Source organism: Narcine bancroftii, chromosome 11 (genome assembly GCF_036971445.1).
Source record: "Narcine bancroftii isolate sNarBan1 chromosome 11, sNarBan1.hap1, whole genome shotgun sequence".
Classification (NCBI taxonomy): Eukaryota; Metazoa; Chordata; class Chondrichthyes; order Torpediniformes; family Narcinidae; genus Narcine; species Narcine bancroftii.
In genome coordinates this window covers 39,558,592-39,702,770 of record NC_091479.1, presented here as the reverse complement: position 1 = coordinate 39,702,770, position 144,179 = coordinate 39,558,592, and the positions used below count along the sequence as shown (strand labels likewise).

General features: G+C 44.8%; 1 protein-coding gene across 1 annotated transcript; it reads left to right on the top strand.

Moving 5' to 3' along the window:
• Nucleotides 1-56,289: 56,289 nt before the first annotated feature.
• On the top strand, nucleotides 56,290-133,012 carry LOC138745206 (uncharacterized). The gene is made up of 5 exons (XM_069902267.1): nucleotides 56,290-56,487; nucleotides 56,994-57,133; nucleotides 114,856-115,013; nucleotides 131,601-131,742; nucleotides 132,155-133,012. Exons 1-5 carry the CDS (start codon nucleotides 56,290-56,292, stop codon nucleotides 132,435-132,437), a joined length of 921 nt encoding a protein of 306 aa, XP_069758368.1. The 3' UTR covers nucleotides 132,438-133,012.
• The last annotated feature ends 11,167 nt before the right edge of the window (nucleotides 133,013-144,179 follow it).

Below are 144,179 nucleotides of genomic sequence, written 5' to 3'. Positions count from 1 at the left end.
TACTTCCACCAGAAGAGAATCTAGAATTGAATTTTGAGTCATTTACGGTGGGTAACTTCAAAGTCTGTTGATAGTAAGACTAAATTAAGAGCCCTTTTGTCCCTGGCTGTGCTGAAAGATTGTTTTGTTTATTAACTAAATCTTTCTGAAAGGGAGAATAGTGTGAAGCGGCTTTCCAACTCGTTAGTGATGAATCTTGCAGTAAGATCTTTCAAATAATTATAGATTCCTAATTCCTCCCAGTCCTCGGGCATTTTCTCCTGCAATCTACATCAGTTACCACCATCCAGGGATTCTCATGAAGGGTAAGTTTCAAATTCACCTCCTCCAACCATGTCCGCGCCCTCTGTGGCAAGAAACCCAATCCAGAGTAAATGACAGATTGGCTGAGCGCCTCCACTTGGATCACAATGGCCATCTTGGCTCATGGTCACAAGATGTTTTAAGTTCCATTCCATTCCCACACTGACCTTTGTCTTCTGCCTCCTCCATTGTCTGGGTGAGGTCAAATACAAAGGAACCATCTCTTATTGAATTTGTGAATCGATGGTATGAATATGGAATTGTCCAAGTTCATGTAACCAGCCCACACCCCCCCAGGTTTTCTCTCTGTCCTGTTGATCCACCCAGTTCCCCTCATATTTTCCCTTCCAAACCAGATGACTTATAAATGTGGGCAGAGAAATGGTAGATGGAGTTTAATCTGGACAAGTGTCTTGCACTTTGAGAAGAGTTGTAGTCGTGTTGCAATGAGGGATCTTGGGGTGCAAGCGCGAGCTCCTTGAAAGTGGCAACAAAAGTGTAGGGTGTTTAAAAAAAGTATTCTTCATTGAGCAGGGCATGAAGTATAAACGTGGTTAGACCACATTTCAAGTGTTTTCTGCATTTCTAGTTGCTGCATGACAAAAAGAGTTTATCAGGGGTTGCTTGGGATAGAGCATTGGTTCTGGGGAGAGGTTGGACAAATTTGGATAGTTTTCTCTGGAACATTGGAAGCTGAGTGATGACCTGGTTGAAATTTATCCAATTATTGTAGTCCTGGAGAAGGTAGATTTCTTCTTCCCCCTCCCCTGTGGGAGATGTAAAAATACTACGATGCCTATATTGAACTGAGAGGGGAAAAGGAGAGAAGTGAGGCAGGTTTTTGCACAGTGCGGTGGGGGTCTGGCCCACGCTGCCAGGATAGTGGTGAAATCACCACGATTTAAGAGGCATTTGGTTGGGCACATGAACAAGAGGGAATAATGGGTGATGTGTATGGACCATGTGCTGACAGATTGGATTATGCTCTGTTGGGTGATGATTCATCTCTTTTCAAGGATTGTTGCCGATGGGCAATAAACTTTTCACAAAGGTCTATCTCCAATGAATGTATTTAGAACATTTCCATGAGTTAATTCCCTGTAGAAACACCAGTTTATCATTCAAGCTGTGTAGCTACAGCAATAATGCAACATTTGAAGGCCATCATTACTGAATCCATTTTAATCAGCCTTCACCTTGTACAATGTTCAGTTGAGACAAGAAAATCAAAATGCAACTTTTAACCTCAAGGAAAGATGAGTAATCCTCTGTACCACAGAATTATTGCTGAAAAAATATTTGGAAAATTTTGTGAATTCAGCTTCCAAACAGTTGATGAAGAGGAGCCACAACAACATTTTTAAAAATTAAACCCAGAACATTTATTAGAAGATGTTTATCACAATAAACATGTTCAGGTTCAGTCATGATCGATTCTAGAATGGCATGTGGCAATAATAAAAGGAATGCAGGATAGATATATTCCAAGGAAAAAGAAATTAATGATTTGAATTGTGGTTTAAATGGTTTTGTGGCCAAATTTGCGGAGGTCATCAAGATAGGGGACAGAGTCGGAAATGTAGAAACCGTAAAGTTGCAGAAGGATATTGACAGATTAGGAAACTGGGCAAAATGATGGCAGATGAGATTTAACACCGAGAAATGTACAGTTGTACATTTTGGCAGTGGAAATAAACAGGAAGCATACTATTTGGATGGGATGAAAATTCAGACCTTGGATGTGCAAAGGGACCTGGGTGTCCTTGTGCAAGGAAAACTAAAAGTTAATGACCAGGTGAAATTGGTAATGAAGAAAGCGAATGCTATGTTGGCATTCATTTCAAGATGAATAGTGTACAAGGGAAAAGAGATGTTAATGAGGCTCTATGGGGCACTGGTGAGACCTCCTTTTGAGTACTGGGTGCAGTTTTGGGCCCCCTATCTGAGAAAGGATGTGATGTTGTTGGAGAGGGTTCAGAGGAGAATGATCAGGATGATTCCCAGAATACAAAATATAATGTACGAGGAGTGTTTGACAGCTCTTGGATTGTATTCATTGGGGTATCGGAAATTAAAAAAGAAAGCTCATGGAGACATTTTGTATTTTGAAAGGTTTAGTTAGGGTGGATGCGGGTAAGATGTTTCCCTTGGTGGGTGAGTCGAGGACAAGAAAATTAGAGGTTATCCATCCAAAACAGAGATTGGGAAGAACTTCTTTCGCCAGAGTGTCATGGAGCTGTGGAACTTATTGCCTCATACAGCAGTGGATACCAGATCACTGGGAGTATTTAAACAAGAAATAGACAAGTATCTCGTTAGTGAGGGCATGAAGGGATATGCGGAAAAGGCTGGAAATTGGAAGGAGTGTAGAGTAGCTCAGTGTGTATTTACGGAGCAGATTCGATGGGCCTGGTGGCCTGGTTCTGTTCTTTTGTCTTGGGATCTTGTTCTCATTTGAGAGAGATTATCGAAGGCAACTGAGAAAAATGGAAACAATTTGAGGCAATTGTTGGAGTAGGTTATTTGTTTGCCATCTCTATTTAAAATTCCAAAATTATCTGTCACTTTGGATCAGTGCTGGTCCCTCCAATCCCTGAGGAACATAGTCTTTCTAATATGTCATGTGTTCTTTCAGCTACAAATGATTCTCTTTTTCAAACATGGCCACAGGTTACTCGTGCTTCATTTCTGTCTTACAATCTTTTTGGGTGGTTTTTCAGTTGTAAATGTGGAAAATTCCATTTTGGGAGTGGATTTCTTGTCACGTTTTTCCGTGATGTATTTGAAAAAACGTTGTTGTGTGGACTGCAGCTCTTGAATGCAACTGAGCTGCATTTGTTGTCCTTCCAATGCCATCTTCTGCCTGACAAGCCTTCAACCTGATTCCTGCCCTTTCTAAGCCTTGTGCAAGTGTTTTCCTCGCCTCGTGACCCCATCGTAACGGTGTACAGACATGCAATAAGCCACCATATAAAGGCAGGGTCTGAGACGCAGGTCGTAATGCCCCCAGATTATCTTAAAATCGCAAGATTGGATTGGCAAGAGTTGGTGTCGTCCACAGATCTGACAGCTGCTGGGCTTCACGGTTGCATATGGTTCTGAAAAATACTAGGGATTGGCGGCCTTGCAGAGATGATCGTCCCCTGAACAATTCCACCGTGCCTGACTGATACAATATTCCAAATTGACAAGACTTCTCAGCCAACCTCCACGGCAAATATGCATTTGCTAAAATAGATCTAGTACATGGTTACTATTAGATTCCATTTGAGTCTTCGGATGTCACGAAGACAGCAGTGATGGTCCCGTTCGGCATGTTCGTGTTTCTGAGAATACCATTCGGTCTATGGAATGCAGCTCAGACATTCCAGTGGTTCATGGACCACGAACTCACTGGCCTTGGGTTTTTTTTGGTGCTTGTGTTGATCGAGGAGATTCTGGTTGTAAGTGTGGATGAAGAGAAGCACAAGAGCCACCTTATCTCATTGTTTCCGAGGCTTGAGGAATGTGGCATCGTGATAAATCCCAGGAAAGTGTTTCTAGAGCTGCTGATCTTGTATTTTTGGGACGTAGAGTTATGCAACATGGTATTTTGCCGGATGAATGGGAAGTGCGTGAATTTTGAGAATTTCCTCCCCCCATTAAGGTTGGCCAATTGTGATGGTTTTTAGGTATGAGGAATTTTTATCGCTGTTCCCTGGTGAATGCCACAGCATCTCTATTACCTCTTGCTGAACGACTCAAAGGATCTGATGTCTGCTTCAAAAAGACCTTAACTTTGTGTATGCTTTCCATGATGTGAACACTTTTCTTGCAAATGTCACTAAGCTTGTACATCAAATGCCTAAGGCCTTAGTCTCTTACAACAGATGCATCTGTCAGTGATGTGGGAGCAGTGTTCGAACAGCTAGTATGTGGGCAATTGGAACCTTTGATGTTTTTTTTCAGCCAAGCGGTCACCGGTTCAGGCAAAGTATAGTACATTTGGGCAAGAACTCTTAGCTATCTATCTCGCAGTGAAACATTTCTGTTTTAAAAAATATATATTTATAGTTTTGTATACAGTTCAATATAATAATAGAATCGTATCCAAATGATACGTTCAATGATCAAAATAGAATAAAAAAATAAATGTTGTTCTGTACATAAAAGTGAGAAGAGGAAAAAAAGTATAAAAGAAAAAAATACAGATCTAGGTGCAAAGCTCCTGTGATTACTATTCCCTCCCAAAAGGAAAGGCAGGATATTAATAAAATAGTAGAATTAAACCAACATGATAAGGTTCAACCATTAAGATGAAAGAAAAGTGGTGGTGGGGTGGAGAAGTGAATACATTAGATATCCAAACCCATATCTAAATATGGTTTCCATATTTTGAAGTAGGTATCATACCCAGTTCTAATATTATAAATCACCTTTGCTAAGGAAATACAATTTTGCATTTCCCCACAATCAATTTTAAGATGGGATTCAGATCTAAAACATGAATTTGAAAAATTAGGAATAAATTAATTGATGTGCCATTAAATATAATTGATGAATAAGTTATTATTAACTAATCTATCAAAAACATTAAGTACTGTCCCAACAAATGTCAGACCAGCAAAAAGGGTCAATTTCAGTTCCCAAATCCAATTCCCATCTTTCTTATGATTTATTCAAGTCTGGATTTGGAGATTCCTCTTGAAGTAGAAGATACAATTTGTAAATGTTTCTTTGTAATTCCCTCATGGATCCCAATTTCCAATCCAATATTTCAGCTTTTTTATTGGAAGGTCATCCTTTGACCATTTGTATAGACCACCAGCCTCTAATGCATACTGTATCTCTACTTGCCAAGGGAGATTCAGCACTTGCACTTCATCCTTCAATTTTCATCGGACACACGTGACATCTGAGAGAAAGCGAATTGGTACCCAATCCAGGTGCGACATTACATACAACTACTGACATCAATTTCAATGCCATGGCTCATGTACGGTGCACTGATCCCGATTTCATCCGGTGTAACCAGATCAACTCTGGTCTCCATCTTCAAGATGTGACCCTGGATGAATTGGCTGAAATGTTGGTCTGACTTTTTTCCCCCAACAGGAAGGACTAGGCTATTTGTGTGGGCAGCTATGAGGCAGGAGATTTTCCCTTCACAATCTATCTATTCCTGGTGGAACAGCATCAATCAAACTGGTTAAGGAACATCTTACCTGGGTTCATTTAAAACAGAATGTTGGATTATGGGCAAGGACTTGCTTGCTGGGTCAATGCCCTAAAATCTCCAGGCACATGAAATTCAAGCTAGGGGATTTTGTTGTTTTGGATTCCCATTTCCAGCACGTGCACCTTGTGGCTTGAAAGGTCCACTTCTGCCATCTCGGCAATGTACTTTTCTGCTCACGTGTGAGGACAGGACTACCAGGTGGAAGGATGAAATTCCTATCATCGGCATCTCTGCAGAGACAATTGATGGGACTTTTGTGGATCATTGGATTCCATCATTTGGTGTTCTGGGCACTATTACAACAGATCGAGGGTCTCAGTTCGAGTCAGCATTGGTCCGAGCTCTCACTGATCCTCTGGGCACTACCTGAATTATGGCTAAGCATTTCAGGGCCAACAGCTTCTTTGAGCATTTTCCTTGACGATCAAAAGCACCATTGACATCAGGTGGCAAATCATCGACATGGAGCGAACGTTTGCCCATGGTTCTCTTTTGTGTGACTACAGCTCTTAGGGCAGATCATGGATGTTTAGTGGTAGAGCTAGTCTATGACTGTATGCTGACCTTGCCAGGTGAGTTTGTGAATCTGAGTCCAGAAACAGTGCTCATGAACAGGTCAGTTATCTTGATTTTCTTGGAAAAATGAGATTACTTTGATGTTCTCCTATGTGGCAGCATCATCTGCAGTGGATGTGCCAAATGATTTACAACACTGTACTCGTGTGTTTCTTTGGCATTATGTTGTTCGTAAACCACTTTAGCCCATTTACGATGATCCTTTCCAGGTCTTATGGCACCATCCATAGTGTTTTGAGATTGACAGGAATGGAAAAGGTAACACTGTTTCCATCAACAGGTTGAAGCCTGTGTATTTTGAATGTCCATGTTCTGCATTAGGGCCAGAGGACCGGTGCGCCGGAGGACCGGTGCGCCGGAGGACCGGTGCGCCGGAGGACCGGTGCGCCGGAGGACCGGTGCGCCGGAGGACCGGTGCGCCGGAGGACCGGTGCGCCGGAGGACCGGTGCGCCGGAGGACCGGTGCGCCGGAGGACCGGTGCGCCGGAGGACCGGTGCGCCGGAGGACCGGTGCGCCGGAGGACCGGTGCGCCGGAGGACCGGTGCGCCGGAGGACCGGTGCGCCGGAGGACCGGTGCGCCGGAGGACCGGTGCGCCGGAGGACCGGTGCGCCGGAGGACCGGTGCGCCGGAGGACCGGTGCGCCGGAGGACCGGTGCGCCGGAGGACCGGTGCGCCGGAGGACCGGTGCGCCGGAGGACCGGTGCGCCGGAGGACCGGTGCGCCGGAGGACCGGTGCGCCGGAGGACCGGTGCGCCGGAGGACCGGTGCGCCGGAGGACCGGTGCGCCGGAGGACCGGTGCGCCGGAGGACCGGTGCGCCGGAGGACCGGTGCGCCGGAGGACCGGTGCGCCGGAGGACCGGTGCGCCGGAGGACCGGTGCGCCGGAGGACCGGTGCGCCGGAGGACCGGTGCGCCGGAGGACCGGTGCGCCGGAGGACCGGTGCGCCGGAGGACCGGTGCGCCGGAGGACCGGTGCGGCGGAGGACCGGTGCGGCGGAGGACCGGGGCGGCGGAGGACCGGGGCGGCGGAGGACCGGGGCGGCGGAGGACCGGGGCGGCGGAGGACCGGGGCGGCGGAGGACCGGGGCGGCGGAGGACCGGGGCGGCGGAGGACCGGGGCGGCGGAGGACCGGGGCGGCGGAGGACCGGGGCGGCGGAGGACCGGGGCGGCGGAGGCCCGGGGCGCCCGAGGCCCGGGGCGCCCGAGGCCCCGGGCGCCTGCATCTCCTGTCTTGCAGTATCATACGAGATCAGGCTGAACTGTCAACCATCCAGACTGTTACCCTGGGGACAGTTCCATTCAGTCGCCTCCTTGCATGGACCGGAGGCTGGAGGTGGGAGGGAGTGGCTGTCACGGTGATGTATCTGCCTGCTTTGGGAACGGTGCCAGTTGCCGCTGATGATGTCATTGGATCGTTGCACTGGAGGAATAGCCCACGTTCATAGGTGTGTTAAGCGTCAGTATATGGGTGATGGATCTCGGATGCAGGAGGAGTTGAGAGAGAGGGTTAGGATCACCGTGTGGCACTGAGCTAAGGAGAAGGTCAAAGGGGTTTGGCTGGGTGATGTTTGGGGAGTTGAAGAATGCAATGTTGTGTCTGAGGAGGATAAAGAAGGTCGACTGCATTGTCTTCTGGAGGAAACGAATGAGGGTATTCTTTAATTGTTTGTAAACGATGGTATATCAGTGCCATTACAAATCTAACCCTTCCCTACCTCACACTCATTACCCTCTATTATATTTCCATCCATGTATCTTAGTCTTTTGAATGTCCTCATTGTACCAGCCCCCACCTCCACCCGAGCAATGCATCCGAGATCCTCACAGGTCTGTATTTTTTTTTTAAACTTGTTTAGACAATCAAATCAAAAGATGAATGAAGTTCTACTGCTTCATTTCGTGATCTCATCATCATTTCTTTGCAGATTATGGGCAAATTGAGAGAAAAATGTTTGTCTTAAATAGACACTATGAAGGAGAGGGGGAAGGGTGAATCCCTTATTATATCTGCTGGCCAAATACTGCGAGCTGCATTGTTACACCTCTTAACAACACATGTTGAAGAATACTGCGGAATGGTAATGATCTAAAATACCCAAACTGGAGAAATAAATTGAGATGAATGCCTTTGGAATGAACTTTGGAAGGCATCATTGGGTTTTCGTGACTTGCTCATGAACCAGAATTTCTCTCACTTGGGTTCTGGCTCCTGAGCCTATTCTCTTGCTTCCATTTCAATGAAGTGGCTACTTTCCCTTCCTGGCTCCCATGCAAGCTCGCTGTGGCTTCTTTTGTACTGACTTTTATTATGTTGTTGCAAAGTACTGTCCATCCAACTTTTCTCAAAATCTGGACTAATCCGTACCAACTCATGAAATATTGATGCTCTCCATTAATTGACTTCCTTGATTTGAGTTTCTTCCCGTCCAACATGGTTCAACAGTGGATGGCAGAATCGCAACTCTGTTGCGCTGCCAGTGATAGGGATGGTGTTCAAATCCTACTCTCTCTGTGAGGAGTTTTTATGTTCTCCATGTGTGTGTGTAGGTTTTCCATGGGGTGGGGGAGGGGGGTCCAGATTTTTCCCACTGTTCAAAAAGTATGAGCGTGTTGAAGGTGAATTGGGAGGCACAGGTTTGTGGGCCTAAAGGGTCTGTTACTGTGCTGTAACTAATCTTAAAGTATCGCATTGACTCTGATATGTCACTAATGTAAATCTTGGTAGTAATGGTGTGTATGATTCAGCTTTGTCTTGATCTCTGCGCTATTGGCCTCGCCTCTCATGTGGAACCCTATAACTTGGGTGTTTTGGAATTACCTCGTTGTAAGGAGTATATCTGAATGAACAGCTTCACTAATTACTCACCATGTTCATGTTTAAAGTCCATCTATCCTTGTCTGCTCAGTCTGGACTGGAAATTTGTAAATGTTACTCCACTCTTTAAGAAGGAAGAGAGGCAAAAGACTGTAAATTTTAGACCAATCTTCACATTTAAAAAATCACGTAATTTGTTATCTTTTCCAAACAAATACAAGCTTTCATTTTGCCAACGATTCATATTTAAATCCACATAATTTTTCCAAGTAATCCCAATACATTCCCTCGCCACTGCTCATGCTAACTGAATAAACTCAATTTGAGATTTATCCATTCTTAAACCCATTGTTAAAGTTGTAATATACCCCATTTAAAAAAAAGCAGTGGATCTAACATTAAAGTAGTCTCCAATAATTCCACCTTAAACTCTTTAATTTTTATCCAAAAAGACTTACTTTATCACACAACCAGACAGAATTGAAAAAAAAGTACCAATTTGAGTCCCACAATTAAAACATAAATCCGAATGACTAAATCCATATCTTTTTAACTTTTCCGACATTTAATACAACTGATGTTGAAAATTATAGTTCACCAAATTTAGTCTCACTATCTTCACACATAGTAGTCCATCCTTCTTGGGATAATTCTAAGGATAAATCTTTCTCCCATTTAGGCTTTGATTTATCTAAATCCAGTTTAGCCATTTTCTCTTGCAACAAAGAATACATTTCTGAAATAAATCCCTTTCTGCCCCATTTACAATTAATTTTTTAAACTTAGTTAACTTAGGCATGTTCGATTCCCACCCAAAACTCTTCACTACTGGAGCATGTACTTGAAAATATGCAAGCAAAGAATTTAACAGTACCTCAATTTTTTACTGAAGCCTAACATAGGAAAAAAATATCCCATGTTCAAAACAATCTGCTAACACTTGAATACCTTTCATCTGGCAAATCTTTAAATACTGAGATTATTCATCGAGAAGGATATGTATTTATCCTGATATGATGGAATTTGTAATGAAACCTTATCTCCAGTTCCTATTTCCTGATTTCTTTTATACCAAGTATCACATAAATGTCATAATACTGGCACATTATAATAATGCAAAAGACGAGGAGTCCATCTAAATATACACTGATGTATAATAAAATGAGAAATCTGTGATAATAACATTTTAGCCCAGTGTGGAGGTTGATTAACATTGAACATCCTATTAATAAATTTTAACTGATAACTAACTAATAATTTAATGAATAATTCTGAAAATGAGGCCATTTTCGTCCTTAATGCATATAGCCATGTTAAATTTTGCAATAATACTCTAGCCAATGTACCTTTCTATAAAAATATTCTGATTGCTGCATAACTCTTTAAAAACTATGTTTGGAAGTGAACATGGAATTGATTGAAAAAGATATTGAATATAAGGAAAATTATTCTTTTTAATACAATTCACATGTGCCATTCATGTCAAAGGAAGATTTTTCCATTTGATTAAATCAGCTTTAATTTTATCAATAGAGAAACATAGTTCAACTTACACAAATGTTGATAATCCACATCAACCATTACCTCTAAATATTTAATTTTCATTTTTCATCTAAGCTGTGTAATCTGTTTACAAGCAGGATAATCTTCCTCTGTAATTGGTAATATCTTCCTCTTATCCCGATTAATCTTATAACCAGACATTTCTCCATATTGTACCAAACAGGTTTGCAGATGTCATAACGATTACTGAGGATTTGTTAAATATATTGGTACAAAGGAACCTTATATTCTCTTCCTTTATTTTAATCCCACTAATTTTATCATTTTGTCTTATAGCTTGGGCTAGCGGTTCTATCACCAATGGTGACAAAGGACAACCTTGCCTAGTGGAGCGTGTTAAATTAAACGTATCTGAAATTTGTCCATTTGTCACCATCCTCACCAAGGGATTTTTATACAAGTCTTTAACCCAACCAGGTAAAAAAGGTCCAAACTTAAATCTTTCAAGTATTTAAATAAAAAGTACCTTTCAACTCGATCAAAGGCTTTTTCTGCATCTAATGCCACTATCATTGATTGATTCAAACAATGTCTTGACACATGAATCAACGTCAACAGTCTAACAATATTTTCAGAAGAAAATCTATTCTTAATAAAACCTGCTTGATCAACATGGATTAAATGTGATAAATACTTCACAAGTCTATTAGCAAATACCTTAGCTACTATCTTATAAACTACATTTAATAACGATATTGGTCGATATGAGGCAACTTTCAATGGGGCTCTTCCTTTTTTGCAATAACTAAGTCTAGGTCTACAAAAGTATTCTGGAAATGCTTTTGCTCTTCTGTAGCTTGTTTAAGAACATCCATCAAAACAGGAGACAAGACTTCATAAAATTCTTTATAAAACCCTCCTGTAAACCCATCTTCTCCAGGTGATATGCAATATCGCTTCTTCAATTTCTAAATCACTGAAAGGAACTTCCAATTCTGTCCTATCTTTATCGTCCAAAACCGATAGCTCCAAACTACCTAAAAAACACTCAACACGTTCCTCATCCTGACTTACATCAAAAGGATATAAATTCTGGTAAAATGAGTGAAATTCATCATTCATTTCCTGAGGTTTAAAAGTAACTCTTATATTATTTCTTATCGCATTTATTGTCCTTGATGCCTGTTCAGTCTTTAATTGCCAAGCAAAACTTTATGCGCTCTTTCTCCTTACTCATAGTAATTCTATTTAGATCATTGTATTAATTTTTCATATTTATATGTTTGCATTATATTATAACAGTTTCAACTGAATCAAAAAAGTCTTTTTATCCACAGTCGAATTTCGTTGGAATTCCTTCTCTCAAATTGTTATTTCCTTCTCCAAATTTTGCCTCTCTGCCAAATGCTGCATCTAAATTCTTGCAGAATAATTGATTATCAGACCTCTTAAATAAGCTTTTGAAGCATCCCACAAAACAAATTTACTTTGTACTAAATATGTATTAATTGGCAAATAAGATTGAATATGGTCTTTGATTTAACTTAGAAACTTTGGTTGCTTCAAAAACATCCCATTAAACCTTCACCGATAAGGGGTCTCTACATTATGCAAACCAGAACATGTGCAGGTGCACAATACTTTATCGAGATCCCTTTGGGGAGGGGGGGTCACTGTGTTCTGAATTTCAGATTTTTTTGGATTTAGGAAAGCCAGATTTAAGCCCACCCAAATTATGCTGCTGTATCCACCCCCACTCCCTTCCAGTCACACTGATATTTTTGCTCCACTCCTCACCTGCCTGACTCACGCTGCCATCTCTCTCCCACTTGCTGATGTTTGGAGCTTTCCGGATTTTAGATGTCTGGAAAAAGGATTGTGTACTTCTACTTAACAATGAGGAATGATCCAATAAAATCCTACTCATATACTCTGCATGTATAAATCTACCCTGTAATTGTGCTGATGTTAAGCAAAAGTCGATTCTCAAAAAAGGATAATGTCTGGGTGAATAAAAAGAAAAGTCTTTTTTCTGTCAGAATGAACTTCCTCCACATTTCCACCAAATTCAAATCTTTCATTGAGTCTAACATCCATTTAGCCATTTTGGTTCTTTGTACAGTTTTTGGAAATTTATCCAACACACAATTAAATTCCCCACCAACCAAAATATTTACATTATCTTGACCCAGATTCAAAAAATTTCACAAATAACATCTTCATTATTTTAATTGGGTGGATAAACATTCATCAAAGTCCATGCTTCTGCAAAAATTTTACAATTCACCAACAGCTCTCGACCCAATGTGGCAGAGAATGATTCCAACTGAAACGGTAACTTCTTATGAACCAAAGAAGTAACTCACCTCTAGCTTTCGAATTAAATGAAGATGCAAAATCATGTCCGACCCAATCTCTCATCAATTTCATATGTTCTTTCTCAGACAAATGAGTTTCTTCCAAAAAAGCAACATCAACCTTCATTTTCTTTATATATGCCAATATTCCCTTCCCTTTCATCGGATTATTAAGTCCTTTAACATTGAAGGTCACAAAATTGAAATGAGCCATAACTTAATTTCCTCTTGAGATTGGCACTTCACAGAGCAATTACATATTTTAAAAAACCTAACCCCCCCCCCCCCCTTTCAAACAATAAGAAACCCCTGTAAAAAATGTAAAAATCTACAACAACAAAAGTCGGACCCCCCTCTGTGGACCAGCTGCAGTTAATACCACAAGTGACAGATGGCTTTAGAAGTAGCAGAGTCAATCACCACCCCCCAACCGAACATTAAAACATCCCAATGGTAACACCCACATTGAGCTTGAGCTTCATCTTCAACATCACTCACCGATTCTGATTCCAATTCTTTTCCCTGTTCCCTTCCCAATTTTAACCTCGGGCATTTTCCCCATCAATTCCTTCAAATCTGGGAAGGAATTTGCAAAAGATAATGCAGCATAAAGACTCTCAAAACATTGAGACTGATCTGGCCTATAATTCACCTTAAATATCGTCGGACACCGAAAAGTAAACTTGTACCCTTTCTTCCACAGCACTGCTTTGACCACATTAAACTCTTTCTGTCACTTAATAATCTCCTGACTTAAATCAGCATAAAATAAAACCCTATTGCCTTGAACCATCATTGGGCTTTGATCAAGGCGAGCTTTCTGAACTGCAAGCCGCAATATAATTTCTCTATCCTGATATCACAAATATTTTAAAAGAACTGCTCTTGACATTTGACCCAGAAAAGGTTTTCTCCTTCACACCCTATGAGCCCTATCGAAAAAGTCTCGACTCCCAACATCTCTGGAATCCATTTCCAGAAATAATTTTACAGGATCTGAACCATCAATATCTTCTGGCAGATCAACTATCTTAATATTAATTCGACAACTTTGATTTTCTAACGAATCAATGTTTTTTAACAAATCTCTCTTCTGGACATCCTAGCCTGTAAACAACTCCTCAATATGATCCATTCTCTCCGCATAATGGGCCCCACGGTCCTTACGGTCAATAAAAATGTCTTCGATCTTCTTAAATTGATCTTGTCCAGTGTCCACTGCTGTTAAACTCTTATTAATATCAACTAGAATAAATGTAATTTATTCACACATACCAGCCATTATTTCCTTTATACCAGCAAATTGATCATTTAAAGTTTCAAAATAGTAGGTCATAGAAGACATCATCTTTTCATTTGGTTGGATCAGTTCTGTAGACATGAAGTTGACTTCCATCCCTGTTACAGGGGCCTTAAAGACTGGGGAAGGTGTCTGTGGTTAAACAACAGCTTTCATTGGAGATGGAGATGTTCTTAAAGCCTAAGGCCTTCCTTCAGTAAGTCCAACTGCAGCAAATAGTCATTCTTGCTCTTCTTCTTCTCGAATTTCTGAGTTGTCCTCCTCCACCTCATACCTGGCTGCCCTACTGCGGATTTCCTGCATGTGAGAACATCCATCCATGCTGAGAAGCTCAGTAGCACCAGAGGAGCATCTTCAGATGGGCCACTGCATACAGTCATTCGCCTTCCCGCGAACTCGCGCTCACATTCGGGCACCCACCCCCCTGGTCTCCTTAGTCAAGCCAGGCTTGGGTCGGATTCCACGCTCACTCTCCTGGCCCACCCCCAGGCCAAAGATCTTGGCGATATCTTGCGTCTCTGGAGGCGCAAAGGATGCAGACGTTTCTTCCAGCTTCTCTTGGGTTCCACATTGAGGATTTGGATCTATCTCTAACTGCTCCTGAGGTTCCTTCTGGAAGGTCGGCCTTGCTTCTTCTGCACTTTTCACAGGTTGAAAACCTAGGTTTTTTTCTAAGTTGCTGGTAATGAAATGGTATTGTATGAACTGACCAGTATAGGCATGGGCTGGCCCACCCTCCTGATGATATCCTCTCCTCTCTTCCTGTGACACCACTTTCATGGAATTATGTAACTGTGTTTTATCTCTTGCTACCAATTTCTATAACTTGGCTGTTCAATTTCATATCGTTGGCTTTTGGATTATTTTATTGTGTCCCTTGATCTAGAGAGTTCTGGCAGAGCAAAGCAATTTTGTTTTCTTTCGTCAGGTCAAATTTTGTCACATTGATCCAAAAACAAGTATTTTCACCATTCCTTCATTTCAGATTCTCTGCAGCTGTCATATTGTACCTCACAGTGACGGCATCATGTTTGTCTTGTTTATCCTTTCCCCCTCCATCCAGACAGATGTGCTGATCAGCGAGTCGACTCCACTCATCCAGCACCACTGCCATTTCTGCTGCTCGGGCATTTCATCCCACATATTGAATTTGTTATTTCCCCTCTTCTTTTTTCTCAGCAAAGAGTATCAGGTTAATTTGATTTTCTTTCTGAATCCCAGTGAAAGGTTATCGACCTGAAGGTTTCAACTCCAATTATTTTTCCAGTAGATGACCCGCTGAGTATTTCCAGCATTGAGTTTTTATTTTACTGCCTTGGTATATTGCTGAGTGCTTTGAATGGGAGAAGAAATGTGGGTTGGGTTAAGTAAAGATTTCTAGATTATGGAGTAGATTTAGAAAAATAGACATAAAAGTGGAGGGTTCATGGAAATAGTTAATTCATCTTTTCGAATTTTTGTGTCTCCTGCCGGAAAGCTTGGGATACTCACTGGGTTTAATTCAAACCTGCCGGCAGCAAACTCTTAATGAGGTCCCACCTTGTCCTGTGGAGCCCAGCGCATATAACCATATGACTGTTTACAGCACGGAAACAGGTCATATTGGCCCTTCTAGTCTGTGCCAGTTCACATGAACAACTCCACTAGTTTTCCCCTCCAACACTCTGGCCATATCCCTCCAACCCCCTCATATCCATCGACACATCCAACCTTCTCTTAAATGACAGAAAGGACTCTGCCGCAATGATCTCTTCTGGAAGATCATTCCTTTCTGCCACCACTCTCTGAGTGAAGAAACATCCTCTAACATTCCTCCTACAGTTTTGCACCCTTACCTTGAACTCATGCCCTCTTGTTCCAACCTCCCCTGCCCTCAGGGGAAAGAGTCTACTCACGTCTAGTCTATCTATTCCTTTCATAATTTTGAATACCTCTATCGTAACCCCCTTCATCCATCTACGTTCCAATGAATAAAGTCACTGTCTCCTTAATCTTTCTCTGTACTCGAGATGTTGTAAGCCACGTAACATTTTTGTAAATCTTTTCTGCACCCTCTCCACCTTATCTATTTCCTTCCTCTATTTGGAGACCAGAACTGAAAACAATTCTCCAAACCTGGCCTCACCAATGCCTTAAACAGTTGCAGCATCACTTTCCAGCTATACTCTAGTCTATGCTATGATTTATGAAGCCCAGCGGACCATATCTCAGGATAAGACCCACTGTCTTAACGTCCCTCATATGCAAGATTTTGCCTCCCATCTGCACAATTTCTGTGCTTTCTCCAAGGTTGATCTTGCCATGTGATACCATCAGATCCCATCCATAAGGAAGACATTCCTAAAACGGTGATTATTACCCCTTCTGGGCTTTTTGAATGTCTTAGGATGCCACTTGAGTTGAAGAATGGTGCTCAAACCTGCCAGCTGGTTATAGACACTTTGGGCAGAGATTTAGAGTTCCCTTACATCTACTTGGATAACATCTGGTAAAAACAATGGCATCACGAATATGCTGTCCAGACCGACTATATATCATATTCAGGGTGACATTGATATTCCTGAATTAGCCAGTATCCAGGCAATGGACCCCGATGTTCAGGCATACAGTACGGCCATTACTAACCTGGACATACTGCAGAGGGCAGCACAACTGGGTGGCCAACCTTACTTTGTGACATGTCTTTGGGCTACATTAGAGCAATGTTTCCTGCATCTTGGAGGAAACACCTTATTGACCAGATACACAGCTTATCTCATCTGTCCATCAGAACATTTGTCAAGTGCATGTCAAATAAATATGTATAGTATGGACTGAGAAAAGGCGTCGTGCAATGTGTTTGCACATGTACCTCCTGCCAGACTGCCAAAATTCAGTGCCACACTAAGGCACCTCTTCAACATTTCCTGCCAGTATGCAGACAGTTGGAACACGTGCATGTAGACCTGCTTGGACCATTGCCAGAATCTCAAAACATGAGATACATTCTAACAGTTGTAGAACATTTCACGTGCTGGCCAGAGGCTGTCCAGTTGCCATCCAGTGACACTGAGACAAGGGCCAGAGCATTCATCGTCAACTGGATGGCTAGATTTGGTTTACCCACATTAATTCAATCCGCGGAACACAATTCACCCACGTACCCACCAGCAACTGAAGTCCACTTTTAAGGCCCAACTCACTGGTCCCAATTAGGTTGATGAGTTGCCATGCATTCTTTTGGGAGTGCGCACAGCTCCAAAGTAAGATATGTCTGCATTGTCCACAGAGATGGTTTATGGTACGGTCCTTACAGTTTCATGGGACATTCATTTCAAAGCGAACTCTCATCTGAACTTCCTTCCACAGCTTCGACATGGTATCGCGATCAGCAAAGCTTTTCCTACCCACTGGCTTGGATCCCCTTAACAGAATGTACCCCACCACTCCTGGACACTGATTTTGTTTTTGTGCGCAGACAGGACCTAGGAGTGCTGTTACAACGACCGTATGAGGGCGTTTTCCACGTGGTGAAGAAGGATGGTTTTGAGTAGACTTTGGACATTGGGGGACATTCGCAGCTGTTTAGTTGGGACAGACAAAACCTCTGCCCATTTGGATCCTGCTTCACCCTTTCATTGCCCCCAGCCGAGACGATGAGGGTGTCCACCTAAGGTGCATGCAACTGGTGTTTTACTTTCTGGCGACGGTTCTGGTGGGGGGTGGGGTGTGTATCAGCTATGTAGCGGGCCGAGAGAGCCAGGTTCTTTGGCGGGCACATGAAATCATAAGGCAGACAGCTGGGAACTCATCCATTTAATTGACCGCATGCACGTGGTCCTGCGTGTCAAGGAGTGGCACGTTGATCTGTGATTTCCCCTGCCGGAAGGTGCAGGACACTCACAGGGCTTAATTTAAACCTGTGGTCCCGTGGATCTGCAGCAAACTCACAAATGATGTCCCACCTTGACCCATGGAGCCCGGGACACGGTGTAAATAGAAGAAGCCTGTAAAGACTGAATAAAGCAGTTTTGTGTTGACTAACCTGGTATGTGTGTGTGTGTGTGTGTTGCTTTAGTAGCTCTATCGAAGTAGACGCAACATATATAAATATTTGGGAGGATGATCACACTTACAGGACACTTTTCATCCATCTCACAGCCTGTGGGAAGATGCTATTCCCCAGCATGTAAGTCCTGATTTTGATGATGGACGTGGTTAAAGATGCTGTTCACTAGATCAAAATGGTCTTTGTACTATTCCTTGAGCCCAATTTGAACAACACTCCCAGTAAATGTCATCTACAGAAAAAGGGAGACCCCAGTGATCGTCACTACTCTGCATCATTGCTGTCTGATGCTTTACAGCAACTAGACCATCCAATGGTCGAGACTCAACTGCGCTCCTGTAAAATCTCAGTTTGAGAGCCATTAGCCTTGACTTTCTTAGGCTCCTTGGGAAGTGTAGGCCCTTCCTGTCTGATAAGGAGGTGTGATCGTTCTGTGTATTAATACATGTGCTGTATGGATGGGAATTTTATGTGATTGTATTGTCTATTCTTGCTCTTTAACAATCTTTAGTGGATAGAAGTAGTCATTGTACTTTAGGATGTACAATCATGTACAGATTGTCTTTAAACAGCCATTTGGCCCAGATGTCTATTCAGTCCAAGAATACTTTCCATCACAGGCAGATTTTAAGCAATAACACCATTCATACTTAAACAAACATTGTTTTTAATTTTCTTTTTAAAAAAAACAGGATCAAACTTTAACTTATCACTGTTAACAGCCTTCCATTACCCCCTTCTAATTCGAAGTGCAGGTGTATTTAATGTGCATAAAGTTCTTTGACACAACTCTAAGTTCACCGGTGTCTATCAATTCTTATACTGTGCATAGAATTCAACATTTATGAATTTGAATATGAATGATAAGCTCTGGTGCTTAAAAGTAAATGTTTACCCTCCAGGAAAGCTCTTGTTGGTTTCAGAGAGGGATTTCCTGCTCATTGGACACACATAAACTGATTCCCTCTGATCAACCACTTTGGTGTCTTGCCAAAGAACCTTGACCCATAAGGGTTTTCCAAATGATAACCTCTTCTGCAGGTCACCATTGATTTCCTTTTGTTTCCCTTATTTCAGGTGAAACATCATTTCTAGCCAGCCATTTCCTGTTTTTCAACAGGCTGAACTGAGAACTCACGACCCGTCTTAAAAACAAGATGCTGGCTTGCCATCTCTCTCTCTCTCTCTCACTCTCTCTTTTAGAAAAAGCCTATTTGGTCTCTCTTCTCTGTTTGCAAAACCACATGACCTTCTTAGAATAGCAAACTGGTATCAGCCAGATGACTGCACTGGACTCAAACTTCTGAGTCCATTAATCTGTTGCTTTAAAACAATAATCCATTTACACCTGCTTTTGAAATTCTTTAGTAAAACAGTCTCCTTGTTTTGTCTTTGTAAAGACTCTCGGCGCCTGAATGACTCACTCTCAACAAAGCTCTTGTATTTTAAATAAGAGCTGTTTTGTGCAGTGTATGTGTTTGTTTGTGACCTAAACGACTCCTCCAATCCATCTCTTTCAAAAACATCTCTAGATACAATGTAAAATACATAATCTGTCACAGGACAGATGCAGCAGAGGAGTTGTGATCAAATCAATGGTGTCCTTGCAAAAACAAAAAGTGGGAAGAGGTATAATCTGGTGAGTGGAGTTTGTAATAGTTTGAAACTTGAACCTCTCTCTATTTCAGGAGACAATTTACTGTCATGTAATTACAAAGTGTCATATCACACAAAATTGCTTTTTTGCTGCTGTAAGACAGACAGACTCACCTCTGGCAGAAATTGCCTGAAATGCCTCTTGCAGTCAGAGAAAGACTGAGTGCTCCCCCCCCCCCCACCACCCCAAATCTTGGGCCAAGTCACTGAGGGTCTGTGGATTCTCTTTTAATGCTCACAGATGTATGCTCCAGTTTTGAACCTCTGACATAATTAGGAACCATTTAGCACTCACTCGTATCCCAGGTCTGATACCTGACACCCTTTTAGCCAGTTTTGACCCAGTCTCTAGCAATCCACAGCCTGGTGTGAGTTCCTTGACTGCTTTGTCCAGAAGCCCACAGCCTGCGTGGGTTTCTCTCCTCAAGTCACCAACAGCCTGCCACCTTTGTGGGTCTTTCAGCTGCAGAACCCCCCACTGGTCTGCTTCCTTGGTCACTGACCCGTGGATTGAATCCTCTGCTTCTGAGATGTTGGTGGGGTGTGGTCTTTCTGTTTTCTGGTGCCCTGCACTAGTCGTCCGCTTCCCCAGATTTCACGGTGGCGAAGAAATCTAACAAATCTAAATTAAAAAAAAATAACTAAGAGGAGAATCTCACATGTCTAGAGGGATGGAAAGGGCATTATTACAAATTGAAGCCTGATATTTGAATATTCAGGTGCCAATTTTGCAAAAGCATAGAGTATATATTTCTCAAGCGAAATGTAATTTTTTCCAAAGGAATACAACATGTCATCTTGGCATCCCTAAAAATATATGGGATTTCCAAGTAAGTTCAATACATGTCCTCATCACCGCTAACGTTAATTTAACAAATTTCAATTGATATATTAATAGATTTAATTTGGTCCTTGTTCCTTCCATATTTCTTAATAAAAATAAGGTCAGATTCTGTGGAAAAACATCTCCTATAACTTGTTCCATAAATTTTGTAATTCTCCCCAAAAAGATCTTGCATTAGGATAAAGATAAGTTGAATGCAAGAAAGTTGCGATATCTTCACCACACCTAAAACATTGATGTGATAATTCTGATTTTATTCTATTCAATTTCACTGGTGTAAGAAGTAACTGTAGAAGAAAAACTAGTTGTGAATTCCTTCCTCACTGCTGCAGTGTGGAACTTTGGTCAATAGATCCAAAATGCTGCATTGAAGTGAATTAATACAACTCCCCTGGATCACGTGATCAAGAGAGCAAAAATAAATTATGAAAGTAAGCTTGCGGAAAAATATAAAAATCGACTGCAAAAGCTTTTATAAATATGTCAAGAGGAAAAGATTGGTGAAATCCAGAGTAGGTCCCTTGCAGTCAGAATCAGGGGAATATATAATGGGGTGTAAGGAAATGGCAGACCAATTAAATTCTTACTTTCATTCTGTTTTCACAAGAGAGGATACAAATAACCTCCCAAGGATGTTGGGAAACATAGAGACTAATGCAAGGGAGGAACTGAAAGAAATCAGTATCTCTAAGGACATGGTCTTGTGGGGAAATTGATGGGATTGAAGGCAGATAAATCCCAAGGACCAGATAATCTACATCGTAGGGTACTCAAGGAAGTGGCCATTCAGATAGCAGATGCTTTAAGAATTATTTTCCAGAACTCGATAGACTCAGGATCAGTACCCATGGATTGGAGGGTAGCTAATGTTACCCCACTATTTAAAAAGGGGGGTAGAGAAAAAGCAGGGAATTATAGGCCGGTGAGCCTTACATCAGTAGTGGGCAAAATGATGGAATCCATTATTAAGGATGTAAAAGCGGAGCATATGACTAGCAGAGAAGGGATCGGACAGAGTCAACATGGATTTACAAAAGGTAAATCGTGCTTGACAAATCTATTGGAATTCTTTGAGATGGTGACAGGTAAAATAGATGGGGGAGAGCCAGTGGATGTGGTGTACCTGGACTTCCAAAAGGCCTTCGATAAAGTCCCGCATAAACGACTGGCTTACGAAATCAAGGCTCATGGGATTGGGGGCAAAGTATTGATGTGGATTGAGAACTGGCTGGCAGGTAGAAGACAGAGAGTTGGGATAAATGGCTCATTTTCTGAGTGGCAGGCGGTGACCAGTGGGGTGCCACAGGGATCTGTACTGGGACCCCAGCTATTCACAATTTACATTAATGATCTGGATGAGGGGATTGGATGTAATATCTCCAAATTTGCAGATGACACTAAGCTGGGAGGGGTTGTGTGCACGGAAGTGGGAGTCAGGAAGCTCCAGTGTGATTTGGATAAATTGGGGGACTGGGCAGATACATGGCAAATGCACTACAATGTGGATAAATGTGAGGTTATCCATTTTGGTAATACAAACCGGAGGGCAGATTACTATTTGAATGGCAATAGATTAATAGATGGGGAAGTGCAGAGAGACCTAGGGGTACTTGTACACCAGTCTCTGAAGGTGAGCATGCAGGTACAGCAGGAGGATAAAAAGGCAAATGTTATGTGGCCTTCATCTCAAGAGGGTTTGTGTATAGGAACAAGAATACCTTACTGCAGCTGTACAGGGCCTTGGTGAGACCACACCTGGAGTATTGTGTGCAGTTTTGGTCACCTTATCTAAGGAAGGATATTCTTGCAATGGAGGGAGTGCAGAGTTGATTCACCAGGCTGATACCTGGAATGGCAGGAATGACTTATGAGGAAAGATTGCGCAAATTGGGATTGTACTCGCTGGAGTTTAGAAGATTGAGAGGGGATCTCATAGAGACATATAAAATTCTGGCAGGACTGGACAGAATGGATGCAGATGGGATGTTTCCAAGGATCGGAAAATCCAGAACCCGGGGCCATGGTTTGAGGATAATAGGCAAACCATTTAGGACCGAGATGAGGAGGAATTTCTTTACCCAGAGGGTGGTGAATCTGTGGAATTCATTGCCACAGAGGGCAGTAGAGGCAGGTTCATTAAATATATTTAAGAGGGACTTAGATCTATTTCTTCAGTATAAGTGTATTAAAGGTTACGGAGAGAAGGCGGGGACGGGGTATTGAACTTTAAGATCAGCCATGATCTTGTTGAATGGCGGAGCAGGCTCAAAGGGTCGAATGACCTACTCCTGCTCCTATCTTCTATGTTTCTATGTTTCTATTGCCAAATCAGCTTCCTGAGGAGGTTTTCAAATCCAATAGCCTGAGTCACCTGACTCCAAGTGCAGCTTTCAGATAAAATCCTTGCTGACATCTGCTACATGACTGATGTAAAAACAATTATACTGAACTAATTTATGTCTTGCATTGAGATCCTGATATGGATCTCCCCATATTTGCCAATCAATTACAATATTCAGATCCATTTCCCACTTTTGTCTCAACTTATGAACTTCTCATTTAAAAGTTCCTACTTGTAATAAAGAGGACATCATCAAATATTTTTTTTTAACAATTCCACTTTATAAGGAATTTCTATTTCAGTACAACATGGTTGGTCCCAACTTATCCTTCAAATATGCTCTTAGTATAAAACGCAAAGCTTACCAGATTCATGTAAAACAGCAATAATTACAGTAATACTAAAGCAAGGGAAAGATACACTCACACCAGCGTCATTTTGACCAATATCTTTACTTAACACAGATTATAAGATAATAGCTAAATTATTAGCAAATAGATTAGCAGAGTATGTACCGAAAATGGTAAATCTAGACCAAACTGGATTTATCAAAAAAAGACGCACAACAGACAATATTTGTAAATTTATTAACTTAATTCATGCAGTAGAAGGGAATAAAGCACCAACAGTAGCAGTTGCTTTAGACACAGAGAAGGCCTTTGACAGAGTAGAATGGAATTATTTGTTCAAAGTATTGCAAAAATTCAGTTTACCGGAGAAGTATATTAATTGGATTAAAGCATTATATAAGGGACCATTAGCGAAAGTGACAGTAAATGGACATGTATCAAAGCAATTTAACTTAAGCAGGTCAACACGACAGGGATGCCCACTATCACCTTTATTGTTTGCGTTAGCTATAGAACCACTAGCAGAATTGATAGGAACAGAAAATAATATAAAAGGGATAAAAATAAAAGACAAGGAATATAAAATCAGTCTATTTGCGGATGATGTTATAGTGTACTTAACAGAACCAGAACTATCAATAAAAGAATTATATAAGAAATTGAAGGAATATGGAGAAGTGTCGGGTTACAAGATCAACGTAAATAAAAGTGAAGCAATGCCTATGAATGATGCGGATTTCTCAAAATTTAAGAAAGAATCACCATTTAGGTGGCAAATGCAAGCAATAAGATACCTAGGTGTACAAATAAACAAAAATCTCGGCCAACTATATAAACTCAATTATTATCCAATAATGAAAAAATTACAGGATGATTTAGAGCATTGGAAAGATTTACCATTAACACTAATAGGAAGGATAAACTGTATTAAAATGAACATTTTTCCAAGGATATTATACCTATTTCAGGCATTGCCAATACAACTGACAGAGAAATTCTTCAAGGAGTTAAAGAAAATAATAAGGAAATTTTTATGGAAAGGGGGGAAACCGAGGATAGCACTAGATAAATTAATAGAATGGTATAAACAAGGAGGCTTACAACTGCCAAACTTTAAAAATTATTATAGAGCCGCACAATTAAGATACCTATCAGATTTTTATCAAACAAGGGAAAAGCCAGATTGGACTAGATTAGAATTAGATAAAATAGGGGAAAAGACACCTGAACACATATTATATAAATGGGATGAAAAATTGGTACAACATAGAAGTTCTCCAGTATTACATCATCTACTCAATATTTGGAAGAAGATTCATGTAGAAAGAAATAAAACAAATTATCAATTACCAAAACTAATATTGACACAAAACAAGTTACTCCCTTTTACAATAGATAACCTTTCCTTTAGAGAATGGGAGAAAAAAGGGATTAAAAGAATAGAAAATTGTTTTTCAGGAAATAGATTATTATCCTTTGAACAAATGAAAGATAAATACAATATAACTCAAGATACAGCACTGGCATATTACCAATTGAGATCCTACTTGAAGGATAAATTAGGAAGCAGTTTGAGTTTGCCAGAGGGAAGTAACTTTGAATATGTGATTACAGATACAATGATAATCAAAAGATTTATAACAAATATGTATATTAAACTGCAAGAAAACAAATGGTAAAACTAAACAAAAATGGGAACAGGATTTAAATATAAAGATAAAGAAGGAAACATGGTAGAAGTTATGCTCTGGAACGATGAGAAATACAATAAATACGAGGTTACATATGATACAATATAACTGGAAACACAGGCTATACATTACACCTCAAAACTTAAATAAATGGGACCCAACAGTATCTCATAGATGTTTTCTATGTAAAAAAGAAATGGGAACAACAATTCATGCAATCTGGACATGTGAAAAAGTAGAAAAATTTTGGGAAGATCTAAATCAGATATTAAATAAAATAAAGAAAACAATATACCAAAGAATCCAGAGATCTTTGTCCTAAGTAACATAAAAAACAAAGAATTTGGAATTGATTTGGAGGATGCACAAAAAAGATTTGTTAAGATAGCTCTAGCCGTAGCAAAAAAATGTATTATGTCAACCTGGAAATTGGAAGATAATTTGAAAATACAATAATGGTATATAGAAATGAATAAATGTATTCCATTAGAAAAAAATAACATATAGTTTAAGAAATAATATTGAAATATTCGAACAAATATGGGAGCCTTATATTAAACACAATAGCGAAAACCTACCGGGGACAATCACTACCTAAGTTAACGGAAGGAAAAGGAAATGAAAAGAATGGACTCAGTGGAATTTCTGGTGTATTTTTATTGAATGACAACATTGTCTGACTTGTTTAATGTATCCTAGATTTTATACCTTAAATGGACGGGAGGGGGTAGGTGGGGAGGGTGGGAGGGGAGGAGGGAGGGGGGGGGAGAAAATGACATTGTATATGTGTGAAAAGCAAAATATGTGTATCATGGTTAATGTGATTTATGGTGTGAAAAATAAAAAATTATAAAAAATAAAAAAAAATGCTCTTAGTTGGAAATAGCAAAAAAGATTGCGATGAGTTATACGATATTTATTTCTCAGTTGCTCAAATGACATTAATTGACCCCTTTCATAACAATCTTCAACATTTATAATCCCCTTACGAAACCAGCTATCCAGCAATTGATGATCCTGAAGATACGAGGATTTTGAATCAAAGCCATTCTGGGTGATGTACATCCACTTACACCAATTTCATCATTTATTTTATTCCATATATGAATCAAATGTTTCAACAATTGTGTATCTTTATCACCAACCATTAATTTTGATTCCCACTTGTACATAAATTCTTCTGCTTTTCCCTCTCCTATTTTATTTGATTCTATTTTAACCCTTTCAAAAAAAAAAGCAAGAAATCTCATTTGAGCTGCTCCATAACAATTTTTCAAAAGAGGAAGCTGCAGTCCTCTCAATGCAGAATTTGCATTGGGTTATTTGTAACATGGGATTCAATCGGAAATGGGTTCACGTGACATAAAACCATGATGCAGAATATTTTCTAAGAATGGAATACAAGAGGAGGATTCACTAGGTCTCCAGCAGGATATAGATCACAAGATATAGGAGCAGAAGTTAGGCCTTCGAGTCTGTTCCACCATTCTTCCACTCTGCCCCACTGCCCAGCTCTCTCCCCATTACCCTTAATTCCTTGACGTATAAAATACCTGTCAATCTCTGCCTTAAATACACCCAATGACCTCACGTGGGTTTCACGACCCATTGACAAAATCAATTTTTCCACATTTGTTTTAAATTGACACCCTTTTATCCTGAAATTATGCTCTCCTGTCCTAGAATCCCCTACCATGGGAAACATCTTTGCCATATGTACTCTGTCCAAGCCTTCCAGCATTTGAAATGCCTCTGAGGTCCCCCTTATCCTTCTGTACTCCAACTAGTTCAGTCGAAGAGTCGACAATTGTTCCTCATACACTAACCCTTTCATTCCTGATATCATTCCAGTAAATCATCTCTGACCTTCTCCAAGACCAGCACATCTTTTCTCAAATACGGCACCCAGAACTCTAATTCTGATTGAATGGAAAGGGAATTCTCCAACGACACAAACACAACAGTTAAATGATATTATGTCTTGTTGATATTTACCACTCGGGAAGGTTCTTGTTGTGTTGTTCAGGGAAGCATTAGTGTTTTTGTGACTCAATGTACCAGCATCTGAAGTCTGTTATCTCTTCAGAAAAGCTTGATAGCTTTAGCATGGAGCAGAGCTGAACCAAGTCTTTGCAGGTATTTAAGGGAGTGTGTGGGCAGGGACCAACAATCTCACCAAATGACTCTGCTTGAAATCAAGATTCAAACCATTTTGAGCAATACAACAGGAATTGTTCAACAAGAGCCTGATGTTCCCTGAGGAGTTTTCTTTCAATAGTGGAAGTGATTTTTTTTTTTTAAAAGCCCGTTAATATTCCTGATACAGATGTTTGTATTTAACTTTCAGGTTGCTATCTGTTGTTAACTTGGAGGCCTTTAATGGGGTGACTGGGTGGAGTCTTTGCTTTAACCAAGCAGTTCTCTTGCAATTTTCCAGCTGTTGGATGCGATTCAGTTGCTTGAAAGTTTAGCAAGTGGGATTTTGATGTGAAATTGCAACTCACAGCGTCATTTTTGTGTTTGAAAATGCCAATGTGAAAATTTTAACTTTAGTCTTCTTGGTTTTCTCAAGTTTACAGAGGAAATGTTGGGTGAAGCTGAGAAGACAGAGTTGGATGCCCATTTGGCGTATCGGCTGGGCAAAGCAGAAAGCACAAAATGAGGGGCTGAAAAAATAATGAAGCAGACTGAAGTGCCGTGGAACCAAACCCAGGTAAAGAATTTAATTTTGTGCAGCGTACTTAAGAGACCAAACGATTTAGGCTTTTAGTGGTGACCTATTTAAATGAACAAAATCTGATTGGAATAGAAGTTTATGGAATGTTTGGAAGTTGCCACAAAAAAATGGAGCATATAAATTAGATGTTGTAATTAAGATAAATCAACAATTCAATGAGCCTGGTGTCACAGCATCTGACTCCCTCTACTGTACATCACCGTTAAACCTTCTCCCCAATATGAACCTGATGTCAAAGTATCTGACACTGTTAATCGTACATCAATGTTAAACCTTCTCACGAATGTGAATCCTGTCTCAAAGTTTCTGCCTCAGTCTATCGTACATCAACATTAAACTTTCTCCCCCCTGTGAACCTTGTGTAATAGAATCTGCCTCAGTGTACCGTCCATCACCGTTAAACCCTCTCCCCACTGTGAACCTGGTGTCACGGTATATATCTCAATTTACAGTATATCACCGTTAAACCTTCTCCCCCGCTGTGAACCTGGTGTAATAGAATCTGCCTCAGTCTACCGTCCATCACCGTTAAACCTTCTCCCCACTGTGAACCTGGTGCCACGGTATATATCTCAATTTACAGTATATCACCGTTAAACCTCCTCCCCAACATGAACCTGGTGTCACAGTATCTGCCTCAGTCTACTATACATCACCATTAAACCTTCTCACTACTGTGAACTTGGAGTCGCAGTATTGATCTCAGTCTATCGTATATACTGATAAACCTCCTCCCCACTGTGCACCCGATGTCACGGTATCCATCTCAATTTACCGTACATCACTGTTAAACGTTCTCCCCAATGTGAACATGATGTCACAGTATCTGACACAGTTTATAGTAAATCACTGTTAAACCTTCTTACTACTGTGGAATCCATCTCACATTTTCTGCCTCAGTCTACCGTTCATAAACATTAAGCCTTTTCCTCCTGTGAACCTGGTGTTAAAGTATCCGCCTCAGTTTAAAGTACATCACCATTAAGCCTTCTTACTGCCCTGAACTCAGCGTCACATTATATCCCAACGTCTACTGTACTTTACCGTTAAAACGTCTCCCCACTCTGAACCTGGTGTCGCAGTATCTCATACAGTTCATTGTACATGACTGTTAAACCGTTTTAATGTTCTGAAACCATTGTCAGTCTACCATACATCATCGATTAACATTTACACATCTGTGAATGGGTGTCACTGTATCTGACACAGTTTATCGTACATTACTGTTAAACCTTTTCACTGCTGTGAACCCAACATCACAGTAACTGTCTCAGTCTACCGGACATCATCGTTGAACCTTATCCCCACTGTGCACCTGGTGTCACATTATCTACCTCAACATACCGTATATCACCATTAAACCTCATCCCCATGTGAACCTGGTGTCACTGTATCTGCCTCAGTCTACCATACATCACCATTAAACATTATCCCCATTGTGCACCTGGTATCACATGATCTACATCAACATACCGTACATCACCATTAAACCTTATTCCCATGTGAACCTGGTGTCACAGTATCTGCCTCAGTCTACAGTACATCACCGTTAAACCTGATCCCCACTTTACTCCTGGTGTCAAGTTATCTACCTCAACATACCCTACAACATACCTTCTCCCCCTGTGAACCTGGTGTCACAGTATCTGACACAGTTCATAGTATATCACTGTTAAACCTTCTCACAAATGTGAATCCTACTATAAAATAATTCTCCCCTTCTAAGTCTCGCTGTATTCGAATCCCACCTATTTTAAAAATTCCAAAAAAAAGAGAAAAATCAATCCCTAAACAAGCTACTCAAGAGTAGTAACCCCCTAAAAATCTGGGTGTGGTAAAGTCCACAAGTGGCAGGTGACTAAAGGACTCAGTGTCACCCACCCCCAGTCAGACTTTCACAAAGTCCTGAAACAAAAACATTCAACCCATTGATTCCAGTCCCAATGATTGTTCCGGATCTTCAATATCGAGAAGACTTTGCGTCAATTCAAATTTTTTCCATTCTTTCCATATTTTCCAATCTTCCCATTTCCATTCCCATTGACCCTTCCCTTCGGTGACAATGGTGACGATCACCCATTTCCTCGAACATCTGGCAATGAATTAGCAAATATTAAAGCATCTTGGTCATTTTCAAAAAACTGAGATTGAAAATTCCCATAAAAATCTTTCAATACTGCCGCATAACGAAAAGCAAATTTATATCCCTTTCGCCACAATACTTCTTAGGCTGAATTATATTCTCGGTCTCTTCTGATAATTTCTTGACTCAGATCTGCATTTAAAAAAAACCCTATTATTTTGAACCATCAGTGGAGCCTGATTTTGCCGTGTTTTCTGCACCACCAATCGGAGGATCATCTCTCTGTCTTGATATTTAAAACAGCGAATCAAAACTGCTTGTGGTAATTGGCCTGGAAACGGTTTCTTCCTTAACACTCTGTTTGGTCGATCTAATTCCAGTCCATCCGGAATGAATTACCTGCCCTACACTTCTGGGATCCATTTCTTCAAAACCTTCACCGGATCCGAACCTTCCATATCTTCCGGAAGACCTACTATCTTAACATTATTTCTACGCCTTTAGTTTTCTAATGGGTCAAACTTCTTCAATAATTCCTTCTTCTGAAATCCCCCAATCTACAAAAGGATCTTCCACTTTTCCATTTTTTCTCTATTACGCTCCACTTGACTCTTGCATTCAAGAAAGCCTCCTCAATCTTTTAAAAATGTTCTTGCACAGTGTCCACTGATCATGTCCATCTCGTAACATCACTCTTAACTACATTAATATCTTGCTTCATAAAAGTTATTTCTTCACACACAGTGTTCATTTTAGTTTTCATTTCCAAAAAATCCTTGAGTCATCTGATGAGTCATCTGCATTGATATATTTGCCATATCTTCCATGAGTTGAGCAATCCCTTCCAGAATTGGAAACACAGAATCCAGTCCAGGATCCATCACCTCCCTTTGAGGCCGACCGTCTTTTGCCTCAGTCTCCAGTTCTTCAAACTCTAATGAAGTTGAGCATCTTCTTCCTCCATAGCAATAGGTCCTCTTCCGGTGCTGTTGCTGGTCTGGATACCCGATAACAGTGTGCCGGCCTCGTCAGTTAACCGTCGCTCAGACTCCCCCACAGCTCACACCTTTTCCAAAGCATTAGTGGACCCTCGACGCATTGCACATGCCCGGTAGCGCCACCGACTGCGCAGGTGCGTCTTCTGATGTTACACTGTACCTCTCCTGACCACTAGGCAATGCTGCAGGCTCACGGGCCTGTCCTCACTCAGCTGGCCCGCCCTCACGCCTGTGATCATGAGTGCACGAGTCAAAACCGCTGAACTCATCGCTGAGCTGTCGTCATCTTGAGATAGCGCAAGTGGTGCCGACTAAATACTTAGCCGGGCAGGAGTCCTCTGAGGCTTGGAGATACTAGTCGACTACTCCGTTGCTCAATTTGAACTCGGCCACAATTCTTCAACACTTTTGTAAGGTAATTCTTTCTGGAACTGAGTTTTCGATTTTTTCACATTTGTAGCCATTTCGATCCACCACTATTCCAAAGTCTATGAACAGTATTTTTAATCACTTTTACAACTTTTAAAATCGAGCATTTGATAGTCTAACTGGGGAAGGGTGGAACCACACGTCTACCCTCTGCGCCATCTTGTCACAGTATCTGACACAGTTTATAGTAAATTACTGTTAAACCTTCACATTACTGTGAATGCTGTCTCTCAGCTTCTGCCTCAATCTACCGTTCATCAACGTTAAACCTTCTCCCCCTGTAAACTTGGTGTTAAAGTATCAGCCTAAGTTTACCACACATCACCATTAAACCTTCTCCCCATTGTGAGTCCAGTTTTACTGTATCTGCCACAGTTTATCGTACATCACTATTATACCTTCTCACTACTGTGAACTCGGTGTTACAGAGCCTGCCACTCTACCGTACATCACCAGTAAACCTTCTCCTCAATGTGAGCATGGTGTTACTGTATCTGCCACAGTTTAGTGTACATCATCATTAAAAATTCTCCCCAGTATGAAGCTGGTGTCACTTTATTCGCCAAAGGTTATCGTACAGCTCTGTTAAACATTTTCCCCACTATGAACCCGGTGTCACAGTAACTGCCTCGATTTCCCATACAACACCAATAAAGCTTTTTTTTCCCACTCTGAGCCCAGTATCAACGTATCTACGTAGTCTCCTGTACATCACAATTAACCTCCTCCCCACTGTGAACCAGGTTTCACAGTATCTGCCACAGTTTATTGTATATCATTTTTAAATCTTCTCACTACTGTAAACCTGGAGTCACAGAATCTTCCTTATTCTACCATACATCTCTGTTAAACCTTCTCAGTACTGTGAACACAGTGTCACAGTATCTGCCAAAGTCGACTGTACATCACCGTTAAACATTCTCCCCACGTTGACCCATTTTTCACTGTTTTTGCCACCATTTATCGTACATGACAGTTCAGCCTTCTCCCCGCTGTAAACTTGGAGTCACAGTATATTCCACAGTTTATTGTACATCACTGATATACCTTCTCCTCGTTGTGAATGCGGTGTCACCATATCTGCATCAGTCTTCCGTACATCACCATAAACTTCTCCCCAATGTGAACCTGGTGTAACTTTATCTGCCACAGTTAATATTACATCACCGTAAAAACTTCTTCCAACTGTGTACCTGGTATCACAGTATCAACCACAGCTTATCATGCATTACTGTTAAAGCTTCTCACCACTGAAAACTTGGTGTCACAGTATCTGCCAAAGTCTACTGTATATCACCGTTAAATATTCTCCCAACTGTGACACCGAGTTCACAGTGTCTGATACAGTTTATCGTACATTACTGTTAAACCCGCCAGATAAGATCCAGATAGCGAAAGAGGAGTTCTCACATCTGCAGGAACTGGGGATCATTCGTTGCTTCAACAGTCCTTGGGCCTCGCCGTTCCACCTGGTCCCAAAAGCCTCCGATGGATGGTGCCCCTGCGGAGATTATCAACGGCTTAATGACACGACATTACCTGACCGTTACCGCATCCCTCACATTCAGGACTTTATGGCCAGTCTGCATGGTGTGAGAGTATTCTCCAAGGTCGATCTAGTGTGCGTGTATCATCAAATCCCATTGCACCCCGAGGACATCCCCAAAACGGCCATCATCACCCCCTTCAGCTTGTTCGAATTTTTATGCATGCCTTTCAGGCTCAAGAACACCACCCAGACCTTCCAGCACCTCATGGATACAGTGCGCAGGGATTTGAATTTCGTGTTCATTTATCTGGATGACATTCTTGTCGCCAGCAGAGACTGGGCACAACACAAGTCTCAGCTGCACACCCTCTTCTCCCGATTGGCCGAATTCAGCCTAATGATCAGCTCGGGAAAATACCAGTTTTGTGCAGAAGAAAATTTTGATGGGATGAAACTAATCCAGAATCCATTGCACAAGATTGGAAAAATTAGATTGAGCGTCTTCAAATACTTGGAAGTTTTGATGTCAACAGACATTGGAGTGGCCACATTTGCTCAGTTACACCAGTTTTCTGATGTAAGCGAAGGTGGTTTTGATCCTGTCAGTTACTGAGTCCTGTGAAATAACCAAGTGCGAGTAGATGGTGGATCTGTAATGGGAAAAGCCAGAGTGGCTCCATTAAAGTCAGTCACAAGACCTTGAATGGAATTGACTGCTGCTATTATGGCGAGCAAAATGGACGCTATGTTAAGAAGAGAATTACAGATGGAGTTAGCAGATCCTGTGTTTTGGACTGATAGAACATCAGTGCTTAAATATATTAATAATGAAATCATGAGGTTTCATCTCTTTGTGACAAACAGAGAGAATGAAAACCTGGACAACAACAAATGGCAGATTTACCACAGGACAGAGTTTCACCTGATGAATTCCCATTTACATCCGTGGAAGTTGATTATTTTGGTCCTTTGCAAGTAAAGTGAGGACGAAGTGTTGAAAAACGATATGGAGTTATTTTCACTTGTTTGACTATGAGAGCAATTCATATTGAAGTAGCGTCATTGCTTGACAGAGACTCTTTTATTAATGTTCTTTGGCGTTTTATTCCTCGACGTGGTCAAGTAAAAAAATTATGTTCTGATAATGGATCTAACTTTAAAGGAGCTGAACTAGAATTATGAAAAGTTATTCAAAATTGGAATCAACATCAAATTCATGATACATTACTTCAGAAAGAAGTTAATTGGATATTTAATCCACCCATAGTTATGGGTGTGGTACGGGTAAGGGTTAGTTGGTTGTGGAGAACGTTTACAAAGGTCTGTACTGGGCAGTACTGGGCAGCAATGCTTAATGTTGTAATGGATGCGGAAGCTCTGGGAAGGGATAAGGGAGGGACTGGCCAGGAAGTCTGCAGATGCTGGGTCCGAGGGCAATGCCCAAACATGCTGGGCACACTCATGGATAGTTTTGTGAGGAGCAGGTCCTGAATCACGAGTCAAATTGAATATTTCGAGAAGGTGTCAAAGGAAATAGATGAAGGTCAAGGTTTGTATGTGATGCACGTGGATTTTAGTAAGGTGCTTGACGAGGTCGTCACGGTGGCCTCATTCAGAACGTCGGGAGGCATGGGATCCATGGAGCCTTGGCTGTGTGGATTCAGAATTGGCTTGTCTGCAGTAAACAGAGGGTAGAGGTAGATGGAACAATGACTAGTGGCGCTCCAAATGGATCTGCTCTGGGACCCCTGCTCTTTGTGATTTTTATGAATGATGATGGGAGTGGAAGGGTGGGTACGTCAGGGGATGACACAGAGGTAGAGATGTTGTAGACAGTGTAGAAGGTTGTCATAGGTCATCCAGTTTACAGAGAAGTGGCAGATGGAGTTCAATCCTGTAAATAGAGATGTACTTAAACAAGCAACTGGTACAGGTTTATTTCCAGAGTCATTTTCAAGGGCACGAATAACAGTTATTCCAAAGAAGGTTGGAGACCCATTAAAATTAGCTTCATATAGACCAATATCTTTATTGAATGCAGATTACAAGAATGTGAGGGCAGAGCACTTGGTTAATGGCAGGATGATGAACAGTGTGCAGGACAGAGATATATTTAGATCCTGCTCCATAAATCGCTCAAGGTTGCTGTGCAAATTGAGAGGGATTTTAAGATGGTGTATTGTGTGCTGGCCTTCAGGAGTCAGGGATTGAGTTCAAGAACTGAGAGGTAACGTTGCAGATGTATAAAATTCTAGTCAAACCACACTTGGAATATTGTGTGCATTCCTGGGGCGAGAATACCAGTGGACGTCTAAATAAGATGAGATGAGGGAACTTTAGACAAGATGTGAGGGGGATATTTTGTTGACACAGAATGTAGTGGGTGGCTGGAATGCATTGCCAGGGGTAGTAATGGAGGCTGGTCCAAAAAAGGCATGAAAAAGATTTTAATTTCAGGACAGAAATAAAAGAAAAGCAGAAGGTACTGGTGAGAGGGAGGGAAGAGTAATATTGTTGTGGGGTACGTTCAGATGGGTCAGCTGAAGGGACTTGACTGATCCATCCATGATTTGTCCAGCATCTTGCTGCCATGTCGTGGTGAACCAGGGTGTTGCCTGATGGAGACACGGTACTCTGAGCTCTGCAGATATAGATTGTGGTTTTCTCCATAACACACTTGCTCAGGTAAAGCAGAGGAAGAGAAAGGCCCTAGTGTGCAGGGGTAGGGAGGGGGATGATGGGGGATGAGTTGGGGCCCTCCAAAGTCATCGTGATCAGGCCTCGGAGACGGCATCTCTATCACTCGTATTTCTCTTCCCAGGAGAAGGAGCGATCTCAGAGACAAGACAAGAGTCCAGAAGAACATTGCAGCCCAGCTGAACAGAGGACGGACAACATCCTGATGGCCTGAACCCCTCCCCTTCTCCCTCTGGCCCTGCCAACTCCATTCCCCACTTCTTCCATATCCCTTCACCCACTTCCCCCACCCATTTCTCCCCTACCTCTCCTCCATTCCAACCCCCTCCCACTCACCTTCCCCTTCACCTACCCTCACACCTATGCCCTAAACTCAGCCCTCCTCCCTTCACCTCCCCTTCCCCTCTCCTTTGCCCCTCCCCTTCGCCTCCTAACCTTCCCCTCCTCCCCTTCCCCTCCTTCCCTTCCCCTCCCCTTCCTACCCCTAACTTAGGGGAAGGAGGGATAGGGGAAGGGGGTAGGAGAAAGGAGGTAGTGAGAGGGTAGGGGTAGGTAATGGGGTAGTGGTAGGGGGTGCAGGTATGGGGTAGGATTAGGGGAAGGGGGTAGGTGTAGAGGATAGGGGTAGGGTTTAGGTTAGGGTTGGGGAAGGTGGGTAGAATTAAGATAAGGGTCAGGGACGGGTAGAGGTACAGTTAGGTTTAGGGTTAGGAGATGTGGGCTCGGGTTAGGTCGAGGTTTAGGGTTAGGTTTAGAGTTCAGGGCAATGGGCTTGTGATATGTTTAGGGGAAGGGGGTAGGAGTAGGAGGTAGAGGTGGGGTGTGAGTTGGGGTTTGGGGAAGGTGGGTAGGATTAGGGTTGGGTTTAGGGGACACCGTAGGAATAGGGTTAGGGGACAGAGTAGAAATAAGAGTTAGGGTTGGGGACATGGTGTAGTATTTAAGGGTATCGGTAGTGTTAACGTTAAGGATAGAGTTTGTTAGGGGTTAGGGTAAGGTTGGGGAGGGGAGCGGGGGAGGCGAGCAGGGCACGGGAAATGGGGCGGTGATGGGGGAGGGGAATGGGCATGGGAATGAGGAGGGGTACGGTGTAGAGGAAATGGGAGGTGAATGGAGGAAGGCATCGCTACCCCCTCCCCTCCCCCTCCCTACCCCCACATTATCCCTGCCTCCTCTCCTCCTTCCAGAGGAAGCCGGGCCTCATACCAGCCAGAACCTCCCTGTAATTTCAGAGCCTCCGTTTCAGGAAGTGCCTTTGACACTTGCCGTTGGACAGACATCTTGTATCTTGATTCATTCTATACCGTTGATATTAAATTTAAAAATGGTTTGGTCTTTTAAAGCTTGAACTCAAAAGGCTCGTCCAGATAGACAACACAGAAACAGGCCCTTCGGCCCCACTCTCCTGCTGGCTGTGCTGTTGTAATCAGTCCATATTCCTCTCCACCTTTTCATTCTTAGCTCCCATCCAGCTCATGTTGCCTTGTCAATCTCACGGTCTGTGGGAAGAAGCTATTTCCCTCCCTGGCTTCTCTGCTTTTATTCCTCCATATCTCCTTCCTGATGGCAGGGGGACAAAGATGCTCTTTGCTAAATATCTGGGAGTCTATTTACAGAGCCCATCCCTGCAAAAAATTCAGGGGTCCCTTGCCTTGAGGTTCCACCCATGTTGCCTCTCCCTCAGCACTCTCTCGTCAGAACTCAATTGCACCCTCCTTCCCCTCCTCTCCCAGGTTTCAGTATCCCCCTGACAATTCCAGTCAGCTGCCATGTCTACACCCTGCCCCACCTGCTATCGAATGCCCTGCATCCTCCTTCCCCATTGGTTTCCTCCTGTTATCAGGCATCAGGATGGACCCCACCCTGTTGAAACTACCCGTATTCTCACTGATCTCTCTGCGCCTCTGCCCTCCATCCAGGGGTCTTGGTTGTCTTGTGGAGATGGTGGAGAACAAAGTACCAACTCAAGGAGATAGGGAGCTGTAAGGAGACCCCCAGTTCCAGGAGACAGGGAGAACCACAGAGATGCCCAACTCGGTCAATCAGGTAGAACCCGGTCATCAGGTGCAAGGAGCTCTTGGTACTGCTGCACGTGAGGCAGGTGTGGCCCATCCCCACACCTCCACCCTGTCAATTCCCAAAACACATTTCCTATTCATGTGGGGGTCCAAAATGGATAGAGTCTGGAGGACCATGTACATCGTCAACCCTAACCAGCATGGCTATTGTGTATGGCTGTGCTTCGAAACAAAGTGCAAGGGCACCAAAAGCCACTATGTGCTGAGGTTCTACCTGGCTCAGGTGTTGCGAAAGATTGGTCTGGCCCAGATGCCACACAATGTCCTAGTCAGCAGGACTTTGCCCCATCAACTTCATGGGAATGGTTGCATAGACAAACACTATTGACCACAGGGCCATCAGGCAGTGGTCAGCATGGAATTCCTGCTGACACAGAGACTAGGACTTGATGAGCTACTGTGGGGTGGTCCCCTGAGCAGAGCATCCAGAGATAGACATCCAGAACTGCTGGAAGACCAGAATCTCAGTGAAAGATCCCCTTTGGTCTGCGTGAAACCCAGATAAGAGAAGCAAACACTAGAAGCCCAAAGCAAAGGGAGGAAGGTTTAGTGGCAATATAAGGGGTACTTGTTTTTACACAGAATTGTGGGTGCCAGGAATGCCTTGCCAGGAGTGGTGATGAAGGCTGAAATATTAGCGGCATTTAAGGGCTTCTTGGACACATGAATGAAGGAAACATAGAAGATAGGAGCAGGAGTAGGTCATTCGACCCTATGAGCCTGCTCTGCCATTCAACGAGATCATGGCTGATCTTAAAGTTCAGTACCCCATCCCTACCTTCTCTCCGTAACCTTTAATACCCTTATACTGAAGAAATATATCTAATTCCCTCTTAAACATATTTAATGAACCTGCCTCTACTGCCCTCTGTGGCAATGAATTCTACAGATTCACCACTCTCTGGGTAAAGAAATTCCTCCTCATCTCCGTCCTAAATGGTTTGCCTATTATCCTCAAACCATGCCCCCGGGTTCTGGATTTTCCCATCCTTGGAAACATCCCATCTGCATCCATTCTGTCCAGTACTGCCAGAATTTTATATGTCTCTATGAGATTCCCTCTCAATCTTCTAAACTCCAGCGAGTACAATCCCGATTTGCGCAATCTTTCCTCATAAGTCATTCCTGCCATTCCAGGTATCAGCCTGATGAATGCCTCTGCACTCCCTCCATTGCAAGAATGGAGGGTTATGAAGGAGGAAGGGTCTAGTTTTTATTTTGCTTGGAATTGATAGGTCAGCGCAACATCGAGGTCCGAAGGGCATAACTGTTCGACGTTAACCTGCTGGTCTTTTAGCACATGGAGATGTGGGTGAGGGAACACTGCCCACCGGCCTATTCCAGGTTGCTGAGAGATGTACTGAGGCTTGGTGCAGCCAACACGAGGGCGCTGTGGGGAAGGACTCTCATCCCCCGGGTCTTGAGGGGCGGAGACTAAGGGGAACCCCTTCAACCACAGAGTGCAGGGAGTAACCACAAGGTGTCAAAGTGCTTGAATGATGTTAAACAGAGAACATGAGCAGTGAAGGGAATATAGGCATGCAACACGAGGATGAGAAAAGACGTGGAACAGTTGTCCTCTTGGTCAATAATTTTAGAATAAAGTTAATTTTGGGCTGAAACAGAGAAAAGCCCGAACTCAGTCAACTTTGTTTCATGAGATACATTCTCCAATCCAGGAAAGCTCCTCTGTACCCGTTCAAATTTAACCTGAGGAAACTGTATTCATGATGGAAACCTCTGCAAACACACAACGGGAACTACGCACAGAGAGACAAATGATACACATGCAGTCCCTCCCAAAAAAGAAATAAATTCTGTTGAATCAATAGCAGAGTCATGGAGTCTTTGTCTGAGCCGGTCATCCATCATTCTCTATTCTCACTGCTCGCAGGAAGAATCTGTTTCTGGGCCTGGTGCTACTGGCTCCGATATTCCTCGACCTCTTTCCTGATGAGAAGAGCTGCCAAATGCTGTGGGCAGGTGGAAGGGATCCTCGACGACATTGACAATGAACCCGGTTTATCCCATTGATATTTGGGGTGGGTGGGTTGGGGGGACAGAGTCCCCATGATCCTATCTGCCACTCGTGGTCCTGCCGATCATTTTTAAAAAATATTTATAAACTTAAAACCACAACAAATTCACACAATTAATAATAATGCTCATCTAATGTGTGGCATCTATAAAAGAAAGAATAAAGAAACCACCCCCCACCCCCATCCCCAATATCCTACCCCGTTTCACTTCTCTCTTCAACAGAAGTGTCTGCTACAGTGGTGACCTCAGCAGGACCCAGCCCTTCAGTTGGATGTGAAGATCACGGTCCAGGCGGCTCCTCAGATGGTTTGGTTGAAGCTGTCAATGTTCTGGATGTCGCAGCCACACGTGGGGTTCAAACAGGCCAAGGACCAATTCCACCTCCAAGAGATCACCGCTGATGACATCCATTACTCCTCCATGATGTTCTTGCTCATCAGGACATGGCAGCAAGGCTCATCGACTTCTGACATCAGCCTCCCGAGCAAGGCAAATAGGATGCCCTCAAGGAGCTCTTAACCTGCACCTTCAGGCCACGCCTTCATCCTCCACCTCATTCTCTTCCTGCTCTCACTGTCGCATGGCCCAGACAGTCATCTCAACATAACTCCCTTCGTGCTATTTATTTTCAGCTCTCACCAAACGCCCTGGACCCACTTTTCAGGAACTCTTCCCTTTTCCTCCCTATGTCATTGGTATCTCCATGTACCACAACCTCTGGCCCACTTTAGGATGTCTTGGACACCAACAGCAACACCCCAGACACTGGCACCAGGGAGGCACCACCTGGAAAAGGTCCAGGGTCCTAGTCCAACAGTCCTTTTCCTGAGCATCCAGGCAGCAGAGAAATATCAATGGTTGCTCAAAGCAAAATCCTCATTGCGGTGCCCACCAACAAGTTGAGGCACAAAGTTTTGTGGGTCTTTTGGGTTACTGGTGCCAACATATTCCCCATCTCTCCCTGCCCCTCCATCTACTGTACAATGTTGCCCAGAAAAAAAAACTCTCCGCTTCATTGATGACCTGAACAACAAATGGCTTCTTAAATGGCAAAACACGCTGTTGAACACCACTGCCACTGACCACAAGCACCCACCAATCCCTCAAAACTGGAAGACCCTTCGAATGACTTGTCTCTGCCATGAAGACAATTGCCTAGTGGAGCCTTGAGCAAAAGAGGCAAGGCCACCGAGTCCCACACAGCTTCTGGTTCAATTCCCTCCTGGAAGCTGCCTCCCGCGACTCCCCATCTGAGTGTCAGATGCTCGCCTGCTCACCACAGAGAACCAGATGGAAGCAGAGACAGTTACACTCCAGCCACACCTCCCCAACATGTGATGGGTTAAATCTGCGGATGCCACTCACAGCGGACCAAAGAAGTGGTACATGGCAGACCGCACAGAGGCCAGGTCCGAAGGGCTGAGCCACTTGCAAGAACAGATCATGTCCTGCCCGAAAGTGACAGCCTCGCACCTGAATGACCCTGAGAAGAGCTTGGCACCATGGCCTGGGGCAAACCGTTCAACACCCTCGATGCTGGACAGCAGGAAAAAGCTTGGTTTACTGACGGCTCTGGCTGGTGGAGGTGCGAAAAACAGCGGTGTAAGGTGGGAGCGCTCCAGCCCACCACAGATAAAGTACTGACACAAGAGGGTGTGGTGGAGGGGAGAGCCAACTGTCCAAGCTGGCAGCTGTGGCACTGATACGAAAAGGGACAACCAGGCGGGCCCAGGAGCCTCTTTTCCAATTAGTGCAACAGGATTTCTGGGCTGTGCCAAACAACACGTCAGTGTGGATGGGTTGGCGGCAGGAGACAGGGAGGCAGATCCATGGCTGCCTGCTCTGAGGACAACAGCACTGGCAGATCTTCTGAGAGATGGAACAACAAAAGAATAGTCAGGGTCCACCACGTCGATGGACACACCTCCAGGAAAACTACTGAAGCTGACGCGATGCCACTGTGGACTGAGCTGCTCAAATATGCTCTGCCACCATTTTCCCCAAGCAGAGTGACCCCGGAGCCTTGGCAGCATTGGTGCATCATAAATGTGTGCATATGGGGGCACTATGATGGACAGAGGATCTGGGGGTCTCATAATGTTGCAAGAACTGTGATGGCCAAATGCCCTATTTGTCAGCAATTAAAACCAAGGGCCACATTCGCTGGGGTTCGGGAGCTGGCCAAGTCTGATAAATTGACCATATCAGGCCTCTCCCCTGTCAAAATAAAAAGTGATATGTTCTCACGATGGTCAGCACATACGCGGATGTCCTGCCAGCGGGCCAACCAAGCACCATTTAAGCGTGCTCCATATGTGGAATGCCCTATCGGGTAACGTCCAACCAGCAATGGGTGGTGATGCCAAGCATTTGGGGCCACCTGCATATCCCCTACCACCCAGAGGCATCCAAGATCAATGAGTGAATGAATGACCTGTTCAAGGTATCGTATGTGACAAGTTGATTGTCAAGTCTTCTATCCACGAGTGGTTGCAAGTGTATCGATTAATCCGGCGAGTTTGTGTCTGTGTGTGTCTTTTACTCCTCATGCGACTTCACTACATGTGTCAATAAAAGACAACTGTGTTCAAATTCGCCACCCTTGGGAACCCTCGAATCAGTTTCACACACATAATAATTGGTGCAGTGAGCAGGGTCCTTCGAGTTCCGACTGAACACAGCTGCAGTGGAGATGCTTTGGAATCGGGGCAGGAAATCGAGTGCAGCAGGGAGAACAAGATCTGCGGGTGGACTGACGAGAGTGCAGGGTTGGGGAGCTTGGCAAGCATGCTGGCGGACCACGGCAAACTGGTAGACTGGTCCAAGCTCCTGGATCCACATCTTGAGAAAATAGGTCACCACGTGTTGTCCCACTTCAAGAAGTCGGGGTTCCCAAAATCTAAGGGGAATCAGAGGGTGCCTTTTGGCTGCCAGTGTTTCTCCTGAGAAACCAATGTGAGATCATAGAAAGGAAAGATTTGGAGAGGGCCCAGGAAAATAAGGAGATAAAGGTGGTCCAGCAGCGCTGCTGTGCACTGCAGGAGGCAGCGCAGACTCCCCCAACCTGAGCCACTGATGTCGAGATGAGAGGGACAGAGGTAGCCAATAGGCATGCCAATCAAGGTCTGACTCCTCCCCACTCCCCCAGTGAGTGAGTTTGTACTGGCCATGGAGCGATTAGCTGAGGCCATTTGCCAGGATTCAGGCATTAAAGGTTTCAGAACAGGCCAGGAAGAGCATGAAATCAATTTATTTGCAGAAGTTGTTCTGATATATCTGACAGACCTGACACACTCATTGCCCAAGTTGTGCTCCACCCTGGAGGACTATCGGGAGATCTCTGGGTATAAGTTCTTTTGGGATATGTGCAAAATCATGTCACTTAGGAAGGGGGATTAGAGCCAATGTCAAGAAAATAGTCAACAAATGTGGCGGCAAAATGGGATCAAATATCTAGGAGTTAGAATAGATAACAACGAGTAATTTAGACCAGCTGAATTATTCTCCCCTTGCTTGGGGAAATTGAGGAGGGTTTAAATGGTTGGATGTCCCTGCCCATTACACTAGTGGTGTTACAGAGAGGGGAGGTGTCACAGAGTGGGGAGATGATGACACAGAGGGGGTGATGATGTCACTGCATGGGGCAGCCATAGCTGAGTCGTGCCATGGCACAGCAACAAGAGAAAGATGCCTCTCCTGGAAGGGGATTCTGGCCCACGTGTCGGAATAGGACGCAGTCTCATCCCAGGGACCCTCTGATCAACAGGGTTGTGTTTAAATGCACACTGCACCCATGGGTGAGATAAAGAGCCTGTTACAGGCTCCCCGACTGGGACAGAGCCTCCTCTGGCACCATCCTTCACCCAGTGTGCGCGGAGAGAATGGAGGCTGCATTTAATCCCCTCTCCCCATCCTGTGTGCAGGGCACTTTATGAGGCAGCTGGAGGGGACTGGGGAGGGGAGAACAATGGCATGTGAGGGAATACAGGGATGGGGTCTGTAGGAGTGGAGGGGAGAACCAAGGAATGGGGTTGCACCACAGGCTAATGTCAAGGGAGATTGGATCAGAGGTAGGGGACATAGGGTTGAGCTGGGGAGATGGGGTGCGAGGGGACGGAAGGCACTGGGGAAAACCATGGGGGTGGTGTTGGGTGGTGGATGAGAGTGTGGTAGAGGAATCGGGGCAGGGGAGAGTGTGAGGTGTCTGAGGGAGAAGAGAAGTTGCGAGGGGGATGGAAAGTAGACCTTTCAACAGAAATAGGACAGAGCTCCCCCTCCACCTGGAATGGGATCTGTCCACTGAGAGACAGGACCGCTCTTCCACCCACCCCCCCCCCCCCGGGTTACAAGATCGCTTCCACCCTTGCATACACCCCCACACCCCCCCAACCGGGATAGGATTCTTTCCCCCAGTGGACCTGGATCAAGGTGCTAGAAAGTGTTTCTGCTGCGGCGGACCCAGCAGAGTTGAGCGGTGAAGCGTGGGGCTCTCTCCGCACCACCTGCTCCCTCATGCGACGAGGTCTCGCTTGCATCATAGAAGATCACGGTGTTGCTGAGCTTCTGGGAATGTGTAGGGCTTCTGCTAAACCCGTGGTGGGGTTCAGAGTGCTTCATCTCCCCGGGACGTGCTCCCATGGAGGGAGGGTTGTAAACAAAGTGAACGGCTGCAGAACTGGCCTCAGTCTGAGGAGAGTGATCAAAGAGGGACCTGGGGTGGCAATATTTCTACTGAGAGGCTGGAACGAACCACCAGAGGATTAATTCTGACATTTAGGTGAACCTTGGAAGGGAGTTAGAGGGAGGGGTAGAGACTAACTTGGACAGCAAGGCTGGGTTGGGATAAATGACCTGTTGTGTACCCTCTGGGTGTGTAAATGCTGCTGCTTCTGCCCCAGAGGACATGGCAATAAGGTCACAACAGAGGTGGCCACACCGTGTCATGGACCCAACGTCCCCAAGGTGGTGTCCTGCACAGATGATAAAATCATCGACAATGGATCTTTCGGTGTGGTGTACCAGGCAAGGCTGGTGGACTCCGGAGAGCTGATTGCCATCAAGAAGATCTTGCAGGACGAGAGATTCAAGGTGAGGGGGAGGAGCAGTTGTGTGGAAATGAAAAACCCTGATATTTAACTTTAGGGCCTACAGCACGTTCACAGGCCTTTGCGACACATGAGCCCGTTTCACACCATTACACCCAATTGACAAACACCCCAAACACATTTTTGAAGGGTGGGTGGAAAGAGGAGCATCTGACAGAGGCCATGGGGTTTGGAAACAGAGAAAGTCACACAAACCCACAACAGCACCCACCCTCCCCACACACACAAACACACACACACACACGCACACACACACACACACACACACACACACACACCTGGCAAATATCAGAGATTTTCTGCAAATTAATTGTTTAGTAGAAGCTGGGAAAACAATCATAAAAACTGAAATGATACTTCATTGAACCCCCTGACGAGTCCCCACTCCAGCGACACGAAAAGTCCCCGCAACTGACTCTCGAAAAGTCCCCCACTTCGGCCTCCCTTGGAGTTCCCCACCTCTGACCTCTTGACGAATCTCCTCTCCGCCTCCCCCCTCAACTTGGACAAGTCGCCCCTCAGGTCCCCGACCCATCGCCCAGCCTTGCTGACGTTCCTCTCTCGCCATAGAACCGCAAACTGCAGATCGTGCGAAAGTTGGATCACACCATCATCGTCCCTCTTCTCAACTTCTACTCCTCTGTAGTCAAGGTAAGATCCACCTGCACCCACCCCACCCTCACTCTGATGCATATCATTTGCTGCTACCTTCCCCATTCCTTCAATCGATCTGTCTCGCTGCAGTCTCTCTGTTGCCTCCATCCTGCCCCTCTGACCAGTGCCGACTCCTTGACGCTGGCTGCCCTGCTCCTCACCCATTAACTCATGACCTCTTGCCATTTCAACTCCAGACAGCAGCAGCCAAGACCACAAGACAAGGTCGCCAAATTCGGCCACTCAGCCCCTCCAGTCTGTTTCCCCAATTCATTTCACGAATGTATTTTCCCACATAACTCACTTCCCCAGAACCTTTTGGTGCCCTTCCAAATCAACGCCTGCTCTGAATCGTCCCAACAACTCAACCTACACATGTTCGACCCCAGCCAACACCCGGCTGCAAACATTTCTCATCTCGAAACGTCAATGGTTTTTCTCTCCCGGTGAATACTTGCCTCACGAGGGAGGGCGGTCAGAGCTGCACATTTTGTGCAGTCTCACCAGAAGCCGAATGATGGGGCAGCGGACGGGTCCACTACGGCCTGTTGACGCTCTGCTCGCTGATTCATGCCATGTTGTGTTGAGCAGTGGGGGCATCAGGCCTACAGAGAGCAGGAGGGGCTGGCACTCCAGTTGGGAGAGGCACTGGGTGTTGTAGGGTAAATCCAGCTGACATGTTTGTATTGTGTCTAAGAGAAAGAGGAGGTTTATTTGAATCTGGGTCTGGACTATGTTCCCGAGACGGTTCACTGCATGGCCCAGCACTTCAACAAGGCCAAGCAGCCCATTCCCATGATCTACATCAAGGTGGTTGTGGGTCTGGGTGGTCAAGTTGTCCACTGGGGCAAGCTTGGATGGTGGGGTTGGAGGATATGAAGGAGTTTACTGGCTGAGTCTCGCTGGGGACTGGATATCGATGAAGGGTGCATGAGGGTCTCAATGGGTATTGGTGAGGAGAGAAAGGGTAGTGAGGGGAGAGGGGTGGAGAGGATGATGAGGATGGATGTTGATTGGCAGGGAGGGGCCCTTCACCCACCTCCCCTTACCCTCAGGATATAGACCTGGCAAGTGTGGAGGCAGAGTGGTTCATGTTATATCGTTGTGTTGCCAGATGTTCATGTACCAGCTGTAGCAGAGCATGGCCTACTTCCATCCTCAGGGGGTTTTCCATTGAGACATCAAGCCCCAGAAGATGCTGGTAGATCCCGAGATTTCCTTCTTATTGCTCCTTTATTTCGGCAGGTAGATCCACCCATGTCTGTCCGTTCACCACCTCAACGCGGTCCTGATCCCTCTCCCCAACACGGCCTTGTCCCCTCCCCACCAGCTCTCACCCCTCCCCCACCAGCTCTCTCCCCTCCTCCCTCACCCAACTTGCCCCTTCCACAGCTTAATAACTTATTCTAAATAAGATTGTGGGGGGCTTAGATGGAATGAACAGCCAGAAACCTTTCCTAAAGTGTCAGGTGCAAATCTCAGAGAGCATCCGCTTCAGGTGAGGGGAGATTTTTTTTATGCAGAGAGTTGTGAGAGCTTTGAATGCGTCACCGGAGAAAGTGGTAGCGGTTGGTAGAATAGGTACATATAAAAGTCTCTGAGACGAGCATGTCGATGTGAGGGAACAGAATTTCCACATGATAGAGGAATTTGGGGATATGGCGAGAAGGCAGGGTAGGTCGAGTTAGGTCATAAATTAGATCAGCCATGATCGTATTGAATGGCGGAGCAGGCTCGATAGGCCATTTTTGTCCTAACCTGTTCCCACTTCCTATGTTCCTATGGGTGTGGTACAGGTAAAGGTTGAGGAGAACATTTACAAAGGTCAGTACAGCCTTTATGGGCCAAAGGGCCTGTACTGGGCAGCAATGCTTGATGTTCTAATGGATGCGGAAGCTCTGGGAAGGGGTAAGGGAGGAACTGGCCAGGAAGTCTGCAGATTCTGGGGCCGAGGGCAATGCCCAAACATGCTGGGCAAACTCATGGATAGTTTTGTGAGGAGCAGGTCCTGCTTCACGAGTCAAATTGAGTTTTTCGAGGAGGTGTCAAAGGAAATAGATGAAGGTCAAGGTCTGTATGTGCTGCACGAGGATTTTAGTAAGGTGCTTGACAAGGTCCCCACGGTGGCCTCATTCAGAATGTCCGGAGGCATGGGATCCATGGAGCCTTGGCTGTGTGGATTCAGAATTGGCTTGTCTGCAGAAAACAGAGGGTAGTAGTAGATGGAACAATGACTAGTGGCGCTCCAAAGGGATCTGCTCTGGGACCCCTGCTCTTTGTGATTTTTATGAATGATGATGGGAGTGGAAGGGTGGGTACGTCAGGGGATGACACAGAGGTAGAGATGTTGTAGACAGTGTAGAAGGTTGTCATAGGTCATCCAGTTTGCAGAGAAGTGACAGATGGAGTTCAATCCTGTAAATCAGATGTACTTAAATAAGCAACTGGTCCAGGTTTATTTCCAGAGTAATTTTCAAGGGCACGAATAACAGTTATTCCAAAGAAGGTTGGAGCCCCATTAAAAGTAGCTTCATATAGACCAATATCTTCATTGAATGCGGATTACAAGAATGTGTGGGCAGAGCACTTGGTTAATGGCAGGATTATGAACAGTGTGCAGGACTGAGATATATTTAGATCCTGCGCCATAAATCGCTCAAAGTTGCTGTGCAAATTGAGAGGGAGTTTAAGATGGTGTATTGTGCGCTGGCTTCCAGGAGTCAGGGGATTGAGTTCAAAAACCGAGAGGTATCGTTGCAGATGTATAAAATTCTCGTCAGACCACACTTGGAATATTGTGTGCATTCCTGGGGCGAGAATACCAGAGGACGTCTAAATAAGGTGAGCTGAGGGAAATTTAGGCAAGACGTGAGGGGTACATTTTATTCACACAGAATGTAGTGGGTGGCTGGAATGCATTGTCGGGGTAGTAGCGGAGGCTGGTCCAAAAAAGGCATGAAAAGGATTTTAATATGGACAGGAATTCAAGAAAAATGGAGAGTACTGGTGTGAGGGAGGGGTGGGTAACATTGTTGTGGGGTAGGTTCAGATGGATCAGCTGAATGGTCTCGACTGATCCATCCATGATTATCTAACATCTTGCTGCCATATCGTGGAGAACCAGGGTGTTGCATGATGGACACACGTTGCTCTGAGCTCTGCAGAGAGAGATCGTGGTTTTTGCCAAAACAGACTTCCTCAGGTAAAGCAGAGGAAGGGGAAAGGCTCCAGTGTTCAGGGGTAGGGGGGATGATGGGGAAAGAGTTGGGACCCTCCAAAGTCATTGTGATCAGGCCTCAGAGACAGTATCTCTATCACTCGTATTTCTCTTCCCAGGAGAAGGAGTGATCTCAGAGACAAGACACGAGTCCAGAGAACCTCGCATCCCAGCTGAACAGAGGACGGACAACATCATGATGGCCTGAACCCCTCCCCGTCGTATCCCTCTGGCCCTACCAACCCCATTCCCTGCCTCTTGCATGTCCCTTCACCCACTTCCCCTCTTCTCCTCTACCCCTCCTCCATCCCAACCCCCTCCCGCTCACCTTCCCCTTCTCCTGCCCTCACAACTATGCCCTAACCCCAGCCCTCCACTCTTCACCTCCCCCTTCCCCTCCGCCCTTCCCTTCCCCTTTCCCCCTCCCCTTCCCCTCCCCCATCCCCTCCCCTAACCCTCCCACTTCCCCTCCCTTTCTCCTCCTCCCCTTCCCCTCCCCCTTCCCTTTCCCCTTCCTACCCCTAACCTAGGGGAAGGAGGGGGAGGGGAAGGGGGTAGGAGAAAGGGGGTAGTGGAAGGGGGTAAGGGTAGGGGTTGTGGTAAGGGGTAGGGTAGGGGGTAGTGGTAGGGGGTGCGGGGATGGGGAAGGGGTAGAAGGTAGGGTTAGGGGAAGTGGGTAGGTTGTTAGGGATAGGGTAGGGATAGTGGTAGGGGGTGCGGGTATGGGGAAGGGGTAGGAGGTAGGGTTAGGGGAAGGGGGTAGGTTGTAAGGGATAGGGTAGGGGGTAGTTGTAGGGGGTGTGGGTATGGGGAAGGTGTAGGAGGTATGGTAGGGGAAGGGGGTAGTTGTAGGGGGTGCGGGTATGGGGAAGGGGTAGGAGGTAGGGTTAGGGGAAGGGGGTAGGTTGTAAGGGATAGGGATAGGGTTTAGTTTAGGGTTGGGGAAGTTGGGTAGAGTTAGGGTTAGTGTTAGGAGACATGGGGTCGGGCTATATCTTGGTTTATGGTTAGGTCTATAGTTCGGGGAAGTGGGCTTGTGTTAGGTATAGGGGAAGGGGGTAGGAGCAGGGGGGTAGAGGAGGAGTGAGGTTTGGGGTTAGGGGATGGTGGGTAGCATTAGGGTTGGGGTTAGGGGGCGGCATAGGCGTAGGAATAAAGTTAGGTTTAGTGGACGGGGTGGCGGTAGAGTTAGGGGACGTGGAGTGGTGGTAGTGGGTATCGGTAGTGTTAAGGTTAGGTTTAGGATTTTGTTAGGGGTTAGGGTTAGGAGTAGGAGGAAGGGAAGGGGGAGGGGAATGGGGGAGGCGAGCGGGGGACGGGAACTGGAGACGGGAAGGGGGAGGGGATGTGGGAGGGGAACGGGCAGTGGAAAGGGGAGGGGAACGGGGTAGAGGAAAGGGGAGGTGAACGGTGGACGGCATCCCTAGCCCCTCCCCTCCCCTTCCCTTCCCCCGCATTTCCCCTGCCTCTCCTCTCCTCCTTCCAGAAGAAGCTGGGCCTCTTTCCGTCCAGAACCTCCCTGTGGTTTCAGAGCCTCCGTTTCAGGAAGTGCCTTCGACGCTTGCTGCTGGACAGACATCTTGTCTCTTGATTCATTCTGTACCGTTGATATTAAATTTAAAAATGATTGGGTTTTTTAAAGCTTGAACTCAAAAGCTGGTCCAGATAGACAAAACAGAAACAGGCCCTTCAGCCCCTCTCTCCTGCTAGCTGAGCTGTTGTAATCAGTCCATATTCCTCTCACCCTTTTCATTCTTAGCTCCCATCCTGCTCATGTTGCCTTGTCAATCGCACGGCCTGTGGGAAGAAGCTACTTCCCTCCCTGGCTGCTCTGCTTTTATTCCTCCATATCTCCTTCCTGATGGCAGGGCGACAAAGATGCTCTGTGCTGGATATCTATGAGTCTATGTACAGAGCCCATCCCTGCAATCAATCAGAGGACCATTGCCTTGAGGTGGCACCCATGTTGCCTCTCCCTCAGCACTCTCAGAACACTACTGCACCCTCCTTCCTTTCCTTTCCCAGGTCTCAGTAACCCGCTGACAATTCCAGTCAGCTGCCATGTCTATACCGTGCCCCACCTAAACCGCTGGATCGACCAGCGCCTTCTCCCCTCAAGAGTTCGAGGAATCCACTCTCTCGCAATGTCCTGCTATCGAATGCCCTGCATCCTCCTTCCCACTTGGTTCCTCCTGTTATCAGGCGCCTGGATGGACCCCACCCTGTTGAAACTACCCATGTTCTCACTGATCTCTCTGCGCCTCTGCCCTCCATCCAGGGGTCTTGGATTTCTTGTGGGGGTGGTGGAGAACAAAGCACCAACTTAAGGAGATGGGGAGCAGTACAAAGACCCCCAGGTCCAGGAGACAGGGAGAACCACAGAGATACCCATCTCTGTCATTCGGGTAAAACCTGATTATCAGGTGCAATGTGCAAGGAACTTTCGGTCCTGCTGCACGTGGGCCAGGTTTAGCCCATCCCCACACCACCACCCTGTCAATTCCCAAAACAAATTTCCTATTCATGTGGGGGTCCAAAATGGATAGAGTCTGGAGAAGGACAGTGTACATCGTCAATCAATGGGGACAAGGGTGTAACCAGCATGGCCATAATTGTGTGTGGCTGTGCTTGCAACCAAAGTGCAAGGGCACCAAATGCTGCTATGTGCTGAGGTTCTACCTGGCTTAGGTGTTGCGAAAGATTGGCCTGGCCCTGGTGCTGCACAATGTTCCAGTCAGCAAGACTTTGCCCCTTTACCTTCCTGGGAACGGTTTCATAGACAAACACATTTGACCACAAAGCCATCAGGCAGTGGTCAGCAGAGAATGTCTGACACAGAGACTCTAGGACTAGATGGGATACTGCGGGGTGGTCCACGGAGCAGAGCATCCAGAGACAGACATCCAGAACTGCTGGAAAACCAGAAACTCAGTGAAAGATGCCCTTCAGTTTGCCTGAAACCCAGATGGGAGTAGCAAACACTAGAAGACATCTGTCTAAAGCAAAGGGAGGAAGATTTAGGGGAGATATCAGGGGTATTTTCTTTTACCCAGAGTTGTGGGTGTCAAGAATGCCTTGCCAGGAGTAGTGATGAAAGCCAAAACATTAGGGGCATTTTAGGGGTTCTTAGTTACATTGAGGGGCTGAGACCAAGGAGGATATTCTCCAACAGCAGAGGGTGGCAGTAACCACAATATGTCAAAGTGGTGGCAATGAAGCTAAACAGAGACCATCTAATGTGACTGTGCGCCTGGCTGCGGGAATTTGGACTTACTATATAGACCTTGCTAAGTGCTAGTTCAGGTTGGAAACGTTCGACTTCCTTGGGGGTCAAATCAACAGGCACGGAACTAAACCCTGCTTGAAAAGGTAGAGTTTGTTAAGTGCTTCCTCAAACCCCACATAATGAAGGGGCTGCAAGAATTCACTGGTACGATTAATTTTTATCACCGATTCATACCGGTAGTGGCCGACATCATTTTTTTGTTTTTAAACTTTATTTAAGATTTTATAACATGAATAACATATAGAATTACATTTAAAAAATTAAGAACAAAATAATAAAATTACAATACAGTATCAGTAATCTAAATAAAGTATACCCTCCCCAATAATTATTACACATTAATAACCCAACTCAAATTAGTCCAACCCCCCCTTCCCCCCAATATAAAGAGTGAAGAATTAATAAAGTTAATAATATATGTGAGAAAAAAACCCACTTACAAAAAAAACCAAAAACATAACCGATTAAAATACTAACAAAAAGAAAAGTAATTAATACTAAGATATCAGACTTAAAAAACATATTTAAATCAAACTTAAATGCATATATTTAACAGAGTTAAGATGAAACATATAATTAACAAACTTAATATAAAAAATTAGTAAAATTAGTAACATTGTCTATCAAAAATTCTTAAACAATAATCAATTCTTTAAAAAAAATTGTAGCATGAGAAAAAAAAAGATGAAAAATAAAACTTTCTGTATAGAGATAAACCTTCACCAAATATCAACTAACTTCACATCTAACATCATATTAGTCACATAAACTGCCATCTTAAAACAAAATTCCAACCTCATTAAACATTGTACAATTCAAATTTGGTACTCTTCCACCATTTTTCCCTTTTAACCTTGAATAATTACCCAATAAAAGCTCCAATACCACATTTAAATATCCCCAAACATTACGTTAAAATTCAGATATCCAAATAATAAAAATACATCTACAACGAAATCTATATCTTCAACAAATAGAGCATAAGCCACAAACAAAATTCAAGCCTCATTAAGAATTGTACAATTCAATTTATAACTTTCACCATTATTCCCTTCGTTCTATAACTAAAATAGCAAAATAATATGCACCAGAATTACCACTCCTTTCACCTTAAAGTTAAAGAAAAAATATTTAAAAAAAACTTATCCATCCCATTCACATTTAAATTTCAAATATTCCTGATCTACTGAATAAACTTTACAAAAAAAACCACATGAATTTTTAGTTTTTTAAACAATCAAATACTTTCTTATGCTTTTTTTTATAAACACAAAAGAAAACCCTTAACTCTTTAATCTAATAATACAAAAAAAGGAAAAATAACAGGTAGGAGGTTAAAAATACCCCCTCCCGTCTAAACCACGCAATTCGGTAACTCCCAAAAAAAATGGGTGTGAGATAACTCACACGTAGCAGATGACTTTCAGGAAATAGTGCCCATCCAGTTCTCTCCCCCAACTCTCACTTCATCTTAAACTAACATCATCATTATTTAATATTCCTTTTTTAAAAAAAAATTAAAAAAAAAGAACAACTCTTCTTTTAATCAGCTCCAACTGCCGAGTCACCATTACAACCATTCCTTCTTGGAGCACGGCTCTTTTCTTCCATCTCTCGTCTCCTTAGAGATCGCGGCGACTACGTCTCTGTTGAAACCGAGTAATTGGCAGCTCTTGAGCAAATGCTGTAGCTTCCTTTGGAGAATCAAAGAACTTTGGTTGGCAACCATCTTGAAAAACCTTCAAAACAGCTGGATATCTAAAGGTTGCCTTATAACCTTTCTTCCACAACAACTCTTTAGCAGAATTGAATTCCCGTCATTGGAACATAACTTCTTGACTCAAATCTGCATAGAAGAAAACTCGATTATTTTGAATCATCAAGGGTGATTTTCTCTTGTGCATTTCTAATAGCCACTCGTAAAATTATTTCTCTGTCGTAATAATTCAACCAACGAACCAAAACAGGTCTTGGACTTTGACATGAAATAGGTCTTCTACGCAAGGCTCTGTGAGCACGTTCCAGTATTATATCTTCCGGGAAATGTCTTGACCCAGCACCTGCGGAATCCATTCAGTAAAACATTTTCTTGGGTCTGGTCCCTCCATTCCTTCCGGCAAACCAATAATCTTTATATTGTTCCGTCTGGATTGGTTTTCCAAATAATCAATCTTTTTCACCAAATCTTTATTTTGAGTTTGTAAGTCTTTGACCATTTTGGTCACATCTGAAACATGATCTCGTATTTCGTATATATCTTCTTCACACGAATTAAATTTATCTCTCACTTCAAGCTTAAAAGCTCCAAACTCAGCCATCTGTTGAGAATGTATTTTCACCACAGAGTATTAAACCTAGTACCAAGTTCAGTCATAATCTTGGATAATCCCTGCATTGTATAAGATAATTTAGATTCAAGATTCACAAGAATCTTTTCAATTGGAAGAGATTCTGGCTCAACAGATTCCTGCTTCTTCTGCATAACCAAAGGGTCTTCTTTTGCTTCCTTCATTCTGGTTCTCTTCCTTGTAGTATAGCTGCGTGTGGAAACCCCTGCCACAGCCTCTCCAGCAATGACTGGAGGACGCTGGCCGGGGTTTTCTCCAGTCCATCAAGTTGTATAGGTTCTTTTATCTCAAAAGGTGCAGTTTGCAGTGCCACCGCTACAGTTGACAAATGCCTTTCCCCAGCCGGTACTTCAACTGATGTTACTACAAGTGGTTCATTCATAACATTGCCGTCAGATGCTACTGCACATGTGCGAACCTGAGTAACTCTTTGTTCTAAAGGCTGTTTGGCATCCTCTTTAGAGGGCTCTACCGATGTAATATTGAACTCAACATCCGAAAGCTGTACCTTTCTCCTGGGATCCATTTCAGGCTGAGTCTCGATGTCTTTCCTGTAGGTAGGCTCCAAAACTTGAACTTTTGGAAAATGTAGTTTTTTGATAATCTGTTGTCGTTTTTTTTTTGCTCTTTTCCACCAATTTTACCATCATAAGTTAAATTAACAGCACTGAAGTTATCTAAACTTTTAAAGAATTTTAACGGGCATTTCTAGACAAAACATTAAGATAGAGTCAGGAGAGGACTGGAAGGCACGTCTGATCCTTACGCCATCTTGCCACGCCTCCCCGTGGCCCTCATCATGCGGAGAAAGGTAAAGACATTACCTGGGACAATAGGATTTGGAGGCGTCCAGAAGGCCAAGGACGCACTGGCCAACACAACCCTTGTGGTACACGCCAGGCCAGAGACACCCACCACTCTCACAGTAGATGCTTCCTGCACAGCAGTAGGGGATGCACTGGAGTAATTCATCAAAGGGGAATGGCAGCCCCTGTCCTTCTTTAGCAGACACCTCTGGCCACCTGAACTCAAATACAGCGTCTTTGACTGAGAACAATTGGTGCTGTACCTGGCAGTCAGGCACTTAAGGTATTTTTGGAAGGTAGACAATTCAGTGTCTTCATGGACCAGAAGCCATTATTTTTTGCCTTCCATAAAGTGTTAGACCTGTGGTCGGCCAAGCAGCAGCGACTCCTCTCATATGAGTCTGAGTTCACTACAGACATTCAACACATCGTGGGTGACGCATTGCCCCATCCCCGCAATCAAGTCTGTCCAGGCCCTGTCCCAGTGAATAGACTACTTAGCCCTCGGCAGGGGACAGCAGGATGACCCTGAGATCCTTGCAAGCAAGACAGCAATGTCCAGGCTCAGGCTAGACGATGTTAACATCGATCCTGGTAAGTAGACGGTCCTCTGCGACATTTCAATGGCAAACCCCACCTCATCGTGCCGACAGCATTGAGGTGGCAGTTTTATGATGAGGTGCACAATCTGACGCACCCGGCCATCAGTACTGTCAAAATGGTGGTCAATCGGTTGGTCTTGCTGAGCCTCCAGAAACAGGTTGTCAGTGGGCCAAGGCCTGCACACTCTGCCAGATGATCAAAATACAGACATACGTGAAGGCACCATGCCAGACATTCGAGCCAGCACCACATAGGTTCAGCCACATCTACAATGACATTGTAGGGTCACTACTGGCCTCCCGCGGGATGAGTTACCTTCTCACCATGATTGCCTGCTCCATGAGGTTCCCCGAGGCGGTCCAGCTGGCTGACACAACCACTTGTGTCCTCCATTAAATTGGAAGCGGTAATAAATATAAAGGAAAGTTTGATAATAAATAGTCTCCCTTGCAGTTGGGGTACAATGTATTTCTTGAGATCAGAGGAATCCTGGAGCCAAGACAAAGTGATCCTGTGTTTCCCAAGGATTTGATTGAGTTGTTGGGGTAGTTGTAAGTGGAAGGGCCGAAAGGTCTCCTGCTCCTTCCACTGCCTTTGTTTTCTGTCTTGCGATGCTGATTGGGTTCTCCTGTGTGTTCGCTCGCCCGCTCGCTGATTGGTTGCTTCAGTTGCGCGAGCCAATGGGTTGATTCAGTGAGGCCGCTATTGGATTGGATGCTGAAGTCTGGTTGGATTGATGGGCTGTTTCGCGAGCTGATTGGCTCTTGCTGTGAGGAGGCGGGACATTGGCGGCGGCGTCGTCTGCTCGGGGTCCGTCGCGTCGCCGCGGGCCTAAAGGGAAGAAGTTGGCGGCAGCGCCGGGACCTTCCTCAGCCGCGCGGTCAAGGGAAAGCGCCCACCCGGGAGTGGCCGGTACCGGCGGGGTGTTTGGGTGGAGCCGAGGTGTCGGTGCAGGGGGCGGGGAGGGGAGGGGGATGAGGGAGAGGGAGGGGGATGGGAGGGGCGGGAGCCCGGAGGGGGCGGGGCAGGTCAAGGAGGGGAGGGGGCGGGGCCAGGCAGGGGTAAGGGGGAGGGTGAGGGGGAGGCTGGGCAAGGAGGGGAGGGGGAGGGAAGGGGAGGGGGAGGGGAGGTGGGCAGGGGGGGGGAGGTGGGCAGGGGGGGGGAGGTGGGCAGGGGGGGGGAGGTGGGCGGGGGGGGAGGAGGGCGGGGGGGGGAGGAGTGCAGGGGGAGGAGGGCAAATCCACACTAATTGGGGACTGGAGGTGAAGAAATTCTGGATCCAATTGCACAGTATGTTGTGGCGACCCAGGACTTTGGAGTTTCCTCATCAGCTTTGATGGGAGGATGGTATGGAATGCCAGACTCTAGTCAATAAAGAGCATTCTGATGGATTCACCTTTGTCATCTGGGTGTTTCAGGGTTTTGGCAGAGCCAGTGAAGATGGCATCTGCCATAGGTCTGGTACTGCATTAACCAAATTGGAATTGATCCATGTCGCCCTTTGGACAGGAGATGATGTACTTCAACACCAGCCCCTCAATCCACCCTATCACTGGATGTGAGTGTCACTCGTCAATCATCATTTAGGCAGATTACCCCACTCTTTGGAACTGGTATGTTTGATGCCTATTTGAAACAGGTGGGTGCCACTCCCTGTCGGAGTGAGATGTTGAAGATATCCATGGCCAGTTGGTCAACACAGGTTATCAGTCCTCTGCTGGGTTCTCCATCCAGGCTTGATCCTTTCCTTTGATTCACTCTCCTGAAGGCAGCCCATGTTGTCATTTCGGTTACTGATAGCAGCAGATCATCAAGGGATGTAGGGGGGGAGGGGGCATTTGCGATGGTTCTTCCCTGTACTAGTGGTCATATCAGGTGTAGAAGGCATTGAGTTCATGTGGAGTGAGGCTTTGCCATCTCCCACTGCACCAGATTTGTTTTTGCAGCACTTTATGACATTTACGCCCCTGTCACAGCTGATGGGTATCCTTTGTTGTTTCCATTCTCATGCTGAATCTCCACTACCTGCGAGATGGCTTTCCATGGTTCGTATTGGCTCCTTGTGTATCTGTATCTCCAAACTGTGATTTGGCTCTCAGCAATTTCTGGATATTGTTGTTCATCCAGGATTTCTGGTTGAGAAAACTCCCTGAACAATTTGGTGGGGACACCCTTGTCCACAGCTGATTTGATAAAGTTCGCTATGTTCCTGGTACAGTGATTCAGTTTCTCAGGTGAGTTCTTGAACACGATCCAATCCAGGGACTCGAGGCAGTCCTGCAGCTGGCTTCCCCTCCCGTGACCACCTTCTGGTTGTCCTGATCTAATAAGTGTTGTGAGCAATTTTAGGCCCCATTTCTAAGAGAGGATGTGATGGCCCACAGGTGGTTTACAAGAATGATCCTGGTGATGAGAGGAATAATGTTTGAGGAGCATTTGATGGTTCTGGGCCTGGACTCGCCCGAGTTTAGAACAATGAGACAGGACCTCATTGAAATCTGATGAATAGTGAAAGGGCTGGATAGAGAGGATGTTGCCAGTCGTGGGAGAGTTTAGGATCAGTGGGAACAACCTCAGAATAAAAGGATGTCTGTTTAAAACTGAGATGCAGAAACCTTTTCATCTAGAGCAGTGATTTTCAAACTCCTCCTCCACCCCACCCCCACCCCCCGGATCATATTCTACTTAATCCTTATGCCAGAAGTGCTCTGTTAGTAAGGGATTACTTAAAGTGGGAGGTGAGTGGAAAGAAAGTTTGAAAACCACTGTTTTAAGTGTACCTCATTGACTTGTTCTGTGCGTGGTTTCATAACTCCAGAGGAAATGGGCCAGTGACAATTTTTCTCAGGCAAAATATTTCCTTCACAATTGGGTCCACTGCAGTCTTTCTCAGCCTTTATTCCCATTCATATTCCACTTTAAGCAATCTCTTACTCATTTTTCAACACTCCAAGGAATAAAGTCCCAACCTGTTCAACCTTTCCCTGTAGCTCAACTCCTGAAGACCTGGCAGCATCCTAGTAAATGTTCTCTGCACTCTTTCAATCTTACTAATACTCTCCCTGTAGCTAGGTGACCAGAACTCCACACAATACTCCAAATTTGGCCTGACCATCTACTTATCCAACCTCACCATAACTTCCCAATTCCTATTTTCAATATGTTAATTAATGAAGGCCAAGATGACAAAAGCTGTCTTTAGAACCCTGTCGTCCTGTGACACCACTTTCATGGAATCATGTAACTGTGTTTTATCTCTTGCTGCCGATTGGTATAACTTCTCTGTTCAATTTCATAATGTTGGCTTCTGGACTATTTTATTGTGCCCTTGATCTAGAGCACACATGTCAAACTCTGGCAAGCGGGCCAAATGTGGCCCGCGATATAATTATATTTGGTCCGCAAGATCATTTCAAAAATGTATTAGAGGTGGCCCACCGATGCTGTTTTTTGGTAATGTCACCCCCACCATCCTCCCCCTTCATTGCACATCCTTCCCCATTGTAACACGAGAAATTGTAACACGAGAAGTCTGTCGATGTCATCAGCCGGCAAGCCGGTTGGAACGCTCCCCGCACAACCAGTCACTTCTCCCACCTGTCGAGCGGTGCGGCGGATTGGCGAGCGCCTGTGATTTCCTGTCGGCGCGACGGGCATGGCAGGCTGCGTATGGCCCCTGGGAAGCGCGAGCCCCGCGCGACTGGCACCGGACAACACTTCCACAGCACAAGCGCACTTCTCCCAGTCGCCACGGCCTTCAGCGCTTGCACCCGCGCGGACCCCAGGGACAGCTGGTTTGGCCCTGCACATGAAGAGAGAGATGGTGGCTGTCCGCAAAAGCTGATCGGCAGCGCACTGGGCCTGAATGGGTGGGTAAGCAGGGGTAGGCAGAGGGTGTAGGTGAGGAGTAATGGGCAGGGGAAGTTATGGTGGTGCGAGGGGCAGTTAGAGGGAGGGATGAGTAGAAGGAGGGGTGGATAGGGAAGAGGTAAAAGGGAAGGGGCAGGGCGAGTAGGGGAGGGGTGATTAGAGGGTGAGAGACGGGTAGAGGGAGGAACAGGTTGAGGGGAGAGGCAGTAGAGGGGCGTGTATAGGATGGGGTAGGTAGAGGCAGAGCGAGTGGAGTGAGGGGTGAGTAGAGGTCGGGTAAAGGACTGGTCAGATAGAGAGATGATGGGTCGAGGGTGAATAGAGGCCTCGAGCCTGAGGAGTGAGCAGGAAATGCTGAGTCCTGATGCAGGCCAAAATGGACACAGCATTACATATGTTGAAAGAAGAGAAAACATACAGATGTTGTTGAAAATTTTCAATAAATATTTAGTTCGGCCCTCGACTTAGTCCAAGTTTTTAATTTTGGCCTTCTGTGAATTTGAGTTTGACACCCCTGATCTAGAGAGTAATGGCAGGGCAAAACAATTTTGTTTTCTTTTGTCAGGTCAAATTTTGTCACATTGATCCAAAAACAAGTATTTTCACCATTCCTTCATTTCAGATTCTCTGCAGCTGTGGTATTGTTCCTCACAGTGACGGCATCATGTTTGTCTTGTTTATCCTTTACCCCTCCATCCAGACAGATGTGGTGATCAATGAGTCGACTCCACTCATCCAGCACCACTGCCATTTCTGCAGCTTGGGCTTTTCATCCCACGTATTCAGTTTGTTATTTCCCCTCTTCTTTTTCTCAGCAAAGAGAATCAGGTTTGTTTGATCATCTTTCTGAATCCCAGTGAAAGGTTATCGACCTGAAGGTTTTAACTCCGATTATTTTTCCAGTAGATGACCTGCTGAGTATTTCCAGCATTGAGATTTTATTTTACTTTCTTGGTGTATTACTGAGTACTTTGAATGGGAGAAGAAATGTGGGTTGGGTTTAAGTGGAGAAGTCTAGATCATGGAGTGGATTTAGAAAAATAGACATAAAAGGGGAGGGTGCATGGAAATAGTTAATTCATCTTTTGAAATGTTTTTTGAGCTATGATTGTTTTCTGATGTACGCGCAGTGTTCAGAATTAAAAATTTATTGTGATGAACATGTCAGAAAATTTGTCATATTGTGGCAATAATACAGGTGCAAATATTGATCTAAATTACATTTTAAAAAAAGAAATCCATTTGTGCAAAATGAAGAGTAAGTGAGGGAGTGACTGTGGTTCCTTGTCCATTCAAAAATCTGATGGCAGAGGGGGAGAAGCTGTGTTTGTACCATTGGGTGTTCGTCTTCATGCTCCTGGACCTGTTTCCCTGGTGATCACAGTGTGAAGTACGCCTGGTCTGGGTGGTGAGGGTCCTTGAGGATAGAGGTTGTTTTCTTGAGACTGCCTCTTGGAAAAGTCCTTAATACATGGGCGAAGGATGAAAGGGGAAAAGTTTAGTGGAAACATGAGGGGGAGCTTCTCCACACAAGGTGGTGGGAAAGTGGAACAAGCTGCCAGCTGCATGAGGAAATGTGAGCTCAATGTTAGCAATGAAGAGTTTGGACAAGTTCAGGGATACGAGGGAGATGGAGGGTGATGGACTGGTTGCTGGTCAGTGGGACAAGGCAGAATAAGAGTTTGGCACAGACTAGAAAAGCTGAAGGGCCTGTATCGGTGCTGTTATATTCTGTGAATCCATGGAGTGATGCACTGGGTCATACATCTACAACCCGACAAAACTACCATGGTGCCTGCACAAAAGCACACAATATGCAGCACGTAATGACCAAATGAATCAACTAAATAAATATATGTAGAGGGCCAAGCGGGCACACAGCCCACGTTGTGAACCGTTGGTGACGCAGTTCTCCGACGTCGCGCAATACCATAAAACAGACCACTGGGCACTCACCCATTTAATGGACCACACGTGCACGGTGCTGCATGCCGAGGAACAGCACGTTGATCTGTGGTGTCTTCTACGGGTAGGTACAGGACATTCACAGGGCTTAATTTAAACCTGCTGGTTCCATGGATCGATAGCAAACTCTTAATAATGTCTCACCATGTCTCATTTGGCAGCCTATAATATACCCTCATCCTTCTTATTTTTTCATTTTACCCACACTGCCTCCCTCGATGAGCCCTCCTTTATCTTTCTCTGGATTCTAGCTGTTGTAAGCCAAGAAACATTTTTGTAAATCTTCTCTGCACTCTCTCCATCTATCTATATCCTTCCTTTGACAAATGAGTCCAGAACTGAACACAATACTCCAAACCTGGCCTCACCAATGCCTTCAACAGTCGCAGCATCATTTTCCAGCTGTACTTTATGCTATGATATATGCCATAACCACCCTGTCTACCTGGCAATCCACCTTCAAGGAACTCTGTACCGTAACTCCAAGATCCCTCTGTTCCTCTGCATTCCTCGATGCCCTCCCCTTAACTGCATATGTCTTAGTTTGGTTATTTTTTCTGGAATGCAGCACCTCACACTTGTCGACATTAAATTCCTTCTGCCATCTTTCAGTCCACTTTTCCAAACAAACCAAATCCTGTAATCTAAGAAAACCTTCCTCACCACCACCACTCCCCCTATTTTCATATCATCTGCATATTTGCTTACCCAGTTAACCATCCCATTTCATTCCCTAACCACAGATCGAACATTGCACCCCCTGTAGTGGACATCTCCACATACTGCTGCAAAAAGCAGTCCTGAACACATTGTATAAACTCTAAGCCATCCTGCCCTCTCACTGACTGTGTTTCCCAATCGATGTTAGGAAAATTGAAATCCCCAAACAACACCACCCTATTCCTACTGCAGATCTCAGCTAATTCCTTGCACATTTGCTCTTCTAATTCTCCCTTCCCATTTCCCAGACTATAATGTACCCCTATAATAGTAACCTCACCCTTCTTATTTTTTAGTTTTACCCACACTGCCTCCCTCGATGAGACCTCCAGTCTCTTGCCTGAGCACCGCTGTAATATCTTCCCTGACAAGTAATGTGGTATATAAAAGAAGTCTGTAAAGTTTGAATAAAGCAGTCTTGTGTTGACTAACATGGGTATGTATATGACTTTAGTAGCTGTACCGAAGTTGCCGCCAGAAATGGTGAGCCCCGAATGCAAAATTCAGCCGAAGCTTGAATCTCCAGTGATCATGGACACAACGACTGCAGCAGCTGCCACCACGGCTGCAGTTAAACCAGGTTCTGCCTATTTCTCCTGGAATTGACTAGACATGAGCTTTTAAATATGGAGGGCCTGGGTGACAGGGATGCATCTGATCTAATGAATGAGATGCTCGTATTAGCAGATGGCCATTCTCATTGTTTACTTTTTGAGACTCTATTCCTGTCCAAACTCCCAGGTCGTGTCGCAATACCAATCGTTAACATGGATTTCTGCCATCCCCATGATGTAGCGTGGGAGGCTGACAGGCTCGATCATACTGCAATGCAATCATCTGCTCACAAACAGCCGCTTTGATCAGTAGATCCATCTCCTGTGTCCTACAAGCCTCCTATATCTGCAGTTCAGTTAAAAAAGGATGAATGCACTGACAGGCGGTGAGAATGGTGTTTTTACCATCGCCAATGGGGAAAAAAGCACATAGATGTGTCCCGCCATTTATCTATTAGAAAAAAGGCAGGAAATGAAAAGAACGGCTGCCAGTTGGGGCCTCGGCATCTGGCACAAGTACCGACTGGCCTATTGTATCTTCAAGACGACGCTAGTAAGTGCAAATATCCAACCAACCTATTTTGAAAAAAAAACATAAATAACAACACTTGGCTCTTCAAGCAGCAAATGGGGCTACAATTCCCTGCTTTAGCAAAGGACGGGTCACGATTGGGAAAGGAGGTGTGACATTCCGTCGGAATTGTGTATTGTCTTCCGTTGCACAGGTCATTTTGGGTGCAAATTTTTTAAGGTCCCATGATTTGCCAGTAGACGTGAAGTGGAGGAAATTGGTCATTCCACCACTTTGAAAACATACCCACTGGTATGCAGCAAAGGGAGAATTTCCTACCTCGGGATGCATACCCCGCACAAAGATGCGTATGCTGTCCTGCTCAATGAATTTCCCACCATTATCTCCTAATTTCAACACCTCCAAAACAGACCAAGGTGTGTCCCATTACATAGACACTTCAGACCTGCCAATTTACGCCAGGGCTCATCATCTTCCAACTGATTCACTGCGGCAGGCAAGGGCAGAGTTTACTGCAAGGGAGATATTAGGCATCATTCAGTGCTTCAACAGTCCTTGGGCATCACCGTTCCACACGGTACCCAAAAAAACAGATGGATTGAGACCCTGCGGCAATTACTGTAGGCTCATTAACTACACCCAACAGATACCCTCTCCCTCATATGCAACATTTTTCTGCCCATCTGCACATTTTCCATGTTTTCTCCAAAGTTGATCTTGTCAAGGGATACAGTCAGATCCTGGTCTATAAGGATGACATTGTTACCCCTTTTGGGCTTTTTGAATTTCTTAAAGATACCATTTGGGCTGAAGAATGCCACTCAAACTTTCTAGCATCTTATAGATGCTTTGGGCAGAGTTCACTTCCATCTACTTGGATGACGTCCTCAAAGCCAGTCAAACTGAACAGGATATAACCAACTGCATTTAGGCTGTCTGTTCCAATGGCTGCAGGAATTCCATCAACCATAGCAAATAACAATTTGGCAAGTCCACCATCGACTTCCTGGGACACAAGATCATGGTCAATGGTGTATTTCCCTTAACCATCAAGGTAGAGGCAGTCTGTGCTTTTCCAACACCTACCACGGTTCAGGGCCTGCAGAAATTCTTGGGCATGAAAAACTTCTTCACCGATTCATTCCAGCAGCTACTGACATTCTTCGACCATGGTTTCCGATCCTCACCACAAAGCACAGGGATGATCCCTGGAGAACAGAGGCAGAGGTTGAGTTTGCAATGCCAAAGATGCTTTAATCAACGCAGCAATGCTCCCCCATCCTAACCCCGACACTTCCTTGACATTTAGTCCTGATGCCTCGAGTACGGCCCTGGGTGTGGTTCTTGAGTAGTACGTCGATGGCCATTGCCAACTCCTCATGTTCTTTTCCTGACATCTTTGGCCATTGGAGATGAAATATCGTGCATTGTATCAAGCCACATGGCACTTCTGATTTGTTTTGGAGGGTCGGCATTTCACTGTGTTCATAGACCACCAGACGCTCGTTTTTGCCTTCAGCAAAATAACGGATCCATGGCCGGCAAGACAGCAGGGTCACTATCATATATTTCAGAATTTACCATGGACGTGCGCTATATTTCTGGTAAAAACAATGCCGTCACGAATATTCTGTCCAGACTGACTGTATATCATATTCAGCGTGACATTGATATTCTGGAATTAGCCAGTGTCTAGACAATGGACCCCGATGTTCAGGCATACAGTACGGCCATTACTAACCTGGACATACAGCAGGGGGCAGCACAACTGGGTGGCCAACCTTACTTCGTGACATGTTTTTGGGCTACACTCGACCAGTGATTCCACCATCTTGGAGGCAACGTCTTTTTGACCAGATACACAGCTTGTCTCATCCATGCATCAGAACATCTGTCAAGCTCATGTCAAATAAATATGTATGACATGGACTGAAAAAATGTGTCGCTCAATGGGTTTGAACATGTACCTCCTGCCAGACTGCCAAAATTCAGTGCCACATTAAGGCACCTCTTCAACCTTTCCCATCGGTACGCAGGCAGTTGGAACACATGCATGTGGACCTGCTTGGACCATTGCCAGTATCTCAAAACATGAGATACATTCTAACAGACGTAGAATGTTTCACACGCTGGCCAGTGGCCGTCCCTTTGCCATCCAGTGACACTGAGACAAAGGCCAGAGCATTCATCTTCAATTGGATGGCTAGATTTGGTTTCCCGACCCACATTTCTTCAGACCGCGGAACAGAATTCACCCACGGTCCAACGGCTTTGTGGATGTTTCCACCGGCAACTGAAGTCCGCACTTAAGGCCCAACTCACCGGTCTCAATTAGGTTGATGAGTTGCCCTGGGTTCTATTGGGAGTGTGCACGGCTCCAAAGGAAGATAGGTCTGCATTGTCCGAAGAGATGGTTTATGGTACGGTCCTTACAGTTTCATGGGACTTTCATTTCACAACCAACTCTGATCTGAACATCCTTCAGCAGCTTCGACATGGTGTCGCGATCAGCAAACCTTTTCCTAACCACTGGCTTGGATCCTCTAAGCAGAATGTTCCCCCACCACTCCTGGATATTGATTTTGTTTTTATCCCAGGAGTTCCGTTACAATGACTGTATGAGGGTCCTTTCCACGTGGTGAAGATAGATGGGGTTCTTTATACTTTGGACATTGGTGGGCATTCACAGCTGTTTAATGTGGACAGACTCAAGCCTGCCCATGTGGATCCCGCTTCACCTCTTCAGTGCCCCAAGCCCAGACGGCGAGGGGGTCCACCTCAGGTGCATGCAGCTGGTGTTTCAGTTTCTGGCGACGGGTTCTGGGTGGGGGTGGGGGGGGTTGGTGTAGCAGCTGTCTAGTGGGCTGAGTGGGCAAGGTTCTTTGGCGGGTGCGTGAAATCATAAGGCAAAGAGCTGGGTACTCATCCATTTAATTGACAACCCTCGCGTGGTGCTGCGTGCCAAAGAATGGAACGCTGATCTGTGGATTCTCTTGCCGGAAGGTGCGGAACATTCACAGGGCTTAATTTAAACCTGTGGTCCCGTGGATCGGCAGCAAACTCATAATAATGTTCCACCTTGACCCATGGAGCCCGGGACAAGCTGTAAATAAAATAAGCCTGTATAGTTCGTATAAAGCAGTCTTTTGTTGACTAACCTGGTGTATGTGTGTTCCTTTAGTAGCTCTATCAAAGTAGCCGCTACATATATAAATATTTTGGATGATTATCCCACTTACAAGATACTTTTCATCCATCTCACACCCTGTGGGAAGAAACTATTCCCCAGCCTGGCAGTCCTGATTTTGATGATGGACGTGGTTAAAGATGCTGAGCACTGCATGGAAATGGTCTTTGTACAATTCCTTGAGCCCTATTTGAACAACACTCCCAGTAATGTCATCGTCAGAAGAAAAGGAGACCCCAGTGATCCTCACAACTCTTTGCATCATTCCTGTCTGATGTTTTACAGCTACTAGACCATCCAATGATGCAGCCAGACAGGAGAATCAACTGCGCTCCTGTGAAATTTCAGGATGAGAGCCGTTGGCCTTGACCTCCTCAGTCTCCTTTGGAAGTGTAGGCACTTCCTGACCAATAAGGAAGTGTGATTGTTTTGTGTATTAATACGTGTGCTGTATGGATGGGAATTTTACGTGATTGTATTGTCTATTCTTGCTCTTTAACAATCTTTAGTGGATAGAAGTAGTCATTGTACTTTAGGATGTACAATCATGTACAGATTATCATTAAATAGCCATTTGGCCCAGATGTCTATTCAGTCCAAGAATACTTTCGATCACAGGCAGATTTTGAACAATAACACCATTCATTCTGCAACAACTGCCGCTTAATTTTGCCAGTTGTTCAATGGCAAGCTATATAGGAAAAACACCATGTCGACTCTTCTACCTTAAAGGAGTAATTATATTCAAATGGGCAGTAGATCAAGAGATGGAGACAGTGAAATCAGACAGAGGTGAGTGGCTGCTTAAATTAGAAACATTCGTGTTCATGCTATAGAGTTTAAGGCTGCCCAGGAGGAATATAATGTGTTTTCTTTAAGATTGTTTACCCTCACCTTGGTGAAGGATGGGGCCAACAGAAATGTTGTTGGAAGGGTTCGAGAATTGATATGGTAGGCCACAGGAGGCTCAAGTTTAGATCCACAGAGCGCATGTGTTCAGCAAAATGGCCACCCAGTCTCTATTTGGACTTGCTGATATCGAGGTCAACTGAGTCAACCATATGTAGGAGATTAAGTTGGATGGGGTGCATGTGAAACACTGCCTCAACTGGAAGGTCTGATTGTGGCCTTGGATGGAGGTGAGAGGATAGGAAGGGACAAGTTTGGCAATTTCTGCGGTTTCAATGGGAAGTGCATCAGGTGGTGGTGGGTGGAGAGGAAAGTGCCGTCGAGGGAGTCACAGAAAGATGTGCCCCTGTGAAAAGAGGATCTGAGTGGAGCAGGTTAGAGGATGGTGCTGAAGTTGGAAGTGTTCAAGGTTAACGAGTCAGATGTGGCAGCTGATGGGTGGTAAGTGAGAAACCTGAGGGATTCTGTCCTTGTTCGGCTGGAGAGGAGGTGGGGTAAGGGCAGAAAGAGAATTGGAGATACGGGTGCAGACTTTATCAAAGACAGTATGGAGAAAACTGCATTTATTGAAGAAATAAGACATTTTGGGTGTCCTGGAGTAGAAGACCTCATCTTGGGACTGTTACAGGCCCAGAGGACCCCAAATCCTAGCAGCAATAGGAAATCACCAAGACAAAGGGATACTTTAACAAATGTTGTTTTTAATTGTCCAGGCCTTCCAGCATTTGAAATGCCTCTGAGGTCCCCCTTATCCTTCTGTACTCCAACTAGTACAGTCGAAGAGTCGACAATTGTTCCTCATACACTAACCCTTTCATTCCTGATATCATTCCAGTAAATCATCTCTGGCCTTCTCCAACACCAGCACATCTTTTCTCAAATGCGGCACCCAAAACTCTAATTCTGATTGAATGGAAAGGCACTTCTCCAACGACACAAACACAACAGTTAAATTATATTATGTTTTGTTGATATTTACAAAAAATTATTGAAGAGTCAATTAATAATTTTCAAAAGATGCCGGGTCCCTTTTTTGGACTATTATCATAACCTGAAGTTGCTGTGTTACGAGACCAGAGGATCCCAAAACACAGCAGCAATAGATATTCACCAAGACAAATGGTGACTAAAACAAAAGCTGATATTAATTATCTTTAAACATGAACACGATTTACACTTTAACTTATCACTATTTTAATACTTTAACTTAATTTACTTAACTTACCCCCCTTCTAATTCTAAGTGCACATGTGTGTAATGTGTGTGTAAGTTCAGAAAAGTTCTTTGGTTCACAGTCCAATCTCACTTCTCATTCCTCCAAGTCCACTTGTTGCAGTCCATTCATATACTGTGCACATAATTGAACATATATAAAGTTCACCAGGCTTTGGTGCTCGAAAGGTAAATGATTACCACTCAGGAAGGTTCTTGTTGGTTTTCGGAGAGAGGTGTGTTGTTCAGGGAAGTATTACGGTGTTTTTAACTCAACGTACTGTCAGAAATAAAACTTCTCACACATGAGTCTCTTTAAAACTGATGACACGACAAGCTTTATTTACAAGTCTGCAGAGTTGGACTCAACTGGCTTCTCACCAGTTAAGCCCCGATACATACAGTGCATTGATTTTTATACCCTTATTGTTTGCCCTTCCCCTTCTTATTAATACTGTTTTAATTGGTTAGTATTGCAAAAGCATTCTAAGTATAACTGCATTTTTAATTATCACGTTCGTTACGTACGCTGCGAACTCTACATACACTAAATTCTGTTTCTCACCCTTCTTATCAATCTTTTGTCTCCTGCATGTCTCTCACTATGACCATGAAAAGATATGTGTAAAAAAAACATATCCAGCTGAACCTTTTGTCCTTGGCTGCTAGTAAGCTCCCTGTCCGTTCTGGCTTCCCTTTTTATGATTAATCATCACATTTTAACTTAAGCCATTTTAACCTAAATTCTCTATATATAACAATCCACCCCTTTCTCTCTTTAAAATGTGTGTATTATATATATATGAATGGGGATTTTAACTCGGGGAAGAGAAACGTTTCATGATAAATTAATCTCGTGTTGAAGTAAAATTCTAACGGGGTCTCCCAGTCCCCCTGGTTGCATAGCCTGTTGGACCATGGAAATCACCAGGCTGCGTAGACAGGGAATAATACAGGGCAAAACAAGTAGGAGGAATAAAATACCTCCGATGACCCACAATAAGGTACGCCACCAGGTTCCTCCAAACCATTTGTCTATCTAATTTAATTTTGCAAAAGGATGTGAGGTTTGAACCGGTACATGGGACAAAGTACGAATATTATCAGCGATTTTTCGAATGGCTTGGCCATTATCATCAATCTGTAAGCAGCAGTTAGTCAAATTAAGCTTTCCACATACACCTCCTTCTGTGGCTAGGAGATAGTCTAGGGCCAGACGGTTCTGATACATAGCAGAGCGCATTTGACCTTGCTGGGATGCAAGTAATTGCAGGGCTAGAGCTGTTTGATTTGTAACAATTTCAAGGACTGCTTGCAAGCGAATAATGCGATTTAACATATAAATAGGAGTACGATAACCCCAGGATCCATCTTGAGCCCATGTAGCGGGACCATAATATTGAATTATGCGTTCTGGAGGCCAATCATCTCCCCATTGTCCCAAATGTACCGTGCTAGAGCGGGGCTGACGGTGTAATGTATCAAAAACCTTCACTCCTAATTTATGACCGTGATCGTGGGGTAGGAGGAAAAATTCTGGGAGGATTATTCCTAGGAAACAAGTTCCACTCCACTGTGAGGGAAGACGAGTATAAGCTTTATTACCACATACCCAGAATAATCCATTTGGGGATACTCCATACCCCCTTTCCCGAACTCTTTTAAGAACAGGGTTTGACTGGTATGGTCCTGTGATGGTGGAACTGGTACAATTCCAAAACTGAATACTGCTATTAGACAGGGGTAGGCAATTAGTTTTAAAAACAGTGGATAAGAACCAAGTCAGGGGTTTAGGAAACCAAGTGAAAATACCAGGCGAAATGCGAATCCATACAGCCTTGCAGGGACTTTTTCCTACTGGGTATTTGCCGGTTCGTGAGAGACAATAAAAACCAGAGGGGACGTTAGAGAGAGACCAAGTTTCTCTTGATCTCGTTCGGTTAGTTGTCCATATTCGGGAAATCATGGTCAATGAATTGAGGGACTCCACCCACCAAGGCCATTGCTCTGACATCCGTGGACCCCCGCAGACCCAACAATTGGTTACATTAAAAGTTCCTGCAATTTTAGTTGCAAGATCTACAAAAAGGTTATCTCCCCCAACTGCATGACCGAAACTTTCATGGTTATTTGGATGGACTCGAACTAAGTCCGGCTGTCTTAAAGGGGCAGGCACTTTCGAGTGTGGAGTGGAACTTTTCATTGGAATAGTACGCTGGTGTATGCAAAACCAGAGTCCATCAGGGCATGGTGGGCCTGAGTCACCCTTCCAACTGTTAAGAGGGAAAGGAGTGGTATTAGGAATCTGTATATAATGACCCATATTATTTCCTTCTTTTTCCACACAAGGGGTATATGGATGTTGGGTGGTATATTCTGCCCAGCATTTCTCAGGAACTGAGGTATGGGAAATAAAATTACCCTCCTTTCTTCCCCAAATGTGGTCCTGAAACAGGACCACTGTGTCTCTGCATTTCTTACATTTCACACCTGATAAAGACATAGGCAAACTAAGAAAAATCAAAGAACATAACAATAACATTGTGAATCAAGTCTTTCTGCGAAATCGCAAGGTAAGAGGTTTTTCTCCAGGAACACAAGTCCAATCTGAGTTCGTATCAGGGTCCTGAGGCGCCTCTACAGGTCCCTTAAATCTGGATGCGTGCGTCCACCCCTTCTCTCTTGTTCGTGCTGCAGCCTCTGTAGTTAAGAGAACTTGGTATGGACCTTCCCACTGGGGCTGGAATTTTTCAGTTTTCCAGGTCTTGATGAGGATCCAATCTCCTGGTTCCACTTTGTGTAAAGAAAAGTCTAGAGGCGGTGTTTGTGCCAATAGTCCTCTCTTTCGTAAATCTGTAAGAGAGCGTGACAGTGCCTGTAAATAGTTCCTAACAAATATATCCCCTTCCCCCAAGGTGGGACACCCCTCAACTGTACTCCAGAAGGGAAGCCCAAACATCATTTCATAAGGGGACAATCCTACATCTTTTCGTGGGGCAGTACGAATTCTCAATAAAGCCAGGGGCAGACACTTTATCCAAGGCATTTTAGTTTCCACCATTAATTTTGTCAATTGCATTTTTAGGGTTCCATTCATACGTTCAACCCTCCCTGAGCTTTGTGGATGCCAAGGGGTATGCAATTTCCAAGAGACCTGTAATGCATTACAAATCAATTGCTGGATTTTTGAAGAAAAATGTGGACCCCTGTCTGAGTCTATAGAATCCATTATACCATATCTGGGGATTATCTGTTCTAGGAGGAGGCGAGCTATTGTAGAGGCTGTAGCATTTATTGTTGGGAAGGCTTCCACCCATCGGGTAAAGTGATCTATTATCACCAACAGATACTTCCATCTTTGGACTTGAGGTAACTCTGTGAAGTCGATCTGGATACGTTGAAAAGGGCGTATGGCTAATGGTTGACCTCCCATGGTCCCTGTCCTCATTACCTTCTTATTAATTTTTGTGCATAGGTGACAATTCTGCACCTCCTGTTGGGCCAAGGTGTAGATTCCCTTACACACATATTCTCGAAGCACTGTGTCACATAAGGCTTGGGTGCCCCAGTGGCTCTGATGATGCAGGTGTTTTAAAATATTGCGAGTTATTTCTTTATTTAGAACCATTCTTCCATCTGGTGTCTTCCATGTTCCATCAGGCAGCTGGCTTGCGCCCAGCTGAGCCATGTCCTTTTCTTCCTTAGCAGTGAAAATGGGAGCCTTCTTTATGCCTTGTCTTATTGGGATTAAGGTCAGCAAACGGACTTCTTGTTGCATGGCTGCCCTTTTGGCTTCTTCATTAGCCAGTCTGTTTCCAATTGCTGTCGGGGTATCTCCCCTTTGATGGCTTGGTATGTAGACCACTGCTATTTCCTGGGGTAATGTCAAGGCTTCTAAAGTCAGAGTAATCATCTGTTCGTGTGCCAATTCCTTTCCTCTTGATGTAATTAGACCACGCTCCTTCCAGATCTTACCAAAGGTATGCACTACCCCGTATGCGTATTTGGAATCAGTGTAAATCGTTCCAATTTTCTTTTCCAGTATTCTGAGGGCTCTCTGCAAGGCATATAGTTCACAGGATTGTGCTGACCAGCTTCCAGGTAGTCTCGTGGATCCTACTACTTTCCAAGTATTTCCTTCTATTATAGCATACCCACTTCTTCTCATTCCGTCAACACATCTAGCGGAGCCGTCAATGTAGAATTCATATCCTTCTCCCAGCGGAGTATCGCAAAGGTCTTCTCGGGTCTTGGTCTGAAGATCTGTCAACTCGACACAGTCGTGCTCCACCTCTCTCTCTGTTTCACTGCCGTATAAAAACTGAGCTGGGTTGCAGCTATTAATCTTTGCAAACTGTAGATCTTCTCCGACCATTAAAATGGTTTCATACTTTAATATGCGAGAATCAGTCAGCCATCGATGGGCAGTTTGTGTTAATAAAACACTCACAGAATGGGAGGTGTACACAGTCATCTTTCCTCCAAAAGTATGTTTACGTACTTCCTCTACCAACAGAGCAGCAGCCGCTACTCCCTGGATACACGTCGGCCATCCGCGAGACACTGGGTCCATCATTTTGGAAAGGAAAGCCACTGGGTGTCGCTGACCGCCTTTTTCCTGTGTTAAAACTCCCACAGCTGTTCCTTGGTTATGAGTGACAAATAGCTGGAAGGGCTGTTTTAAAGAGGGCAGAGTGAGTACTGGGGCTCGTGTCAGGCGATGCTTCAAGTCCTCGAACCATCCCTCCTCCTCCTGGGTCCATTTCAATGGATATTCATTTTCATTTGTCAATTTTTCATACATAAACTTCACCAAAGCTGAGTAGTCCTCTATCCATAACCTACAGTAACCTAAGAGTCCCAGGAATTGTCTTATTTCCTTCTTATTACGGGGTAACGGCATTCTAGTGATTCCCGCAATCTGTTCAGGGGTAATCCGTTTCTGTCCTTTACTTATCTGGTGTCCCAGATATACCACAGTTCTCTCAACGAACTGTAACTTGTTCCTGGACACCCGTAGACCCTTTTTCCCCAGATAATTCAAGAGTCTAATTGTATCTCCCCTCATTTCTTGTTCCTTGGGTCCTGATAATAGTAAATCGTCCACATACTGCATTAGTTGGGAATCATCAGATTGTGGATAGTCCACCAGGATTTGTTCTAGCATTTGTCCAAACAGGTTTGGAGATTCAGTGAACCCTTGGGGCAATACAGTCCACCGAAGCTGTCTCCGTCTGCCTGTCCATGGATTTTCCCATTCAAACGCAAACATATCTCTACTTTCCTCTTCTAATGGACACGTCCAGAAGGCATCCTTCAAGTCGATAACACTAAACCACTCATGGTCTGGGGGAATCCGACTCATAATAGTATAGGGATTAGGCACCACTGGGTGGCGGGTCTGAACAATAGCATTCAAACTTCTTAGATCCTGAACTAGGCGATAGGATCCATCTGACTTTTCACTGGGAGTATAGGGGTGTTATAAGGTGACATGCATTCTTCTAATAGTCCGTCTCGTATTAGAGTCTCAATTACCGGCTGTAGCCCTTTTCTCCCTTCCAAAGAAATAGGATACTGACGTTTCCTTACCAGCTGATGACCTGGTATTAATGTGACATGTAAAGGTGGGATGTCCAGACCTCCTCGATTTCCCTCCTTATACCAGACTCTCTCGTCAATCTGCCGTTCATCCTCTTCCTTTAGAGCACAGAGGTGGACTCGCACTTCTCCATCCACAGGGAGAGCACCCAAACCTAGGAGAGCCTGTAAGTCCCTTCCTAGGAGGTTAAATCCAGCCGACGGTAACAACAAGAGGTCTTGTACCCCTTCTCTTTCTTCCAGTTTCACTGTTACTTGGGGAATTATTGATACCATTCTGGGAGCCCCTTCTATCCCAGAAATTGTCAAATTACTTTTTACAGGCTCAGTTCCGATTGGCACAGTTATTACACTACTTCGTTCCGCTCCTGTGTCCACCATAAAGACCACCTCTTCTCCCTTGGGACCAATTTTTAGTTTTACCAGGGGTTCCCTCTTATACTTGGTCCCTAACATTTGGAACCCCTGACCCCCCCTAATCTTCTTCCATAAGTTCGAGGGCACGCAATTCCCTCTTGTATCGGGGGCATTCCCTCTTAAAGTGTCCTTCCTCATTGCAGTAATAGCACTTAACGAACCTCCGGGGTCTTCCCTCTCTTGGATATCTTGGATTGTTTAGAGGAAGGTTTTGTTTTCTTTCCCCTCTGGATTCGGCATTCATCTGTCGGATAGTCTGTACCATAACCTTTGTCGCCCTCTTTTGATCTTCTTCTCTCTGCACATATACTTTTTGCGCCTTTTTTAACAGGTCACTTAGGGGTTTTTCGCTCCAGTCCTCCTCCTTTTCTAGTTTCTTTCTAATGTCCTGCCATGATTTGGAAACAAATTCAATTCGAATAAGCTGTTCACCCATTGGTGTACTAGGGTCCAAGCCCGCATACTGTTGGACATTCTTTCTCACCCTCTCCAAAAAATCAGTAGGGGACTCATCTTTCCCCTGGTGGTTCCCAAATGCCTTGGTGAAATTGTGACCCTTTGGCACAGCCTCCCGTATCCCTTTAATTGTCCACTCTCTATATTGTCTCATACTTGCCAATCACTCGGGTGTTCGTTTGTCCCACCTGGGTTCATTTAAGGGATATTTTTGTTCATGGGGTCTGGGGTCCCCAGGTTGTTCATATTCCCACATGAGGAGGGCAGCCCGTCGAATCATCTGCCTCTCCTGGGGTGAGAATAATGTTCCCATTATTGCCTGCATCTCTTCCCACGTGTATGTGTTTGGTCCCAGGAATTGGTCGAGCTGTTCAGCCAGTCCTATAGGATCTTCCAATAACTTTTTCATTTCTTTCTTAAATCCCCGCACCTCTGTACTAGTTAGGGGAACATTCACATATCCCGTTCCCCCTCCCGGTCCTCCCATAGGAACTTCCCTCAGGGGATTTAGGCTTATTGAAAACTTTGATGGTCCTGGACCAGTCTGGGATCTTGTCCAGGGTCGGTTTACCAGTGGAAGTTTAGGGTCCGACTCCCTTAATTCATCCTTTTTTTCCCGGCCCCTTTCTGGGCAATCAGATTCATCACCTTTCCCCTCCGGTAATGAGCTTTCCTCGGGCGCAGTAGGCACCGGGGGAATGTAAGGAGGGGGAAGGTTGTCCAGAGGTTCCCACTTTTTTTCTCCCGCTACCCTCAATTTAAAACATTTTGTTAAGGATCCTGGCCAGGGAACCCAACAAAATGCATACGCTGACTCTTCTTGATTCACCTTTGGTCTCGAATTTACATATATGTTTAATGCTCGTCTAACCCAATCCTCATCAGATCCAAATTTCGGCCACCAGATCGAGGAACCTTTAATAGGTTGTTTCGACCAAAGGAGACAATATTGGACCATCTTTTTCTTGTTTTTGTCTCGATATCTTTTACTATCCCAATTTTCAAACATTCTCCCCAAAGGGCTGTCAAGGGGAACTCCCAGGAATTGTCCTGAATTTTCAGACGAGCCCTTAGATTTTGATCCTCCCATTTTCCCACCTAGATCTGTTTATCGTTGCTGAGGACCCTCTCGTTCTGGACCCTACTCCCTTCTTCTCAGACGCCTCGTCGGAGGTACTGTCCCTCCTTCGGTTACCGCTGAGGTTTCCCTGGGGTTGACCCCTCTCTTCTCGGCACTTCGTCGGAGGTGCTGACCCTCCTTCGGTTACCGCCGAGGTTTCCCTGGGGTCTATCCTAGAGTCCCACAACAGGGTCCTCACGCCACGACAAAAGCTCTATACCTGATCTATTACGTTAGGTTTTTTTTCCAAACAGGTGTATCCCGTTACACCTGTTACCCAATCCCCACACCACAATCGTAAGTCGTCACTTACCGGTGTCTTCCCGGGGATTGAACCGTCACCCTTCTCCTCTCCATCTTGTCGTGTCACCTTGTCCGGATACCACTCGCTCAAGCCGCCCGAAGCGACGAGCAAGGGACTAGGAGCCGCTGAACTCAGCGGGGTGCACCGCCTCCGATGTCCCTCTTCTCGCCTCCCCTCACGGCCGGAGTGTAGATCCCGGACGAAGCCCATTTGTCAGAAATAAAACTTCTCACACATGAGTCTCTTTAAAACTGATGACACGACAAGCATTATTTACAAGTCTGCAGAGTTGGACTCAACTGGCTTCTCACCAGTTAAGCCCCGATACATACAGTGCATTGATTTTTATGCCCTTATTGTTTGCCCTTCCCCTTCTTATTAATACTGTTTTAATTGGTTAGTATTGCAAAAGCATTCTAAGTATAACTGCATTTTTAATTATCACGTTCGTTACGTACGCTGCGAACTCTACATACACTAAATTCTGTTTCTCACCCTTCTTATCAATCTTTTGTCTCCAGCATGTCTCTCACTATGACCATGAAAAGATATGTTTAAAAAAACATATCCAGCTGAACCTTGTGTCCTTGGCTGCTAGTAAGCTCCCTGTCCGTTCTGGCTTCCCTTTTTATGATTAATCATCACATTTTAACTTAAGTCATTTTAACCTAAATTCTCTATATAACAATCCTCTCTCGATCCGTGCTGCTGTGTCCTCTCATAATGTTGTAAGGTCATTTTCCTTTTTTCCAACGACCAAGAGATCCATATTCAAACTTTCCTCCTATCACCTGCTTAAAACACCCCAGAAACAAGTCTGACGATCTTTGTGCACTTCTCACGCTTCAGATAAGGAAACTGTACACATGACTCCTGATGTAAGATGAACAAGACCATTCGATGTGAAATTGGAGCTTGCGCGCTACTGTGAAGGGTGGAAAGAAGGACACAAACTCAAGAAATCAAAGTTAAAGATTGCTTTATTACACTGGCAGCTCTACTTCAATTCTCTCCCCACTGCTGTTGCTGGAGTGATGTCACAGTCGTGCCGGCCTCCAATTGGTCAGTGCTCCCACCTTTGTTGATTCCTGCAGTGCGGTTTTTCCTCTGCGACAAAAGTTGTTGGTCCCCGTGGACTCTGTGCGGTCACCAAGTTCGTCAACCATCTTGTGTACAGGGTGGCATCCCAGTTAGCATGAACCCCCACCTCCCCAGAAGTAGTGATTGGAGCGCTGTTCGCTGCTTTCGGTTGTCTATATCTGCGTCGTGGGGGCTGACTTGAGACCAGTTTGATAATGTCCAGATGTGCTGGCTTGAGGTGGTCGATGTTGAAAGTCTCTTGCTTCGCACCAATATCCAGCATATTTAACCGTGAAGTGTGGAATGAACGATACACACCCAAGAAGTCGAAGATGGGTTTGTTGAACTGGCAGCTCTGCTTATATACTCTCCCGCTGCTGACGACAGGTCTTTCGAGACTGCAGCACCGGCCTCGAAGTAGTGGGTGTTCCTGCCATTGCTCATTGCTTCCCGCCGTGCAGGATGTCACCTGGGATGAAGTTTGTTGGTTCTCACAGGGTCTGTTCAGTCACCGCGTTCATAAGCCATCTTGTGTAATGGGTTTCGTCCCGGTCGCAGGCCACTATAACCATATATTCTAGAAGCAGATGGACCCCATATTTACAAAGGGTGTGTTTAAATATTTAAATGAGGCTCTGACATTCCCTTTCTCCTTAAGGCCTCAGTTTATGAAAAGACATGTTGAAGTAATCGGTGCTCCTGTTTGGGGGTCCCTTGTCCTCATTTTTCTTTTTCTTTTAGCAAAGTGATGGAGGGGAATGGGGTGGTTTATGGGGGGATTTCTTTATTCTTTCTTTTAACTATGACACGTATTTGCGTTTGATTTGTGTTATTATTAATTGTGAAATGTTTGTGGATTTAATTTATAAATTATATTTTAAAAAAATATCAGAGGTCAATCCACAGGACCTAAAGTGGCCAAGAGCAACACTGGGGATACACTCCTGCCCCCCACCACCCCAAATATCAATGTGATCCACTACGATCATTGACTAAATCATCGAGGACCCCTTCACCCGGCCAACAGCATCATCCAGCTATTCCCGTCGGGAAAGAGATCTGGGAATTTCAGAGCCAGTACCTCCAGGCCCAAGAACAACTTCTCCCTCTGGGCAGGGAAAATGTGGAACAATAGTTGATGAGCTGCTCATACAAATACTCCTCGACTCTGCTACTTATTCAACAATATCAAGTAATTTTTCTGGACGTGCTGCACATGTATCATTTGTCTGTTGGTGTGAGGGCTTGGTTGTGTGTTGGCATGTGTTTACCCCAGAAACCCTATTTCTCAGGTCGTACTTGTGCTATCCAATGGTAATAAATTTGACCTTGTACTTTGGAGTGGGTGCAGAAGAGATGTCCTGGATCGGAGAATGTATCTCATGAAGCAAAGTTGACTGAGTAAGGCTTTTCTCTTGCCCGCCCCACCCCCCCACAAAATTGACTTTATTTACAAATTATTTACAAAGAGGAAGACCATTGCAAGTCTTTTCTCCTCCTCCTGTTGTATCCAGATATTCCCTTCACTGCACATTGCTGTATACGTCTCTGTTTACCTTCATTGCCACCACTTTGATACCGTGTGGTTACTGTCCCCCTCTGCTGTTAGAGGAGTTCCCCTTGGTCTCAGCCTCTCAGTGCCTGGTAATGGGAGGATTATGATCCATCCCCATAGTGCCTTCGTGTTGGCTGCGCCAACCCACTGTCCATCCCTCCGCATGACTCCTGCAGCCTGGAATGTGCCAGTCGACAGCGTTGCCGCCCTGACATCTCCACTTGCTGAAAGACCAACAGGTTTAACATAGAACACGAGAGCACAGTACAAGCACTTCAGCCCTCGATGTTGTGCCGACCGATGTATTCCTACCAAAATAAAAATAACTAACCCCTCCCTCCCTTATAACCCTCCGTTCTTCTTTCATCCACGTGACTCAGAGCCTCTTAAATGCTCCTAAGGTTTCAGCCTTCACCACCACCCCAGTTCTAGGGCTCGTCCCATGTCCCTGACCTGGTACACATACACTGCATCCCCTCCCATTGTCACCCTCCTGCTCCCCTCACCTCGAGCCAGTAGTAAAGGTGGTTTCTGTTCCAACAGGTGTTGGGGACCTCAACCAGGGTGCAGATCCGGGAGATGAACCCCAAGTGCACCGAATTCAAGTTCCCACAGATCAAAGCACGTCCGTGGGCCAATGTAAGTGACCCGATGGTGAAGCAGAGCTCCAAGGGTGGTCTCCGTCCTCTGGGTCCATCCCCAATACTATCCCCTGTCACCCACCAGGACCATCCCCAAAGCCCCCATTTCCCACCAGGCCTGTCCCCAACCCCCTCCCCTGTTGAGATCATCTCCAAAACCCTGTTCACCAGCGGGCCTGTCAACAAAGACCCTCTCCCCCACCGATCCCATCCCCAAAGCCTCTGTCCCCCTCTGGGCCCTTCCCCAATGCTCTGCCCATTTCTTGGACCATCCCCAGAGCTCCTGCCTCCCACCAGGGCCTTTAACAAGCCCCTGTCCCCCAACATGCGCAGCCCAAAGTCCCCATCCCCAAACCCCACCCCAATTAGCCCATCCTCCATCAGGTCTGTCCTCCCACCAAACCCTTTCTCTCACTGGGATCCTCTCCAATCGATCACCCATCCCCCTTCCCCACCTATAGGCCTTGGAATCTGAGCTGCTCCTGGGACCCCCAGACAGTGGAGATGTGGGGAGGGCAGTGTTCCATCTCCTTCCCGGTGGCAGCGTCCCATACCTTCACCAAGCTGGGGAATCCCCTGACCCTTGGCACAGGGATATCTGTCCCATCTGAGCCAGTCCTCTCTCTCCCCCGACCCTGGAGAATGTAGCCCAGTTCAGCTGGTTGCTACAGTAAACTCTGCCCTTCACCTCTTGCTCCAGGACTCCTGCTTCCATTGTCCTTCAACGAGCTTTGTGACCACAGCCAGGAGCTTCCCCCTCCTCGTTACCCTTGGCCCTGTGGGTGAGTGGAATTGGGGTATTAAAATTTGGGTGAGACCTGGGAAAGAGAGTGGTGATCATCCGGCCAGGGAGAGGCATTGGGGACAGAGTCACTGGGCAGGGGTCAGAGCATTAGGGAAACAAGGGCACTGGTATTGGAAGCAATCACAACTCATGGAAAGTAGGAGGAAGAATCCTGGGAATCATTGAGAGTGGTGAGGTTAGTGCCACGGTTAGAACAATGCTGTCAAGAGGCCAGCAAGCCGAGTTTGAATTTGACACTGTCACTGGGGAGTTGTACATTATTCCTGTGTCTGCGTGGGTTTCCACCAGGTGCTCCTGGTCCTTCCACCATTTAAAATGTACTGGGGGTTGTAGGTCATTGGTGTAATTGAGTGGTTGTGGCTCATAGGCTGAAAGGGCCTGTTCCCGTGCTGCATGTGTCAATCTAAAATCTCCATCTAAAATGATAGTCCAGCCTGTCATGAATTTTATTAAGGATTCAACTCAAAAGTGTGATCCAGATAGACAACTCCGAAACAGTCCTTTCGGCCCTTCTTTTCTGCTGGCCAAGCTGCTTGGAAACAGTCCACATCCCTCTCAACCTTTTCATTCCACAGACCCATTCAACTCACATTACATTGTCAATCTCACGTCCTGTGGGAAGAAGTTATTTCCCTGCCTGTCAGCCTGATTTTGTTCCTCCATATCTCCTTCCTGATGGTACTGGGTCAAAGATGCTATGTGCTGGATGTCTGCGGGTCTATTTACAGGCCCCATCCCTGGACAATCAGAGGCTCCTTGTCTCGAAGTCCCATCCATGTGGCCTCTCCCTCATCAATCCCTCATCGGAACACAACTACCCCCTCCTTACCTACCTCTACCAGCCCTTAGTATCCTCATCACAGTTCCAGGCACCTGTTATGTTCACCTTTGATGACCTGCGCCTGCTCTAATTTGGACCCTGGCCTCACCTCTCTCTTTGGCTTGGCTTCGTGGACGAAGATTTATGGAGGGATATGTCCACGTCTGCTGCAGGCTCATTGGTGACTGACAAGTCTGATGCGGGACAGGCAGGCACGGTTGCAGCGGTTGCAAGGGAAAATTGGTTGGTTGGGGTTGGGGTTGGGTGTTGGGTTTTTCCTCCTTTGTCTTTTGTCAGTGAGGTGGGCTCTGCGGTCTTCTTCAAAGGAGGTTGCTGCCCGCCGAACTGTGACGTGCGAAGATGCACGGTTGGAGGCGCTATCAGCTCACTGGTGGTGGTCAATGTGGCAGGCACCAAGAGATTTCTTTAGGCAGTCCTTGTACCTCTTCTTTGGTGCACCTCTGTCTCGGTGACCAGTGGAGAGCTCACCATAGAACACGATCTTGGGAAGACGATGGTCCTCCATTCTGGAGATGTGTCCATTCCAGCACAGTTGGGTCTTCGGCAGCATGGATTCAATGCTTGCGGACTCTGCCAGCTCGAGTACTTCGATGTTGGTAATGAAGTCATTCCAATGAATGTTGAGGATGATGCGGAGACAGCGCTGATGGAAGCATTCTAGGAGCCGTAGGTGATGCCGGTAGAGGACCCATGATTCGGAGCCGAACAGGAGCGTGGTAATGACAACGGCTCTGTACTCACCGATCTTTGTGTGTTTCTTCAAGTGGTTGTTTTTCCAGACTCTTTTGTGTTGTCTTCCAAAGGCGCTATTTGCCTTGGCGAGTCTGTTGTCTGTCTCTTTGTCGATCCTTGCATCAGATGAAATGGTGCAGCCGAGATAGGTAAACTGGTTGACCGTTTTGAGTTTTGTGTGCCCGATGGAGATGTGGTGGGGCTGGTAGTCATGGTGGGGAGCTGGCTGATGGAGGACCTCAGTTTTCTTCAGGCTGGACTTCCAGGCCAAACATTTTGGCAGTTTCCGCAAAACAGGACATCATGCACTGGAGAGCTGGCTCTGAATGGGAAACAAAATGGGCATCATCTGCAAAGAGTAGTTCACGGACAAATTCCTCTTGTGTCTTGGAGTGAGCTTGCAGGTGCCTCAGATTGAAGAGCCTGCAATCCGTGTGGTACAGGATGTAAACGGTCGACCTCACCTAAACCATTGGAATAACCTGCGCCTTCTACCCTCGAGAGCCCGAGGGAATCCGCACCCTCAGCAGTGTCCTGCTGGTGCACCATCGAATGCCCTCCATCCCCTTCCACGGGTTCCCTGCTGTTATCAGGCTCCTGGATGGACCCCACCCTGGCAAAACTACCCATATTTTCACTGATCCTTCTGTACCTCTACATTCCGTAAAGGGGTCAGGGTTGTGTTGTGGGACTGGTAGAGAACAAAGCACCAATATCAGGAGACAGGGAGCAGTGTAGAGTCCCCCAGCTCCAGGAGACAGGGACCAGCACAGAGACCCCCAGTTCTGGAAGACCGGCTGAGTTGTACACAAGTCTGGAAGTGGCTGGGCCCAGAAGTATACAATGCTATGTTCCAGGGTAAACTGGAACAAAAGCGAGGAATGCACTTTGGTAAATCAGTCCGCTGTCCTCTTCACAGTCAGATCTGACTACCTGAAGGTGTCGGGGAACTGGCTTGGAGAGGCCGAGGCATGCAACAAGAATTGGTCAGAGCCGATTGTAAAGGTTCACCAGAAATTGGGTCTGTGGGAATGACATTCCTTAGCAGTAATGGGGAAGAACCTGGTCATCAGGTGCAAGGTGCTCTCGGTACTGCTGCGTGTGATGCAGGCGTGGCCCATCCCACACACCTCTGCCCTGGCTATTACCAGAGCAGTTTCCCTCTTCATGTGGGGGTCCAAAATGGATGGAGTGGGAAGGAGGTCCATGTACGTCACCAGACTATGGTGTTATGAGCCCAAAGGACCCCAAAACCCAGCAGCAATAGACATTCACCAAGACAAGTCGTTATTTAAAAATAAGTTGTTTTATTTATCTTTTAATATTAAAACAGAATCAAACTTTAACTTATCTCTATTAACTTAACTAACCTTAATCGCCTTCTAATCTAAGCGCATGTGTATGATGTGTGTGTACATTTAAGAAAAGTTATTTGGTTCACAGTTCAATCTCACTTCTCATTCTTCCAAGTTCACTAGTTGTAGGCAATTCTGATACTGTGTAAGGAATTGAACATGTATAAAGTTCATCAGGCTTTGCCACTCAGGAAAGTTCTGTAGGCTTTGCAGAGAGAGATTTGTTGTTCCAGGATTTCCACAACTGAGCTACCACCATTAGTCAGCTCAATGTGTCGCTGATAAAACTTGGCCCATCAGGGTTCTCCAGATAATAACCTCTTTCTTTCATGCTAGCACTGTGTTCCTTCCTGTTCCACTTATTCTGAGAGAAACATCAGACAGATAGCGCTTCCAGCCATCTGCCACTCTGGTTCATACAATCTTCTCCTGGCTTGCACTGTTTAGCTGCTTTCAGTGCCACACACACTCTGGATGAGAAAGCTTGTTTCAGCCCTTTCTCTCTCTCTCTCTCACTCCAATTGAGACTACTAGAAAGCCCTTGTGACTCTCTCACTTGCAAACCCCCCCCCCCCACCCACCTCTTCAGCAAACAACAGAAGTTATCCTTCTTGGTCAAGCTGTTGTCTTAGCTAAACAAAACCCTGGGGTGACCTTTCTGTCGGCATTTTGTAGATATTCAACCAGCCAGCCTGTCTCCAAACCAAAACAATGGTCTAGTTATTTCATGACCTCATTTCAATTAGCAGCTACTTGTGAAATGTGCATAGCATTCTCCATCGTTTCTGTGATGTAACTGAATATGAATTCTTCAGTATTTCAAATAAGATCTGTTTTAAAATGTGTGTATGTATTTAACCTACTCTAATTTTACCAGATTCTCCCAAATATATATTCCATTACAATGGGGTTAAGGGTGTAACCAATGTGGCCCTCATCGTGTGAGGCTGCATCAGGCTGAGTATGGAAACTAAGTACAAGGGCACAAAGTGCCTCTATGAACCAAGGATCTCCCTGTCTCAGGTGTTCTGAAGGATTGGCGCAATGTCCCAGTCAGCTGGACTTTGGCACATTACCTTTGTGGAAAAGTTTTCATAGACAAAATTTTTGACAACAAAGCCATCAGATAGTGGTCAGCACAGAATTCCTGCTGACACAGAGAGGCCAGGACTTGATGAATACTGCAGGGTGGTCCCCTGAGCAGAGAATCCAGAGACAGATATCTAGTCCTCCCTCTGGTTAGCGAGAGTGAGGCCATCACGGACAAGGAGTGTGGCCTGAAGGACCAGCTCAAGGAACTTGAGCTGCAGCTCGATGACCTTACTCTGGTTAGGTAGAAAGAGGCTATCATAGACGAGAGCTACAGGCAGATAGTCGCACATGGGCCCATGGGACGAGGTGCAGTGGGTTACCGTTAGGAGGAGGAAAGGGAGGCATCAGGTTCATGTCCAAGCACCCGAGTCTGTAATCTTCAGAAATCAGTACTCCACCTTGAATACTGCGGAGGGGGATAGTCAGACTATGATGGGCAGAGGTGTGGTGTCAAACTCTGTAGGGATAAAAGGAAAAGGGCGATAGTGATACGGTGAGGGTTAGTAGGATAAGGAAAGAGACAAGTTTAAATAATTTGAGGGCGGAAAAACAGGAAGTCGTAAACAGATGTTGCAGTGAAAATTGTGAGAATGGTAGAGAGGAGGATTTGCAGAAGGTAGGATGTAGGAGATCCCTGAGTTGTATTTATTTTAATGTGAGGAGTGTAGTAAAGAAGCTGGATGAGCTAAAGGAGTGGATTGACATGTGGCATTATGATGTTGTGGCCATTAGCGAGACGTGGTTGAAAGATGGTTGTGACTGGCAGTTGAATGTTCCACGATTTCGCTGCTTGAGATGTGACAAGAGTTGGTGGTTCAAGAGGGGGAGGTGTGGCATTACATGTCAGGGAGGATATTACAGCAGTGCTGAGGCAAGATAGACTGGAGGGCTCGTCAAGAGAAGCAGTGTGGGTAGAGCTGAAAAACAAGAAGGTTGAGGTTACTATTTTGGTATATTATAGGTCTCCAAATGGGGAAAGTGAACAAGGAGAGTAAATGTGCAAGGAAATAGGTGAGATATGCAAGTGAAATAGGGTGGTGTTGGTTGGGGATTTCAATTTTCCAAACATCAATTGGGAAACGCAGTCAGTAAAAGGGCAGGATAGCTTAGTATTTATGCATTGTGTTCAGGATTGCTTTTTGCAGCAATATGTTGAGACGCCAACTAGAGGGGGAGCAGTGTTCGATCTGTTGTTTGGGAATGCAATGGGGCAGGTGACAGAGGTGAGCATTAGCGAGAACTTCGGATCCAGTGATCATGGGTCCATTAGTTTTATCTTAATGATGGAAAGGAATAGGTCGGGTCCGAGGTTGAAGTTCTTCGAGTGGAGGAAGGCCAGATTTGGAGAAATGTGGAGGGATTTGCAGAGAGTTGTGTGGGCTGAACTTTTTCCTGGAGAGGATGTAGAGAAAATTTGGGGGGCATTTAGTGGTGAGATTTTGAGAGTACAGGATCTTTATGTTCCAGTCAGGCCAAAGGGGAAGACTAAAGGTTCGAGGGAGCCATTGTTTTTTGATGAAATTAAGAAGTTGGTTTGGGAAAAGAGGGAAGCCTATTACCAAATATAAAAAAACAAGGGATTAAGGAGATGTCTGGTCATTACTTAGATTGCAGGAAGAACCTTCAGATGGAAATTAGAAAGGCAAAAAGAAGGGATGAGGTGTCCATAGCTAATAAGGTGAAGGTGAATCCTCAGGGTTTTTCAGATATGGGAACAGTAAAAGGAGGGTTAAACATAGAATAGGTCCACTGGATGATGGGACTAGTGAACTATTTCAGGAACCGTATGAGATGGGAGAAATATTGAACAAATTTTTCTCGTCTGTATTCACGAGGGAAACGGACATTGGGCTATACAAGATCAGAGAGGCAAAGGGCTTAATTATGGAAAGGATAAGGATTAGTAAAGCGAGAGTTTTGGAGCTTCTAGGGTCAATTAAGGTGGATGTCTCATGGTCCTGATGGGACTTTTCGCAGGACTTTAAGGGAGGTCAGGGAACAAATAGTTGGGCCACTGACATGATTTATCAAAGATCACTGGAGGAGGGTGTGGTGCCGCGGGATTGGAGGGTTGCAAATGTAGTTCTGTTGTTCAAAAAAGGCAGTAGGTGTAGGCCAAGTAATTATCGGCCAGTAAGTTTGACTTCCGAGTGGGGAAGATTATAGATGGTATACTTCGAGATAGTATGTACAAATATCTGGATAGGCAGGGATTGATTGGGGACACCCAGCATGGGTTAGTGAAGGGAAAATCATGTTTGATGAATCTTGTTGATGTTTTAAAGAGGTGATAAGAAAAGTGGATGAAGGTAGGGCGGTTGACGAGATCTATTTAAATTTTAGTAAAGCTTTTGATAAGGTACTGCATGTAAGGTTAGTTAGGAAGGTTCAGTCGCTAGGGATTAATAGATAGTGAGATAGGTTCAGAGGTGGCTGGGAGATGGAAAGCAGCGAGTCATGGTGGACAACTATCTGTTAGGATGGAAGCCTGTGACTAGCGGGGTGGCTCAGGGATCAGTGTTGGGTTCCCTGTTTATCATTTATATTCATGATTTTGTTGAGGAGGTGCTTAATTGGGAAAGCAAATATGCAGATGATACGAAAATAGGGGGAGTGGTGGATGGTGAGGAAGGTTCTCTTGGATTATAGGATTTGGTTTGTTTGGAAAAGTTGACAGATGGAATTTAACGTTGACAAGTGTGAGGTGCTGCATTCCAGAAAAAAATATTCAAAATAGGACAAATACAGTTAAGGGGAGGGTGTCGAGGAATGGAGAGGAACAGAGGGATCTTGGAGTTATGGTACCGAGTTCACTGAAGGTGGATTCCCATGTAGACAGGGTGGTTAAGAAGGCATATGGTCAGCTGTCCTTCATAAACCATAGTGAAGAGTGTAGGAGCTGGGAGGACATTCTGCAGCTGTTTAAGGCATTGGTGAGGCCAGGTTTGGAGTACTGTGCTCAATTCTAGTCTCCAAACTATAGGAAGGATATAGATAAGCTGGAGAGGGTGCAGAGAAGATTTACAAGGATGTTGCCTAGCTTACAGCATCTGGATTACAGGGAGAGATTAAGGAGACTGGGACTTTATTCATTGGAATGTCGACGACTGAGAGGCGACTTGATGGAGCTATTTAAAATTATGAAAGGAATAGATAGAATAGACATAAACAAAATCATTCCCCTGAGAAAAAGGGAAGGTTGGAACAAGAGGCCATGAGTTAAGGGTAAGAAGGCAAAACTTTAGGAGAAGTATTAGAGGATGCTTCTTCACTCAGATTCTGGTTGCTGAATGGAATGTTCTTCCGAATGAGATAGTTGCAGCAGGGTCCCTTCTGTCATTTAAGAGAAGGTTGGATGTGTACATGGAGGTGAGGGGGTTGGAGGGATATTGGCGGAGAGTGGGAGGATTGAGCTAGTGGATTTGTTCTGGTGAACCGGTGTGGACTCGAAAAGCTGACATGGCCTGTTTCCGCTCTGTCAATGGTTATATGGTGACACAGTTTTGCATTTCAATGTCCCATCCCTCGTTACAAAACTCTCTGCTCTCCACGTTAGTGTTGCACATTTCTTCACTGCTGCTATGGCTGGACTCAGAAAGTTTATTTGATATTTTTCCAACTTCAGTTTTGTATCTGCTTCATAAATATGACCAAGCACATATATTCTCGCGTCCTTTTGTATTTTTATCTTCATAATTTGTCCTAATAATATATTGTAATCCTTCCAAACATCTTCCACTTTTACACAGGTCCAAACCAAAATGGAAAAAAAAGTCCCGATCACCTGATTACATTGAAAACATTTCTCGGAATAATTGGAGATAAGTCCATTTAATTTATATGAAGTATAGCAGAATTGATGTGGAGAATTGTATTTTATATCTGGCATTAATCATATTTGTAACACTCTTGACACAATCTTGACCCTATTTCTTCTTGAATTTTTATATTTCAATCTTCCTTCCACCTTTGTTTCGATTTATATTAATCCTTTCCCCCATATTATATTTGATGTTTATAAAATCTCCTTCTCACATCTGAAACACATTTCTGATACTTAGGTGATTTTTCTGGGGTAAGATAGAATTGGTGTAAAATATTAGACTGAACCAGTCCATATCCTGCTTTTCTAATTGATGTTGTGCTGTCCTTACACCAATCTGACCAGCTTCTTTCTGAAATTGTCACATCCAAGTCCGACTCCCATCTTTCTCCTGACCTCTGCTATCCTGGTTTTGAATTTTCATTGATAAATTTAGGTGTTTTCCCCATCCAGACTCTTTGTTCCATTTCACTAATTTTAGGTGGGGTCAACGTTGGTCCCTATCTTTCTCTTAAGAATGATCTAAGTGGGAGAAAATAGAAGAAGGTCCCACTAGCCACTCCGTATTTGTGCTTAATTGTTTGAAGAATTTCTTCCATGTAGCAGTCTTCAAAATATCTTATACTCTGTCATAACACAAATTTAATATTCTATTGCCTCTGTTCATATTTTGACACACTGGTACTTTTCTTGAGATCCCTACAATTTTCCCTAAACATACATTAATTTCTTGCCACGTTCTGATCAGATCTATCTGTCTTTTTTTCTTGTGATTTGACTCTCCATTTATTGACAAAATACTTTGCTTCCCCTCCTCCATTGTTGTCGGGTCCATGTGGGTCCCACAGTTTAAGAACCAGACCAAAGCGGAGGTACAAAGCACACTTTTATTTTGGGGATGGAAACAGGACAACAGGGTCGATATGTTAGGCAAACTTCTACACACAGAGTACGCAGGGAGCCTGGGGGAAATTACATGAATGTACACATTCAACATTCAGGATCAAGGTGATATTGTGAGTTCCCTCCCCTACTTAACCTCGAGACTCACCCCAACCCAGTGTGGAAGGTGCTACCTACTAGCCACGAGGAGTTAAAAGAGGCAGAACAAAGGGGGACATGGTCCTTTATAGTTCTGCGGGCCATGCTGGGAGGGCAAATCACTCAGGGAAGGCTGGGCCCCATTGAATGCTGTGGCCAATGCTCGAAGCCAAGTGCAGGGGCTTGGCAGGGGTCAGTCGAGGTGATTCACATGGGCCAATTGGGTGAAGGTCAGGTGTGAGTCTGGCATGGATGTCTGGACTGCAGCTCCTGGTGATTGAGTTTGGCCAGTTGGGTGAAGGTCATGGTTGAGTCTAGCCGGGCTGCCTGGACTGCCGCTCCTGGTGATTTAGGTGGACCAATCGCAAGGGTCACCTTGATGGCTTGGAGTGAGTCTTTGACCTTGATTGGCAGGTAATGTATCCACCAAACTGGAGCAAAGCAGCGCCACCAGGTGGTGGACACTGCCACTCCATGACAATCCACCCCTTCGGAAGACACACTGCTTGCCAATAAAGTGCGACAGGTAATAAGAAGGTCTTATTATATGCCGATGTGCATGTAAATTGTCCATCTCATCATGGAATAACTATAGCAATGATAACAAAAATAATTGCAGTCCCCAAGTGAATGATAGTCACCCAAATGCCACCCGTGGAGCCATATGGCCCCCAGGGTCCCCATGAGGTGGTGATGCTTGTGGATCTGGTCCCTGGATTTTTGAATTTTGGCCACTGAGTCCCGAATGTGGTCAGCCCGATGGGTGATGTTAGAGGATTCCTTGGGAATGTAGGTGCAGCCCTCCTGGCCAATGACAGTACAGCCACCAGCAGGTAGTCCAGGGCCATCCGATTTGGCATTGTCACCATAGGTCTCTTCTCCAGCTCCACAACTGTCCAGGTCAGGGTGTCCTTTGTATGGTGCAGGAACACTGCTGTCTCATTGGCCAACATCTCCAGGAGGGTGGTCATCTGGGTCACTTCATTGGAGAGCCATGCAGTGCCATATCTGGGGAAGGCGATCATCCAGAACCATTCGCCTGCAGTAAAAGCTCTCTTGTTGCAGTGGTCACCAAAGGCTGGGTGCTCCCCTATGTCATCAAAAGAGTAGATGTAGGCCACCACGAATGTGGAGAAATGGCAGCCCTACCAGGTGACAGGAAGCCAGGAGTAGGCACGGTGGCCACCTTCCCAGTGGGTGCCATTCAAGGTCCAGGGGCCCCCCAGCTTGGTGACACCAATGGAGTGCGGAGCCCGGGTACCCTCTGTGCCGGTCGTCACTGTTGCCGACTGGGAGGGTGGAGGTGTGTCTGTGGGGGAGTCTGCACCAACACTTCTTTGGTCTATGGATGAGTTGTGGGATGATGCAGAGTGTCGGGACTCGAGTGGTGGTCCACTTTTAGGCAGAAAAATACCAGTTCCTGAAGCATCCACCCCATTGGGAGTCGGTGGAAGGGATAGTGTTAAGCAGAGATACCAGGGGTGGTGAGCTGCCATTAGGTCCACCCCATACAGTTAACCCAAACCCACTGGAGCAAAGAGTCTCGGTAGGCAGTTCATCTGAGAGTCGTCCAGTTGGTTGGGGGTGAGTGGTAATGCTTGTTTGGTGTGTGCTGGAGTTTGGACACAGATCCAGCAGTCCGATCTGTTCGTGGTGGTGGTGAAATCATAGGTTATGGAGAGGAACGTGATCAGCAATCTGACATTGCAAATGGTTGCCGCTAGCAGCAAGGGTAGAAGCAGGCATTGCATGTTCCTGTGGGGTGGAAAAAAAAACTCATTGTCCCTTTGTGAGATGGTGGGTGTGGAGACAGGAGAGGTTGGTTAGGCCCAGAATTGCGAACCACTGGGAATCTCCAGCACTGAAAGCAACAATCTCCCCCCTTTTGGGGTGGACTTCATGGCTGTTGTACCCATACTCTCCCCAAGTCTTCAGTCTCGGGGGATTTGGGGGGATCTGTTTCCGGGGATGTGAGTGTTAAAGGTGGTGAGATATGCGGATGTCTCCTTGGCCGGTGGGGCGTGTGTTAAAGTGATTCACAGCCTGTTGCAGCTCCGTCAGCCACCCCCCCTCACTTTGATGTGTGCAAGGGGGTCAGAGTGCAGATGCTCTCCGTGAACTGGCCTTTCATCCTTTCAACTGACCCGGATGCCTGGGGGAGATAGGGGATGTGGAGCAGCCAGGATATCTCCACCTCAGCAGCCCATTCTTGGGCTTTAGACCCCGAAAAGTGTGAGCCCGGATTGGATCGGCACCTCCGACAGGATTCCGTAAATGGAGGACAGGGGCTGTAATCCTTTAATGGTGTTATTGTGGTTGGCTTTCTCACAGGACACTGCCACCAGTGCAGCAGAATACGTATTCACCATGGTCAGGATATACTAGGTATTTTTTTAATCTTGGTGAGGGAGGAGTCCAATATCATTGATCTGCCATACACGACCAGCTCCCATGCCACAGCAAATTTGTCCCGGAGGCCCTGTTGGCCTTCCTCTTGACTTTACCTGCTGACAGATGGGGAAGTCAAGCACGTTGGTTTTGAACTGATTCCGGGTGAGGGCGACCCTGAACTGTTCTGCCCATTGTCATGTGCTGTCAGCCCATCGGTGGCTGATTTTGCAGTGAGCCCACACAGCCAGATACAAGCCTGGATCACAGGCAGCTCGAGCCGCTGGAAAGGGGGTAATCAATACCGGAAGGCAGCGGCTCTCTACTCTACCATGGGGAACGTCATCATCAAAGAGGGAGAGGGGGGCTCCAGCCAACTTGCTGAACTGGCAGCAATGGCATTCACACTTCAGGACACCACTGGGCCCATTAACATCCACCCCGATTCATGGGCAGTGGCCAATGGCATGGTGGTCTGTATGGCCCAATGGCATGAGACAGGGTGAGAAATCCACGATGCCCCCTTTGGGGACAGCACCACGGGCAGTTGCTCTGGGACCAAGCCCCCACAGAGAGATCACAGTTCACCACGTAGACATCCAGACCTGCAACACCATAGAGGAGGCTGCGCACAATGTGGCCTTGGCCAAAGTTGCTCAAAGATGCACTGACTCCACCTCCCCACCAGACACTGACAATGGGGCACTGGCTGCCTGGGCTCACCGCAAAAGCAGCCATCTAGGGGTTTACAGCACATGATGATGGACAGAACAGTTCAGGGTCGCCCTCACCCTGAATCAGTCCAAAATCGACGTGCTCGACTTCCTGTGAGAAAGCCGACCAGAATAACACCATTAAAGGATTACAGCCCCTGTCCTCCATTTACGGAATCCTGTTGGAGGAGCGATTCAATCCTGGCTCACACTTTTCGGGGTCTAAAGCCCAAGACTGGGCTGCTGAGGTGGGGATATCCTGGCTGCTCCACATCCCCTATCACCCCCAGGCATCCTGGTTGGTTGAAAGGATGAAAGGCCAGTTCACAGAGAGCATCTGCACTCTGACCCACTCGCACACATCAAGGTGGGTCGGTGGGGGGTGGAGCTGACGGTGCTGCAACAGGCTGTGGATCACTTTAACCCACGCCCCACCAGCCAAGGAGACAACCCCATATCTCACCACATTCAACACTCCCATCCATGGAACCAGAGCCCCCAAAAACCCCTGAGAGTGAGGTATTGGGGAGAGTTGGGGGAGATTGTCACGTTCAGTCCAGGATATTCCCAGTAGTTCGCAATTCTGGGCTAAAGCAAACTCTCCTGTCTCCACACCCACCATCTCACAAAGGGACAATGAATTTTTTTTCAACCCCACAGGACATGCAAGCACTGCTTCTACCCTTGCTGCTAGCGGCAACCATTGGCAATGTCAGATCGGTGATCACGTTCCTCTGCATTACCTATGATTTCATCACCACCACGAATAGTTCAGACTGCAGGGTCTGTGTCCAAACTCCAGCACACACCAATCAAGCATTACCACTCAACCCCAACCAACTAGACGACTCTCAGATGAACTGCCTACCGAGACTCTTTGCTTCAGTGGGTTTGGGTTAACTCAACACTATTCCTTCCACTGACTCCCGATGGGGTGGATGCTTCAGGAACCAGTATTTGCCTGCCTAAAATTGGACCACCACTCAAGTCCCGACACTCTGCATCATCCCACAGCTCCTCCATAGACCAAAGAAGTGTTGGTTAAGACTCCCCCAAAGACACACCTCCACCCTCCCAGACGGCAGCTGTGACGGCTAGCACACAATGTAACCGGCCTCCGCATCACCACCTCTGTTGGTGTCAGCAAGGTGGGGGGCCCCTGGACCATAAATGGGACCCACTGGGTAGGTGGCCACCATATCTACTCCTAGCTTACTGCCACCTGGTAGGGCTGCCATTTCCCCACATTCAAGGTGCCCTACATCCACTCTTTTGATGACCTATGGGAGCACCCAGCCTTTTAGCGACCACTGCAACGTGCCCTTACTGCAGGCGAATTATTCTGGATGATCGCCTTCCTCAGATATGGCACCGCATGGCTCTCCAACGAAGTGACCCAGATGACCACCCTCCTAGAGATGTTGGCCAACGAGACAGCAGTGTCCCTGCACCATACACAGGACACCCTGACCTGGACAGTTGTGGAGCTGAAGGAGAGAGTTATGGTGGAAATGCCAAATCAGATAGCCCTGGACTACCTGCTGGCGGCTGTGCTGTCATTGGCCAGGAGTGCTGCACCTACATTCCCAAGGAATCCTTTAACATCACCCACCTGACTGACCACATTCGGGACTCAATGGCCAAAATTCAAAAATCCAGGGACCAGCATCACCACCTCATGGGGATCCTGGGGGCCATTTGGCTCCATGAGGGGCATTTGGGTGACTATCATTCACTGGGGGATTGCACTTATTTTTGTTATCATTGCTATAGTTATTCCATGATGTGATTGTCAATTTATATGCACCCTTGCATTGCCCCATTAAATCTTCTTATTACCTGTCGCACTTTATTGGCAATCAGCATGTCTTCCGAAGGGGTGGATTGTCAATGGAGAGGCAGTATCCACCACCTGGAGGCGCTGCTGTGCTCCAGTTCAGTGGACACATTACCTGCCAATCAAGGCCAAAGACTCACTCCAAGCCATCAAGGTGACCCTTGCGATTGGCCCACGTAAATCACCAGGAACTGCTGTCCAGGCATCCTGGCCAGACTCACGCCTGACCTTCACCCAATTGGCCCAGGTGAATTATCTCAACTGACCCCTGCTGAGCCCTTGCACTTGGCTTCGAGCATTGGCCACAGCAGTCAACGGGGCCCAGCCTGCCCCGAGAGATTGGCCCTCCCAGCACGGCCCGCAGAACTTTAAAGGACCATGTCCCCCTTTCTTCTTTCTCTTTCGACTCCCTCATGGCTAGTAAGTAGCACCTTTCACACTGGGTTGGGGTGAGTCTCGAGGTCAGCTAGGAAGAGCCATGTCCATACCGGTCAAGGGGTGGGAGCTCACAGTATCACCTTGATCCTGAATGTTGAATGTGTGCGTTCATGTAATTTCCCCCAGGCTCTGATGGTTTCTCCCTCCTAATTAGAAGTGTACATTTACTCCCTGCGTATTCTGTGTGTGGAGGTTTTCTTGACACATCGACCCTGTTGTCCTGTTTCCATCCCCAAAATAAAAGTGTGCTTTGTACCTTCGCTTTTGTCTGATTCTTAACCTTTGTGACCCACACGAACCCGACAACAATGGAGGAGGGGAAGCAAAGTATTTTATCAGTAAATGGAGAGTCAAATTACTAGAAAAAAAACAGATAGATCTGATCAGAATGTGGCAAGAAATTAATGTATGTTTAGGGAAAAAAGGTAGGGATCTCAAGAAAAGCACCAGTGTGTAAATATGTGTTATTGCCTATGAACAGAGGGAATAGAATATTCAATTTTTGGGAAGGAGATTTTATAGACAACAAATATAATATGGGGAAAAGAATTTATATAAATCAAAACAAAGGTGGAAAGAAGATTGAAATATACAAATTCAAGAAGAAATAGGGTCAAGATTGTGTCAAGAATGTTACAAATATGATTTATGTCAGTTATAAAATTACAATTGTCTACATCAATTCTGTTATACTCCATATAAATTAAATGGACTTATCTCCAATTATTCCGAGAAATGTTTTCAATGTAATCAGGTGATCGGAACTTTTTTTTTCCATTCGGTTTGGACCTGTGTAAAAGTGGAAGAATTTGGGAAGGATTTCAGTATATTATTAGGACAAATTCTGAAGATAAAAATACGAATCATATTTATGAAGCAGATACAAAAATGAATTTGGAAAAATTTCAAACAGCCATAGCAGCAGTGAAGAAATGTGCAGCACTAACGTGGAGAGCAGAGAGTTTTGTAACAAGGGACGGGACATTGAAATGCAAAACTGTGTCACCATGTAACCACATAACCATTTACAGAGCGGAAACAGGCCATGTCAGCCTTTCGAGTTATCACCGGTTCACGAGAACAAATCCACTAGCTCAATCCTCCCACTCTCCGCCAATATTCCTCCAACCCCCTCACCTCCATGCACACATCCAACCATCTCTTAAATGACAGAAGGGACCCTGCTGCAACTATCTCATTCGGAAGAACATTTCATTCTGCCACCACTCCCTGAATGAAGAAGCATCCTCTAATATTTCTCCTAACGTTTTGCCCTCTTACCCTTAACTCATGGCCTCTTGTTCCAAACTTCCCTGCCCTCGGAGGAATGATTTTGTTTATGTCTAGTCTATCTATTCCTTTCATAATTTTAAATACCTCCATCAAGTCCCCTCTCAGTCATCGACATTCCAATGAATAAAGTCCCAGTCTCCTTAATCTCTCCCTCTCATCCAGATGCTGTAAGCCAGGCAACATTCTTGTAAATCTTCTCTGCACCATCTCCACCTTATCTATATCCTTCGTATAATTTGGAAACTAGAACTGAGCACAAAACTCAAAACCTGGCCTCACCAATGCCTTAAAGAGCTGCAGCATCACCTTCCAGCTCCTACACTCTATGCTATGATTTATGAAGGCCAGCAGACCATATGCCTTCTTAACCACCCTGTCTACATGGGAATCCACCTTCAGTGAACTCTGTACCATAACTCCAAGATCCCTCTGTTCCTCCTCATTCCTCGTCACCCTCCCCTTAACTGCATAGGTCATATTTTGATTATTTTTTCCGGAATGCAGCACCTCACACTTGTCAACATTAAATTCCATCAGTCCACTTTTCTAAACAAACCAAATCCTGTAATCCAAGAAAACCTTCCTCACCATCCACCACTTCCCCAATTTTTGTATCGTCTGCATATTTGCTTACCCTGTTAACCACCCCCTGAACCAAATCATGAATATAAATGATAAAGAACAGGGTATCCAACACCGATCCCTGAGGCACACCACTTGTCACAGGCTTCCATCCTAACAGACAGTTGTCCACCATGACTGTCTGCTGTCTATCTCCCAGCAACCTCTGAACCCATCTTACTATCTATTAATCCCTAGTGATGAACCTTCCTAACTAACGTTACATGCAGTACCTTATCAAAAGCCTTTACTAAAATTTAAATAGATCTCGTCAACCGTCCTACCTTCATCTACTTTTCTCCTCACCTCTTCAAAAAACTCAACAAGATTCATCAAACATGATTCTCCCTTCACTAACCCATGCTGGGTGCCCCAATAAATCTCTGCCTATCCAGATATTTGTACATCCTATCTTGAAGAATACCCTCCATAACCTTCCCCACCACCGAAGTCAAAATTACTGGCCGATAATTACTTGGCCTACACCTACTGCCTTTTTTGAACAACAGAACTACATTTGCAACCCTCCAATCCCGTGGCACCACACCCTCCTCCAGTGATCTTTGAAAAATCACTGTCAATGCCCCCACTATTTGTTCCCTCACCTCCCTTAAAGTCCTGCGAAAAATCCCATCAGCACCAGGAGACTTATCCACCTTAACTGACCCAAGAAGCTCCAAAACTCTCACTTTACTAATCCATATTCTTTCCATAACTAACCCCTTTGCCTCTCTTATCTTGTAGAGCCCAATGTCTGCTTCCCTCGTGAATACAGATGAGAACAAATTGTTCAATATTTCTCCATCTCATACGGTTCCTGACATAGTTCACTGGTCCCATCATCCAGTCGACCTATTCTATGTTTAACCCTCCTTTTACTGTTCACATATCTGAAAAAACCCTGAGGATTCACCTTTGCCTGATTGGCTATGGACACCTCATCCCTTTTTACCTATCTCCTCAATCCCTTGTTTTTTATATTTGGTGTAGGTCTCCCTCTTGTCCCGAACCAACCTCTTAATTTCACCAGGAAACCATGGCTCCCTCGAACCTTTACTCTTCCCCTTTGGCCTGACTGGAACATAAAGATCCTGTACTCTCAAAATCTCACCACTAAATGTCCCCCAAATTTTCTCTACATCCTTTCCAGGAAAAAGTTCAGCCCACACAACTCTCTGCAAATCCCTTCTCATTTCTCCAAAGCTGGCCTTCCCCCACTCGAAGACCTTCAACCTCGGACCCGACCTATTCCTTTCCATCATTAAGCTAAAACTAATGGACCCATGATCATTGGATCTGGTTCGCCCTAACGCTCACCTCTGTCACCTGCCCCATTGCATTCCCAAACAACAGATCGAACACTGCTTCCACTCTAGTTGGCGTCACAACATATTGCTGCAAAAAGCAATCCTGAACACAATGCATAAATACTAAGCCATCCTGCCCTTTTACTGACTACATTTCCCAATCGATGTCTGGAAAATTGAAATCCCAAACCAACACCACCCTATTTCACTTGCATATCTCACCTATTTGCACATTTGCTCTCCTCGTTCCCTTTCCCCATTTGGAGGCCTATAATATACCCCATAATAGTAACTTCACCCTTCTTATTTTTCAGCTCTACCCACACTGCCTCTCTTGACGAGCCCTCCAGTCTGTCTTGCCTCAGCACTGCTGTAATATCCTCCCTGACATGTAATGCCACACCTCCCCCTCTTAATCCACCAACTCTGTCACACCTAAAGCAGCAAAATCCTGGAACATTCAACTGCCAGTCACAACCTTCTTTCAACCATATCTCGCTAATGGCCACAATATCATAATGCCACATGTCAATCCACTCCTTTAGCTCATCCAGCTTCCTTACTACGCACCTCGCATTAAAATAAATATAACTCAGGTATCTCCTATATCCTACCTTCTGCATATCCTCCTCTCTACCATTCTAACAATTTTCACTGCAACATCTGTTTAACACTTCCTGCTTTTCCTCCCTCAAATTATTTAAACTTGTCTCTTTCCTTATCCTACCAACCCTCACCGTATCACTATCGCCCATTTCCTTTTTTCCCTACAGAGTTTGACACCACACCTCTGCCCACCATAGTCTGACTATCCCCTTCCTCAGTATTCAAGGTGGAGTACTGATTTCTGAAGATTACAGACTTGGGTGCTTGCACATGAATCTGACCCCTCCCTTTCCTCCTCCTAACGGTAACCCACTGACCCTCATCCCGTGAGCCCCTGTGCGACCATCTGCCTGTAGCTATTGTCTACAATAGCCTCATTCTCCCTAACCAGAGTAAGATCATCGAGCTGCAGCTCAAGTTCCTTGACCTGGTCCTTCAGGCCACACTCCTTGTCCATGATGGCCTCACTCTCCTTAACCAGAGGGAGGTCTGGATGTCTGTCTCTGGATTCTCTGCTCAGAGGACCACCCCACATTATCCATCAAGTCCTGGTCTCTCTGTGTCAGCAGGAATTCCGTGCTGACGACTACCTGATGGCTTTGTGGTCATAAATGTTTGTCTATGAAAACATTTCCACGAAGATGATGTGGCAAAGTCTAGCTGACTGGAACATTGCACCAATCTTTCAGAACACCTGAGACAGGTAGATCCTTGGTTCATAGCGGCACTCGGTGCCCTTGTACTTAGTTTCCATGCTCAGTCTGATGCAACCTCACACGATGAAGGCCACATTGGTTACGCCCTTAACCCCATTGTCATGGAATATATATTTGGGAGAATCTGGTAAAATTAGAGTAGGTTAAAAATATACAGCCTATTCCAGTGGAAAAACAGTCATTGATCCCATTCCCGAGCTAGAGAATGTCGGACAAAAGGCATGGGTGGCATCACCAGGTAGTGGCCCTCCTGTAAAAGGGGAAATAGTGACACCTGCCCAGGGTAACACTCGGGTAGCTATTGAGGGACAGGATGGTTTAGTTTGTGTCGGACTCTGGCCTTACCCTACCCTCAATTTGGTCTGTGTCGTCTGAGTCCAGCGTGCTCGTTGAATGAAGTGATAGGAGAAGGTATTCGGTTTCACAATCAGTTTATTACATAGTACAAGAATAAAACTTAACAGAGCTCTGATTCAGTCATTTGTTTCTTAAATCACCTTCTCGGTGAGCTATTCCCCAAGACTCACACCTACTGTCCAGTCTCTTCTGTTTATATACATCAACATTGTTACATTGACCAAGAGTTGGCTTTCTTTGATAGACTCCTTGCATAAGATTTATCTCAAGCAATTTCCTGCTCTGCAATTATCGATGATGTGGACCTCCTATCTTAATCCCCAAGGCCAGAACATCCTGTTGTTTTGATCAGAAGTCAATTCATACCCCAGATATTTCTAATTATTTCTTTGTTCTCGGCTGGCCATAGTCTTCTGTTCTAATCAACACCTCCCGTGTACCCTTATGACATCATTCCTACTAAATTGGTTTATCCATTTTATTTGTCTCTGACATTCTCAGTCATGGTAGTCTTATCGCTTATCCTTGCAATACACTTATCTTCCTGTCACTGGCCTGTTTCAGAATAAATCACTGTCCCTATGGTTCCTCCAACCTCATCCTGTCTAACTTCTCCTATCTGCTATCCTCTTACTCCCATGTGTGCTTTACAATGAGCAGTGTAACTTTGGGGATGAAAGTATTTTCTCTCTTTGTATTTGGAGGCAGCAAATTCTACACATACTATAATCAGCCAGTGGGCTGATAACGCCTCAAACCGTGCATCTTGGCGCCTCACAGTTTGGCGGGCAGCAACCTCCTTTGAAGAAGACCGCAGAGCCCACCTCACTGACAAAAGGCAAAGGAGGAAAAACCCAACACCCAACCCCAACCAACCAATTTTCCCCTGCAACCGCTGCAATCGTGTCTGCCTGTCCCGCATCGGACTTGTCAGCCACAAACGAGCCTGCAGCTGACGTGGACTTTTTACCCCCTCCATAAATCTTCGTCCGCGAAGCCAAGCCAAAGAAAAGAAGAATAATCAGCCAACTTTTCTACATACTGTGGCTGTTACTTAATTGCATTAATATTTCCCTTAAACAGTATAATTGAAGTAAATAGTAAATTGTTACATAGTAATGGATAATGAATATATAATGAATAGTACATAGGCATATTTTCCATGATTACTTAACCCCTTGGTTCCAACGGGGGAGACTGGCAGCGCGAGTCGGGGAGGGGAGGAGAGTCTTCATGATTTGGAACGGGGTTAGTTGAATTCCAGACACTAAAGCCAAGCCATCAGGGCCCTTGCTCGGTCTGCAGGCTTATGATGTTTCCACATTCTCTTTGACAAGCTTGTCGCACCGTCAGCTGTTTGTGGGCGGGAAGCCGTTTATGAATGGGCTGCGTCTGACAGCTGGTTTGTGTAACAGCAGGTCCTCGTGTTATTGTGCAGAGGACCAGGAGCTGGCTTTAGGGAAGAGGTGAGAATGGAGAGTTGTCTGGAATGTTGTGAGTTGTAGCTGACCTGTCTGTGTGAGTGTCCCAATACCCATTTCTTAGTCATTCACAGCAATCATTTAAAAGTCTGCTCTATCTTTCAGAATACAGTTATAATAACATCTTAACTCTTCTACCCAGCACATTCACTTCATATGCAGAGGGCATGAACTGCCAGACCTCAAGGTAAAAGCAGATAGGACACTTGCACTCTCGGTTTTTTGAAAGTGAACCTTCCATAATTTATTAACATTTTAGACCTATTATCCACTTTCGATGCAGAGATGATGGGCAGCGTAATGTTGATGTTGTCAGTTAAGCAACTGACTGGTGCACGAGGATGTTTTTCGGTCAGGGAATGGTCTATGAGTGACCGCAGCACATTCTGCAGGCCACTGCCACCCGGTTCAGGATCTTTCTAAGGAGGATCTGCCATGGTCTTCGAGGCAGATCCTCCTCCCACGCAATTCGAATGGGATGTTCTCTGGGGTGACAGTGACCTGAACTTCCCTCATCTTGTAGGAAGATGGTGAAATCTTGTTCCTCTGAGATCGTACTCATTCGATGAATGGTCCAATGTGATGGGAAGTAAATCGGTGTAATTCTTTGCGGCATCGTGATATGTGTTCAGCTAAGTCGTCAGGATATCCAAGAGTCGTGAAGTAGTCTGACAACTTGCCCACTGCACGATGTTTATAGAGTAAATGGCGATTGTGATGTCACTGAAACCAGCCAATTAAAACCCAAAGAAAATCTCCTTTTAAGGTGTAAAAGTTGCCTGATGTTGATCTATTATAATTTATATGATTATAAGTTGAGGAAACATCCCCCCCCAAAGAAAATCTCCTTTTAAGGTGTAAAAGCTGCCTGATGTTGATCTATTATAATTTATATGATTATAAGTTGAGGAAACCCCCCCCCCCCAAAGAAAATCTCCTTTTCAGGTGTAAAAGCTGCCTGATGTTGATCTGTTATAATTTATATGATTATAAGTTGAGGAAACGCCCCCCCCCCACAAAGAAAATCTCCTTTTAAGGTGTAAAAGCTGCCTGACTTTACAGTTCTACATGACGAGTTACCAGACTTTGGACATGGTACAGATATTCAAAGATGATTCCTAGAACCATCTCACAATTCCAGCTCTGCAACAGGCAGCCTGGCCCTTCTCGTCCAGGCCCAACACTTTCTCTCTTTCTTAATATTTCATCTAAAATCACAGAATAGAACATGAATTACTCCATTCCAGTACATATTGTTACGGAGTCCAGAGGACCCCAAAACCCAGCAGCAATAGATAGGCACCACAGCACAGGGTTACTTCAAGAAAAGTAGTTGTTAATTATATTTGAAGAAGAAAACAGAATTAAATTGTAACTGATTCCTGTGAGAAACCCAGCTAAGTGAAGAAATCATTTCACAGAGTCAGTGGGTGAAGTGATAGAACCTTTTATTCAACGTTCTTGCAAGAGCGGGTGTCCTTCAGACAAGGCACATTCACTGATATATTTACTTTCATTTTTATGCATTTCTTTGTGTTCATAAACCACTCCTTTCTTAATTGAATTGGTCATTTAACTGAGGAACTGTTCATTTAACCTCTCAAATGCTGTTCCTCTCCTTGTCTTAAAGCCCGCCCTTGTTTACTTCTCCCATTCCCTGATTTTGTGACCCCAAACTCTTTATTTAGTCTTATCCTTATTTGGTCAGATGCTTTGTCACAAGTTCCCATTCTTTCCAGTCTTTTAAATAGATCATTGTTGGGCGCTCTCATTATCCCCAATATGACTCGGACAAAGACTGAGGGGAACGATAGGCTTTATTGTACTAGAGACTGCTGGCCCGGGTCCAAGGCTAGGAAGGAGCGGGAAGGAGAGGGGACTCGACCTTTATGGCTGGGGTCACATGGGCAGGACTAAGGGAGGAGCCAAGTTAGAAGGACACCCGTAGAGAGGGGCAGCCAGCACATACAATCATATCACTACATTCACCCACCTTTAATAAAAATGGAACCCACCAGAACATAATCCACAAGCGGGGGTGACACCACAACCATAGTAACAGCTATAACACAACAGCAGCAGGACAAAACCCAGCAAACCAGGGGCGGGAAAAGCACTCCCCTCCCACCACCAACAGCTAGAGCAGAGGTGGCCGATCAGCGGCTCGTGAGCCACATGTGGCTCTTTTACTTTTAATATGCGACTCGCTGCCAGTCTTCTCCCCTCCCTCCTTGCCTGGCACTCATGCTGCTGTCTCTCCCCCCCACCTGATTCACACTGCCGGTATCCTCCCACGCACCCCCCCCTACCCGACTCACGCTGCTGGTCTCTCCCCCCCACAAGACGTATTGAGGGTTTGCATGGATGAGGTGCACCGCTTCAACCAGTGGGTCCGTCTTATGTCCCCTGACGTGCTTCCGAAGCAGAACCGGCTCTGGGGTGGTCAGCCAGGGAGGGATGGAGGAACCATTCGGTGATCTAGGAAAAGCAAAGAGGTGTTAATGCAGGGTTGTCATATTAGCGGTGCATAGTAAAGACCAGATGGCGTGGAGGGCTTTGGGCAAGACGTCCTACCAAGCGGGATACTGGCAAATCTTTAGATCTGAGGGCCAGGGCCATTGCCATCCAGACGGTGCTGTTCTCCCTTTCCACCTGGCCATTACCTCTGGGGTTAAAGCTGGTGATCCTGCTGGTGGCTGTGCCTCAGGCCAAAAAAGTACTGTTGCATTTCCTCACTCATGAACGAGGTCCCTCGGTCACTATGGATGTAGTCAGGGCACCCAAAAAGAGAGAAGGTACTGCTCAGGGCCTTGATGACCATAGCTGAGGTCGTATCTGGGCAGGGGGTTGCAAAGTGGAACCTGGAGAAATTGTCCGCCACCGTCAGGATATAGGCGTTCCTATTTGTGGTCAGGAGGGGGCCCTTGAAATCGATACTGAGTCATTTGAAAGGGCGGGCGGTCTTGATGAGGTGTGCCTTTTCTGGTCGGTAGAACTGAGGTTTACACATGGCGCACATTTGTCAGTGTCTGGTCATGGACCAGTCATCCTCAACGGAGTACAGGAGGTTTCACGTTTTAATGAAATGATACAACCTCATGACTCCGGGGTGACATAGGTGGTCATGGAGGATCTGGAGATGGTCGAGATGCATGCTGGCGCACGTCTCTCGGGCTAGGGCATCCGAGGGGACATTGAGCTTACCCGGCTGGTACAAGATGTCATAGATGTAGGTGGACAATTCTATCCTTCACCTCAGAATCTTGTCAATCTTGATTTTACCCTGTTGTTTGGCACTGAAAATGAAGGCCACTGCCCTCTGGTCAGTCAACAAGTAAATCTTTTACCGGCCAGTTAGTGTCACCAGTGGCCACCACTTCAACGATCGCTTGAGACTCCTTCTTGACAGAGGAGTACCAGAGTTCGGGAGTTCGGGACTGTGCAGGGTGCGAGATAATCGGACTGCCTGTTTGGTTTAACATGACAGCCAGTGCGACATCGGAGGCATCGCTCTCCACTTGAAAGGGGACAGATTCATCCACGGCATGCATCGTGGCATTTGTGATGTCTCCCTTAATTTGGTCAAAAGTAGCCTGGGCATCCGCCGACAATGGGAAGGTGTTTGTATGAATTAGGGGGTGGGCCTTATCGGCGAAGCTTATTGAGCATAATATGAAAATAGCTCTGGGCACCCCTTAAACGACTTCAGGGAGTTTGAGACAGGGAACTCCATGAGGGGTTGTATGCGGTCTGGGTTGGGGGCAATGACACTATGTACCATGATACATCCAAGAAGGGCCAGGCGCTGCGTGTTGAACACGCATTTGAAGGACTTGGCCATATGCATGAACTTTGCGAGATTCGCGTCGTGGTCCTGCTGGTCATGGCTGCAGATGGTGACATTGTCAAGGTAGGGGAACGTCGCTGTCTGTCCTCCACCATCTATTCCATCACTCTCTGAAAGGTAGAAGCACCGTTAGTAACCCCGAGACACACCCGCAGGAAGTGAAAGAGCTTTCCGTCTGCTTAAAGCCTGTATATATTTGATCAGCTGGACAGAGGGGGAGTTGATGGTAGGCTAACTTGAGGTCACTGTCGAAAAAATGCTGTACTAAACAACTTAATTGACCAAGTCGATGATACGGGGAAGCGGGAACGCATGCAACTGGGTGAAATGGTTGATGGTCTGAATATAATCAATTACCATCCAGGGCTTGACCGCACCTCTGACCACGAGGACCTGTGTCCTCCAGGAACTGGTGCTAGGGGCTATGATCCTCTCTGCCAGGAGTCATTTAACCTCAGCCCGGATGAACTACATGTCTTCCAAGCTATAGCATCTACTCTAGGTGGCCATTGTTTTACAATCCAGGGTGAGGTTCACGAACTGTGATGGAGGGCAGCACCCGTAGCATGGTGTGGTTGTAGTATGGTGCCGGAGACTGGGTACTGAGTCCGCAGGACGGTGCCGGTGGCTGCGTGCTAGGACCACAAGGCAGTGTCGGGCACTGATGGCTGTGGATGGTCAGCGATACTTAGGGTCTCCTGAATGCCATCATCACACTCCAGAACTGATTCTGAAAGTCAAGGCCCAGAAGGATCCGTGCGCTGAGGCGAGGCCAAATTAACAATATGAAATTGTTATAACACTCCCCCCCCCCCCCACACCACCACCATAAGTGATGCTACACAATACCCCCAGATACTGGTCTGTTGGTCCCTTGCAACCATTGAAACCATCCTGGTCATGGGTCGGACTGGTAGGGAAAGTCTCTGGACCATGTCAGGGTACACGAAGCTTTCCGTGCTGCCGCTATTGAAAAGACCATTTGTTTTGTGCCCATTCAACTTGATCCACATCATGGAGTTTGAGATCGCGTGAGGACTGGCTTGATTCAGGGTGACTGATGCAGGATAGACATCCCTTCATCGATGTCATCAGCAGGGAGGCCTTCCCAAGATGGTGACCCCCATGTTGACCACGCAATGTTCGATGAAGAAGAAGACGGAAATGGAGTAGTGCTGGTCGGAAGTGATGTTGTCAGGGTGGTAGGCGGAGGTGCCGAGGTTGGGAGTGATGGCCAACAACATGGCGCTCCCCTTATCGCGCATGCGGTCAGCGCCAGAAGTTCCTCAGGAATGCACGCCGCACTGCTCCCGGACTGTAGTTGAGACCTGCAGACTTTCTGGTAATGGCCCCTCTTCCCATAGACTGAACATGTAGCTCACCCTTGTGGGGCAGAGGCATCACAAATGCTTGGACTGCTCACAGAAGTTGCATCTCAACGATGCTGACAGCGTGATTGCAGCCGTAGTCAGGTCGGTAGCGCCTGATGCATAGTCCCATGCGGAAGGCCCTTGTGGTGGAACATACGGAGATGGTTCCTTTCTGCCCGCGATCGACACCGTATGGCGCTGGGCTGAGTCTAAGGTTCTGATTGAGCCTTTTGAGTGGGAGCCAGTCCTCCTCGAGGAGTCGTTGCCAGATATAATCTGACCTCAAATCCCACACGTAGGTGTCTCAAATCAGTTCTTCCACGCATTGGGTCAGGGATATAGTGGTCATGAGTTTCCCCAGTCTTTTCCTTGTGTGACCAGGGACCAGACAAACTCCAGTGGATTCACCAGGCTGTTGCTTTCTGGACGTCAGCACGTAACGGGGGTATGCCACGTTCACTTTAGTCTTGTACAGCAGCTGTAGCTCAGACATTGCCTCGTTGTGAGTCGCACTGCCTTGGATTGTCAGGAAGGCCCACTGGCCGACTCGTGCCTGAGGATTTTTAACTTCTTCTTGTCGACGTTGACCACCTCAGCAGCAGCATCGAGGAAGTTACTGAAGCAGTTCATCCACTGCTCGAAGAGCACCAAAGCACCTCGGACTTGGGGGTCAACATCACCCCTCCCTCACATCACCCTTTCTGACCCACCAACTCTGCCTCCCCATCACCCCTCCCTACCCATCACCACCTCCCTCCCCATCACCCCTCCCTCCCCAACAACCCTCCCTACGCACCACCCCCTCCCTGCCCACCAACACCTCCCTACCCATTACCCCCTCCCTCTCCATTACCCCACAACTCCTTCCTACCCATCACCTCTTCCCTCACAAGTCGACCAAAAAGAAAAAAAAGGAAAAGCAGCTTATCAAAGAGAAATATAAATTCGAACCAATTGTCATGAAACCGCGAATCTCCACCAGGATGAGCCATTGAGAGCTTCAGTTTTCCAACCAACCTCTTGTATATATGGCTCCATATTTTCCAAACCAAAGTGATATTTATCATGTAAATTATGTTATTTTTCCAGAGGAATACAAGATCTCATTTCGAGATCCCAGCTCTGAATCCCCAAATCCATCCCCCATCTCCGAATCATGGCTGCACATTTCCTTCAAACACCTGAAGTTGATCGTTAAAATTCAGTTTGAGACATTGTAAACCTTCATTTTCATCTCTATATTTCCCATCAAAATTAACATTGGATCCAATGGAAGTTTAACCTTAATATATTTCCTCCAAAAATACTTTAATTTATATCCCAAATGGTTGAACCTTAAGACACAGACAAGTCAAATGACAAAAAGAACCTATCTCTTTATCACATCTGAGACATAATTCTGAAGATATTAAATCTTTTTAATTTTTGAGGCATTAAAGAGAGTTGATGCAAACAATGATTTTGTACAAATCTGTAGGTAACATTAATAATTTGCGTTGTAGCCCTGGGAGTTGAAGCTCTGCCTTTTTAGAGGCTGGAAAGGTGCATTTTATACAGTTGGAGTTCCCGCCGTTAGATTGATTGGCTGACATCAGCCGCATGAATAACATAAGCAGGATTCATGCCCACGGGAAAATTCTTCCATACGAATCCCCTTCTTCCCCAGCCTGGTGTTGCTCTGTTAGCTGGGCAGCCTGGCCAGCCCCATTTTAGGGCTGCCTGACTTGTACTGCCCCAGCTTCCAACCACGCTGGTTCGTGATACGGGTGTCAAGTTAATGAGTTATGCCGCTGTTTGTTACTGTGCGTTGTGCCAGCCTGATTTCCGTGGTGGCGGTTCATGACCCACCCCGCCCCCTAAGAAACATTGCTACAGTTTCTAGTGTCCGTGGATGCAGTCCTCAATGCCTTTGGAGATCTGCCTCTGTGACGAGGTGCTGGCATCTCCACAGGTTGTGTCGGGTTCGCGTGTGTCAGCTTGAGCCTGTCTGTGGTGGAAACCTATGGTTTGCCACCAATGTCTAATTCGAAGATGGCTCTGTTGTTTGGGATGATTTGGAAGGGGTCTTCATAAGGCTTCTGTATTGGCCCTCTGTGCACGAACATGGACTCACAGTCTTTACGGACTTTGGAGATGTTGAAGTTGGCTTGCCTGTGTCTGGAGGGTGGGATCGGAGCCAGGTAACTGACCTGTGCACACAGGCTATCCAGGAAGGTGATTGTATCCTCCTGTTGTCTTCTGGACAGTGGGACAAAATACCCAGGGACCATGAGTGGTGCTCCGTTGACGAGCTCGGTGGAGGGTGTATGGAGGTCTTATTCTGCAGTGCTGTATGAATGCTTAGCAGACCCCACAGAAGTTTGTCCACTCAGTTGGAGTCCTTGAGTCTGGTCCTAAGGGAAACCTTGAGGTGCCTGTGGAAGTGCTCCACCATCCCGTTGGACAGCGAGTGGTATGCTATCATGTGGTGTAGCTGAATGCCCCACTGGTTGGCATCATCACTCCACAGGCTGGGGGTGAATTGTGCTCCTATGTCAGAGGTTATGTGGTGTGGTAGTTCAAACCTTGGTACCCAGGACTAGAGGAGTGCTTTGGAGTAGGACCTAGTGGATGTGTCAGCCAGGGGATTGTTTCTGGCCACCGGGTGAAACGGTCAACCACCATGAACAGGCAGTGGAAAGCCTGTGAGATTGGTGAAGGCACCACTATGTCCACGTGGATGTGGTCAAACCTTCCTTCCATTGACTTGAAAGTCTGTGGGAGGACCTTGGTGTGTTGCTGTATCTTGTCTGTTTGGGACTGCGTGCACATCTTGGCCCACCCACTGGCTTGTTTCCACAATCCATGCCACACTGACTTCCTGGTCTTTAGCAAGACCGTAGTCCTGATTGATAGCTGCACCAGCCCGTGGATGGAGTTGACAACTTGTCACCTCCATGCCTTTGGGACGATGGGTCAAACCTGTCTGGCGGCCACATCACACAGGAGGTCAGTGTTACCTGTATCTTCTGGGATGTCCTGAAGCTGGAGCCCCGTGACGGCGGACCGTACTGAGGGATCTCGTCGTCTTGCTCCTGTGCCTTCTCCAGTGTCACGAAGTCCAGTCCATTAGCCAGACAGTAGATACTCTGCTTTGACAAGGCGTCCGTGACCATGTTGTCTTTTCCTGAGATGTGTCACATCAGTGGTGTACTCCGAGATGTAAAACAAGTGTCTCCATCGGGGTACCGACCAGGGATCGGAGATCTTAGCCAGGGTGAATGTCAGTGGCTTGAGGTCCGTGAAAGCCCTTCCCTTGAGAAAGTACCGGAAGTGGCAGATGGCTAAGTACAGCGCCAGTAGCTCTCTGTCGAAATCCTGAGGGCTGCAGATGCTTGCTGAAGAAAGCTAGCGGAAGCCAACTTTCTCCTTTCTGCTGCTCCAGAACTTCACCAATCGCTGTTCCTGAGGCATCGACTGTGAGGGCTGTGGGTGCGTTTGGCCTGGGTAGACTGGAGCGTAGTTTCCACAAATACTCGTGCAGAGTCATCCCAGGTCAAGTCCTTTGCTAGGGTGAAAATTGGGCATATGACTCGAGCAGCTGCAGCGATTAACCTGTGAGAAAACTTGACCATCCCCACAAACTCCTGTAGTCCTCTGGTCGTTCTGGGGCTCGGGAATTTGCGGATGGCCTCCACCTTGCTGGGTAGTGGTGTGGCCCCGTCTTTGGTAATCCTGTGACCCAGGAAGTCAATCTTGCTCAGTCTGAACTGGCATTTGGCCAGGTTGATTGTAAGGCCCAACTCACGTAGGTGATTGTAGAGTCTACTATGAACAAACCCACACACTCTGACTTTACTGTGGCTGGAAAGGCTCCTTTTATACAGTTGGAATTCTCGCCGTTGGTTTGATTGGCTGAAATCAGCCGCATGATTAACGTAAATGGGATTCCCGCCCATGGGAATATTCTTGCATTCTTGCCTTCTTCCCCAACCTGATCTTGCTTTGGTAATGGGCAGTCTGGCCAGCCCCATTCTAGGGCTGCGTGTCTTGTACTGCCCGAGCCTCCAACCACGCTGGTTTGCGATCCTGGGGATCATGTTAGTGAGTTTTCTGAGTGGCAGGCGGTGACCAGTGGGGTGCCACAGGGATCTGTACTGGGACCCCAGCTGTTCACAATTTACATTAATGATCTGGATGAGGGGATTGGATGTAATATCTCCAAATTTGCAGATGAAACTAAGCTAGGAGGGGTTGTGTGGATGGAAGAGGGGGTCAGGAAGCTCCAGTGTGATTTTGATAAATTGAGGGACTGGGCAGATACATGGCAAATGCACGACAATGTGGATAAATGTGAGGTTATCTACTTTGGTAATACAAACCGGAGGGCAGATTACTATTTGAATTGCAATAGATTAAGAGATGGGGAAGTGCAGAGAGACCTAGGGCTACTTGTACACCAGTCTTTGAAGGCGAGCATGCAGATACAGCAGGCGGTTAAAAAGGCAAATGGTATGTTGGCCTTCATATCAAGAGGGTTTGAGTACAGGAACAAGGATACCTTACTGCAGCTGTACAGGGCCTTGGTGAGACCACACCTGGAGTATTGTGTGCAGTTTTGGTCACCTTATCTAAGGAAGGATGTTCTTGCAATAGAGGGAGTGCAGAGGCGATTCACCAGGCTGATACCTGGAATGGCAGGAATGACTTGTGAGGAAAGATTGCGCAAATTGGGATTGTACTCGCTGGAGTTTAGAAGATTGAGAGGGGATCTCATAGAGACATATAAAATTCTGGCAGGACTGGACAGAATGGATGCAGATGGGATGTTTCCAATGGTGGTGGAGTCCAGAACCCGGGGCCATGGTTTGAGGATAATAGGCAAACCATTTAGGACCGAGATGAGGAGGAATTTCTTTACCCAGAGGGTGGTGAATCTGTGGAATTCATTGCCACAGAGGGCAGTAGAGGCAGGTTCATTAAATATATTTAAGAGGGAGTTAGATCTATTTCTTCAGTATAAGGGTATTAAAGGTTACGGAGAGAAGGCGGGGACGGGGTACTGAACTTTAAGATCAGCCATGATCTCGTTGAATGGCGGAGCAGGCTCGAAGGGCCGAATGACCTACTCCTGCTCCTATCTTCTATGATTCTATGCCACTGTTTATTTCCGCACGTTGTGCCGGCCCGATCTCCGCAGTCGTGGGATTATCTTTACGTAACATTTTCCAATCATTTTGATCTATTTTTCTGCCTAAAACATTTTCCCACTTTCATCTTGATTTATGCAATTGTGTGTGAGAGTCTGTGAGACCATGTGTGAGTGCATGTGCATGTGTACATGTGTTTGTGCACGAGTTCATGAGGATGGAGGCGTAGGTGCATGTGTGTGTGACTGCACGCCTGTGTGTGTATCTGTTCATTTGTGTGTGCACATGAATGTGTGTGTGCATGTTTGTATGAAGGTATATGTGTGCATGCACTCGTGTGTGTGTGTACATCAATCTGCATGCCTGTGTGTGAGTGTGTGCAGGAGTGGGTGAGTGTGTATGCGTGTATGCATGTATACATCTGTATGATTGTGTGTGTGTTTGTGTGTGCGCATTTATGCCTTCACATGTGTGTGTGTTATGGAGAGGCAGTGTCCATCACCAGGTGGCGCTGCTGCACTCATGTTCAGAGGACACACTACCTGCCAATCAAGGTCACCCAGGTGACCCTTGCATTTGGCCTACCTAAATCACCAGGAGCTGCAGTGCAGGCAGTCCAGCCAGACTTAACCCTGACCTTTACCCAATTGGCCCACCTAAATCACCAGGAGCTTCAGTGCAGGCAGCCCGGCCAGACTCACGCCTCACCTTCACCCAATTGGCCCACCTAAATCACCAGGAGCTGCAATGCAGGCAGCCCGGCCAGACTCAGACTCAGCCTTGACCTTCACCCAAATGGCCCAGGTGTATCACCTCGACTGGCCCCTGCTGAGCCCCTGCACTTAGCTTTGAGCCATTGACCACAGCAGCCAATGGGGCCCAGCCTGCCCTGAGTGACTGGCCCTCCCAGTACTGCCCCCAGAATTTATAAGGACCATGTGCCCCTTTGGTCGGCCTCTTTCGAGTCCTCGTCGCTCATAAGTAGCACCTTCCACACTGGGTTGGGGTGAGACTCGAGGTCAGGTAGCAAGAGCCGTGTCTGTACCAGTCAAGGAGTGGGGGTTCGTAGTATAACCTTGATCCTGACTGTTGAATGTGTACGTTCATGTAATTTCCCCCAGTCTCTGTCAGTTTTTCCCTTGTTATTGGAAGTGTATATTTACCCCCTGCGTACTGTGTGTGTTGAGGTTTGTCCTGCTTCCATCCCGGAAATAAATGTGTGCTTTGTACCTTTGCTTTGGTCTGGTTCTCAACCTGTGGGACCCACATGAACCTGACAACAATGGAGGAGGGAAGCAAAGTATTTTATCAATAAATGGAGAATCAAATCACGAGAAAAAAAGACAGATATATCCGTTCAGAACATGGCAAGAAATTAATGTAGGGAAAAAAGGTAGGGATCTCAAGAAAAGTACCAATGTGTCAAAATATGAACAAAGGCAATAGAATATTAAATTTGTGTTATGACAGAGGTATAAGATATTTTGAAGATTGCAACACGGAAGAAATTCTTCAAACAATTAAACACAAATTTGGAGTGGCCAATGGGACCTTCTTCTATTTTCTCCCGCTTAGATTGTTCTTAAGAGAAAGATGGGGACCAACATTGACCCCACCTAAAATTAGTTAAATGGAACAAAGAGTCTGGATAGGGAATACACCCAAATTTATCAATGAAATGTACGATGCTCTCCAGAGAGAAAATTTAAAACCAGGATAGCAGAGTTCACAGGAAAAAGATGGGAGTCGGACTTGGATTTGACGATTTCAGAAAGAAGCTGGTCAGATTGGTGTAAGGACAGCACGACATCAATTAGAAAAGCAGGATATGGACTGGTTCAGTCTAATATTTTACACCAATTTTATCTTACCCCAGAGAAATGACCTAAACATCAGAAATGTGTTTCAGATGTGGGAAGGAGTTTTTCTAGACATCAAATATAATATGGGGAAAAGGATTTATATAAATTGAAACAAAGGTAGAAAGCAGATTGAAATATACAAATTCAAGAATAGGGTCAAGATTGTGTCAAGGGAGTTACAAATATGATTAATGCCAGATATAAAAATAAAAATCTCCACATCAATTCTGCTATACTCCATATAAATTAAATGGACTTATCTCCAATTATTCCGAGAAATGTTTTCAATGTAATCAGGTGATCGAGACTTTTTTTTCCATTCGGTTTGGAGCTGTGTAAAAGTGGAAGAATTTTGGAAGGATTTCAGTAAATTATAAGGACAAATTATGAAGATTAAAATACAAAAGGACGTGAGAATATTTGTGCTTGGTCATATATATGAAGCAGATACAAAACTGAAGTTAGATAAACATCAAACATAGCAGTGAAGCAATGTGCAGCACTAACGTGGAGAGCAGAGAGTTTTGTAACGAGGGATGGGACAATGAAATGCAAAACGGTGTCACGTTAAAAAAAAGACTTCTGGTTGAAGGAATCAGATCGGGAACGGTACATGGATATGGAGAATAAAAGTCCATCCACATCCTCCACATCACCCACTCTTTTTAGTTCATGGTTAAGAATTATTAGCTAGAAAATCAAATAACTCTGGGAATAATACCTACTGTATTATTCTTTGGGGAGGAGGAGGGAGGGTGTGGGGAGAAAATAGACCAAAGGTTTTGGATCATTTTGTATTCTGTTGTTATATGATATTCTCTTTATTGAGTTAACGCTTGAATTGATGTAAATGATAAACAAAAAAAGATGTGGGACTGAGACAGGAACCTTTTGACGGGCCACATGGACGTGGGTGAAGGTGAGGCCATTTTGGCAAGACATCACCGAAAAATTAATCGGGATAACAGGAGTGGCTTTCACAGGCAGCCCAGAGTGCTATCTACTAGGTAATGTTATGGATGTCAGCAACAAATTGAACAAATATACAATCTCATTGATAAAAATAGCATTGGCTGGAGCAAAAAAAAGTGGTGCGATCACTTGGATGTCGGACTCCCCTCTACTTATCGCAGAATGGACGGCAGAAATGGACAGCTGGAAACACATGGAAACATCACATCTAACGTAAAGAACAAATATGACACTTTTGTAAAGATCTGGCAGCCAGACCTGGACCACATTGGGGCCCAAAAAAGAAAAAGGACAATAAATGCAACTATTAAATTTATTTAAGCATGGTTTCCCCAATTGGATACTATATATTTTAAAGATATATAAACTTTGATGGTGAGCGGATTCATTTGTTTGGAAGGAGGGAGGGAGGGAGGGACCATTTGGCTTTTGTTTATTGTTTGTAAGAAAAAGTTTCATATATTATGATATTGAAACATTTATTAAGTATATTTTTGAAAATATTCATAAATAAATATGTTCGTCTCCCAGGGCTGAAGCGGCCCCTGGTGGTCAAGGAGGTCCTGCGCACCCCATAGCTGCCTGGAGATGGGGATGTACGCCCAGATGGCGTCGTCCTGGGCTGAAGGATGCAGCGTGCGACAGCCGATGGTGGACACAGGCATGGAGAGCATCGGCAGAGCGGCCTGGTAATCACCTGTGTTGACTACGTCATTCTCATCATTGTCGGGAGCCCTCCGTGTCGTCCACTGCCTGACCCAATCTGGTGTCAGCACGTGGGGGCCCGCTGTGTGGCTGTCCTCCTTCCCCACTCATGTTCATTGTGCCGGGAGAAGTGACGTCATTGCAGATGGTGGCATCGACGCCATTACATCAGCCAGAAGTGACGTCACACCATGAGCTGGAAATGACGTCGCTGTAGTTGTCGCCGAGCGGCACTGTCAGGGGCGGGGTCTGGTCCAGGTGCTCAGGGCACACATGGCAATCGTCGCTGGCGTAGCCGGATGCTGCACCTTTGTAGTCAGGGAAGGCAGAAGTTGTAGCAGGGAGGTCATAGAGGGCCGCTGAGCTGCCGGCTGGTTTTAAGAGCACCTGCCGCAGCGACATTCTCCTCCCCAGCTCGGTCTAGGGCTGCAGCTGTAGTGTGAGAAGGCCATGAGGGAGCCTGGGGGAACCTGGAATCAAAGGCTTCGAGGTGCAGGGCTGAGGTTTCCAGGGTTCGGACCACTTCCACTGTCTTAGTTAGGGTGTAGATATTATCTTCCAGCGGCTTCTGCTGGATGGCCCTTGAGTGTAGCCCTCAGACGAAGGGGTCCCAGATCAGCCTTCCCTGGGTTCAATCAGACACGGTCAGGCAAATTCTCGCATGTGTCCCAGGTAAGACTCAGCCATCTCCCTGGGTTGCTGGGCTTGGGAGCTGAGGAGGTATCTTGCACAGACCGCATTCATGGGGGGCTTGTACAAGTTCTTGAGAGTGTCCATTGTGCTCTTGTACGTGGAGCAGCCTTTGGTGCCTGGAAGTCATGGGGACCCAGCTTTGACCGGAGTAGGTCCAGCCTCTTCCGATCTGAGTCCAGGATGCCGCCTGTGTGTGCCTCCATGATTGCCTTGACCGCGTGCTGCCAGATCTCGAAGCATGTCTGGGCTTCTGGGACGACTTCAAGGCTCCCTGCACTCAGGAGTTTTTCCATGGCAGCCATGGGAAAATTTTGTGGATTAAATTGTGGTGCGCTGTTAGCCAGAATCAGACACACACAAGACTGCACAACAAGCTTTAAATCACAAAGACTTCCACAGAGCCAGGCTGGCTGTAGCTGTAGTAACTCTGAGTGAGCTTTGGGAAGCTGGCGCAGGCTTATATCCCATAGGGTAATTGACACCCGATTGGGTGGGGCTTGATCCATTCAGGCCGACTGATTGACAGCCGGCCAGGTGTTGTCCAGTCCCCTTACAGGTACAGAAGATTCCCCCTGCAGTAGGCCGGTGGTGTACCTCCACAAATTCCCATCCAAGCAAACCTTCATCAAAATCTCCTCGTGAGGGTCACATGATGTAGTGAAGTGAGACGGACGCTGGCCCAGGGGCTCTCCAAACACACACATTTTACATCTTTTAAACACCCTCAACCCCACTTATGGTCAGACAGCTGCAGTATGGACCACAGACCAAAGTCGAAGCAACTAGATTCAGCTATTGAGCAAATTCCAACATCTGTGGAGAAAACTATTCTTGGGGCTGGCTGCCAAGAAAAAGGAGTCCAAATACTTACAAATAAAGAAGGAAAGAACTTGGATCAGCAGAATGACATAAAAAGTAAATCTGAAAGCAAACACGGTAAGGAATAGAAATGGAAACCTCCAGAATAGATCGAGGTGTCTCATGGTGATGAAAATGGCGGGGTCACTTCGAGGCCTGCTGGTGAAGTCAGTGGCCAGTTCACCCTACAGAAAAAAAACCTGCAAATTGATATTGCCTTTCTATAAGAAATCCATCTTCCCACACAGGAGCATAAGAAACTGAGGAAAGAATCGGTAGGACAGGCATCATCGTCATTCTTTCACTCCAAGGCCAGGGCGATCAATAACAACACTTTGAGAGACGATGATTGATCCACAAGGCTGAGATGTATTAGTTGATGGTCAGATTTACTCAGAATCCTGGATACTTTTAAATTTCCCTCCACCTAACAGTGATGATTCTTTATTCAGGATATTTTTCTCATGGTATCGGGGGAACGACAAAATATACTTGGAGGGGTGGCTTTAGTTTTTGCTGGATCCTGTTCTGGACAAGTCAACCTCGACAATATCCCAAATAAAAGCAGCCAAAACTACCTTGGCTTTTCTGAAAGATTGAAATTTGATATAGATGTGTGGAGGCCAATCCCCCCATTATTCCTCGACTCGGATTGGCCTTTCTTTGTTATCAACACAGCAAATTCGGAGAACATTCGTGCGAATACTTATCTTGAACCTTTGACCCTGTCTATCTTGATGCCAGAAAAAAAACAACTAATTCACAGAGATGGCCTTTGAACCCCACCCATCTTCAAAAACCAGATTTTGGCAAGGATATTAGTGACCAGATAAAGTTATTCTGGAAGTCAAACTGTGCCTCCTCGCCCACTAGTTTTATATATTATGGGGACAAACAATATCACATACAAAAGGGATGAAGAAGAAATACATGTCAGAAATAGAAGAGCTGGAAACAAATTTGGAAATTGGAAAAGGTGTTCCAACAGTCTGGTTCCAAAGAATTCACATACTTAATAATGAAACAAATCAAATACAAATACATGTGGCATAGTTAAAAGAAAGAAGAAAGAAATCTCCCCATAGACCACCCCCATTGCCCCCTCCATCCCCTTGCTAAAAGGAAAAGAAGAAAAATGAGTACAAGGGACCACCAACGGGAGCATTGATTACTTTATTGTCCCTTTTCATAAACTGAGGCCTAAAGGAGAAAGGGAATATTCACACCCACCCTTTGTAAATATGGGCTCCACATTCTTCCATAATATATGGTTGTTGCCTCCCGCTAACCGGGACGCAACCCAGTACACAAGATGCCTGACGAACCCGGTGACTGCGAAGATCACGCGGGAACCAACAAACTTCATCCCAGGTGACATCCTGCACAGCGGGAAGCAATGAGCAATGGCGGGAACACCCACCAATCCTAGGCCAGTGCTGCCGTCTCTTAAGTCCTGTCGTCAGCAGCGGGAGGGTATACAAGAGATTCCTGTTCAACAAACCATTCTTCGACTTTGACTTCTTGGGTGTGTATCGTTCATTCCACACTTCACGGTAACTGTGAAGACTTTCACCATTGAACACCTCAAGCCACCACATCTGGACATTAGCAAACTGGTCTCCACTCAGCCCCAACAATGCAGATATAGGTGACCAAAAGCAGCGAACAGTGCTCCAATCACTGGTTCTGGGGTGGTGGGGGATCATGTTAACTGGGATGCCACCCTGTACACAAGATGGCCGATGAATGTGGTGACCACGCAGAGTCAATGGGGACCAACAACGTTCGTCCCAGGGGCGAACCCACACAGCAGGAATCAACAAGGATGGGAACACTGACCAATTGGAGGCCGACACGGATGTGACAACACTCTAGTTGACAGTAGCGGGGAGAGAATAGAAGTAGAGCTGCCAGTGTAATAAAGGAGTCTTTGACTTTGATTTCTTGAGTGTGTGTCCTTCTTTCCACCCTTCACAGTAGCGCGCATGCTCCAATTAAACATCAAATGGTCTTCCTCATTTACATCGGGAGTCACATGTATGGTTTCCTTACCTAAAGCGTGAGAAGTGCAGCAAAGATCGTCAGACTTGTTTCTGGTTTGTTTTAAGCGGGTGATAGGAGGAAAGTTTGAATATGGATCTCTTTGTCGTTGGGAACGAGGGAGATGACCTGACAACATTATGAGAGGACACGGTAGCTTGGATCGAGAGAGGATAATGCAAAGAAGCCGAACACCAAGTGTCACAATTTCCCAATAACCGATCGGCTGCTTGGACTTGAAGAAATGTCTTCAATGAAAATGTAATATCATTGGAATTCTCTTCCCTGTTGAAGGTTCATTTGAAATTGGGATCCATGGACTTGTGATGAGTTTATTGCCATATCCATTCGTAGCGGGATAATATGCATCAAACTTAGATGCAGATACTTTGAAAAAAGTAACAGGCATTAAATTGTAAGTGGTAATAAATATGAAGGAAAAGATTGATAATAAATAGTCTCCCTTGCAGTTGGGGTACAATGTATTCCTTGAGATCAGAGGAATCTTGGAGCCAGGACAAAGTGATCCCGTGTTTCCCAAGGATTTGATTGAGTTGTTGGGGTAGTTGTAAGTTGATGGGCCAAATGGTTTGCTGCTCCTTCCTCTGGCTCTGCTTTCTGTCTTGCGATGCTGATTGGGTGCGTCTGTGTGTTCGCTCGCTCGCTGATTGGTTGCATCAATTGTGCGAGCCAATGGGTTGATTCGGTGAGGCTGCTATTGGATTGGACGCTGAGTCAGGTTGGATTGATGGGCGGGTTCGCGGGTTGATTGGCTCTTGCTGTGAGGAGGCGGGACGTTGGCGGCAGCATCGCCTGATCGGAGTCTGTCGCGTCGCCGCGAGCGCAAAATGGAAGAAGTTAGTGGCGGCGTCGGGACCTTCCTCAGCCACACGGTCCTGCAGCCCGCCAGGCCCCAGAGCCGAGGCGTCGGTGCAGGGCCTGATGGTGCCGACAGGGCGAGGCTGGGAGCTGCCCAGAGGGAGGGGGTGGGCAAGGGGGTAAGAAGGAGATTGGCGCATGCGTGGTGGGTTCGCGACTTGGTGTTCAGTTCGACCATGTGCGGCTGATACGCATGTGCCAACGGACGGCCAATGAGTGAACCTTTTGCGCAAGGACCAACCGAGGACTCGCGCATGTGCACTGAAATTAAGATGGCTGCCCCCAGCCCATGGACCCCCAGACACTGAGTCACAAAGTCAATCCACACATTTTGGGTTTGACGTGTCCTGTGTCTCTGTTCTCATTTGTCAAATCATTTGATTTTAAAAATAGGCTCTAAGACTTCAGATCTCCTCGCACGCGGTCAAAACCTTGACTTGCGACCATCGTGGACCCACCCTCCCCCGACGTGGTACTACGGTCGCAGGTCGGGGAGGACCTGTCGGGGTCATTGAGTCGCTTAGGAAGGGATGGAAAACCAATCCAATGTTCTTTGCTTCCCAATGCTCATAGAATGTGTCTGATTCCATTCCTTTTTCCTGTTGTAGCATCACATTCTTCATAAAGTTAGATGTTATTTTTTAAAGTTGTGTCACCTGAACAATAATGCTCCAACCCTTCTGATCCTGACGTACCATGTGTCTAAAATGTCATGTTTCTCAGTTACGTCCGAATGCCTTGAAAAATATAGGGACTTTGGTGTTAACAATACAGAGTAAGAGAGAGCGCTGCTCAGGGAGCTGAAGAAGGAATTCGTCCATCGTTATTGAATGAAGATCTACCAGGACCAATGCCTGAAGAGGGTGCACAAAATCAGTGAACAAGTGCGGACTCGAAAGGCCAACATGGCCTGTTTCCGCTCTGTAAATAGTTATATGGTTATATTTCACCAATCCTTTTGAATTTATGATCTCTTGAATTTCTGGTCATGTTTTCTATTTAGGTTGGTGTATCTTGCAGACCTGTTTGGTTGCAGCAAGTAAGAAGTTATCACCTTGTAGCATCCGCTGTGGAAGTGCTACCACATACTGTTTTAAACTCCCCATGTGTGCTCGCTGGCCCACCCACTTCTGGTGACGTACTTCCCGACTTCCAGCTTTATGTCATTGTGTCGTGTTGTCACTCTCCAGCTGGCTGCCGCTACGTGGAAGTGTAGGGCTCCTCAGCCCATACATGGTGCTAGGAGTGGGCTCCTTCTCATCAGTGAAGGGGAGTCCGTGCCATCTTGGACTATCCGAGTGTGGCAGTGATTTGACCTCTTTTTGCTCACCTGGTCTCTTGGCGCACCATAATCTCAGCGTTTATAAGGGGGAAATTCTTTCAATGTTTCATTCAACTTTATTACAGAATTCTTCCTAGATTATCTGTGTAACATTGAATGTTATGGGTTTTCATGAACAGGGATCATGATTTTACTCATAATTTGGTGAGCCAATGGATGGGACATTTTTTACTAATGCCCCATGGGAATCCAAATAAAAATGAAGTGACAAAATTAGGAAGGTTTGTTGACCCTTGTTTTTAAGCAGGACGTCAGGATGATTTTCATCTTGCTTGCTGAATTAAAATGTGATTTGTCAGTTCTTAATGGCAGCTGCCATATTGGCATTGCAAGGAGAGATGGGAAATGGATCAGGTCCTTGGTGGTGCCAGTAATGCAACGTAGAAAGATGTCATGGGGCTGAATGTGGTTTAGGGAGGGAGAGGGTATTAATTTTTGGGAAACGTATGTGACCAGCCACCTATCAATATTTCCCTCAAATAGAAACTCCTGCTGGTAGAAGCCATTTCCTATTTTAAACAGGCCCAATGTCATTACCCAAGCAGATATTGTTTCGAGCCCAAAGGATCCCAAAACCAGTAGCAATAGACATTCACCCAGACAAGTGGTTTTTAAAACAAGTTATTTTTAATCAAATTTAAACATGAAAATAGAATGAAATTTTAATTTAACTCTATACTTAACTAACCCAAATTAACCCCCTTCTAATTCTTAGTGCACATGTTTGTAATGTGTATAAATTTAAGAAAAGTTCTTTGGTTCACATTTCAATCTCACTTCTCCTTCTTCCAAGTTCTCTGGATGCATGGAAATCTTCTGCTGTGCACAGAATTGAACATGTACAAACTTCACCAGGTTTTGGTGCTTGAAAGGTAAATGTTTACCAATCAGGACGGTTCTTGTAGGGTTTTTAGAGAGAGATTTGTTGTTCCAGGATTTCCAAAACTGAGGTACCACCATTATTCACCTCAATGTCTCGCTGATGAAACTTGCCCCGTCAGGGTTTTCCAGATGGTAACTTCTTTCTTCTCGCTACCACAGAGTTCATTGCTCACAACAGAACTAATTTCTTCTGCTCAAGCTGCTATATAAACAAAACCCAGGAGTGATTTTCCTCAAAGCACCCCGCAGAAAGGTACTTTAAGTCATCCGGCTCCATTTCCAAACAATGGTCATTCATTTTATGACATCAGTTCGATAAACACCTACTTGTGAATGTGAATAACATTCTCCAGAGATCTTCAATATTTCTTCAGTCTTTCAAATAAGATCTGTTTTAAAATGTGTGTGTGTATTTATGTAACCTACACTCAATCTTACCAAAATCCCAAATATTACCAACTTCTCCAAATATATTTATCCATTACAATAACATAAAGAGCATTTAAGAGACTCTTCGACAGGCATACATGGGTGAAATAAAAACAGGGTTGAAGCGGGCGCACAGTACGGTATTACGAACTGCCACCGTCAGTGCACAGATTTATCTCACACATCGTGGGCTAACAGTGCTGGGAGGCAAAGTACAGTGAGTGGATCAGATGAAGGCCCCTGCCTAAAGGCGTGGGGCACTCATGGCTCGTAGCCTTAACCTGCTGATCCTGTGGACCGGCAGGTATTCACTAACGAGCTAATTTACAGGCAGGGAACAAAAGGTCTGTGTATGTCTGCAATAAAGCAGTATTGAGTTGACTACCTTTGTATGTGTTTGCCTTTATTTAGTAGCATCTACCTTCTTGGGACCTTCCCAAGATCGTGTTATATGGCGAGCTCTCCACTGGCCACCGTGACAGAGGAGCACCAAAGAAAAGGTACAAGGACTGCCTAAAGAAATCTCTTGGTGCCTGCCACATTGACCACCGCCAGTGGGCTGATATCGCCTCAAACCGTGCATCTTGGCGCCTCACAGTTTGACGGGCAGCAACCTCCTTTGAAGAAGACCGCAGAGCCCATCTCACTGACAAAAGGCAAAGGAGGAAAAACCTAACACCCAACCCCAACCAACCAATTTTCCCCTGCAGCCGCTGCAACCGTGTCTGCCTGTCCCGCATCGGACTTGTCAGCCACAAACGAGCCTGCAGCTGACGTGGACTTTTTACCCCCTCCATAAATCTTCGTCCGCAAAGCCAAGCAAAAGAAAAGAAGTAGCATCTACCATAGTAGCTGCTACAGTGTATTATTCTTTTGTTAGGAATATCTAGATCAACACAACATCGTGGGCCAAAGGGCTTGTACCGTGCTGTAATATTCTGTTATTTCTGTTATTGCTTGACTTTGAATATCTGTTGTAAGCTGTGTGAGACTTCAATAATGTAGCAAATGTGCACCTCAACATTGCGGTCAGGAGTTTGTATCTCCTGGTTGACTTGAGCTTTTCTCATTTTTACTCAATGCTTTATAGTTCTGGTCAGTAAGAAAAGAAATATTGTGCATGTTGAGTATGTCATTATGATTGAAAGTAACACTGGAAAAGAGTCAGTAACACCAAGGTAAATAGCACCCTGTAGTGGCTGGTGCAGTTTCCTGATGGGCAGAAGTTATCTCTCAGTGGCTACAGTGATGTGAAAATGTGGGTAAATTATTTTGCATATGATTTATACATGGAAAAATTAGTTGTTGTTTGTTCCAGTTTCAGGTAGGTGTGGTCGCAAAGTGGGTAAGGATAGAAAATATTGGGGATCAACAACTGGGGTTGCATTTGATGGCGTGGAAGTCGATATGGATGCTCAGAATAAGGCTAATCTGATTAGGCAAGCCACTGGCTCTTATACTTCCACCAGTGAATTGAGAATTGAATTTTGAGTCATTTACGGTGGGTAACTTCAAAGTCTGTTGATTGTAAGACTAAATTAAGAGCCCTTTTGCCCCTGGCTGTGCTGAAAGATTGTTTTGTTTATAACTAATTCTTTCTGAGAGGGAGAATAGACTGAAGCTACTTTCCTACTCATTGTTGATATATTTTGCAGTAATATCTTTCAAATAATTACGGACTCCTAATTACCACATGCAATCCCCAGTCACTTTATCATTTCTGCCACCTACGACACGCTGGAGTCACATCTTCCCCTCCCCCTTTCTGCTTTTACCAGGGACTGCTTTCATCCTGTCATTCTGGTTTGCTAATCTCTCTCCACACATTCCTCCCTGTCCTAGGTCACCACCCTTCCCACCACCCCTGCCCACCACCCTTCCCCTCCCCAGGTTTCACTCTCACTCCTGTTGATTCACCCAGTTCCCCTTGTATTCTCTCTTCCAAACCAGATGACTTATGAATGTGGGCAGAGAAATGGCAGATGAAGTTTAATCTGGACAAGTGTCTTGCACTTTGAGAGAACTTGTCATACTGTTGCAAAGAGGGATCTTGGGGTCCAAGCGCGAGCTCCTTGAAAGAGGCAACACAAGTGGAGGGTGTTAAAGAAAGTATTCTTCATTGAGCAGGGCATGAAGTATAAATGTGGTTAGGCCACATTTCGAGTGTTTTCTGCATTTCTAGTTGCTGCATGACAAAAGGAGTTTATCAGGGGGTTGCTTGGTTTAGAGCATTGGGTCTAAGGAGAGGTTGGACAAATTTGGAGTATTTGAGGCTGAGAGATGACCTGGTTGAAATTTATCCAATTATTTTAGTCCTGGAGAAGGTAGATTTCTTCTTCCCCCACCCCTGTGGGAGATGTAAAAATACTACAATACCTATATTGAACATGAGAGAGGAAAAGGAGAGAAGTGAGACAGGGTTTTGCACAGTGCGTTGGGGGTTTGGCACACGCTGCCAAGATAATGGTGAAATCACCACGATTTAAGAGGCATTTGGTTGGGCACATGAACAAGAGGGAATGGGTGATGTGTTTGGACCATGTGCTGACAGATGGGATTAATTTAAATGAGCATCATGGTCACCACAGATATTGTTCACCAAATGGCCTATTCCTGGGCTGCTCTGTTGGGTGATGATTCATCTCTTTTCAAGGATAGTTGCCGATGGGCAGTAAACTTGTCACAGAAGCCTAACTCCAATGAATGTATTTAGAACATTTCCATGAGTTAATTCCCAGTAGAAACACCATTTTATCATTCAAGATGTGTAGCCACAGCAATAATGCAAAGTTTGAAGGCCATCATCACTGAATCCATTTTAATCAGCCTTCACCTTGTACAATGTTCAGTTGAGACAAGAAAATCAAAATGGAACTTTTAACCTCTAGGAAAGATGAGTAATCCTCTGTACCACAGAATTATTGCTGAAAAAATATTTGGAAAATTTTGTGAATTCAGCTTCCAAAGAGGGGATGAAGAGGAACCACAACAAGATTTTAAAAGATTAAACCCAGAACATTTATTAGAAGATGTTCATCACAATAAACATGTTCAGGTTCAGTAATGATCGATTCTGGAATGGCATGTGGCCGTAATAAAAGGAATGCAGGATAGATATATTCCAAGGAAAAAGAAATTAATGATTTAGATTGTGGTTTAAATGGTTTTGTGGCCAAATTTGCGGAGGTCACCAAGATAGGGGACAGAGTGGGAAGTGTAGAAACCGTAAAGATGCAGAAGGGTATAAACAGATTAGGAAACTGGGCAAAATGATGGCAGATGAGATTTAACACCGAGAAATGTACAGTTGTACATTTTGGCAGTGGAAATAAACAGGAAGCATACTATTTGGATGGGATGAAAATTCAGATCTTGGATGTGCAAAGGGACCTGGCTGTCCTTGTGCAAGGAAAACTAAAAGTTAATGACCAGGTGAAATTGGTCATGAAGAAAGTGAATGCTATGTTGGCATTCATTTCAAGAGGTATGGTGTACAAGAGTAAAGAGGTGTTAATGAGGCTCTATGGGGCACTGGTGAGAGCTCATTTCGAGTACCAGGTGCAGTTTTGGGCCCCCTATCTGAGAAAGGATGTGATGTTGTTGGAGAGGGTGCAGAGGAGAATGACTAGGATGATTCCCAGAATGCAAAGGATAACGTACGAGGAGTGTGTGACAGCTCTTGGGTTGTATTCATTGGAGTACAGGAAATTAAAGAAGAAATCTCAAGGAGGCATTTTGTATTTTGAAAGGTTTAGATAGGGTGGATGCGGGTAAGATGTTTCCCTTGGTAGGTGAATCGAGGATAAGAAAATGAGAGGTTATCCATATAAAATAGAGATTGGGAGTAACTTCTTTAACCAGAGGGTCATGGATCTGTGGAACTCACTGCCTGTTACAGCAGTGGAAGACAGTTCACTGGGAGTATTTAAACAAGAAATAGACAAGTATCTCGTAGTGAGAGCATGAAGGGATATATGGAAAAGTCTAGAAATTGGAAGGAGTGTCGAGTAGCTTAGTGTTTACGGAGCAGACTCAATGGGCTTGGTGGCCTGGTCTGTTCCTTTGTCTTGGAAGCTTGTTCTCATTTGAGAGAGATTATTGAAGGCAACTGGGAAAATGGAAAAATACTCGGCAGTTGTTAGAGTAGGTTATTAGTTTGGCATATCTCTGTAAAATTCCAAACCTGTCTGTCACTTTGGATCAGTGCCGGTCCCACCAACCCCTGAAGAACATGGACTTTCTAATATGTCATGTGTTCTTTCAGCTACAAATAATTCTCTTAATCATACATGGCCAGAGGTCACTCACATTTCATATCAGTCTTGCAATCATTTTGGGTGTGTTTTCAGTTGTAAATGTGGCAAATTCCATTTTGGGAGTGGATTTCTTGTCACATCTTTCAGTGATGTATTTGAAAAAACGTTGTGTGGACTGCAGCTCTCGAATGCAAGTGAGCTGCATTTGTTGTCCTTCCAATGCCATCTGCTGCCTGACAAGCCTTCAACCTGACTCCTGCCCTTTCCGAGCCTTGCTCAAGTGATTCGTGATCCCATTGTAATAGTGTACGGACATGCAATAAGCCACCATATAAAGGCAGGGTCTGAGACGCAGGCTCGTAAAACCCCCAGATTATCTTAAAATTGCAAGATTGGATTGGCAAGAGTTGGGCGTAGCCCACAGATCTGACAGCTGCTGGGCTTCACGGTTGCATATGGTTCTGAAAAATACTAGGGATTGGCGGCCTTGCAGAGATGATCGTCCCCTGAACAATTCCACCGTGCCTGACTGAAACAATATTCCAAATTTAGAAGACTTCTCAGCAAACCTCCTTGGCAAATGTGCATTTGCCAAAATAGATCTAGAAAGTGCTTACTATTAGATTCCATTTGAGTCTTCGGATGTCACGAAGACAGCAGTGATGGTTCCGTTCGGCATGTTTGAATTTCTGAGAATACCATTCGGTCTATGGAATGCAGCTCAGACATTCCAGTGGTTCATGGACCATGAACTCACTGGCCTTGGGTTTTTTTGGTGCTTGTGTTGATCGAGGAGATTCTGGTTGTAAGTGTGGATGAAGAGGAGCACAAGAGCCACCTTATCTCATTGTTTCCGAGGCTTGAGGAATGTGGCATCGTGATCAATCCCAGGAAAGTGTTTCTGGTGTTTCTGATCTTGTATTTTTGGGAGCTCGAGTTATGCCACATGGTATTTTGCCGGATGAATGGAAAGTGCATGAAATTGAGAATTTCCTCCCCCATTACATTTGGCCAGTTGTGATGGTTTTAGGTATGAGGAATTTTTATTACTGTTCCCTGGTGAATGTCGCAGCATCTCTATGACCTCTTGCTGAACAACTCAAAGGATATGATGTCTGCTTCAAAAAGACATTATCTTTGGGAGATGCTTTTTTTCCAGCCAAGCGGTCACCGGCTCAGGCAAAGTATAGTACATGTGGGCAAGAACTCTTAGCTATCTATCTCGCAGTGAAACGTTTCTGTTTTAAAAAATATATATTTATAGTTTTGTATACAGTTCAATATAATAATAGAATCATATCCAAATGATACGTTCAATGATCAAAATAGAATAAAAAATAAATGGTTGTACTGTACATAAAAGTGAGAAGAGAGAAAAAGTATAAAAGAAAAAAATACAGATCTAGGTGCAAAGCTCCTGTGATAACTATTCCCTCCCAAAAGGAAAGGCCGGAAATTTGATATAGTAGAATTAAACCAACATGATAAGGTTCAACCATTAAGATTAAAGAAAAGTGGTGGTGGGGTGGGGAAGTGAAAACATTAGATATCAAAACACATATCTAAATATGGTTTGCATATTTTGATGTATGTATCATAACCATTTCTAATATAAAACATCAATTTTGCTAAGGGAATACAATTTTGCATTTCCCCACAATCAATTTTAAGATGGGATTCAGATTTCCATGGATTTGCTTTTCAACTCCTGGCCACTGCAAATGTGACTTTAAAAAATACTTAATTGGTATTTTGAGAACTTGAATTAGGCTTCTAAATCATTTACATTTCCCAAAAGTAAAAGCTCAGGTGTTGATGGGAAACATGATTATAATTTGTTCCAAAAAATTGCTCACATCTTTCCAAAATGATGTCACCTTGAGACATAACCAGAGAGAATCTATAAACGTACCAATTTCTGTGCCACATCTAAAACATAAATTTGAAAAATTTGGAATAAATTAATTGATGTGGCATTAAGTATAATCGATGAATAAGTTTATAATTAACTTATCTATTGAAAACATTAATTACTGTCCCAACAAATGTCAGACCAGCAAAATGGGTCAATTTCAGTTGTCAAATCCAATTTCCATCTTTTTATTTATTCAAGTCTGGATTTGGAGATACCTCTTGAAGTAGAAGATACAATTTGGAAATAAGTTTATTTGTAATTCCCTCATGAATCCCAATCTCCAAATCAATATTTCAACTTTTTATTGGAAGGTCATCCTTTGACCATTTGTACAGACCACCAGCCTCTTTTGCATACTGCAAGTAGAAGCACACATCTCCACTTGCCCAGAGAGATTCAGCACTTGGACTTCATCCTACAATTTTCATTGGACACACAACACATCTGAGTAAAGGCGAATGCTGTGGCTGGTGCCCTATCCAGGTGTGACATTACATTCAACTACTGCCATTGATTTCACTGCCATGGTTCATCCTGTGAAACCAGATCAACTCTAGTCTCCTTCTTCAAGATGTGACCCTGGATGAATTGGGTGAAGAGTTGGTCTGTGATTTTTTTTCCCCAACAGAAAGGACTATGCCATTTGTGTGGGCGGCTATGAGGCAGGAGATTTCTCTTCACAATCTATCTCTTCCTGGTAGAAGAGCATCAATCAAACTGGTTAAGGAACATCTTACCTGGCTTCATGTTAAACAGAATGTTGGATTATGGGCAAGGACTCACTTGCTGGATCAACGCCCGAAAGTCTCCAGGCACATGAAATTCAAGCTGGGGGAATTTGTTGTTTTGGATTCCCATGTCCAGCATGTGCACCTTGTGGCTTGGAAGGTCCACTTCCGTCATCTCGGCAATGTACTTATCTGATCACGTTTGAGGACAGGACAACCAGGTGGCAGGATGGAATTCCTATCATCGGCATCTCTGCAGAGACAATTGTTTGGGCTTTCATGGATCATTGGATTCCATTTTTTGGTGTTCTGGGCACTATTACAACAGATTGAGGGGTTCAGTTCGAGTCAGCATTGGTTTGAGTTCTCACAGAGCCTCTGGGCACTACATGAATTACGGCTAAGTATTTCAGGCTAACAGCCTTTTGAGCACTTCCATCGTTGGGTGGGGGGGGGGCTCTGGATTTTTCCCACTGTTCAAAAAGTATGGGGGGGTGGTTGAAGGTGAATTGGGAGGCACAGGCTTGTGGGCCTAAAGGGTCTGTTACTGTGCTGTAACTCATCTTAAAGTATCGCATTGACTCTGATATGTTACTAATGTAAATCTTGGTAGTAATGGTGTGTATGATTCTGCTTTGTCTTGATCACTGCGGCTATTGGCCTCGCCTCTCATGTGGAACCCTATAACTTGTGTGTTTTGGAATTACCTTGTTGTGAGGAGTATATCTGAATGAATAGCTTCACTAATTACTCACCATGTTCATGTTTAAAGTCCATCTATCCTTGTCTGCCAAGTCTGCACTGGGAAATTGTAAATGTTACTCCACTCTTTAAGAAGGAAGAGAGGCAAAAGACTGTAAATTTTAGACCATGTCTTCACATAAAAAAAATTATTATGAAAATTATGTTATCTTTTCCAAACAAATACAAGCTTTCTTTATGCCAACGATTCATATTTAAATCCACATAATTTATCCACGTAATAACAATACATTCACTAGCCAATACTAATGTGAACCGAATAAATTCAATTTGAGATTTATCCATTCTTAAACCCATTGTTAAAGTTGTAATATACACTATTTAAAAAAAGCAGTGGATCTAACATTAAAGTAGTCTCTCATAAATCCGCCTTAAACTCTTTAATTTTTTTCTCCAAAAAGACTTACTTTATCACACAACCAGACAGAATTGAAAAAAAAAGTACCAATTTGAGTCCCACAATGAATACACAAATCTGAATGACTAAATCCATATCTATTTAACTTTTCCGGCTTTTAATACAGCTGATGTTGAAAATTATAGTCCACCAAATTTAGTCACACTATCTTCACACATAGTAGTCCATCCTTCCTCAGATAATTTTAAGGTTAAATCTTTGATTTATCTAAATCCAGTTTAGCCATTTTCTCTTGCAACAAAGAATACATTTCTGAAATAAATCCCTTTCTGCCCCATTTACAATTACATTTTTAAATTTAGTTAACTTAGGCATCTTCAATTCCTGCCAAAAATTCTTCACTACTGGAGCACATACTTTAAAATATGCAAAGAAAGAATTTAATGGTACCTCAAATTTTCCTCAAGCCTATCAAAAGAAAGAAATATCCCATCTTCAAAACAATCTGCAAACACTTGAATACCTTTCAAATGGCAAATCTTTAAATATTGAGATTATTCATCAAGAAGGATATGAATTTATCCTGATATAATGGAATTTATAATGAAACCTTATCTCCAGTTCCTATTTCCTGATTTCTTTTATTCCAAATATCACTTAAGTGTCATAATACTGGCACATTATAATAATGCAAAGGATGAGGAGTCCATCAAAATATACATTGATGTATAATAGAATGAGAAATCTGTGCAAATGCCTCTTTAGCCCAGCGAGGAGATTGATTAACATCTAACATCATATTAATAAATTTTAACTGATAATTAACTAATAGTTTAATAAATAATTCTGAAAATGAGACCATTGTAGTCTCGAAAGCATATTTTCCTGTCAATGTTTGCAATAATACTCTAGTCAATATACTTTTCTATAAAAATATTCTGATTGCTGCATAACTCTTTAAAAAAATATGTTTGGAAGTGAACATAGAATTGATTGAAAAAGATATGAATACAAGGAAAAATATTCATTTTAACACAATTCACATGTGTCATTTATGTCAGAGGAAGACCTTTTCATTTAATTAAATCAGCTTTAATTTTTGTCTTTAGTAAAACATAGTTCAACGTACACAAATATTGATAAGACGCATCAAACAATAGCCATAAATATTTAATTTTCTTAGTCCATCTAAGCTGTGTAATCTGTTTACCAGCAGTATAATCTTCCTCTGTAATTGATAATATGTACCTCTTATCCCAATTAACCTTATAAGCAGACATTTTTCCATATTGTACCAAACAGGTTTGCAGATGTCATAATGATTGCTGAGGATTTGTTAAATATATTGGTACATCATCTGCAAACAAATGAATCTTACATTCCTCTTCATTTATTTTAATCCCACTAATTTTATCATTTTATCTTTTAGCCTGGGCTACCGGTTCTATCACCAATGTCGACAAAGGACAACATTGCCTTGTGGAGCGTGTTAAATTAAACATATCTGAAATTTGTCCATTCGTCACCATACTCGCCAAAGGATTTTTATACAAGGCTTTAACCCAAAAAAGGTAAAAAAGGTCCAAACTTAAACCTTTCAAATATTTTAAATAAAAAGTACCTTTCAACTTGATCAAAGGCTTTTTCCGCATCTAATACCACTATCACTGATTGATTCAAACAACGTCAACAGTCAAGCAATATTTTCAGAAGAAAATATATTCTTAATGAAACCTGCTAGATCAACGTATTAAACGTGTCAAATACTTTGCAAGTCTATTAGCTACTATCTTATAATCTACATTTAAAAAATAAATTGGTCGATATGAGACAACTTTGAATGGGGGTCTCTTTTTCCCCAAGCCTATTCCTATTGGGCATCTCAGCTACTTCCTTGCACATTTGCTCTTCTAGTTCCCTCTTCCCATTTGGCGGCCTATAATATACCCTTATAATAATAACCTCACCCTTCTTATATTTTAGTTTTACCCACACTGCCTCCCTCGAAGAGCAGTTCAGTCAAAGAAGGATGAAGACGCTGACGGGCGGCAAAAATGGTGTTTTTACCATCGCCATTGTGGGAAAAATGCCCATAAATGTGTCCTGCCACGTACCTATTACAGAAGAAAGGCAGGAAACGAAAAACCAGCTTCTATTATTGGCCTCGGCAGCTGGTACAAGAACGGGCCTATTTTATCTTCAAGACGACACGTTTCTTGTAGACACAAGTGCTGAGGTCCGTTTGCTCCCACCCAACCTATTTTGAAATATAAACCACATCAATAACAATACCTGGCTCTTCAAACAGCAAATGGGATGATAATTCCCTGCTTTGGCACATGACGGGTCATGTTTGGGATAGGAGGTGTGACATTCCATTGGAATTGCGTATTGGCTTCCATTGCACAACCCATTATGGGTGCAAATTTTTTAAAGTCCCATGACTTGCTAGTAGACGTGAATTGGAGGAAATTGGTTCATGCTACCACTTTTCAAACATACCCACTAGTCTGCAGCAAAGGGAGAGTTTCCCATCTCGGGGTCCAGACCCTGCACAAAGATGCCTACGCTGTCCTGCTCAATGAATTTCCCGGTATTATCTCTCCGAATTTCAATACCTCCAAAACAGTACATCGAGGGCCATTGCCAACATCTCACATTCTTTAGCCGACATTGATGGCCATTGGAGATGAAATATCGTGCATTGTATCAAGGCACACGGCACTTCTGATTTGTTTTGGAGAGTCGGCATTTCACTGTGTTCACAGACCACCAGCCACTCGTTTTTGCCTTCAGCAAAATAACGGATCCATGGTCAGCAAGACAGCGGGTTAGTTTCTGGTGACGGTTCTGGGGGGGGGGGGGGATGTAGCAGTTGTCTTGTGGGCCGAGTGGGCAAGGTTCTTTGGCAGGTGCGTGAATTCATAAGACAGACAGCTGGGAACTCATTCATTTAATTGACTGACCACGCGTGGTGCTGTGTGCTGAGGAATGGCACATTGATCTATGGATTCTCCTGCTGAAAGGCGTGGGACACTCTCAGGGCTTAATTTAAACCTGTGGTCCTGTGGATTGGCAGCAAACTCATAATTATGTTCCACCTTGACCCATGGAGCCCGGGACATGCAGTAAATTAAAGAAGCCTGTAAAGTCTGAATAAAGCAGTCTTGTGTTGACTAGCCTGGTGTGTGTGTGGTGTGTGTGTGTGTGTGTGTGTTGCTTTAGTAGCTCTATCGAAGTAGCCGCTAAATACATAAATATTTGGGGTGATTATCGCACTTACAGGATACTTTTCATCCATCTCACAGCCTGTGGGAAGAAGCTATTCCCCAGCCTGGCAGTCCTGATTTTGATGATGGACGTGGTTAAAGATGCTGTACACTGCACGGAAATGGTCTTTTTACTGTTCCTTGAGCCCTATTTGAACAACACTCCCAGTAAATGTCATCTACAGAAGGAAGGGACACCCCAGTGATCCTCACAACTCTTTGCATCATTCCTGACTGATGCTTTACAGCTACTAGACCATCCAAAGGTGTAGCCAGACAGGAGACTCAACTGCGCTCCTGTAAAATCTCAGGATGAGAGGCGTTGGCCTTGACCTCCTCAGCCTCCTTGGGAAGTGTAGGCCCTTCCTGACCAATAAGGAGGAGTGATTGTTTGGTGTAGTAATACGTGTGCTGTGTGGATAAGAATTTTATGTGATTGTATTGACTATTCTTGCTCTTTAACAATCTTTAGTGGATAGAAGTAGTCATTGTACTTTAGGATGTACAATCATGTACAGATTGTCTTTAAATAGCCATTTGGCCCAGATGTCTATTCAGTCCAAGAATACGTTCGATCACAGGCAGATTTTGAACAATAACCTCATTCATTCTGCAACAACTGCCACTTAATTTTGCCAGTTGTTCAAAGGTAAACTATATGGAGAAAACACCACTGTCAAGTCTTCTGCCTTCAAGGAGTAAATATATTGAAATGGGCAATAGATCAAGAGATGGAAACAGTGAAATCAGACAGAGGTGAGTGGCGACTTAAATTAGAAACATTTGTGTTCACAGATCCACAGAGCCCAGGTGTTTAGCAGAGTGTTCACCCAGTCTGTATTTGATCTTGCAGATATCGAGGTCAACTGAGTCATCCAAATGTAGGAAATTAGGATGGATGGGGTTCATGTGAAACTCTGCCTCAACTGGAAGGTCTGATTGTGGCCTTGGATGGAGGTGAGAGGAGATGTAGGGACAAGTTTGGCAATTTCTGTAGTTCCAATGGGGAGTGCATCAGGTGGTGGTGGGTGGAGAGGGTAGTGCCGTCGAGGGAGTCACAGAAAGACGTGCACCTGTGAAAAGAGGATATGAGTGGAGCAGGTTAGATGTTGCAGGTTAGAGGATGGTGCTGAAGTTGGAAGTGTTAAAAGATAATGTGTCAGATGTGGCAGCTGTTGGGTAGTAAGTGAGAAACCTGTGAGATTCTGTCCTTGTAGTGCCGAAGAGGAGGTGGGGTAAGGGCAGAAAGAGAATTGGAGATATAGGTGCAGGCTTTTTCAATGACAGTAAGGGGGAATCTGCATTTATTGAAGAAACAAGACATTTTGGGTGTCCTGGAGTAGAAGACCTCATCTTGGGACTGTTACAGGCCCAGAGGACCCCAAAACCTCGCAGCAATAGAAAATCACCAAGACAAATGGATACTTAAACAAATGAAATTTTTATTTTTTTTAAACAAAAAAACAATCAACCTTAAACTTATCACTATTAATGTAACTCCTAATTCTAAATGCAGGTGTATTTAAAGTGTATAAAGTGCTTGACACTTTGACACTCCTACAAATTCACTGGTGTCTATCAATTCTTATGCTATGCACAGAATTCAACATTTATGACTTTTCACCAAGATCTGGTGCTTAAAAGTAAATGTTTACCCTCCAGGAAGGCCCTTGTTGGTTTCAGAGAGGGATTTCTTGTTCATTGGACACACAAAACTGATTCCCTCTGATCAGTCACTTTGGTGACTTGCCAAAGAAACTTTCACTATCAGGGTTTTCCAAATAATAACCTCTTCTGCAGGACACCATTGAGTTCCTTTTGTTTCAGTTGAAACACCATTTCTAGCCAGCCATTTCCTCTTGTATGTAGAACAAGGTTTTTCAACAGGCTGAACTGAGAACTCACAACCCGTCTTCAAAATCGGGTTTCAACAAGATGCCAGTTTGCATCTTTATCTTTTAGAAAAAAGCCTATTTGGTGACTCTTCTCTGCTTGCAAAAGCACATGACCTTCTTAGAACAGAAAACTTCTGAGTCCATTTATCTGTTGCTTTAAAAACAATAATCCATTTACACCTGCTTTTGAAATTATTTAGCAAAACAGTCTCCTTGTTTTGTTTTTGCAAAGGCTCTCGGCGCCTGAATGACTCACTCTCAGCAAAGCTCTCAGTTCTTGAACTCAATCCCCTGACTCCTGAAGGCCAGCACACAATACACCATCTTAAACTCCCTCTCAATTTTCACAGCAACATTGAGCGATTTATGTAGCAGGATCTAAATATTTCTCTGTCCTGCACACTGTTCATAATCCTGTCACTAACCAAGTTCTCTGCCCTCACGTTCTTGTAATCCGCATTCAATAAAGAAATTGGTCTATATGAAGCTACTTTTAATGGGTCTCCAATCTTCTTTGGAATAACTGTTATTCGTGCCCTTGAAAATGACTCTGGAAATTAACCTGTACCAGTTGCTTGTTTAAGTATATCTGGATTTACAGGATTGAACTCCATCCTGGAGTCACTTCTCTCCAAACTAGATGACCTATGACAACCTTCTACACTGTCTACAACATCTCTACCTCTGTGTCAGCCCCTGACGTACCTACCCTTCCACTCCCATCATCATTCATAAAAATCACAAAGAGCAGGGGTCCCAGAGCAGATCCCTTTGGAGAGCCACTAGACATTGTTCCATCGACTACTACCCTCTGTTTTCTGCAGACAAGCCAATTCTGAATCCATACAGCCAAGGCTCCATGGATCCCATGCCTCCCGACGTTCTGAATGAGGCTACCGTGAGGACCTTGTCAAGCACCTTACTAAAATCCACATGCAGTGCATACAGACCTTGACCTTCATCTATTTCCTTTGACACCTCCTCGAAATACTCAATTTGACTCGTGAAGCAGGACCTGCTCCTCACAAAACTATCCATGAGTTTCCCCAGCATGTTTGTGCATTGCCCTCGGCCCCAGCATCAGCAGACTTCCTGGCCAGTCCCTCCCTTACCCCTTCCCAGAGCTTCCGCATCCATTACAACATTAAGCATTGCTGCCCAGTACTGCCCAGAACAGACCTTTGTAAACGTTCTCCACAACCAACTAACCCTTACCCGTACCACACCCATAACTATGGGTGGATTAAATATCCAATTAACTTCTTTCTGAAGTAATGTATCATGAATTTGATGTTGATTCCAATTTTGAATAACTTTTCATAATTCTCGATAAGCTCCTTTAAAGTTAGATCCATTATCAGAACATAATTCTTTTACTTGACCACGTCTAGGAATAAAACGCCAAAGAACATTAATAAAAGAGTCTGTATCAAGCAATGACGCTACTTCAATATGAATTGCTCTCATAGTCAAACATGTGAAAATAACTTCATATCATTTTTCAACACTTCGTCCTCACTTTACTTGCAAAGGACCAAAATAATCAACTTCCACGGATGTAAATGGGAATTCATCAGGTGAAACTCTGTCCTGTGGTAAATCTGCCATTTGTTGTTGTCCAGGTTTTCATTCTCTCTGTTAGTCACAAAGAGATGAAACCTCATGATTTCATTATTAATGTATTTAAGCACTGATGTTCTATCAGTCCAAAACACAGGATCTGCTAACTCCATCTGTAATTCTCTTCTTAACATAGCGTCCATTTTGCTCGCCATAGTAGCAGTAGTCAATTCCATTCAAGGTCTGGTGACTGACTTTAATGGAGCCACTCTGGCTTTTCCCATTATAAATCCACCATGTCCTCGCACTTGGTTATTTCACAGGACTCAGTAACTGACAGGATCAAAACCATCTTCACTTACATCAGAAAAATGGTGTAACTGAGCAAATGTGGCCACTCCAAAGTCTGTTAACTTCAAAACTTCCAAGTATTTGAAGATGCTCAATCCAATTTCTCCAATCTTGTGCGATGGATTCTGGATTAGTTTCATCCCATCCAAATTTTCTTCTGCACAAAACTGGTATTTGGCCGGCCTGACCATTAGGCCGAATTCGGCCAGTCGGGAGTAGAGGGTGTGCAGTTGAGACTTGTGTTGTGCCCAGTCTCTGCTGGTGACAAGAATGTCATCCAGATAAATGAACGCGAAATTCAAATCACTGTGCACCGTATCCATGAGGTGCTGGAAGGTCTGGGTGGTGTTCTTGAGCCTGAAAGGCATGCATAAAAATTCGAACAAGACGAAGGGGTTGATGATAGCTGCTTTGGGGATATCCTCGGGGTGCAACAGGATTTGCACCAGATCGACCTTGGAGAATACTCTCATGCCATGCAGATTGGCCGTAAAGTCCTGAAAGTGAGGGATGGGGTAACGGTCAGGTACTGTCGTGTCATTAAGCCGTCGAAAATCTCTGCAGCGGCACTAGCCACTGGAGGCTTTTGGGACCAGGTGGAGTGGCGAGCCCAAGGACTGTCGGAGCGATGAATGATCCCCAGTTCCTGCAGATGTGAGAACTCCTCTTTCGCTCTCTGGAGCTTATCCAGCGGGTTTAACAGTAATGTACGATAAACTGAGCAGACACTGTGACAAAAGGTTCACAGTTTGGAGAATATTTAACGGTGATATACGGTAGACATTGGCAGATACTGTGACACCGAGTTCACAGTAGCGAGAAGGTTTAACAGTAATGCACGATAAGCTGTGGTAGATACTGTGATACCAGGTACACAGTTGGAAGAAGGTTTTACAGTGATGTAATCTTAACTGTGGCATATCAAGTGACACCAGGTTCACATTGGGGAGAAGTTTATGGTGATGTACAGAAGACTGATGCAGATATGGTGACACTACATTCACAATGAGGAGAAGGTATATCACTGATGTACAATAAACTGTGGAATATACTGTGATGTACAATAAATGGTGGCAAAAACAGTGAAAAATGGGTCAATGTGGGGAGAATTTTAATGGTGATGTACAGTCGACTTTGGCAGATACTGTGACACCGTGTTCACAGTACTGAGAAAGTTTAACAGAGATGTATGGAAGAATAAGGCAGATTCTGTGACTCCAGGTTTACAGTAGTGAGAAGGTTTAAAAATGATGTACAATAAATGTGGCAGATTCTGTGAAACCTGGTTCACAGTGGGGAGGAGGTTAATGGTGATATACACTAAACTGTGGCAGATAGAGTAACACCAGGCTCACATTGAGGAGAAGGTTTACTGGTGATGTACGGTAAACTTTGGCAGATACAGTAAAACCAGTCTCACAATGGGGATAAAGTTTAATGGTGATGTGTGGTAAACTTAGGCTGATACTTTAACACTAGGTTAACAGGGGGAGAAGGTTTAACATTGATGAATTGTAGACTGAGGCAGAAACTGAGAGACAGCATTCACAGTAATGTGAAGGTTTAACAGTGATTTACTATAAACTGTGTCAGATACTGTGACAAGATGGCACAGAGGGTAGATGGGTGGTTCCACCCTTCCCCAGTTAGACTATTAAATGCTCGATTTTAAAAGTTGTAAAAGTGATTTAAAATACTGATAAAAAAAACTGAAATAGTGGAGGATTGAAATGGCTGCAAATGTGAAAAAATCGAAAACTCAGTTTCAGAAGAAATTACCTTACAAATGTGTTGAAGAATTGAGGCCGAGTTCAAGTTGAAGCAACGGAGTCATCGACTGGAGTCCCCAAGTCTCAGAGGACTCCTGCCCGGCTTCTGCAATCGCAAGATGGCACCAGCTCAGCGATGATTTTGGCAGTTTCGACTCGTGCGCTCATGAACACAGGCGTGAGTGTGGGCCAGCTGAGCGAGGACAGGCCCGTGATCCTGCAGCATTGCCTGGTGGTCCGGGGGAGTGCAATGTAGCATCAGAAGATGCACCTGCGCAGTCGGTGCCCTACTGGGCATGCAAAGTGTGTTGAGGGTCCACGAACCTTTGGAGACGATGTGGGCTGTGGGGGAGCCTGAGCGACAGTGAGCTGATGAGGTCGGCACGCTGTTGTCGGGTGACCAGACCCGCAACCATACTGGAAGAGGACTTACTGCTTTGGAGGAAGAAGAGAGCCGTCAGCCTCAAATGGAGGTGATGGATCCTGGACTGGATTCTGTGTTTCCTATTCTGGAAGGGATTGCTCAGCTCATGGAAGATATGTCAAATATATCAATGCAGATGACTCATCAGATGACTCAAGGATTTTCAGAAATGAAATCTAAAATGAACACTGTGTGTGAAGAAATAACTTTTATGAAGCAAAATATTAATGTAGTTAAGAGTGATGTTACGAGATGGACACGATCAGTGGATACTGTGCAAGATCATTTTAAAAAGATTGAGGAGGCTTTCTTGAATGCAAGAGTCAAATGGAGTGTAATAGAGAAAAAATGGAAATAGTGTAAGATCCTTTTGTAGATTGGGGGATTCAGAAGAAGGAATTATTGAAGAAGTTTGGCTCATTAGAAAACCAAAGTCGTAGAAATAATGTTAAGATAGTAGGTCTTCCGGAAGATATGCAAGGTTCGGATCTGGTGAAGGTTTTGAAGAAATGGATCCCAGAAGTGTAGGGCAGGTAATTCGTTCCAGATGAACTGGAATTAGATCGAGCGAACAGAGCGTTAAGGAAGAAACCGTTTCCAGGCCAATTACCACGAGCAGTTTTGATTCGCTGTTTTAAATATCAAGACAGAGAGATGATCCTCCGATTGGTGGTGCAGAAAACACGGCAAAATCAGGCTCCACTGATGGTTCAAAATAATAGGGTTTTTTTAATGCAGATCTGAGTCAAGAAATTATCAGAAGAGACCGAGAATTTAATTCAGCCTAAGAAGTACTGTGGCGAAAGGGATATAAATTTGCTTTTCGTCATGCGGCAGTATTGAAAGATTTTTATGGGAATTTTCAATCTCAGTTTTTTGAGAATGACCACGATGCTTTATTATTTGCTAATTCATTGCCAGATGGACGAGGAAATGGGCGATCGTCACCATTGTCACCGAAGGGAAGGGTCAATGGGAATGGAAATGGGAAGATTGGAAAATATGGAAAGAATGGGAAAAAAGTTGAATTGACGCAGTCTTCTCGATATTGAAGATCTGGAACAATCAGTGGGACTGGAATCACTGGGTTGAATGTTTTTGTTTCAGGACTTTGTGAAAGTCTGACTGGGGGTGGGTGACACTGAGTCCTTTAGTCACCTGCCACTTGTGCACTTCACCACACCCAGATTTTTAGGGGGCTACTACTTTTGAGTAGCTTGTTTTGGGATTGATTTTTCTCTTTTTTTTGGAATTTTAAAATAGGTGGGGATTAGAATACAGAGAGACTTAGAAGGGGAGTATTATTTTATAGTAGGATTCACATTTGTGAGAAGGTTTAACAGTGATATACCCATGAACTGCATCAGATACCGTGTCACAGGGTGCACAGTGGGGAGGAGGTTTATCAGTGATGTATGTTAGACTGAGTCCAATGCTGTGACACCAAGTTCATAGTAGTGAGAAGGTGTAACGGTGATGTCCGGTAGACTGAGGCAGATACTGTGACACCAGGTTCACATTGGGGAGAAGGTTTAACGGTGATATACTGTATATTGAGATATCTACCATGACACCAGGTTCACAGTGGGGAGAAGGTTTAACGGTGATGGACGGTAGACTGAGGCAGATTCTATTACACCAGGATCACGGGTGGGGGGGGGAGAAAGTTTTTCGTTGATGTACGATAGACTGAGGCAGAAACTTTGAGACAGGATTCAAATTCGTGCGAAGGTTTAATATTGATGTACGATTAACTGTGTCAGATACTTTGACATCAGGTTCATATTGGGGAGAAGGTTTAACGGTGATGTTCAGTCAAGGGAGGCAGATACTGAGACACCAGGCTCATTGTATTATTCATTTATCTTAATTACAACATTTAATTTATATCTCCATTTTTTTGTGGCAACTTCCAAACATTCCATAAACTTCTATTCTAATCAGATTTTGTTCATTTCTTCTTCTTTGGCTTGGCTTCGCGGACGAAGATTTATGGAGGGGGTAAAAAGTCCACGTCAGCTGCAGGCTCGTTTGTGGCTGACAAGTCCGATGCGGGACAGGCAGACACGATTGCAGCGGTTGCAAGGGAAAATTGGTTGGTTGGGGTTGGGTGTTGGGTTTTTCCTCCTTTGCCTTTTGTCAGTGAGGTGGGCTCTGCGGTCTTCTTCAAAGGAGGTTGCTGCCCGCCAAACTGTGAGGCGCCAAGATGCACGGTTTGAGGCGTTATCAGCCCACTGGCGGTGGTCAATGTGGCAGGCACCAAGAGATTTCTTTAGGCAGTCCTTGTTCCTTTTCTTTGGTGCACCTCTGTCACGGTGGCCAGTGGAGAGCTCGCCATATAACATGATCTTGGGAAGGCGATGGTCCTCCATTCTGGAGACGTGACCCATCCAGCGCAGCTGGATCTTCAGCAGCATGGACTCGATGCTGTCGACCTCTGCCATCTCGAGTACTTCGACGTTAGGGATGTAAGCGCTCCAATGGATGTTGAGGATGGAGCGGAGACAACGCTGGTGGAAGCGTTCTAGGAGCCGTAGGTGGTGCCGGTAGAGGACCCATGATTAAAAACCCAAATCATTTGGTCTCTTAAGTATGCTGTACAAAATTAAATTCTTTACCTGGGTTTGGTTCAACAGCACTTCAGTCTGCTTCATTATTTTTTCAGACCCTCATTTTGTGCTTTCTTCTTTCCCCAGTTGATTCTCCAAATGGGCATCCAACCTCTGTCTTCTCAGCTTGACCCAACGTCTCCTCTGTTAACTTAAGCAAACCAAGGAGACCAAAGTTAAAATTTTCACATTGGCATTTTCAAACACAAAAATGACGCTGTGATTTGCTGTTTCACATCATAATCCCACTTGCTAAACTTGCAAGCAACTGCACTGCATCCTACAGCTGGAAAATTGCAAGCGAACTGCTTGGTTAAAGCAAAGATTCCACCCAGTCACCTGATTAAAGGCCTCCAAGTTAACAACAGATAGCAACCTGAAAGTTAAATACAAAGATCTGCATCAGGAAGATTAATGGGGTTTTTAAATAAATCATTTCCACTATTGAAAGAAAACTCCTCAGGGAACACCAGGCTCTTGTTGAACAATTCCTGTTGTATTCCTCAAAATGATTTGAATCTTGATTTCAAGCAGAGTCATTTGGTGAGATTGTTGGTCCAGAACAAACCCTGCCCACACACTCCCTTAAATACCTGCAAAGTCCTGGTTCAGCTCTGCTCCACGCTAAAGCGATCAGAGCTTTTCCGAAGAGATAACAGACTTCAGATGCTGATACGTTGAGTCACAAACACCCTAATACTTCCCTGAACAACACACCTCTCTCTGAAAACCAACAAGAACCTTCCAGAACAGTAATTATTTACCTTTCGAGCACCAAACCTGTGAACATTATATTTGATAAATTCTGTGCACAGTAGAAGAATGGCCTGCAACCAGTGAACTTGGATTAATGAGAAGTGAGATTGGACTGTGAACCAAAGAACTTTTCTGAACTTACACACACGTGCACTTAGAATTAGATGGGGGGAAAGTTGGGTAAAGTCAGTTAAAGTAATAAAATAGTGATAAGTTAAAGTGTTATTCCATTTTCATCTTGAAAGATAATTAAAATCAGCTTTTGTTTAAGTCACCATTTGTCTTGGTGAATATCTATTGCTGCTGGGTTTTGGGATCCTCTGGACTCGTAACACAGCACCAAGCTTCAGAACAACCCTAATGCTTTAGGTTATGACAATGGTCCATAAATGGGTCCCAGCATCTGTTGAAAGTTATTAATTGACTCTTCTATAATTTTTGTAAATATTAACAAGACATAATATCATTTAACTGTTGTGTTTGTGTCGTTGGAGAATTCGCTTTCCATTCAATCAGAATTAGAGTTTTGGGTACCGTATTTGAGAAAAGATGTGCTGGAGTTGGAGAAGGTCAGAGATGATTTACTGGAATGATATCAGGAATGAAAGGGTGAGTATATGAGGAACAATTGTCGACTCTTCGACTGTACTAGTTGGAGTACAGAAGGATAAGAGGGTCCTCAGAGGCATTTCAAATGCTGGAAGGCTTGGGCAGATTACATATGGCAAAGATGTTTCCCATGGTAGGGGATTCTAGGACAGGAGAGCATAATTTCAGGATAAAAGGGTGTCAATTTAAAACAAATGTGGAAAAATTGATTTTGTCAGTGGTCGTGAAACCCATGTGAGATCATTGGGTGTATTTAAGGCAGAGATTGACAGGTATTTGATTAGTCAAGGAATCAAGGGTTATGGGGAGAAAGCTGGGGAGTGGGGGTGAGTGGAAGAATGGTGGAACAGACTCGACGGGCCTACTTCTGCTCCTATATCTTGTGATCTATATCCTGCTGGAGACCTAGACAACCCTCCTCTTGTATTCCCTTCTTAGAAAGCATTCTGCATTGTGGGTTTATGTCACGTGAACCCATTTCCAATTGAATCCCATGTTACAAGTAACCCAATGCAAATTCTGCATTGAGAGGACTGCAGCTTATTCATTTTAAAAATTGTTATGGAGCAGCTCAAATGAGATTTCTTGCTTCTTTTTTTGAAAGGGTTAAAATAGAATCAAATAAAATAGGAGAGGGAAAAGCAGAAGAATTTATATACAAGTGGGAATCGAAATTAATGGTTGGTGATAAAGATACACAATTGTTGAAACATTTGATTAATATATGGAATAAAATAAATGATGAAATTGGTGTAAGTGGATGTAC

Bases quoted from the DNA above. Each gene is read 5' to 3' on its own strand.
- LOC138745206 (XM_069902267.1), top strand. From the start codon at position 56,290: ATGCTGAAGTCTGGTTGGATTGATGGGCTGTTTCGCGAGCTGATTGGC. The intron at 56,488-56,993 runs GTACCGGCGGGG...TGGGTGTTTCAG, and splicing joins CGCCCACCCGGGAGTGGCCG to GGTTTTGGCAGAGCCAGTGA. The intron at 57,134-114,855 runs GTGAGTGTCACT...TTCGTCTCCCAG, and splicing joins AATCCACCCTATCACTGGAT to GGCTGAAGCGGCCCCTGGTG.